The sequence below is a fragment of the Ixodes scapularis genome, unplaced genomic scaffold, assembly GCF_016920785.2.
Source record: "Ixodes scapularis isolate PalLabHiFi unplaced genomic scaffold, ASM1692078v2 PGA_scaffold1__304_contigs__length_218370807, whole genome shotgun sequence".
NCBI lineage: Eukaryota > Metazoa > Arthropoda > Arachnida > Ixodida > Ixodidae > Ixodes > Ixodes scapularis.
This window is the reverse complement of record NW_024609846.1, coordinates 91,395,973-91,540,151: the sequence shown is the minus strand read 5'-3', so window position 1 is coordinate 91,540,151 and position 144,179 is coordinate 91,395,973. Positions and strand designations below refer to the sequence as shown.

The 144,179-nt window shown below is 45.1% G+C and overlaps 1 protein-coding gene across 1 annotated transcript; it reads right to left on the bottom strand.

Moving 5' to 3' along the window:
- Positions 1-40,491: 40,491 nt before the first annotated feature.
- On the bottom strand, positions 40,492-137,357 carry LOC115320125 (neprilysin-1-like). Its single transcript, XM_042290840.1, has 22 exons — positions 137,285-137,357; positions 132,244-132,303; positions 132,003-132,164; positions 118,976-119,065; positions 118,547-118,755; positions 114,357-114,545; positions 109,534-109,644; positions 77,682-77,774; positions 77,470-77,600; positions 76,370-76,607; positions 71,534-71,632; positions 71,384-71,461; positions 69,707-69,715; positions 69,603-69,634; positions 46,135-46,193; positions 45,999-46,050; positions 45,827-45,894; positions 45,637-45,767; positions 45,505-45,570; positions 42,591-42,692; positions 40,712-40,788; positions 40,492-40,588 (listed from the first exon to the last, which is right to left on the bottom strand). The coding sequence occupies exons 1-22, from the start codon at positions 137,355-137,357 to the stop codon at positions 40,492-40,494; spliced, it is 2,226 nt and encodes a 741-aa protein (XP_042146774.1).
- Positions 137,358-144,179: the final 6,822 nt, after the last annotated feature.

Here is a 144,179-nt window from a genome sequence, read left to right as displayed (position 1 = left end):
TTTCTCTCTTGCGATGAGGTTGGGGTCTTGCTCGGGTCTGCCTTCCGTAGAGCGTCCCTCTGAGGTTGACTTTATTCCAGCAACCGCCCTGTGCATGCGGTAGACGTGCTTTTTGAAGGCGAAGTAACGCCGAAACGACGCCGCGCAGTTCTCTATCCCGCATGTCACGCGGAAATCGGACTCACAGCTATGAGTTTTCAGGTGGCTCACCACTCGTTTGATTGATGTCCCTGTGAACGCACATCTTGGACAGCGAACGATGGCCATGACAATCAGCTCGATAAGAAACACAAATAAATAGATAACCGTGAAAAATACAGCTGGACAGGCATTGGCTCCACGCCCAAGCTCATGACGGCAAAGCAAAGACACAAAGCCAGGCAAAGCTACCAAGCAACCCGATCGGATTGGGTTGTCCTGGCTTGTGAATAGTGACTGAGGTAGTGGATTCGTATACGTAGGGTGAGGCGATTAACGAAAACAATTGGTCGTGTATAACGACATATAGCAAAAAAAAAAAAAACATATCCATAATAATATAAACATTATTCCGTCGATTGTTTATTTTGAGCTACAATGTCTGCCATTTTGAGCGATTTCAAGCCGTGCCGTCCGGCAACACTGAGCTCGCTTGTTTTCTTTTTTACCGCAACTTTGAAGTTTGCCGCGACTGTTGGCCTCGTGGATGCCGTGCATCTAATCAAAATGTTGAGGTGCGTCGGGTTCTTTGAAAAATTCTGTCGTCCGTTGCTAATTTCGCCCGACTACACGTTGGAGACGGTGAAACAAGCATTCCTTGTGAAGTTGGCAGAACTGAAAGAACTCGACTGGGTGCTGATCCAGGTATGTCGGAAACTGCTATCATTTATGTCAATGCAGATTGTTGGGCTAGTTGGTACTGGGAATTTGACGTCATGATGGCGCTTAAGACGAGGACAAAAGGGAGACTAGACAACACAGAGCGCTACTTCAACTGTTTATTCTGAAAAAAAAAAGGGGGGACATATATACACCAAACCGCTTCAGCTCACCCAATCCCAGGCCTTACCGTCGCTCGCAAAAACGCTATCTCTTTGTCTAACAGGTCAATGAAAGCAACGCTGACACATTGTGCTCCAAACTGTTTTATCAAGTCTGCTACTATTATTTCCCTGACCGTCTTATCCTTGTCTCTGGCTAGAATCGCGCACGTGTTGAACAAGGGCCTGCACCCATAATCGTGACAATGAACTGAAAGTTTGCAGAAGTGTTGTAAGTTGGGCGAGTTGGTATGATGACATGATGAACAGAACAGCGCACACAGACAAAAACAAGGACAAGGACATGATGAACAGAACAGCGCTTGTGTGTCGCGTATGTACCTTTTCTCTGTCCTTGTCTTTGTGTGCGCTGTTCTGTTCATCAGAACTGAAAGATGACCGTCACGGTGGTTATTAACATTAAAATTGTGCTCTCGTAACCTATCATTTAGGCAAATGCCTGTTTGCCCGATATACTTTTTACCGCATGACAACGGAATCACGTACACGACTCCCTCTGCGCAGCCGACAAACGGGTTTCTATGCTTCTTGCCACAGCACAGGGGGCCTCCGCGAAAGGGGTTCGTTGTCTGCACAACCTGGCTAGCTTCTCCGGAGCCGATAAAACAACCTTCGTATTCACACGGTTAGCTATTTTCTTAAGGTTGTGCGCAGTTTTGTGCATATGGGGGACACCCGCTATCTTTTGTTTAACTTGTTTCTCTTTGACTAAACACAAACAAGGGTGATCTTGAACACTCAGCCCCCTGAGAACGCCTTCCGCAACAGACACTTGCACACTTTTGGGATAACCTGCTGATAACAGGTGCTCTGACTGCTTCCCCAGACCCGAATTTGTCACATGGTTACACGATCTGCGAAGGGCGTTCACAAAGCACAACTTCACTATCCCTCTTTTGACGAGTTTAGAATGGGATGACTTATATGGCAACAGACAAAGAGACAGCGTTTTTGCGAGCGATGGTAAGGCCTGGGATTGGTTGAGCTGAAGCAGTTTGAGTGTAAATATGTCCCCCCTTTTTTCAGAATAAACAGTTGAAGTAGCGCTCCATGTTGTCTAGTCTTCCTTTTGTCCTCGTCTTAAGTGCTATCATGACGTCAAAATCATTTATGTGTCCCTTTTGCTTCTTTTTGCTTACAACTACATGAGTGCAGAACTCATATCAATGAGTTTTGCATTGTCACGATGCGGCTAGTTTAGAAAACATATAGTGAGATCCATTTTTCCATCAATGAAACGTGATGTCCAGTCGCGCAGCGCACGTGTCATACTTACAAATCCCGAGACAAAGGGGAAAAAAAGCGGAACAACCACAACGGGAGGCATTCAGCTGAGCGAATGATGTTTTATCGAATGAAAACGAAACTACTATGTTTCACCGAATGACACTTCAGCAAATGACGGCGTTCACATTAGCGAATCGGTCTAGTTACATTGACTGCTCGGATTAGCTTTTTTCTTTGTAATGTGCCGCCGCTAAGCGGCGTGGACGGGTGGTCTACATGAATTAACACGCACCCAGTGATACACGCACGACGAAACGTCCCTACAACGTGCCGCCGCAAGCGAGCAGCAGTGGGCAGTTACATCGACAGCTCGGATTAGTCTTTTTCGTAATGAACCACCTTGTCTGTCACCGCAACACGGCGTAAACGGGTGGTTCGCATGTGCAGTGATGTGATTGCTGTGCCAATTGCCCCAAACTGCGCCAAAGGGCTAACCCTGCTACATCCTGCTAATTTTGCCAAAGTATGGGTAATCTGCGCCAAGCCTGCACCAAAGGACCTGTTTTTGTTGCTTTTTTAACCGAAACTAAAGTGAGAACCGTAATTGAGCACGCGTGAGTTAGGTGGCGCAAGCGGCCGCCCGACACAAAGTGCCCTACATCAATTGTTCATCCGGTCTTGCATAATTTTTCCCACCATGTCCTGTTCCGCACCCTCGTTATCTCGCGTTTTTTATTTTTTTATTTTTTTCAACTATAGACGCAGGTGTGTGCGGACGCTCCGAAGCTAACGTGATGGGGTACCAGAAATGCCGCCTTGCTATGAAACGAAACCTCGTTTTTGTGCAGCGGGAGTTATACCCGTGCCACACGGGCAACTCGGATGCCATTTACAACAAATGACATTTGAGCGGATGGCCAATCAGCGCGCAACACTCCGGGCGTAGCGCGTTCCACGTGCGACAGATTGTGAGCTGATTCGCTGATCACACAGTTTCGAGTTGCCCATGTGGCATGGGTATTACTTTGTGAGCTGAAGCACTCGCTCCTTTAAGCAACGGCCTTGGGAAAACTAAATTTAATCCCTGCCTGCCAATCACCGCGGTCGCGCGACGTCGGGTGTTGCCGTTTCCACGTCGCTGCGCTTCGCAGTTACCCCAGCAGTCTTGGCCTCTTGGGGCCGGGGCCCTGATGATGCCACCCTTGCTTGCTCCTACTGCTCTGCCAGGGCGTCCACCGTTTGCCTCCCACACATTTGCAACTTTCACAACCTATAGGGGGCGCACTGGTGCCTATCATAATGGCTGTCATCTGGATGATCGTCGTAGAACAGCAGTACAAGGCTGGATCTGCGATGGCTAAGTAATGCTAGTTTTGCTCTATGCGAGCAGTGTTGGAGCCTTAGTTTATTTTTGCACGCCAGGAAGGTGTTGGCAAGCACCTTTATTGTGAAGCCGATCATCCAGGAGCTAGGGAGCGCGTTTCTCACACCGCGGTACCACCATCGCTGACGTATCAAATGTCATTGGCATTTCAGTTACACGTTGAAAGACTCCCACGTGGTCTAACTTTACTGTAATTTGTTTATTGCGGCAAGGAAAGTGTCCTTCGTTCGTCCTGCACTTGAAACAAATATCTTTTTGTTTTTCTAAGAATAGCTGCTCCAGAAGCCACTTTTGCTGCTCCGAAACACTGTTCTAGCTGCTCCGAAAGCCACTTATTCTGCTCCAAAACACTTGTAGGGCCGGCAAGAAGGAGAAGAAGAAGAACCAGGGGCCATCACAAAGGCATCTCTGTCACCCCCACCTGCTCTTCACAGCACCACTTCTATCTATGACAACCTGTTGAGAGAATTTCCAGACCTCGCTAGACCAAGCAACATTATGCGGCCTTTAAAGCATAATGTTACACACCATATTGTAACCTCCGGGCCACCAGTTTACGCTAGAGCTCGAAGGCAAGAAGGAGAAGAAGAAGAATCAGGGGCTTGGGATAGAGAGCTCGAGACCGAGGACACCATCGCGGACTGTCGACCGAGATGGAATGTACATATAAGTAAATATATGAAGGGCAGATGAACAACCCTTCATATGGTGACCCGGACGTGATTGGCGTCCCTGCGGCGATTATCGCGCCTTAAACAACGTAACACAAGCTGATCAATACCCCGTGCCTCACATTCAAGACTTCTCAAGCAAACTCCACGGATCAAAGTGTTCTCTAAAATAGATTTAATCAAGGCTTACCACCAAATTCCCATCGAACCAAGTGACATTCCCAAAACGGCTATTACCACTCCATTTGGACTTTACGAATTTATCCGTATGCCATTTGGACTTCGAAACGCTGCACAAACGTTCCAGCGATTTATCGACCAGGTGACAAGAGGACTGGATTTTTGTTTTGCCTACCTTGACGATCTCCTCGTTGCAAGCAGAAATCAAGAAGAACACCTGGAGCACCTCCGCCTTCTCATGACACGTCTGGAGGAGAACGGCGTCATCATCAACCTAAACAAATGCCAGTTCGGCGTTCAGGAATTGATTTTCCTTGGGCATCGCCTTGACACCAACGGCATTAGACCACTACCGGATAAAGTAGACGCAATTATTCGTTTTCCGAAGCCCCAGAACCTCAAGAAATTGAGAGAATTCCTGGGATTCATAAATTTTTTCCGGCGTTTTCTTCCTAACTGTGCTACTACCATCCAGCCTCTTACAGAGGCCCTGTCTCCTAAGAACAGCAAAGACCAAGACATCATCTGGACGGATCGCAGAGTCCTCGCATTTGAGAGGATTAAGGACGACCTCGCGAGTGCCACGATGTTGGTTCACCCGGTGCCTAACGCTCCAACGCGTGTCATGACCGATGCGTCCGAAGAAGGCGTCGGGGCTGTTTTACAACAGAACATTGAGCAGCAATGGCAGCCTCTCTCCTTCTTTTCTCAGAAACTACGCCCATCAGAAAAGAAGTATAGTACTTTTGGAAGAGAACTCTTGGCAATACATCTCGCATTGAAACATTTTCGATACTTCCTCGAAGGACGCTCCTTTCACATAGTCACCGATCACAAGCCCTTGACTTATGCCTTAACATCCAGTGGACATACATACTCTCCTCGAGAAATCAGGCAAATGGCGTTCATTATAGAATTCACAACCGATATCAGATACGTCAAAGGTTCTCGCAACAACGCAGCCGACGCTCTCTCCCGCGCAGATATACAGTCGTTGGAAGGAACCTTCTTGAGTACCGTCGATTTTCATCAGATGGCGCGCTCCCAACAGTCAGACCAAGAACTTCAAAATCTACGCTCTGGACACACCGCGCTCAGGTTCGAAGATCTTCATCTTCCATGGTGCAGTGCCACTCTAACGTGCGACATCTCTACAGGCACACCACGGCCGTTTGTTCCTCAGCAGTTCCGTCGTCAAATCTTCACGGCTCTGCACTCACTCGCACACCCTGGCATTCGGGCCACACAACGCCTAGTCACATCACGATTCGTCTGGCCCAAAATCAATGTCGATGTTCGCACATGGACACGTACTTGTCAGCAGTGCCAAAAGGCAAAAATTAACCGCCATACCGTTGCGCCAGTCGCCAGGTTCAAGCTCCCAGATACCAGATTTTCCGAAGTTCATATCGACCTTGTTGGACCATTACCACCTTCAAATGGATTTACGTACATTCTCACGTGCGTTGATCGATTCACACGGTGGCCAGAAGCAACACCACTAACCAATATCACAGCTGAAGAGGTCGCCCAAGCCTTTATGACAACATGGGTCTCACGCTTCGGCGTACCGGACAAAATCACAACTGACAGAGGCCGACAGTTTGAGTCCCGCCTTTTTGCACAACTCCTACGGATTTTAGGAGCAACGCGAATCCGCACCACGTCCTATCACCCGACCTCAAACGGTTTAGTGGAACGGTTTCATCGGCAACTGAAGACATCGCTAAAGGCCTGCAAAAATCCAACAAACTGGTCAGAAGCACTCCCACTCGTTTTACTGGGTCTTCGTACGGTCTACAAAGCAGACCTCTCCTCTACACCGGCTGAACTCGTTTATGGTACGACCCTAAGGCTGCCAGGCGAGTTTTTCCATACTCTCGAAGAAGATGCGGTACCAGTCATGCAGAACTACGTATCAAAACTCAGGACGACGATGAAAGCTTTGCGCCCACCACCTACACGACAACCGCTTAACAGAAAAGTTTTCATGAGCAAAGACTTAGATACGTGTACACACGTTTTCGTTCGCAGAGACGCAATGCGGACACCTCTGCAGGCCCCTTATGACGGACCATTTTCCGTCATTCAGCGGGGCCCCAAGGCTTTCCTTTTAGACCTAGGAAACAGACACGACATGGTGTCTGTTGATCGACTGAAACCCGCGTATATTGAGAGTGTACAAGTTTCGCCCCAGACACCATTGAAACCATCGTTGCGACACCCTCCACGACTTCAGACCAAGTCATCAATTTGCCGACATGTGCATTGGCAAACCGTGCCTTGGCCTTCCCGGAGGGGGGAGTAATGTAGGGCCGGCAAGAAGGAGAAGAAGAAGAACCAGGGGCTTGGGATAGAGAGCTCGAGACCGAGGACACCATCGCGGACTGTCGACCGAGATGGAATGTACATATAAGTAAATATATGAAGGGCAGATGAACAACCCTTCACACTCTTCTGGCTGCTCCAAAGGCTACTTTTGCTGCTCCAAAACACTGTTTTGGCTGCTCCAGACGGTGCTCCTAAATGGCTTTGGCCAATCACATCACTGCATGTGTTAAAGGGGGGTGCAACGATTTCCGGACTTTGGTCAAAAATTTGTGGAAGTTGCCCTCTGACACTTCTAAGGTAAAGAACAGAAAACCGATTTTGCCTGCATGCCCTAGTTGTTGTGTAAAAAAAGAAAAATGTTGGCATTTCTGGCACCCCTCAACTCGCTCCCAGTCTTCGGGGTCACACCTGGTCGCACTCCTAGTGACGTCATTCGGGGTGCCGTGTAGGTTCCCGTGCGCTCTCTCGCAGGATGCTTCCTTTCGCTGTCTCTGCCGAGATTAGCGGGCGTTGTGCCGCAGCTTAGAGCCGAGTGAGGCCACGTAAGCTTAGAGCCGTAGTTCCTTCGGCTGCCACTCGCGGCTGCAGGTGGGGAAAAAGCTCGACTTTTGCTTTGCGATTATGTAGCGAAATTGCGACATTTTTAATGAAGGAGATGTTTTTCTATCCTCCAGGACACGATAACGTAAAAATGACGAGATGCAAATTCTTTTAGTCTTAAAATTGTTGCACCCCCCCTTTGACGTGCGACCCAGTGATACACGCGCAAGACAAGACAAACAGCCTATTCGCTAAGACGTCATTTGCTAAAGCATCCATTCGCACAAATGATTCCTATTCGCTAAAGTGTCATTCGCTCATATAATATGGACCCAACCACAACAACGTCATTGTGGTTGTCTCTACTTTTCCTTCTTGTCTCGGGGTTTTTAAGTATGACTGTTCACCAGCTAGCCTGCGCTATTACCCTTCTTTCCGTAAACCACACATTCATTGTTCGATACTACAGAGAGTATGCAAAAAAGCCGAACCGTTTTTTTCTCACCTCAAAAATAAACTGGACATTGCAGGGGACTCAAACTTTGCCTGAATGTAGCCCTGGTGGTTCGAGTAGGATACGAAAGTTTGAGAATGTGATGTTACCTGGATCAAAAGATAATGAAGAAAACCGAATTTCTCTGAGCCAACGTCCACTTAAGCCTAGTACCAGTAAAACCGTAAAATGACACGTGCGGTCTTTGTGGCATTCATTTCAGTGAGAATTTTTGTGAGCAGGAAAGACAATCTTGCTTTCTTTTGCGGGGATAAGATTTATTTGCCAAAATAGATGCTACAGGTGTTCCCACTGCTATTTTCTCATTTACCGTGAATTAGGCTAAGTGGACGTCAGCTCGGAGAGATTGTTTTTCTTGATCCACGTAGTGTCATGTTCTCAAACTTTCGCATCCTACTCGAACACGCTAGGAGTATGTTCTGGTGGAGTTTAAACCCCCTGCAATGACTACTCTATATAGGCGAGTGCATTTCTGAAATCGCGACAAATGTTGCTCTAACTTTTTACAGGAACAAAGCTGGGCCTTGAAATTTCTCCACGTTATGCACCTATAAAATAGGAGGTCTGTTAGAAAAGTATTCAACGTTTGGCCGAAGAAAAACAGCTGGCATAACTGGAGCGTTGGGAGCCTAATCACCCTGAAAGTAGTCTCCTTGGGACTTCACACATTTCTCCCAGCGGTGCTGCAATTGTTGGAAGCATTCCGAGAAGGCCTCTTTCGGAATGAAGTTTAGCTCAGCTGTCGTTGCGACCATAATGTCCTCTCTTGTCTGAAATCGTGCTTCTTTTAATGGCCTCTTGATTTTGGGAAACAGCTAGAAGTCGCAGGGGACCATGTCAGGAGAGTGAGGAGCGTGTTGAACTACAGCAGTCTTGTTTTTCGCCAAAAAAGTCTGAATCAAGTGTGAGGAATGTGCAGCAGCACAGTCGAGATGGATGCGCCAATTTCCTGTTGACCACAACTGCGTTCTCTTGTGCCGCACAGCATCACATAGGCGACGGAAGACATCCCTGTAGTACTTAATCTCTGGTGATTTCTCGGATAGTCACACGATGGTCCAGCATCACCACAGCGTTCACTTCGGCAATGAGCTGGTCATTTCATCATGTTGATGGTCGACCGGAGCGTGGCTCGCTCTCCACCGATGTGCGGCCGTTTTTAAACGGGTTGTACCACTCCTTAATCTGTGTGTTGCTCATAGCATCGTCACCAAAAGCTGTCTGAATCTTCCAAATTGTCTCCACCTGGCTGTCTCCCAGTTTCTGTCAAAATTTGATGCAGTAGCGCTGCTCCAGTCGCTCCGCCATTTTCCTTGCAATAAGAAAACCAACGAGAGCACTGCGCACTACCTCACTCAAACGCTGCGTACGAGGGACTGACGCTATCGAATTCACGCATACGTATGAAGGTTCAAGGTTGGCTGATGCAAGCGCTCTTCGCAAGATTCGCAAAAAAAAAAAAAAGGTCGGATACTTTTCTAACAGACTTTGTACACCTTGAAAATAAGAGCTTGTTATAAGCAGGCGCCGATTTTTCCGATTGACTTGAAGTGTATCGCCCGGCAACTTTCTCTGGGGGGAACGCAGGGAAGTAGAATTTAGGCTTTTATTTAGTGGTAGACTGTGAAGGCTTTTTTTATTTTTTGCACACACATTGTAGGTAGTATTCACAATTGGTAACTGCTCAGCTGTTGAACATTTACTGGAAGATCAAATATGTCCAAAACACAGATTCGTGCTCCCACACACGCCTTTATACTCGAGTGTTTAAGAGGGCTATTTCACAAGCAAAAAATATATAATACAAAGAACGCAAAACACAAAAAGGGGAGGGACAGAGACAGGCATGTACCTATGTTTGTGTTTAGCTTTCTTCGTATTACGTATTAGAGCAATGCACGTGCCGCTTTTCTCAGGGGTAAGCCCAAGCCCGTGCAGTGCTCAATTATGTATTAACGCAACACGCTCATCATACCATTAAAAATTACTTCTGTCGGCTTTCTCGGTAGGGTTTCTGATTTAATGTGTATGTTCCCACAACCTCAGCATTATTTTCAGGAAATGCTCTTTTGTCTTTGGTTACCATTAAGAATTCAAGTCTCTTGTACGTAAACTTTGCAGGTCCTTGATACCGACCTGGGTGAGTACCTGGACTGGGACATTGACGCGACCCTCAGTGCGGGATCGAAAATCAGGGCTTCGCTGCTTGCGCCCCGACAGCCGACCCCACCCCCTGCTCCTGTAGCTGACACACCAGAAGTGTAAGATTGAGTGTTCTTAGTTTTTGAAGTGGTAGCTTTATAGGGTCAACCAACCTCAGCAGCTGTGCCTGCAAAAAGCGTGTATGTCGTGTGCACTGAGGAGGGAAGTGTGGACTGAGGAGGAAAGCCGAAAAAGGAGGAGAGGCTGCTCGACTTGCACAAAAGTATGCAGAAGGGAAACGCTGCCTGAGGCCACACGCCCGGTTTTTCTGCAACGTGGCACAGAACATTTGAGATGGACTTCTGTTGAAGAAGTTTTGATAGCATGTACTAACACACAGCTTGGGAGCAGCGCATCCTGGGAAAAGCGCCATCTTTGTGTCTGCAAATGCAGACAGCTACACTGCCCAGCAATTCTTGCGGCGACCCCATGCTCGAGCGACGGGGGCTCTATGCACTGTAACAGTGCAGTGTATAGTTGTGGCAACGTGACAATGTTGTCTTCAGGCACGCAGCCAGGGGGGCGGCCCATGGGGCCCGGCCCCCCCCCCCCCCCCCCCCGAAATCTTCCATTTTGCTGGGGCCTCCTCTCCCCCCTCCCCCTACTACAGCATTTTGTCATGGGCGGGCCTCCCGAAACAAAATCCTGGCTACGTGCCTGGTTGTCTTCATAAGTAGTTCTCCATCACTGGGCCCCTATGGCGGACGGCGGACAAGAACACATACACTACGAGGTGATGGTGGAAATCTGCTGCGTGAATCTATTCGTTATACAGCCGAAAAATCTTGTCCGAGACGGCAACCTGCGGCCAATTCACACGACTGACTGAATCGCACTGATCCGCGGACGGATTTGGTCACGAGACTACAAGCTCGCGCACAATCCAGCCCCGAGAGCATTCACATGGCAGATGAGATGAGCAGACGACAAGGAGGACGGATGAAACCCACCTTCAGCACCAGACACTCACAAAACGTCAGCAACGTGTAGTACGCAGTCGTCGGCAAGCTGGGGGCTGAGGTAAAGGTACCTATAATAAGTAAGTAAATTTGGGGGGTTTACATGCCAAACCAGTGAAGGGCATCTGGCATGCCCCAGCGGAAGACCGAGGATTAATTTAGACCACCTGGGGATCTTTTGACATGCAACCCAAACCTTACACTGCACCTTTTCTGCAATATGCCTCTGTCATACTGCGGGCATCTTGGCCAGGATTCGAACCCGCCGACTGGGGATCTGTAGGCCAGAGCCACCGAGGTGGCTCAGAGCTGCCTATAACAAATTTTTATTTCATGAATAAAAAGTAAGGGCGCAAACGAGCTGGTGTACATTGCACATGGTTGAAAAAACCCCGAGACTGCGGGTAAACGACACAACACTAAAAAGTCTCTAAAACATTTTAGAGACTTTTTAGTGTTGTGTCGTTTACCCGCAGTCTCGGGTTTTTTTCAACAATGTCCTTTATTTCACATGTCCTAGAACACCGACGCTGACCTGTGATTTTTTTTTTAATAAAGTGGGTTCAAAATATTGGTAAATATAATTTTTCAAGATTCCTTATGTTTAATATAAAGCATTCAGTGAAAATAAAATAAACTAAACTTATGTGCATTGATAACCAATGTATAGGACTACATCGGCATGGTATTTGGCAAGCGACAAATATAATAACTCAGGAGATCCAAGGCTCTGAATATGTCACCGGATTGTCAAACAGACGATGTTTGGCATTTTTTATGTCGATCAAACAAAATGCTAGAGTATTTTTCTTCTAACTAAAAAAAAAGTCTGCATGGTGTACAAGCACACAAAAAATTACTGTCCGTTTTGTATGCTTTTTGTAGTCATACCAGCGTACAGAACTAGGTAGAAAAATCATGGAGGAAAAAACAGATTTTCACCTTGCTCCACTTCAGATTTTCTTGTGAAGCGAAAAATTTTCAAAAGAAATTGAAAAGTGGGTTTGTTCTTTACATACGTGGGGCAATTACATATATTTTTAAAAAAGAAATCGAAACACCCACCCCTACAGGCATGTTCGATTTCAAATGAAACCACCCTAGAGCATCCATCGTGCATGTGTGGTGTCGTGTCGCGGGAAGAATTGCTGGGCGGTATAGGTGCACAGGCGGGCAGTGCGGCTGTCTGCTCTCACGTACACAAAGATGGCGCTGTTTCCAGAATGCACTGCTCTAAAGCCGCGCATGCATACTCCCCAATAAAGCTAGCGCATCTGGCAGACTGAACGAAGATTCAGCCAAATTTTTAAAGTGCTTTAAGATATTGCAGAAATGTGGTTCAATTACACTGCCTAAACTTTATGCAGCTGGTGGTGTTTTTATAAGCATGGATCATTGATTTCATAACTTGGCTCACATTTTCAGGCCAGCCTCCCCCTTGAGTGATGTGCTCATAATTCAGGAGGATTTGAGCCCCGCATTGGACCCAAGAAAGTACATGTTCCCAGCTACCCCAAAGGACATCGTGCACAATCTGTCAAAAGTAAAAACAAGGACGGATCTCAGACCGGAACTTCGCTTTCGGATTGTGGAGTGGTTATGTTTTGATCTTTTTAGATACACACTGTGAGTATGCCTCTGCCTCCGTAGTTTGACACATAGAATTGTGCATAATATGTAAAGTTTGGCATTCCATGCTCTCTTTGCCCCCTTGTTCTTTTTCCTTTAAACATTCTGTAAGGATGAACTAAAAGAAATGCAAGCTTTTTGTCTATAGGTAATGAACTTGTGCTAATCTTGGCTTGTGCTAATCTTGCGAGAGTAACTGTAATACATAAAAGTGGCGACAAAGATAACATCAGTAACTATCGTCCGATTTCTATACTCCCAATTCTATCCAAGGTTTTTGAAAATCTAATAAATAACAGAGTACGAAATTTTCTAACATCTTTTTCGGCACTCTCACCAGCACAATACGGGTTTCAAAAAGGCAAATCAACTGAGCATGCACTATTGCACATCAAAGATAAGATTCTAAATAATTTTGAAAACAAGTTGCTTACACTTGGAGTATACTTGGATTTCCGAAAAGCGTTCGATAGCATCAATCATGACGTCTTATTACACAAACTGCCTCACTATGGCATTAGGGGAAAGGCCCTAGATTTAATAAGTAGCTTTCTGCGAAATCGCGAACAATATGTACAAATCAATGGTATTTGTTCCGACCACATGACACTTAAGTATGGGGTTCCGCAGGGTTCCATTTTAGGACCGTTACTTTTTATTATCTACCTTAACGACATAGTCAACATCGCAAACTCTCCAAGTTTAATTATGTACGCAGATGATACCAGTCTCTTTTTTTCTGGCACTACTATTGACGTCATTGAACGCGATGCAAATAATTATTTACGAACTTTAAACAGCTGGCTGGAGGCAAATAAAATGCAACTAAACACTAAGAAGACAAAATATATGCTATTCAGGGCAAAAAATAAAAAGATTGCCAGACAACCGCGCTTGAAAATAAATGACTGCACTATAGAACAAATATCTGACTGCAAGTTTTTAGGTGTATGGTTCAATGACCAATTATCTTGGACTACACAGACCATGAACATCAAGAAAGAGTTATCTAGAGCTATAGGAGCCATTTATAAAACAAGGGATATCTTGCCTACCTGGCTAAAAGTACAACTATATTATACTTTGTTTTATCAAAAACTGTATTATTGCTTTCTAGTATGGGGTACCACTTGCAAAACAAACTATAATGGGCTCATTCGTTTACAACAACGCATAATACGAATTGTAGCCAGCGCAAAATACGATAGCAATGCTAATGAATTACTTGGAAAACTTAACATCTTACCGCTCAATAGGCTATACCACTATAAATTTGGACAGCTAGTTCATGCAAAAGGAATAAATAGCTTTGATTTAATTCCCTCAAATCTAACGGACTATAACCTAAGGGCAAAGTCAGCTTACAAACTCCCACGAACTAGGACGAATTACGGCAACCAAAAGATCAACTTCCAGATACCCCAACTCTTAAACGCTCTAGGCAACAACGTATTGCTTGCCGGCACCACAGGGGCTTTTAAAAAGCAGCTTCGCTCCTTCTTGGTCTAACATGAGATAGTATTGTGTAAATATAAATATACTAATGGTTTTTACTTTTGCCTGCATATGTTTTTATTGTTTTAAAGGTGAATTGTGGGAAAGGAGTTTTTTTCCTGACCATTTTTTATTTGTCACGGTTTTAGATTGTCTTTTTGACTGACGACCGTAAAATATATGGTACTTTTTAATCGTGGAATGCTTTCCATACACAAGCATTATACTTATTTTTTACACTATGCACTTTGTACTATGTAATTCATGCGTATACTTATTTTTACATAGTATACTTTATAGGCCTTTTTTTTTTTTTGCTGTCTTATTTACATATTGTGTTTCTTCTCTATCACTCCCTAACAATGTCTAATGGCGGGCGGTGTTGATTTATTGTGCTTCCTGATGTTGTTTGTACGCATATGTATTTTTTTTTGCCTTGTATGATGTCTGGGTGTTATCACGATGTTGTGTTACTGTGGGTTTCTGCATGCGCGGATTCTCTTTTTTTTTTTTTTTGCTTTTTGCTTTTTTTTGTATTTACCGCTGGATTTTGCCGTCCCCTGCCGGCCGCTGGCACCTCGTCAGGCAACCTGTTTGCCTTTTGTGCCAGCGGACCGTTCAAGTCGAATTTGTATTTGACTTGAAAAAATAAAATGATTGATTGATTGATTCATAAGCACTGTAACACTCTATCGCGAAAAACGTGCACGCTTTGTTTTGCCGTTGACTCTTTGTAATTCATGGTTGCCTTACTAAACTTCTTTGTTAAGCATGTGCTTCTGGCAATGATATGTACTCCGAAATGGAAATGCTGTGCTTTAATTAGAAGGCTACACGCCTGGACGTGCCTAAGATGGAGGCTTTACTGCACGTTCCAGGGTCAAGAAGCTCCAGTAGCACGAAAACCTTGTGGCAGTTACTTTGCTCGTAACTCAGAGCCGTGGTTACATCGAACATAATGCTATGCGACTAACTACTCTTTTAATTGTGCTTCGCCACAGTGCACCCCTGTGCCACAGCACTGCTCATTTTTTCCGCAACCGGAGGGAGTAGAACTCGCACAGTGTGCAGCAGCATGTCAATCCATTTTCTCTCTGTCTGCGGAGCAGGCTTTACCTTAGGGAGCAGCCTTGGCGTTTATTGAGTTGTGCTTCTTGGTCATTGCAATATCTCGTCAGAAGTTCCGACCCCTGAGTCTCGCAAAATATTGGAAGGGTCACAGCACTGTTGACACACCAATGTTAAGCACATTTCCTCTGGTGCCGGAGAATGACAATGCACAAAGCATGCCTCTTGTGGCACGTCTAAAGCGACTTAAACTGGTAAAATCCAAAATGTCCATGAAGGCAACTACCAGTAAAAAAGGGAGCTCCACCATTTTGCTTTGTAATTCTGTGCTTACTTTGAAATTTTTCCCTAGAGTCTCGACTTATTGGTACTGGACAGTCTTGCTGGACTTTTGCAATACCTTTTTGTTTTCGGCTTTGTGGGGGCTTAAATTACTGCAAAACCCTTTATTTTCGCAAGGGAATTAATAAAAGGGTTACGGATGAAAAATTTTACTCACATCTGATCTAATGCAGAAATCTGGATTTCTTCTGAACCTAGACATTCACCTATTTTATGACACTTGTATTAAATCTGTATCACTAAGTTACTTTGAATAAGGCTCACACATAGCCGGGACTGAAGCTGTGGAATCTGTGATATGTTAAATCACATTATGTTTGACAACACAATTTCATCATGCTACGCAGTTAATATGTTGTCACTTTCATGTCTTGTGCTTTGTTTGGGTACCCAGGCAAGCTCTACGAGAGAGCTGCTCAACAACTGGTCCTTCGCCACAAGGTCCTGGCTAACGCAATCGGATCTGGTCATGTATGTTTCACTTCAACCACACTTTTATTTGTGTTCACGCTACCATAAAATTTTGACTGTACGCTTACCCCTGGAAGATCGCCCACCTTGTTTTTCGGGCTAAATATCCGTGGGGTGAAAAATTCGGAAACATTGCAGTGGTGTGATTGCTGCGCCAATTGCGCCAAACTGCGCCAAGGGGCTAACCCTGCTACATCCTGCTACATTTTGCCAAAATGTAGGTAATCTGCGCCAAGCCTGTGCCAAAAGAGCAATTTCATTCGCCTTTTAAAACCAAAACTAAACTGAGAACCGTAATTGAGCATGCGTCAGCTAGGTGGCGCAAACGGCCGCCTGACTCAAAGCACCCTGCATCAATCGTCCATCAGGTCTCGCATGTTTTTTCGCGCCGTCCTAACCTCCTTGCGGCCGTCTCGCGCTTCGCGCCCTTGTGCCCAACTTTGCTTGCGCCCTCGTCCTCGTCGTCTCGAAAATCTCGTCTCGCGTCTTTTAAATGTTTTTCAACGATAGACGCAGGCGTGTGCGGACGCCCCGGATAGTGTGCCGGGTGCCAGCCATGCCGTCATGCTGTGAAACCAAACCACGTTTTTGGGCAGCGAGAGTTACTTTGTGAGCTGAAACACTCGTGCGACCACAATCGCCGTGGTTGCACAACGTCGGGTGTTGCCGTCCCTACGTCGCTGCAGACATGGCACTTTCTAAACTTGTTAATCTACATTCCTGGCCTTCTTTAAATCATACTCTACTTAAAAAAAAACCTCTAACTCAAAGACTGCTCGTCGAAATATTGATTACCTAAGTTTCTCTCGGTGGACTTTCTTTGAGGGGGAGCCCGGTATGTGAAAAATGTGGCGCAAAAGAAAGTTGGTGAAGAGAAGTGAGCTAAAGCAAAGAAAGCAATGTGTTCACATTGAACCCGCACATTGCGCTTGTTTGTCTCGAGTTTGGTCGTTGCACAAAGCGCTCCAAGAACTTTTTTACCCTGGCTTGCGATGTCATGCATCGATGCGCTCAGGTTCTTGTTTTCTGTGTGTTTAGCCTGCATATCGCCTGCCGGCCTGGCAAGCACAGGCCGCTCGACTGCATTTTCTTTTTTTTTTGTATGCTGAACAGTTACATTTTGCACACTATTTAGGGAACCAGTTGGAGACGGAGGGGAGTGGCATTGTTTCGGTTTCGATTGAACAGCCGTTGTCTCCGCTCGCGCAACGAAGCACATGCCACTGCAAGCCTGCTGAAGTTGCCCTCACGTGCACGTGAACCTGACTGCATGACAAAGGCACCAGCCGGGAGGCTTGCAATTCATTGTTTTGCGTTTGCTTACTTTTGACGTCGGGAACCAGCAAAACGGTGGCAAGCGTTCTTTTCGGAATCGCTCGGCAACGCCTACAGCACTGTACACTTCTGGGATGTCTCAGCAGTAAAAACACTGTCAACGAGTTCCGTCACAACACGTCACATCAGAACAGAACACAACACAAGGTACATTCGTTTGTAGAGCCCTTAAAAAAATAGTTTTGTTTTTCTAAGAATATCTGCTCCAAAAGCCACTTTTTCTGCTCCGAAACACTGTTCCGGCTGCTCCAAAAGCCACTTTTGCTGCTCCAAAACATTGTTCCGGCTGCTCCAAAGGCCACTTTTGCTGCTCCAAAACATTGTTTTGGCTGCTCCAAAAGGTGCTCCAAAATGGCTTAGGCCAATCACATCACTGACATTTCCCACCACACCAAATTCATGCTGTGTCTGAATGGGACTTAATTCTGCTTTAATGCTCTCTGCAATGCTCTGGACTAAAAGAGCTCATGTTGGGGCTCCAAACTATGTTAGTTATAGGGAAATGGTGAAATATGCCTGCAGTGCCTCTGGGGACAAGCCAAGCTTTATTTCATTGGAATTGCACGGTCACAATAAACATATAGGGTGGCATCAATCCACGGTGTCTGTGTAAAATTCACCGGAAAATTCAACACCCTCATGTAGAGAGTGCACATTTTCATTCAATTTGCACTTTCATCGTAAACGCATTCGTGTAAATTTTCTCTGTTCCGTTCCTGTGAAAAGTTAGAACAACATTCTTGGAAATTTCGGAAATGTGTCCACTATAGACGGTTGAGTTTGCCACCGGTAGACGTGTTTATTTGCATTGAATTTCAATGGAACGGAGCTGGACTGCCAAGGAAAGCACTTCGGGAGAAGTGCCAAGGGTGCTGGCATTACTTTATGGTGCTGGGGGCATCGGTAAAATCAAGATCTGTCTGATTAAATATTGCTTTAAGGTAAAGTGTCATCCTGGGAAGCCTGCTCGGGCATTATTTATGAGATATCGAATATCGGTTCAGCATCCCTTTAAGGTTGGGTCATATTTTGACCCCCACCCACCCACACACGCACGCACAACATGTGCACACACACATGCATAGAAAAGTGATAACTGTTTACTAATATTTTTATCTAAGGACCTTACGAAACACTCTTTTATGTGTTCAAATATGCAGGATTCCTGGCACTTTTCCCTCAAGTACAAGTGCAAATATGAAAGGGCCAAATTTGAAAATGACGGCGAAGTAGCTTCAAATAAGCAGAAGTTTGGCAAGAAGCCAAGCTCCCAGGATGCAGCCAATGGCAGCGAGTCTGCCAAACGAGTCTGCCGACAGGCGATTGGAATTTTATACTTTTATCTGAGCTTTTCGTAAATGAGGTTAAAGGCCATGAGGTTGATGTATGCGCCCCTTTGAATGAGGATTTTCAATAAAGAGCATTTCCTTAGTTATTTCACTCTTCCCTCTGAATAGAGACCAGTGCTAAGAACTGTCTTTAGCAATCATGTACTATAAGCATCCGTGTGAATCGGCTTGCTTGGTGTTTATCTCTCTCCACTAGGCTTTCAAACAAGTCTACCAAAAATATTTTTTCTTTGCTCTGACCTTTTCAATCAGCTCCCCTGGCGAAGGCTGTTATTTGCAGAAGTGAATTCTATGCCTGCCTCATAGACCTGTCATGGAACGTAGCTACTAATAGCATTATGCTTCTAATTGTTACTCAACCAGCCTGAGAAGCTAGGGACTCCAAGCGAGGACGAGCACAGCATTCAAGGCCACATCAGGTCTATGCAGAAGGAAATGTCTAAGGCCCTTCCCAACATGGAGAAAGTTCAAGACGGAATGTCTAGAACCTTCAGTGCACGACGGCAATGGATAGCCACGGAACATCCATCTGTCGAAGAGATTCTGTCTCGCTACCCGGCTCTGGAGGGAGCAGAAGAAGTAAGTGTTAATTTGGAACTTGCAGTGCCTTTCAGTGTCATCACAATGGCCGACTTGTTGTGTAGTCGTAAAGTTTGTATCCTTACCATGATGATAGATAGCTTTGATCAGTTGTGTCGATGGGAAGGAGGGTTAGACTTTCTGCGCATGTAACACACAGGGGATGCATTTCCTTGCTGATTGATAGGCTGGTGGATACCCTGTACTCTTCATTTTGGGTTTTAAAAAAGTGTTCCAACTTAGCAATCACATTCTCATCGTCCTGTAAATGCGTTTCATGCAGCGGGCTCTTCATGTAAGAAAAAGGAAGGAAGTTGCATAATTTTTGTGAGTTTCGCAATTTGATACCAATTGTGAAAAATTTATTCGTGAGTAAAAGCCGACGATGGCAGATACATAGCATTGTGCGAAGAAATGAAAGCGATAGCTGTACAGTCGGGGACAAAAGTCCCAAGGACGTGCGAGCTGCGGCTGAAACGCATTGCTCTGCCATCTGGCGGCGGGTCGCCTGGTTTCGAGATCACACAAAAGCGCATGCGCGTCCTACTCTGCCTGCAAACATGTGTTTATTCCCGCTCTTCTGCGGCACAGCGCCTAACTCGGAATCGGGCGCGTGGTACCGCCTCGGGGATAGTGCTTGCAGCTTACGAGCGTCTGTTACACATTCTGAAACTCTATATACCGCCTGGGACATTGCACCGCATTTCGCCGTGCCTGCGCACCTTGCTTGATAACCAGTTCAGCTTATCGCTCAGTTGGGCGGCCGTGACTTCTTGCTTTATAGGTGCCATGTCAGTAAGCGCTCTCTCCGAGGCGGTAGCACGCCCCCGATTCCGAGTTAGGCCAGGATGGTTAGGCGCCGCGCCGCAGAACAGCGGGAAAGCGCACATGTTGGCAGGCACAGTAGGACGCGCATGCGCTTTTTTGTGATCTCGAAACCAGGTGACCCTCCGGCAGATGGCAGAGCAATGCGTTTCAGTCGCAGCTCGTGTGTCCTGGAGTCTTTTGTCCCCGACTGTACCATGTTCGCGCAATGCGGGCGAAATGCTGTCTTAACCCTTTGCTGCTCTGCGTAGCGAATTTGCGAAGCACCGAATTAACGGAGGCTGCACTTTAACATGACCGTCTCAACCCGAAATGCGAGTTGTTGAAAATTTGTGACGAACACTTCTTTACGATACAACAAAATGCAACGTCAGTGATGTGATTGCTGCGCCGATTGTGCCAAACTGCGCCAAGCTGCTAACCCTGCTACATCCTGCTACATTTTGCCAAAATATGGGTAAACTGTGCCAAGCCTGCGCCAAAGGTCCAATTTTGGTCGCCTTTCAAAACCGAAACTAAACTGAGTACCGTAATTGAGCACGCGTGAGGTAGGTGGCGCAAGGTGCTGCCCGCCGCCTGACACAAAGTACCCTGCATCAATCGTTCATCCGGTCGCCCCCCCCCCCCCCCCCCCCCCCCCCTTGAGTGGCTTTCTCCAGCGTTTCTCGTTCCGTGCTCTCGCACCTCGTTGTCTTGCATTTTTTCCTTTTTGTTTTTTAAGGATAGGCGCGGGCGTGTGCGGGCGCTCTGACACTAGCGTGCTAAATACCAGCCATGCCGTGAAGCTGCGAAACGAACCACGTTTTTGCGCGGCGGGAGTTACTTTGTGAGCTGAAGCACTCGCTCCTGAAAGCAACGGCATTGGGAAAACAATATTTGGTCCCTACCTGCCAGTCGCCGTGGTCGCGCGACGTTGGGTGTTACCGTCCCCACCTCGCTGCAGATATGGCGCTTTCTAAACTGAAAAATAAGGTTCGCCCTAATGTTCATCAACATTCCTGTTCTTGTTTAATACGCTGCTACAAAAATTCATCTATCTCAAAGACTGCTGTGTAAAAGTATTGATTACCTAGGTTTCTCTCGGTAGGCTTTCTTTCGAGAGGGACCCCGGGGCTTGAAAAAATCTGCCGCGAAAGACAGTTGGTGAAGGCAAGTGAGCTAAAGCAAAAAAAGGCAATGTCTGCACGCTGAACCTGCACAGCACGCTTGGTTTTCTCGAGTTGAGTTCCGGCACAAAGCGCTCCAAGAACTTTTTCACCTTAACTCGAGATGTCTTGCATCAGTGTGCTCAGGTTATTATTTTTTTTGTGTGTGTGTGTGTGTGTGTGTGTGTGTGTGTGTGTGTGTGTGTGTGTGTGTTTAGCTTTTAACCTCGCCTGACGGGCCGGGCAAGCACGTGCCGCTAAACTGTTTCTTTTTTTTGTTTCTTTTTTTTTTTTTGTTTTTTTTTTTTGCGTATGCTGGACAGTTTTATTTTCCCTACAATTTTGGGAACCAGTTGGCGACTCAGTAGAGTGGCATGGTTTCGATCAAACAGCCGTCTCCGCTCGCGCGACAATTTCGTATTGCACTGCAGTAGTTACATGTTTCATCAGTTGGAAACTGCTTTCATTTATTATATCACTAGTCAACCTAATGCTGTGCTATTTACTACTACCTAAGCAGGTAATTTTGAAATAAATTTTATTATGTGCAGTTTGGTTCTTATTTACCTATAGCGGATACATTTACAGGGTGTCACAAAAAAAACTTTCAGGTTTTTTTTTTTTCCCGCAAAAATAAACTAGGCATCGCTGAACACTCATTCTCCGCCCAAAGGTAGCGCTAGAAGTCACAACCAGATGCCAAAGTTTCAGCCTGATCCGATTACATAATCAAAAGTTAAAAGTGATTTCTAAAAATTGCAGTGGGAAAATGGCGGCCGACGGAGTTTTTGTATACATGGGGCTCCATGGCTCCAGAAACCAAAAATGGGCTCCATTTTCCCATTGAAATTTTCAGAAAATCACATAACTTTTTAATAAAATATTGGATCGGGCTGAAACTTTGGCATCAGGTTGTGACCTCTAACGCTACCTTTGGGCGGAGAATGAGCGTTCAGCGATGTCTACTTTATTTTTGCGGTGAAAAAACCCTGTATTTTTTTTTTGTGACACCCTGCATATGTATCAGTTAACTGAACCATTGCAAAATCTGTCATGTCATTGGCATTTCAGTTTACATGTTCAAAGACTCCCAGGTGGTCTAACTTGACTATAATTGGTTTATTGCAGCGAGCAAAGTGTCCTTTGTTTGTCCAGCACTTAAAACAAATATTTTTATTTTTCTAAAAATATCTGCTCTAAAAGCTACTTTTGTTGCTCCAAAGCACTTTTTTAGCTGCTCCAAAAGCCACTTTTGTTGCTCTAAAACACAGTTTTGGCTGCTCCAAAGGCCACTTTTCCTGCTCCAAAACATTTTTTTGGCTGCTCCAAAAGGTGCTCCAAAATGGCTTAGCCCAATCACATCACTGAACGTGCACCTGTGATGCAAGAAGACCCAAGCTGCTTTAAAAAATTCTACCAGCCTAGTATGCATAAGAAAAAATTGAAGCACCACGCACAACTCTTTAGAACAATTGTTAATTTTTTTAAGGCACACCAAAGTGAATTATCTTTTCATTGCAGCAAGCAGTTTCACTTGAAGCACTATTTTTTTTATACTTTGACGTGTCTAACCTACTTGTTCAGGCCTAACTGCCAGATGTCATGAATTCACATTGTACCACATAATTAGCTTAGGTCAAAATCATTTGGGTAATCGATTACATATACCAAGAAAAAGATTAAGCATGAAAAAGATAAATTCTAAAATGCATATTTTGAAATTCTGGTTTTAAATGGTATACGAGGACGCAGGTAGAAAGCAGTTTAGGAAGAGCAGCCTCATCGTTACTTCCACGAGTGCTCCGTGATGGTGAGGTTACAGTAACTGTGTAGGCTTTGCATTCTTAAAATAACATTGCAAAGCGAAACATTTTTTTTGTCACACATGTCATAAATAAAAATTTTGAACGAAAAAAAAAAGATATTTTAGGACATGCAGAGCTAGATTTACGGCTTTAGGCTTGTTTCAGTTGAGTGGTTTTCCTTCCCACTTTTCTCTCCCGAGCCTGTATTTTCTCCACGGAGGAAAGGTAATCCCCTCTCATATTCGACGGATCGGCTTACCTATTACCCCACGTGACCAAATGCTAGGAAGAGCATTAAGTACGCAAGCAGACGAATTCGCGCCGCCTAAAGCGAGTCTTGTGCCATAAATATAGCTCTGAATTTCTTTTTTAGACACGCGTGATCTATCTAGAGTTGTAGTTTTTTTGTAGTGTTTTTTTATGTGTTGACATGTCGTGAAGGCACCCTGGCTTAGAGAAACTATATGCTCGTATGTAGCATAGTAGCGCAATGGTACAGTCGCCATGGGAGTTATGCGAGCGTGCGTTTTTTCCCCCTATGGGCGGTTTACTGGCGGCTTGTGATAGAAATCGAGATGACGTCACAGTCTGCCCATGTGGAGTGGGCCGTGATGTCATCTCTATTTCTATTGCAAGTCGCCAGTCGACCACCCATGGGTAAAAAACTCGCACTCTCATAGAGCTATTAACTTCCGTGGTGACTGTACCTACAGAGTTACCAGCTTCGCCACAGGCACTGCGAGAAGCGACAATAATTTTTTAAGAGAAACTTGTTTCGTGGCAAGAGCGATCGAGGCGACCATTGTTTACGTCGTATGCTCTCCGAAACTTAACAAGGAGTGTTTTAAAACATTGCTCAATGCCATTATGCAGTACTCGGTTGCTACACAAGATATTGAAAGCTTTTAAAAGGTTCCAGCTCATTTGATTTCTGTATAATGTTCATATTTCTCGAACGCGCCATTTGGCAAGGCTGCTTCGCCACAGAATTAGCAAACCTGCGCATATGACCCCCTCTCTGCCAACCTGAATTTTGCAGCAAAAAGAAAAGGAATGTGATACCTGGGCTCTGCAACCAGAGCCTATACAGTTACTCCACCCTAGCTCTGCTTGCAGAGCTGGAGTGTACCACATATTTTCCTTTCACCGCCAACTCTGCATTGGTGGAGATAAGGTCGGATACAGAAAAACTAGCCAATGTTCTGCTGGGGATGCGAGGCCTGCCGGGTGGGGAGCTTTCGGCAGAACATAGTTTTTGCTTGTGTATGCGAAGCATAGATAGATCTGAGGTGGAAATTGCACGTGCTGGAACCATCTGAAACCCTTCACAATAATGTGTACCAACCAGAGTTGTAGCTGCCCTCCCCCACGCCACTGGTAGAAACTGGGTGTGTATAATGATAAATTTTTATAATGCAAATGTCAAGGTTTTAAAATACCCGTTCTCAACTTCTTGCGAGCAAACAATGGCTTCCTCCCAGATGTAGTGCGCTTTGAGGCCATGAGCAGCGCATCACGGTGCAATTGGCAGGTTGGTCGGGGATTTCTCTCCGTATCCCCGCACGCCGTGACCCTTCTTGCGCCAAAGGGAGAGAAGGGTTTTCCCATCTCGGTTACGACAAACGCCGGCACCAAAATCTCAGCAAGGTGTCCTCCATAAAGCTATCACTTCAAAGTTGTGCTTGCAAAATATCTCAGAAACTTGCACTTTCGGCAGATTTTTCAATCTCCCACTCACAAACAGTCGTTTACATGAGGAGGGAGGCAGACGTCCATAGCCTAAAGCAGGCACCTTTGTCACAGTCTTGTGTGCAGAATGATCTGGTACCTTGTTGTGAATCAAAAACACTTCCGTGGTTAGCTTGTCACTGCGCATTACTTTGATGCCCTCCTGGTAACCTCGTCAGGAGGTCACAGTACTATTTCTATGGCAGGTGCAATCTGTCAGGGGCACACCACAGCATTCGCAAAAATAGGCTCTGCAACAGCCTCATCAAAGACAACTGTTTCTTTGGCTTTTATTATGGTAGTGAAGCCACATGTTTCCATTGTTTGCATTGCTCTTCTGTGGCAGTATCATAATGGTACACCTTAAACTTACCCATAATGTTCAGGCAAATAAAAGAGGTTATCAGGGTCAGCTTCATGGATCTGCAGCATTTCTAAATGCAACGTTGCATTTAGGAATGTTGTAGATTGGTTTTGACATTCCTTTTGCATGGATGAGTGCAGCAGACTCTTTGCAAAGCTGCAGCACCTTCCGCCGGTGACAAAGGACATGCGCTATCGCAGACTTGCCATAGCCAATAATGAAGAGTTTTTTTCAGGCAAGGAGAGACAAGCAGCAAGGCCATAGGAAGGTTGTGGTGACAGCACTTTGCACGTGGCCTTTTGGGATTTTTGCAAGTTGTCCATTGTGGGACTGAATAGGGGGCAACCATCATCATGAGCAGATCATTGTGCATGATGTTGCGGGATGACTCATGACTAATGCAAAGCATTCTGAATGTGCCACGACTACAGTCATGAGCACTTGCCCCTAGGTAAAAATTTTGCATTATTTTTTTTCTGATTATTTCAGATCTTTCGGGAATTGGAAAGGTTTGGTGGGGACCCACCAGTCCAGACAATCATTGCGGTGGCACAGGAACAAATCAACACTCTGCTCAACGTGGCAGCGAAAAAGGCGGACAAGACCACTTTTGAGATGTTGGAGAAGGCAGAGGCATGCGACACTGAGGATCAGAAATGTGAGAGAAGAATGAAGAATTGGTGCCTTTTCGCCGACAGTGTGCAAAATGAAAACGATAACTGCAGCATGTTCTTGCAGTGCGGGTATGATGATGATCAGTGGTGAGGAGAGGGGGTAATGTTGGGATAGAGCGATGAGGAGAGAGGAAGGCCGCCCTTTCAGCCAAATTGTGCAACGATGCTAGAGCGCTTAGTTAGTAACAGTGCATGTGGGGAAGGGGGGAGCAATTCAGCATAACAGATTAAAAGTTTCAGAACAGCTCTTTTGAAGTTCTCGGTTGCAGATGACAAGGGAGGCGCTCAAGGCCGCACACGTCATGTCGCGCCATGATTGGCGGGTCAGTTAGGGCTCTCTCCCGCGCGGTCTTTCCTCAACATTGCCCACCCGCGCCATGAGAGAAGAGAAGGCTTTCTGGGTTTTATCGTCTGCATTATTCTATGGCTTTTTATAATTTATTGTTTGCTGCTTTGTTCCCATTGCAGTGATGACCGCCCTGGCCTTCCTGCTCTTGCTGCCACGGACAGTGAGGGAGAGGCCGGATGCATTTCTCAAGGACACGGTAATGCAAACCTGTGCAGTGGTGCTTTCACGGCTACCTTTATTTTATTACTCGTAATGAATTCATGAACCATAATGCACGATTCTAATTTCCTCGCATTTATATGGTACTTTGTTCGAACACGGCACAGCGGGCATACCATGCATGTGTATAGGATGGCTGGTCTGATAGGCTGTCACTATTACAATATTCTCCCATTTCTGCAGCTGCTCGTGTAATTGTTAGATTTTCGTATAAATATCTAATCCCAATAAACCCACATTCTTAAGAGGTAAAACAATTTTCATACTCGCCAACATCATCAAACGCAGCATCTCGCTGTTACCAGTAGAAATTTTGGAAAGGCTCTGTTTCTCATTATAGAAGCAAAAAATAGTGTTCCCCTCACTCGTTAAACTGAGTATACTCTAGTAATGTGAGTACATGGTTAAAGGCTTCTATTTCAAAGCATTTTGGATGGCTTCGGACACCCAATTGCAACTTTCACTCATTGACTGCTATTTGAACTACCATAAAGTTGCCAAGGCATGCCTACTCCTCGTGAATAGACAAACACTGAAAAACGTGAACAAACTTTCGGATGATGTAAGCACAGTTTTGAAGAAAAAAGCAGTCAACGTGCTAGAACATGTTATGGACTGCGCGCGCTGTACAAGGACGGTTACTGCAGGTCACAGATCCAGAAAACTATACTTTGTGTCACCTTACGGTGGACCAATCCGGCAAAGCAATGGTGTCATGTTACTTAGCGCGACTCTAACGTCACATGACGCATTCTCGACATCAGGCTGAATGCACTGACTCATTGTATCTGCTACAATCCATTTTAAAGGGATACTACAACGAAATTTCGGTGCTCATTTTTTTGGTCTCTATGTGTTCAAAGGAGCAATATCACATCGAACATACCAATATCTTGTTAAAAATTTTCGAAAAGGAATTTTAAAACGAATTAAACGATTAGCAAAGAGCACCAGGTGGATGTCGCTAACGCCTCGTTTGTAATGCTCGTCTAGGAACCTTGACAGCTAGTGACTGAAGTTGTCTCGCCTCCGGCCACGACGAGAGAATAGGGGCAGGAGGAACTCCCCTCTTCCCGAGAATGCCTTTTGTGTGTCGCAGAAGCCACTATTGTCCCCCTAAAAGGTTATAGAAGATTAACCCGTCACTTAAAATTTGTACAATAGCAGCCGCTTCGGTGGCTGGAACGACTAGGCCATCCTCTCGACGTCAGCCTCGCCGTAGCTTTGCTCGTTTTGAGACGACCTACGTCACGATTGCGTTGGATGTCACAAGGTCTCCGCTGGGCCTTCTCCGAGCGCTTGCCAGAGTCACCAGGCTCAAAATACAAACGTGCGATTGTCATTTACGGATATTGTGGATCATATTCAACCTATTTTTGAACACGGCGGGAATATTTCAAATTTTGTAGAAGTATCCCTTTAAGGTGAAATGGAGCTTAGCGTTCTATACTTGACTTTAAAGTTCATATGACTGGCCAGCAGCCCCGTGTGTATGCCGCATTATTTGGTAGAACACATGCGAATGAGCATCCCTGTATCGGGCGACAGCTGGCATCCCCCAGGCACGTAGCCAGGATTTCGGGAAAGGGGGGAAGGTAAGGAGGAGAGCAGGCCCCAGCAAAATGGAAAATTTTGGGAAAAGGGGGGGGGGCTGGCACCATCGCTCCCTCCCTACGTGCTTGGCGTCGCCTAGCGGATGGTGGCGAATACTATGGGTGCTAAAAGCCTCTGAAAAGCCGCCGTGGCTGTTGACAACCTGCCGTGTGAAACTGGTGTGCGTGTAAATGGTATAGACCACGTGTTTTCTGTTTAGGGTCATTCCATGCCAAACATCCCAGGCATTGTGCCCGATCCTCTCAGATTTACTAAAATGTGAATAGACTCCCTGAAATATTTTGGTCTAAAATTTTTTTTGCATCAAGTCTTGGCAATTTAAACTTTTAGAAAGCATGTGAAACTAAGTGCTGTTCAATAATTGATAAAACTTCAAATTTTTATGAAACACTGCACAATTTTCTTTGTATAATTTACAGAATTTGTGGCTTGCTATGCAATTAAGACTGTAATTTTGAAAATTTTAAGCATTTGTTTTTAATTGAAAGCGAGTGTGGAAATTACAACATTTCTTTATTTCTTTTTAATGTACTTACTTATCCTTGAGAAATATAAAACCTTTTATTGGATGCTTTATACGTATACTATCTATGAAAAAGAAATTCAAGCAATCAACTAAATATTTTGCAAAAAAAAAAAAAAACTTTGGGAAAAAGTTCTTTGCATACACAGACGTTTATTTCATCCTGAGGTGCTCCAAGTGAAAATACAAAACATTGCGGTTTCGAAAAACACATTGATTTTGTTGTGTTTCTCAAACTTTAATCAAAATAACTTTTGTTGAAAGCAAAAAACAACTTTGTAGTTGAGCTTCCACACCACGAGCCAGTGCCATCTCTTAAAGCTTCTTCACCGCAGAGCATACCACCGTCGACATTATAACTGGGTGAAGCTACAGGTTAAGACTGAAACATTTTTTTATGTCTTAATCGTGTTTCTTCATGGACAAGTCCGTATGAAGTTACGGTGCCCGGTGGGTAGGCATTGAGTTTCCGGGTGTGGGGAGCCCCCGTCAGGTACAAAGGAGGGCGCAGCAGTCCTGGTATGCACTGGTGGCACTTCCGACTATCACACAATATCCGCCGTTGCTTTCTATGCTGCCGGAAAGGCGGACAAGTGGAGGGGGAAATAAGCAGAAGCATTTTTTTTTTCACTGTAGATCTCATGTCAGCTACTACGTGAGGTGAGATGCTGTGCCGTGAGGAGGGATTAAGATGCAACGCTGCATGGGTAGTGTTGGGAGAGCTCAGCTCCAAAAATGTTTTTCTAGCTTTCAAAGGAATGAATTTTGATAAACCTTTCAGAAACAAAAGTCAATAAACACTTCTATCCAACCTAGTATGTTTTCAACTTTTACTTGGACTACATAAAGAAAAACTAAATGGCTGATTGTGTCAAAAGCATACACTTTTCTGTAATTTGAGAATTCTTGTTCTTGCAAGGATTATAGAAGGGTATCTATGTACCTTCAAATATAATATGTACGAACCGTACAAACACCTTGCAGAAAAACACTGAAATTGCAGAAAAGTGTGCTTGTGGCACACTATCAGCCATTTTTTTTTTGTAGTCCAAGTAAAGGCTTAAAATATACTAGGTAGGATAGAAGCATTTATTGTCTTCTGTTCCTGAAGGGTTTACCAAAATTAATTTCTTCTAAAGCAAGAAAAACATTTTTGGAGCTGAGCTTTCACGACAGAGCACGTCACCTCACGTAGTAGCTGATATGAGATTTATGATCAAACAGATGCTTCCGCCTTCTGCCGCTTCTACTTGTCCGCCTTTTCGGCAGCGTAGAAAGCAACAGCGGAAATCGTGTAATAATCGGAGGTGCCACCAGTGCATACAAGGCCTGCTGCGCCCTCCTTTTTTACCTGACGGCAACTCCCCACACAGGGAAACTGAATGGCTACTCAGCGGGAGGTGACCTTTTTTGGTGTTTAAATTTGGTATTTTTCGGTGTCTATTTCCAATGTCAACCAGAGACGGGTTTATCGGGACTTACGCCATAATGGCGAATGCACATCTACAGCGTTTCTCCAAAGCAGCCTTGTGTACAGTTTGGGGTTAATGAAAATAAAACTTCTGACAAAGGTAAATTGCTGTGAAACTGGGTTTACCTTATTCAAGCAGGGGTTCCAATTCAGTGTTTTTCATTTCCATCGATTTCGAGAAAAACCTTTCGGGGGTTACTTCTCAGTGTTCCTTGGTATATACCGAAGACACGAAACCCTAATCATAGTTTGACGGTGGCGTGCTGCACGGTGAAGAGGCTTTAAAGGGGCTCTCTCGAGCGTTCTGATATGGTCTTTATAGTTGTAACTCAATCTGCGTGCTCTCGGGATTCAAAATATACAAAAATTAAATCGTGTAGCTTATTTTTTTTTTTTTAAATGTGATCAGAGATTGCAAATCTCAGACCTACGGGTGGTACCACCAATCCCGGCTGAATGTGGTCGAACAACGAGCGGTGCTCGTTAGCCAATCGCGAGCGAGGGCTTTCCATGAGGAAGAGCAGGACTGGTCGGCGGCTCGTCCGCATGGGAAGCCATCTCTCGTGACAGGCTGATGAGCGCAGTTCGTCGTTGGACCACATTCGGCCAGGTTTTGTGACGCCATCTGTAGGGCTGAGACTCACTATCTTTAATCACGCTTATAATAGGCAAATAAGCCGCACATGTTTTCGGGACGCTTAGAGCATGCAGGTTGAGTTACAGCCATAACTAAGCCACCTTAGAACACCCCGGAGTGCACCTTTAAGAGATAGTGCTCGGTCATGGTGCGAAAGCTCAACTTCAGGAAAGGTTTTCTTGCTCAAAACAAAACTTATATTGATTAAACCTTGAGAAAAAAGGGAAATCAACGCCTCTATCGAACCCACTATGTTTTGTATTTTTACTTGAGGGTGAAATAAATTACTGTTTATGCTCAAAAAATGTTTTTCACACATTTTGAATTTTTTTCTGCAAGGTATTTAGTTGAGTGGTTTCATATTTCCCAAGAGTAAGTTCATTCACTTTTAAAACAATAAAGAAATGTTCTAACTTCACATTACATTTTAATTAAAACAAATACTTTGATTCTTCAAAGTTATGCATTCTTGATTGCATTGCAGGCCACAAGTTGTGTAAATTATAAAAAAAGGAGTGTTTTATTAAAGGCCTGAATTTTCATCAATTGTTGAATAACACCTAATTTCACGCACTTCCTAAAAGTTTAAATTGTAGGTAAACAGCATGAATTTTTTTCAGACAATCAGAGAAGGTCGAACGCAATATCTGGGACGTTTGGCATGAAATTTTTCTCTATTCTATTCTTCGAATTTCAAATTTTCTGATTTAGACACAATTTGCTGGCATATCAAACGGCAACCAAACATTCTGGAAACTCGCCTGTGGCACTTCTTTGCTTTGCATATGTTAATTGCGGCCTTGCAGTTGCGATAAAAGAGGCACTGCTCGGCCTGTCATATTTCGGCATTCCTGTAACCTACCGAGTTTCAAAACTCAGAGCTTTTAACCCAGGGCATTACAGCAGAATGTATGAATATTTAGTCAGGAAAATTACGTCGGCAATCTTTTGGGGGTGAGCATGTATTTGGAACTTTACGACATGTGAAAAGCCCAATGTTTTGGCACCAACAGATCTTTTTTTTTTTTACGTATGATTTCAGGCGCCAACGTTCTCCAAGTACCCGTGTGTTGTTTGGGACGGTGCTCTGGAAAGCCCTGGGCCCTGCATGGTGCAGGTTGAAAGTCAGCTGTTCAAGGTCGACCACCCAGTGCATGCGATTCTGGTCGCATTCTGCCTGCACTGGGTGGTTTACATGTGCTACCAACCTGCCGCCAGGGGCCACTATACCGTTGTTGAGCACCTGCTGGGGCTGACGGCCACGAAGCCAGCAGGAATGGTGCTGACAACACTTTCGGCAATGAAAGAAGCATTAAAAAAGAAATAAAATCGCTCCAGTCGAGTGAAGTGACAACTTGGGCAACCAGTGTCTTCTTATTTCATGATGATATACAGTGGCAGTGTATAACCACTTGAAACTTTGTCTTATCAGGTGGGAGGTCCCTTCGTAGAGGGAAGAGTTTTTATCCAGCAGCAGAAATGGTTAGAAATTTTTCCTTCGAAGTGGAGGGAATTTCCACCGTTAGTTGAAATGAGTGGGAATTTTTCTCCTGTCAAGATGGGGAAAATTTCTTCTGTAGCCAAGATATCGGTTGGAATTTTACTTCCTCCTGAAAAGAGGAAAGGTTTACCATACCAAAAAAATGGGTGGTAACTTTCGTCCTTTCCGAAAAGGGGAAATTCCCCCCTAAGAAAGAAATAGGTGGGAATACTCCCCCGTTCTGAAGAGAGGAAATTTCGACCATACTGGAAAAATGGGTGGCGATTTTCCTCCCTCCTCAAGAGTGGAAATTTCCACCTTTCCAAAGAAATAGGTGGAAAATTTCCTCCCCATCGAATGGGGGAAATTTCCTCCCTAAGAAAGAAATGGGTTGGAATACTCCCTCGTTCTGAAGGGAGGAAATTTCGACCATACTGGAAAAATGGGTGGCGATTTTCCTCCCTCCTCAAGAGTGGAAATTTCCACCTTTCCAAAGAAATAGGTGGAAAATTTCCTCCCCATCGAATGGGGGAAATTTCCTCCCTAACAAAGAAATAGGTGGGAATACTCCCCCGTTCTGAAGAGAGGAAATTGCGACCATACTGAAAAAACGGGTGGTGATTTTCCTCCCTCCTCAAGAGTGGAAATTTCCACCTTTCCAAAGAAATAGGTGGAAAATTTCCTCCCCGTCGAATGGGGGAAATTTCCTCCCTTTTGTAGGGTGGCAAATTTCCTCCTTTAAGAGAGGAACATACGGGACATTTCATTTCCTCCCTTTAGGGAGGGAGTACTACTCCCTTTTTTTTAGAGTGTAGCCCACGTGCCATGCCAAAAGCCAACACATTTCTCCCAATTTACGGATGCCCCAGTTAATTCACAAAATGTTTTAACAGTGGACACAGATTCAGAAATACTACTTTTATCGTGGCAAAATACAGTTACGTCATCCGCGTACGCCAGCAGCTTGACCTCTATGGCATGCAGTCGAAAACCATGTATATTTTTGTTATGAATGATGCTCAGACAGAAGGGTACTAAATAAATATTAAACAATAAAGGTGAAAGCGGGCATCCCTGTCTTACAGACGACAGTATTGGAATGGGTTCTGACAGGCGACCGTTGACAATTAGCTGTGTAGTACATCCGCTGTACGCCATTTCTACTCCATTAAGGATCACTTGCCCCACCCCAATATGTTTCAGTACACCATACAATACGCTATGTTGTACCCGATCGAAGGCTTTTTCAAGGTCGATTTGTGTCATGGCTACTTGGTCCAGTTCCATATCACAACATTCAAGAATACTACGTGCACAATGAACATTCGTAAAAATAGTTCTTCCTTTAATCCCACAAGTTTGGTGTGAGCCGACGATTCTGTGAATAACGGATTGAAGCCGTCTTGCAAGTACCTTCATAAATATCTTATAATCTACATTGCTCAAGGCAATAGGTCTATAGTTTTTAACACTCCTCAACTTTCCGCGTCATCAACCTTCGGAATAAGAACTGTGTGACTATTCAAAAAGGAAGGCGGCAAAAGTTTTGTTTTGTAGGAATCAGCCAGCACTTTATGAAGCTGTTGTGCTAAAATATTTTTATATTTTTTGTATAGAGCTGTGCTTAGTCCGCCTGGTCCGGGCGTCTTACCTACTTTCAGCTCATCAATTGCAGCGCTGATTTCGCTTATCTCGATCGGCTGTTCAAGCCAAGCAGTCGTTTCGTCGTCTAATCTCGGCATCAGTTCTAGAAGGACGTTCTCGAAATGCATTGTATTAAGGGCTTCGTCACGTTGAAAGAGCTGACTGTAGTAGTCGCTGAAAGCTTGCGCGATGATTCCTTCGTCAGTACTTATCAAGCCGCAATACACTATTTCAGAAATTTTCTTTTTACTGGCATACTGTTTTTCTCTGCCAAGTGCTCTTTTGGTAGGTTGTTCACCAAGAAGAAAAGTCTCTGCACGCGATCGAATTATAGCGCCTTTATATTTCTCGTTCTCGGTGGCTGCCAAACTTGCTTTTGTTATTTTAATATCGTTTATGTATTTACCGGGGAATTCACACTCCAATTTAAAAAGCCTCTTTAAATCTGCTTGAAGCAGTTTCTCTTCTGCGTCCTTTAAATATTTTAAAGCATTTGATCGTTCTAGAGCAGCTAACTTTATTTCTTGCTTTGTGATTTCCCATGACTCAAAAGAATTAACAAAGTAACCGCTTGTCATATTTGCCAGCACCTATTAAGTCTATTAGTGAAAGATTCATCATCGAGAAGCTTCACGTTAAATTTCCACAGCTCCCAACAGAATCGGCTCTTCGCCGTTCTGGCTTTTCCCAAGGTGAACGTCACCAGCGCATGATCACTAAAAAAGACCAGTAGAACCTTGTACTCATCTGTTCCCGTCAAAAGATCGACAGAAACATAAGCTCGGTCAAGCCGAGCGTTACTAGATGGACAGAAATGTGTATAGCTTAAAGTTTCAATTTTGTTCTGGAAAGTTGCAACGTCATGGAGATAATATTCGTCAATCATATCTCTCAATACCAATGCACTGGAATCTCTGAAAATATTCGTGCTCGACCTGTCACCTGCTTTACAGACGCAGTTAAAGTCTCCTAGCAGTACTATTTTCCGTGCACAGTTCAGAACGTGGCGCAACGACGCAAAACATTCTTTCCTTTCTGTTACCACGTTAGGGCAATAAACACAAATAATCCTCCAACTTATGTCATACATGACAAAATCACACACTATAAGCCTACCGACCTCATCTACGGTAATAACATAATCACTAGGACTTGACGCCCTTGTAATAAACAATAAGCATCCCCCAGACGAACCTTTGGCGTGACTAACGCAAACATCAAAACTAGCCTGAAAAGGCTGGACTAGCCTCTCGGTAGCTTCCTCACTTTCCACTTTTGTTTCCTGTACCGCGAAGACGTCCAGGTCGTTATCCTCCAGGACTCTTCGGACCTGATACAGTTTACGACTCATGGACAGGCCTCGAACGTTCAGAGTCCCGAATCTTACTGGGTTAACGAGCTTTATCTTCTCCTTAGGTATAAAAGTAAAGGAACACTACGGAGACAGAAATCCTCACCAAACGCAGGCCTTTCGGGTCATGAACCAGACACCCCCTTTCCCCGAGAATTCAAGGTTGGGTCCAACTTTGACGCAGCACGGGGAGACCGGCCGGGCACCGTTTTCCATGGCGGCTCAGCATCCCCGCATACACTAGAGGCGCCTGTCACCCTTGGCTCCCTCTCTCGTGTCCTTTTAACGGCCAGGGTGCCAGCTCCAGCCATGGTGATGTCCTTGGTTTCCTCTCTACCGGCGCACGACTGTTCATGGTCTTCTGAGGATGCGACGCTCGAACAGGCATCAGTCCTGACCAAACAAACTGTTAGAGCGGCAGCACCAGATGGTTTATCGTTGCTCACGGCTGCCATCTTGTCTCTATTCGTTGTCTCCGGCGTTGATTCGGGCACCGCCTCCTTCGGTGCTCCTGCCTCATTGGCCTCCGCCTCATCCATGTAGAAGTCGGACGTATCTTCCCCTCCTACAGGGCCTGCAACAGCCGCGTAGGACCGAACGCAATTGTTGGTCTCATGTCCGTACCGACGACACTGGTTGCAACGTGGTGTACGACACTCACGACGGATATGGCCAGTGCGGTGGCACTTGAGGCAGAGCGGGGCGCGTCCAGGTGCCACCACGAGCGTGATCCCACCGGCTATTCGTTCCTGGTGCGGTAGGGTTTCCACAGTGACGCCCGCTTTCAAAGTAATGAGGACTATCCGCGTAGTGGATTCGATGGCCTCGCACCCTTGCACTCGCCATTTTTCCCTTGTAACTTCAGTTACTTTCCCGTATTGCGACAGAGCGGTACGCACCTCGTCATCCGAAACGTGGTGAGGCACCCAGTGGATCTTGAGACGAACGTTCTGTCCATTGGGGTCGAAGACGAGGCAACGGCGGTCTTTAACCAGAAGCTCCCGAGTTTCAACCAGTTTCTTCTTGCTTTCGTTGCTTTTGAAGGTCACGAGCCACACGTGGTTCATCTGGTAAGAACCCAGAGACACCACGTCGGCGAGCAGTCCTACGTGGCTCAATGCATCGCGGAAATCCTCAACTCTGTAAGGACGTCCTTTAACGTCCGCGTGCAGAAACACAGAATTTAAAACAGTGCGACCAGTTGGCAGGGGTGGCAGATGAACAGAATAATCCAACTCAGCAGTAAATGCCTTATCGCCACGGCCCTGCTGGGCCGTTATCGCCGCTCTGTCGGAGCTTGACATTCCGCGACCGTACTCTGCGGTGTCCGGAAGTGGAATCCCTATGCTACGCCGTTGGTTAGAAAACTCGATTTCACCATTCGTTTTATACGAGATGCTTCAGTTGCAAATGCAGTTAAGATTTCAGCATGTTATGCAAAGCACTCGTACATCACTCGCCGTACTTCAGTTCTACTCACCTGCCATGTAGAGTACTTTCGCGCCGTAGAACGATCCTTTTGTTCGCGCGTCTCCGGCCCAGTAGACCTGATACACCTTGTCGTCTTCAAGTACACCTCTAAAGTCCCTTACATCGTCGGAACTCACAACAGGCTAGGACTTGTCGAGTAGAAATTCTACTAAAACATAAAACACTGTAAAGCCCGGGCAGGATCGACAGGCTGGAGCAAGCGGGGAAACAAAACGAGTCGAGAGCGATCGTTCATGAAAGCTCGGCGAAGCCTCTATAGGCGAAGCGAAGTGGCGTTTTCGGCGTTTCGGCGGGCTTCTGATCAAGGTTGTCGGTCGGCTGCGTGTCATATCTCTAACATCAGCGGATTTATGGGCTCACGTCCCGAAATCGTTTTCTTGTGCATAGATTATTTTTCGTATTCATAGATTTGACGAAATAGTGGTATCCGAACGAACTTTACGTTCTTTGACCGTACGTCTGTCTGCACGTCAAAGCTTTTTGACGTACAGTCAGAGCCAATCGATGTACAATCAGAATCGCCACCAAGACATCTTGATGGAATTTCGCGGCGGCCGACTGCCACCAGGAAACCATCAGAAAGCCGACAAGTGGAGTCTGACTGGAGTTTGACCGTCGGTCAGAGTAACTTATTGGCCAATCAGACATGTTTGACGTACAGTCAGGCGCAGTCAGCGGTCTACAAGAAAACATTGACTGCGAAACAAGGTTACATTGATGGATTTTTCCTTCGGGACGTCATCAGTGACGTCACTGATGACGTCATCAGTGATGATGACGATGACGATGCGGATGCCGGTGACGTCATCAGTGACGTCACTGGTGACGTCATTAGTGATGATGATGATGACGATGCGGATTCCGGTGACGTCATCAGTGACGATGACGTCATCGGGGAGGTCACGTGACCTTGGGGGGGTTGTCACGTGACTTCGGGGGTCACGTGTCCTTGGGGGGAGGGGTCACGTGACCTTGGGGTGACCTTGGGATGACCTTGGGGGTCACGTGACCTTGGGGTGACCTTAGTTACGCCGACGCCGCTCAAGCCGGGAACGGGCCCCTAAGAGCTGCGCTCTAAAAGAAAACGCTCGATCATGCCGTAATCAGTTGAAAGTCAATATATCGAGCCGCTTCAATGCGGTTCCAAGCCATGAGGTTGTTTACGCGCACACTTCGTAGCGAGTGTTTCTATTGTATTGTTTGTTTTCTATTTGTGCTGTTCGCGCACGGCTGCAATTGCCGTCTTGAATTAATCTCTGTAGAGCGGATGTCCACTCAGCTGGAAGTGATGCTTCACGGGCAGAGAAATCGCTTTTCGATCAACTTGAATGCGGTCAAAGCTGCGACTTGCAGCAGGTGGTATGTGTACGGAGCTACGCCGTGGCGCGCTCGAAACCTTCTAGCGCTTATCCCAGCGCGCCACTTGGAGGGCAGTTTTTACAGAAACCGTTGTATATTTAAACAGGAAAATAAAGGATAGCTTTTTTTTTCTCAATTTGGCTTACTATTCTTTTTTAATGCTAAAAATCCACTGTAAATATATGTACTTTCCGTCATAATTTCGTACTATTCAGTCCTTTCCCCAGAGCACAATCGCTCTCGGAGACCGACAGTAACATTGGCCACTCTACGATAGGAGCTCACTGTTCAGACCAGCGTTCCAACGTGACTATCCGCACGTTGATCGATTGCACCTAATCCCTTAGGTTGTATTGAACTCTTTAATGTAATGTAAAGCGGATGTCAACCGACGAAAACCGGCCCATCGGATCACGGCCCAACCAGCGGCATAAATGCCCCACAGCTTACGTCATATCATCTCGCTATACCACTGATACGCGAACACACGGCCCCATTGGCGATAATTCCAGTCTTCTGTTCACAACGCACAACACTGCACTCACGATGTTGCTGCTATGTTGGTGACACGCAGAAATACAGAACCACGTTGATTGCCGGTTAACACTCGGCATGGGAAAACAGAACCGAACTGCAGCAAAACCTGCCTGTCTTGGACGCAGTTCCTGCGATTTCGATAACGTCGAAAACGTCGACACAGTTCCGCGTGGTTCCACTACTGTAGTTCCGCGTGGGTACCGCAAACTAGGAGGTTTTAAATCTCCTTGCCTGCAAACCGGAGACTGCCATTTTACCCAGTGTATGTAGCGCTGCTGGCATACTCCGGAACTTCGCTGTTTCTATCGGCTTCGTTTGCTCGTTTGATAAATTAGTGGTAGAAACGTCAATGCAACTGAAATGTTCTGCACTTTTGGACTAGAAGACGTAATTACAGGCGGCCTTCGCTGCTGCTGAAGCTCAATCAACTCAACAACATTTATTAAAAAACGTGCGCGACGTGCTCGAAAAACGGAGCCGAAAGAAGATGAGTCGGGAGGGCGAAAGCTTTCTACCGTCTGCCTGGAGAAGGAAAAAAACGTCTCGTTCCTCCCTACTTCTCGTGTCCGCTGGGGGGCGCGTCAGTAGGAGGGAGAAAGATGCGCCTTGCAACCTTTTTCCTCTATTTGTCCTTAGAGTGTAGCCACAATCAAGTTCTGGCATAATAGACCAACATAAGGAGCGTGAGGTTCGTTTGCCGCATTTCTGGCGATAAGTAGTCAACTTCTGAATTGCATTATGCGGTGTTTTAGAGCGCAGCTCTTAGGGGCCCGTTCCCGGCTTGAGCGGCGTCGCCGTCGCCGTCGCCGTCGCCGTCGGCGTAACCGCGCGGTGCATTATGGGTAAATTACCCCGCTAAATCTAGCGGAAAAAATTTCCCCGTTAAATCTAGCGGAAAAAATTTCCCCGCTAAATCTAGCGGAAAAATTTCCCCGCTAAATCTAGCGGAAAAAATTTCCCCGCTAAATCTAGCGGAAAAAATTTCCCCGCTAAATCTAGCGGAAAAATTTCCCCGTCAAATCTAGCGGAAACAATTTTCCCGCTAAATCTAGCGGAAAACTTTCCCCGCTAAATCTAGCGGAAAAAATTTCCCTGCTAAATCTAGCGGAAAAAATTTCCCCGCTAAATCTAGCGGAAAAATTTCCCCGTCAAATGTAGCGGAAAAAATTTTCCCGCTAAATCTAGCGGAAAACTTTCCCCGCTAAATCCTAGCGGAAAAAATTTCCCCGCTAAATGTAGCGGAAAAAATTTCCCCGCTAAATCTAGCGGAAAACTTTCCCCGCTAAATCTAGCGGAAAAAATTTTCCCGCTAAATCTAGCGGAAAAATTTCCCCGCTAAATCTAGCGGAAAAAATTTCCCCGCTAAATCTAGCGGAAAAAATTTCCCCGCTAAATCTAGCGGAAAACTTTCCCCGCTAAATCTAGCGGAAAAAATTTCCCCGCTAAATCTAGCGAAAAAATTTTGGTCGCGTTACAGGGAGTGGTAAACGACTTTCACTTTTTTTACGTTTCTTATATGCTTACTTGTGAAGTAAGAGCTGTTGTAATGCGGGCTATTTATTAAATAAATAGGTCGGCTTGGGCAAATGAAACACCGCGTTTTATTCGAAAAGGCAAACACTAGGAATGCGATAAATGTCCACAACCCGAAAGCCTACTCTCCATTTCTTGAATTATATTTGACTTTTTGCTAAATAAAAAAGTGTGAGTTACTTACCAGCTCGTTTCAGTTGGATTATCGCTTATGCATTCCCAATCTTTTTATTTTACCCTTTGTCTTCATTTCTGATGAAAATATATATATATATATATATATATATATATTACGTTTTGACGTAGATTAAACACGACACTTGCAACGGACGCCATTTTTAAAGTATGAATAATCAGCTTTGAGCTATTTGGAACATGTTTATTGCGTAAATATTTGCCTAGTAAATGCAAATATTGCTGGTGCATATTACACGTAGCATTTGTTTGTTATATTCATGCGACTGGTCGCATTGCAGCTGAATGTCTTCAAAAAGATGGGAGAATTGCCAAGATGCCGGTTGACCCTAAGAATTAAGAATAATAAGATTTACATGTACACTTCAGAAATTCTAAAACTTTTAACTGAAGAAAATTTCCTAGAGTTTAGTTCACGAAATGTTGTAAAGGCTTTCATGATAAGATGGTACCTTATTTTAGATGGGGAATGAGGGTCCCGCTTGACAATGTCCCTGAGTTCTGCGTCCTGATAGTTTTGGCAAAAGCTCTGTAGAACAAAACAGGAGTACACTGAGGGCAACCTGCAATAACTCAAATTTACATTTAATATGCCAGAAAAAACTTTCGATATTTCGAAATGCAATATTCAAATATATATTTTTATGAGCGGCAAGCCCCCTAGAGCTGAAAGAAAAAGTGAAAAATATTTTAGAATTTAAAGGTTCCCGAATTCTAACTTGAAGATTATGTAAATGAATTTGGTATCGCACCCCTTGCGTGCCAAGCATAAACAGGTAGGGACTTATCGTGAAAGTGCACCAAATATAAATAATTATTCAACAATAGGCAACGTTTTTGTTAACCTGTAAAAAAAAACTTATTTTGTTGTTGTTTTCTAAACAGAGCAGCGATTAACATGATCTCCCACCGCCGCGCTGGAGGCTCTGCCGCAGCAGGCCTATTTGCCAGTGGCTGAAAATGAACCTTGTATCTATTAAACTGACAAAAAACCTTACAGACGGAAGGAACGAGAATTCGTCCGTCATTCTCGTATCACCTTGAGACATAACGTCTGGCTATCGGAACGCCCACATGCGAAGCAATGTTCGGTGTTCTCGATTCGTGTAATGAATTTACAGTAGAGGGAGTTGTCTTCGTTTCAGACACAAGCAGTGAAAACACGCAGATTTATTTAATCCTCTGTAGCTCTCTGTTTCGCATTTCGCTGCCATCAACTAACATTTAAAGGTCAAATTGTCAATTCCCCTAAAGGTGGATATTTCGGTAGGTATAATAACGATAAGAATGAAAGGCGGCCGTGTCCTGAGTGAATACAACTTGAGTTATAACCTTGTCATTTTAATATTAAAGCATGTTTGTGAAAACACAAACGTATGCGTAAACCAATTTAACTGCCACGAGTGAAAATTCCCTCGTAGAAGCCCTTTGCCTCCAGTTGGATGTCTAATAAAGCGTAGCCTTTGAGAAGAAACAGACAGGAACACATTCAGATGCGCTGAGAAGGACCAATACATTCCAGGAAAACAGACTTTCTGGCTATAATCATGGACAACTAAAAACGTAATATCTGCGTTTTTTCAGCTGTCGGCGACATTAGAAGGTCAGTAATAGCCCTACGGAGTGCGGGGGTGACATATAATTTTATTTAATATAATTCACTTTATTTTCATTTGTGTTATTTTTAGTGCCGCAGAAACACCTATGCTCTTTTTGGTGGTGCACTACGTCGTAATAATAAGAATTCACATCTCAAGAACATGCGCTTACATCTCAGAATGAAAGGAAGACTCCAATTCACTCTCTAATTGTTTGTTCGCAACCAATAATATCAATATAAAACTTATGTAAGGTGGAGTCGAAGTCGTTAAAAAGAAGGAAAACAAGTCGCAGGACGGGTGATGGGCTAAGTGCTATGTAAAACGTGAGCGTTCAAAACCAGACCTTTGTGTAAGACGTTAATATACGATGTTCAGTAGCGCTGCGCAATGATTAGACACATTGACATCCTAGTGCAAAAACATGACCTCACTCATCATCCGTCTATTACACAAATAGTGTGTGCCAGTCAGCTCACCCATGCTTTCATAGTCATAAAACAAACGTCTCGTCAAGTACGACAATAGCAACAAACGGCAATCTCTTTTCAGTTAACTAGAAGATCGGTGATGCTACCAATACTTTCAACCTACACCTTCTCGTACACAGGTTGACCTTCGCGGTTGTTTAACATGATATCACTTTCATAAAAATTGCACGCGCGCCAATGGACCCCTGATGAAAACAAAGCTATCGTTTTTAATGTGATATTTATGGAGAAAGCTTACTCACATATGCCAATGATATAAAAAACAACTGGTCAGCATTAAACTCAGTCATGCATGGCAAGCGCTGCGGCGTGGAGGGGTGCTGCGTCAACAGTTTCTTATGAGCCTGCGAAAACAAAAAACTGTTAGTTCAGGAGTGTACGAAAAGCTGTCAGATTTATTTTATACTCGGAATTTTTAAGATTAATGTTCACGACGCTCTAAAAAGACAAAGACAAGCAAGGAGCGGTAGACAAGGAAAGCACTCAACTCTCAATTTAATATTTATTGAGGGAACAACTATGTGAACACTTATAACGGAATAACGAGCACGTGCCCCAAAACGCAGTACCACTTTTTTACAAATAAGATATTTAGCTGAAGCAGTTATCTTACCCTCTCTGCTTTTCTTTTAAAAAGGCTGCCTACCCAATCATTTTTGGGCTATTTAGATTGTACTCTTCCACCACAATAATAATGATGCCTTTAAAATTAGGATGACATTTTCAAACCGCACATTTCTACGGTTGATGACACTCTTACAATGATATCGTCACATGCATTGGCGTAGATTCGGGGGGGGGGGGGGGGGGCATCGGGGCTCGTGCCCCACCTGGTAAAAAGCCAAGAGGGGCAAGCCCCCATCCCCCCCCCCCCCCCCCCCCCCCCGGGCCCGGGCCATGATCCTTACCGAGACGCTGTTTACGTGCCATGTAACGAGCTTGTAGTAGCGGCATGTCAACGAAATAACGCCTACGTTGCCTTGATTGACAAAATACATGGGAAATGGAATAACAGCGTGTTTTCGTTAGCTTCAATCTCCAGTTCTGTCGAGAAGGTAACGCGCTGCACGCTGCAACCCCCCCCCCCCCCCCCCCATCGGGAGAACTCAGCCTGCCCCCCCCCCCCCCCCCCCCTCGGGAAAATGGAAAGTCTACGCTGCTGGCCACATGGGTGTTTATTTATCTGCTTTTCTTTATATCAATGATTTCTTCTGAGTTACTAGCATCCTATTCTACGAGAGGGGATCCAAAAGTAACCGGAATGAATTTCTGGAAGGCGGGCGATTCATAGTACCAGCTTCCGCCGCTAGCTGGGCTTAGCGGCAGAAGCTATAGAAAGAATGGTCAATATGTAAAGAAAATGGTCATTAATTGGTAAGAAGAGGGCGCAAACAAGGGTGCCTCGTTGGCTGAAGTTGTTTCAATGACCTTGGGTGCGTTGATTGACAGCTCTTGAGGCCAAACACTAGCCACAAATATTCTCCTAGCGAAAGCAATGAGCATAACAAGTACCCTCCAATCACAATTTCTAGGTAATGATGTATTCAAGTATTTCATTTCAGCACACAAGAGTGGAAATCTGCGAATCTTCGTAACTGAAAGGGCGATATACGTGGCGTTGTTGTTACTCCGATATTTAGAACGCACTCAAGCTTTCTTTTGACGGCACTCGCGGTGGCGACCGCTGCCGCGGCCACGACGGAATGGACGATAAAAAATAAGGATTCGGCTCCGTGGGAGGTTTGACCCAAACCCGAACGCGAACCCCACATTCGCAGTTGCGTCTCAAGTTACAGAAATTGTTTCTCGTCAATGTCACCTTTCCTGGCTTAATAAAGGCACTCAGCACCTTGAAACTTTCCTTTTCCCTCCTGTAACTTATAATTATACATTCATGTACTTCAAACATCATCAGAAAAAGAAAAAAAAACTGCGCCGCGCTACGCCAATTTAGCACATTCATCTTTGCAACTTTATCACGGAGGAATATGCGGCGTCGCCGGGAACCGGGGCTCTTTATCCGGGCTCAAGCCGGCTACTGCCATGGACCAGACTCACTCTATACCAGGGTGTAAGATAGACAGGTGGGGAAACGGCCCATAGAAGCCTACCGCAGCGCCGTGACCGGACTGTGTACTCATCTGCTTACGGAAAAAGATCGGAATCGGATTTGCATGGACCTTTCTGGGAGAGTGCGCAAAATAAACCGAGCACAACTGTCCTTTATTAAAAATCCACGAGAAACCATCTCCGTCAGTTTAGCCGATCGCCACCGGTCGCCCACCCGGAGTGGGAGTTCGTGGTGCTCCACATAGATGGCGCCACAAAAAAAGGGAAAACCGAGAGGGACACAATCTGGTCGCTCATTTGGCTCTCGTTTCCCTACCTGTTTATCTTGCACCCTGCTCTATACACGGCTCTCCCCCTTCCGGGTCATTTTGCCGACCGGCGTCGTTTGTTAAAGTTCTAAGAGCGTGGTGCAAATATTTTCCCCAAGAGTTTTAAAACGATTTCTAGTTTTTTTTGCAATGTCCGATTTGAAGGAACACCTTGCGGCTGTTAAAATCATTATTTTCTTTTAGCAAAAATGGCGGCGGAAATTCATGTAATACTTCAGCAAGCTTTCAAGGAAGATGCTATGAAGAAATCGCAGGCATATGCGTTGTTTTCTCGCTTCAAGGCTGGTGAATTATTGATGAACACCCAACGTCGCTCAGGGCGTTTGCGAGGGGAAATGCCACGATTTGTGGGGAATGGGAAAGTGGTGGTTCCATCACGACAATTTCCCAGCACACATGCTCCGTCAGTGCAACAATTTTTGAACAAAAATAACAAAGCACCTCTTCCCCTCGCAAATGCCCTGAGCGACGTTGGGTGTTGAAGCGCTTCGGGATAAAAGTCACGACATGGCGTAGAACTATAGCAGGCCATGCTGATCGGAAAATTTACGGTGCCGTTAAGCGCTGCTGGCGGCGGATGCTGGTACTACGGACAGCCCGCCCTCCCGAAGTTCATTCAGTTAATTTTCGGTACCCCACGGTACTTTTTTTTAAATCAAATTTTGTATTTGTTTGCGCGCTGTATAGACCTAAAGCATAAATTAACTCTCCAGTAGTGCTACTTTGATTCTCGTGCTTTATTAACCTTGATACTCACCTCAAATGCAGTTTGTAAGCCTTTAATATCGGCAATATTTTCGTAAAGTGTTCCATATCCACTAATCTGTTAAAAATGCATGAAATATTAGGTATTGCACGAGTATGTAAATAAACTAACAAAATATATTACGTTCAAGTGAGTTTCTTCTTCCGTCTGACCCGCATACACGTCCACGACACAACTTTCGAGGGGATCGAAATTCTGCGCCGTTTCGTTCTTCCACCATTTGCGTTTGTTTCCATTCTCGTCGTGGTAACTTCCTAGAAAGTATTTATAGTTTGAAATAGATTTATCTAATAGGTATTATAAATTTACAAACCTGGGTAAAAAAAGCCGTGATTGAGCTCGTGTCCTAAAATCCATCCCAGAGTTCCCATTTTGACAGCGCTGTAGCCGTTGAAGGTAAATATATATTAATATCATGCAATTTAGTTATTTTTTGGGTAGCAAAGCCAGTCACGATTGTTGAAAGCATTTTCATTTAAACTCACGATGGCAGTCCAGACAAGTAGAACGGGCGTTGCAATGTCACCGCCGTCAAGACTGATGAAGGAAAGTGTAAAGTAAATAATAACTCTTGTCACAAGCAATAAAACGCAAAAGAAAAAAATAAAAAAAAATATTTACCAACTGAATTTTCCAGAGGCAAATAAGCGGCGAACACTTCGCTCACATCATGGGACCATCTAGAAATAAAATGTAATTGCAACCGGTGGGTGTACAATTTGCAAAAAAACGCAGTTAAGTCTATTCGCGTGACAGAATGTGCACATTGTTTCACCATTCTCAAAACTTCAGCAAAGTGTAAGAGCTGATAATTCATTCAAACAGCTCGAACTAAGCAACCTCACAACATACGTTCTCAGCGTTTGCGCATGCCATTTCCTGCTAATACAACTAGGCGCTTTGAATGCGCCAAGGATGCACTGTAGGATTTCATATTCGTGTATACGTGGCTTCTTGATTTTGTGCGAACATCGGTACAAATTAAGTGAACTATGATTTGTAAACGAGCAAAATAAAGGAATTCGTCTAGAAAATATTCGCTAGCTGTACACTACGCGACAGGGTTAACACAAAGACGACATCAGCGATTTTTCTGAAATTTTACTGAGACAAGAAAATGCTGAACACAAAAACGCACTTTTTAGGTTCGAGCCCTGAAAAAGCACCCTTTGACACACTATAGTCAGTTACAGGTCAAGAAGGTAGCGGCAAATGCCCCTCAAAGGGAATCACATATCCCTCCGCCACCTCCGCATCCAATAGCGTCCCACCGTTTCCGTGACGTTGCGGCCAACGCGCGAGGAGGGTCTTGCCTTTCTGTACATATTTGCTTTATTTTTCGAATCTGACTTAGCACTGTGGAAGCCACGAGAGGGAGATTAGAGTTCTGCCCCACCGACGGAAACAAATGCGACTTTCGGGGATTAGCTTCCCCCCCGATGGATACAAAGGCTGCTTTCAGGGGCTCGGTTCCCTCTCCGATGAATACAAAGGTCGCTTTCTTAAAAAGTGGGATCGGAGACAAGTGGGAATCCATTGAAGCGGAACAAGGAGCGTTTCCAGTGAACTCTTCTTTCGACTGCGGAGAGATTTGAAACGGGCGCATCACACTTGTGGGAGGAGCTTCTCCTACCTTCTTGACTTGTAACCGACTATAGCACATTTGATAGCAGCTATTTAGTAGACGGATTTTTCCGAGAGCGCTCGGCGCATGCCTGGCGCTACCACAACCTTAGCTCACAGGAGGCTGGAGGCAGAGGTCGGGGAGCCGCGGAGACGCAGCGAGCTTTATGCACCCTTCAGAAACAGTCAAGCTTTCAGGATGCATTGCGAAAGCGGCGGCCTAGAAAAATTGGCTGGTAAGATTGATCTGTTATATTGTCCCCGTCTGCTCAAAGGATTATTTCAACAGATTTGAAATATACCCGTCGTGTTCAGAAATAAGCTGAGTATGATCCACAATATCCGTAAATGACAACCGCACGTTTGTATTTTGAGCCTGACGGCTGTATTTTTCGTTAGAAACATCCCACTCTGGCAAGCGCTCGGAGAACAGCCAGCGGAGAGCACGTGACATCCGGCGCCACCGTGACGTAGATTGTCTCGGGACGAGCAAAGCTGAGGCGAGGCTGGCGTCGACAGGATATCCTTGCCGTTCCAGCTACCGAAGCGGCCGAAGCACGCCATCGATTGGGCCACCGCAACCCCAAAACTGCTTTTGTACGAACATTCAGTAACGCTTTATTCTTCTATAATCTTACGAAGGGATAATAGCGAAGTCTGGGACACACAAGCGAGAGTTCCAGTGATAGGGAGGTTCCTCCTTCCCCTAGTCTCTCGTGGTAGACGGCGGCGAGCCAGGCATCGTCAATACCTGTCAAGGCTCCTAGACTGGCATTACAAACGAGGCTTTAGCGACATCCACCAGGTGCTTTTTGCTAATCGTTTAATTCGTTTTAAAACTCCTTTGCTTGTCGTTTTCAAAAAGAGATTGGTGAATCTGATGCGGCACTGCTTTCTTGAACACATATAGACCAAGAATTCAACACCGAAATTTCGTTGTAGTATCCCTTGAAAGGGGCACTAACACTAAGACGAAACATTTTTTTTCTGCCTGGTTAGGATAAATACGTCTCAAAAATTACGTTCGTCTAAAAATTTTTTTTGTCAAATATTTATGTTACAATACGAAATTTTTCATTTCCTACCCAGACCGAAGCTGCAACCCCGTGGAATGATGATGATGATAACTTTTGTGCCCAACTATGCTCTGTTTCACTTTGTGTTGTACCGCAGGAAAGGCTACAAGCGCGAGCTCCTTGCTCTATGGCACACCTCGGCGGCGCGAACTCTTGTGCACCAAGGGCAGTTGCCAACGCTATGAGCTCGCGCTTCTAGCCTTCGCTGCGGTACAACATAAGGTTTAACGGAGTATACTCTGCGCTCTGAAGTAACCCTTACAAACAATTCATATCTGGCCAGATATGAGGATTTCAGATATGGCCATATCAAAAGTTGGCCACATAAAACCTGATACGGTATATCTGCCAGATGTAGCCTCATAATGCCAGATATAGCCTGATAACCCTGGCCAGGTATGGAAATCCCAGATCTGGCTAAGAAAGGAAATTCCAGATCTGGCCAGGCATATCTAAAGGACACAAGCCTGAAATCAGCACTTCAACAATTTTCCCAAGTGCCCCGTCCCGCGCTCGAGGAATTATGGAAACGGTGATCCTTCGGCTGTTCAGAAAATTTTATTCCACAAAAATGCACGCTCGCTGCACGCAACAAACATATTCAACGGTCTCGCGGGGGACTGGTCTGTAGTATCAACTAGAGTTTAAGGCCCATTAAACAGTAAAAAGTTGATCATGACGCGACCCCTCACCACACAAAGGTAGCGGCACGACCACCGGCGGAGGAACTCTTGTTCGCCAAGGGAGAACCGCTGGTCGTCCAGGTAGGCGGTGAGTTCTTTTCGGATGTCCCACAACAGCGGCCACAACGCGCGGCGTCGTTGTCGCTGGGCCGTCGCGACACAACGGTTTCGCCACAGCACCCACTCACATATTGCCACTAGTAGCAGCGCAAAGGCGCCCCGCGGGCAACGGCCTTGTGTGACGTATACGTCCACCCCGAGACCTCGAAACGAGCGCTGTATTACGCGCCATAGGTCCCTCGCCGGTACACACTCTCTCACGACGTGCGCGTTTGTTTCTATTGCACCACAATTGACGCACTGTGCGTCCCGTACCACTCCCCAGCGGAAAAGCCTGTCTTTTGTTGGGAGGACACCCCAAACCTTTAACCATTCAAAGTCGCGCACGTGGTCCGGCAGCGTGGACGACGTCAGTGCCAGCCACGAGTACGGCTGCACCGTGCCCGGCGGCGGCGGGGGTTGGTCTGCCACCACTAGGTGTTCAACAAGCCTAGACGCCGGGGCCTCGAGTATCTCCTCTCGTGACACGTGGACGCTGAGATTGTCGAAGAGATCCGCGGTAGACCTGTAAAATGCAGGGGTCGTCTCCGCTCGGGGCCGAAGAGGGCTCGGAAGAGAGTCTCCCAAAAGACGGTTATTGGCGCCGAGGAAGTAGAGCGTGAGTGGCCGTGCTGGGTTGTCGTGGTCGTCGAGGATTGCCAGGGTTGTCTTCAGGGCCAGTAGGGGCGCTGCCAGCTCGATGCACGGAAAGCTCCACCCTCCTTCACAGCGGGGGAGGCATAAGCGGGAGCGCCTCACGAGTTCTGTGCGGTTGTTCCAGAAGAAGGTAAACAACGCCGAGCGCACTTGGAGGATGAAGGGGCGCGGCGGGAGGGCTACGCGGGCCACATGCCACAACCTTCCGCAGAAAACCGTCTGAACAAGGTACCGCCGCACAGCCATGGGGAAGTCGTAATGGCCAGCCTCAGCGGCCTTCTCTATGATCTCTTGACGCAGGTTGGACCAGGTCTCCGGAGCCACGCCGGAGGCGTCGTACGAGATTCCAAGAATGGTAACGGACTGGGCTCGCGGCAGAGATGGCGGGCACGTGGGGGGAGCCCCGATACAGAGGGATTTGCTTTTTTCAGGGTTCAACCGTGCGCCGGAGAGGCACGCGTACTCGTCGAAGAGTCGGAGGGCCTTCACCAGGCTGTCTTCGTCGCGCAGGTAGAGGGTCACGTCGTCCGCATACGCCGAGACGCGAAGCTCCCCGGACCCAGGTAGAGCAAGTCCGCTTATGCTGGGGTGCCTGTCGACTCCAACCAGGAAGGGCTCTAAGCTGAGGACGAAAAGTACCGGGGACAGCGGGCACCCCTGCCGAACTCCTCGCGTTACCGGAAAGCGTGCCACTAAGGAGCCATTCAGGAACAAGTCACTCCGCAAGTCACTGTACAAGGCTGCGAACAGCTGAGCACTCTCGGAGGAGAAGCCAAACCCGTCGAGAACACCGAGCAGGTATTGGTGCTCAACGCGGTCGAACGCCTTGGCTTGGTCCAACGACACGAGAAGCCCGTTCGCCCGTCGGGAGCGTGTGAACTCCAGGATGTCGCGAGTGAGAGTCGTCAAAGTATGTATGCTGCGGCCCGACACCGAGCACGTCTGTCGGGGGTTTACTAGCTCCGGTAGGAAAGTTTGCAGACGCGAGGCTAGGGTCGCCGCGAGGAGCTTGTAGTCACTGTTTAACAACGTTATCGGGCGCCATGCCCCTGGGTCGGCATGGTCACCACCCTCCTTGGGGATGAGTACGATCCGTCCCTGCCGAAAGGATGGCGGTAGGAGGAGGTCTTCAAAGTAGACCCGCACGACAGCGGTAAAGAAGTTACCGAGAATGTGCCAGAACGTGCGGTAGAACTCCGCTCGGAGACCGTCCGGTCCTGGTGCGGAGCCGTTCTTCATCCGCTTCAAAACGTTCCACAGCTCAGTCGCGGACGGGGGCCGCCGCAGGCCCGCGTCATCCTCGGCGGAGATCTAGGGGAGGCCGCTGAGGAGAGGGTGCGAGGACACCGAATAGCGATCAACCGGCGCGTCCGACTGGGCCAGCGATCGGAAGTGGGCTGCGAAGCGACCATTGTCAAGGTGGCCGGGCGACCCCGATGCGGAGGGCGTCTGCTGTCTTTCAAAGGCTTGTAGGCTTGTGCGATGGGTGTAGCGCAGTACCTCTGGGTGGACCGACGGGCTCCCCTGGGCCTGCAAGACAGTAGCCGCGGTGGAGTCCCACCGAAGGTATCGTTCATAGCGTCTATGCAGCTGGTCGAGGTACGCCCTCATGAAGGGGGTCAAGGCGCCCCCTCGGCGGACGATACGGATTCGGAGGATAGTGTCTTGTAGAAGCCCTCGATGCCGTTCGCGGAGGTGCCGTCCCATCAGAGTGCTGAAGCTTTGCCATTGACCTTTTAGGCGGTCCCAAGACGCCGGCTCTGGGCGCACGCCCACTAGCGACTCCTTGACCAGGTTGCCTAGCGTGCGGCGCGTGGTCTCGTCGTGGAGGATCCTGGAATCCAGACGCCACGGACGTGGGGAGCGTGCGACGGCAGAGTCGAAGCAGAACTTGATAAGTAGCGGACGGTGATCGGAAATCTCTTCTGGGCACGACGGGAAGTCCACCGCAGTACAGGTCTGTAGCGCGGCAGATAGCGTGCTAGGCAAGTACAGCCGGTCTATGCGACTTCCCGAAGCCCCTCTGTTCCACGTCGACTGGTGGGTGGATCCATGCAGTAAGGACCATCCGTCTACGAGGTCGAAGTGCCTCACAAGCCGCCGAAGTTCACGGGCGGACCAGGTTGAGCGACCCTGACCAGGACCCCGAACGTCGGCGTTAGAGTCCAGAACGCAATTGAAGTCGCCGACCAAAAAGCACGGGCCCGCGTCGAGTAGATGCACGTCCAGGCTGCGGAAGTACTCGTGCTGGAAGGTCGATACAGTTGGTGCGTAGACAGTGACGAGGCGAAATTTCCGTTCACCGAAGAAAAAGTCCAAACGAAGAGTCCTTACCTCCGTATCAAAAAGATAAGTGGCATTGCGCAGCAGACTGCGATTGCAGACAACCACGCCCACGCCCGTCGCGCGGCGCGGCGCGTAAGAAAAAAAAGCAGTCACAGAAAACCGGGATTCGAAATTCGCAACGTCACGGAAGCGGGCAAAGTTGGTGTCTTGTAAGCACAGAAGATCGCAGTTCTGCATCCTCGCGAAATGCATCACTTCAGTTTGCTTCGTTGGGTTTCGAAAGCCCCGCACATTCAGGGATAATATGCGAAGTGTGGCCAGTATAAAGTAAAAAGGGGGATAGGGACGCCGGCGTGTTGCTTAAAACGTGGAGCTGTCGGACGATGCTGGAGAGGGGTCCCGACGCGGGGGGGAGGACTTTCGCGGTTTCTTGGGGCACGTGGCTCGTGGGCCCCCACTGTCAGTTGAGCGGGAACCGCTGCTCCTGAGGGGACGCTTGGAGTCCTCGTGCGTTAGTCGGTTCGAGTCGGACTCCGGTGTTTCAGTTGTGGTCGTATCCATACTGTCGGTCGGTGTCTCTGCGGGGCCACCTGGAGCGGGGTTCTCGTCGATGACGAGGTGGTTGGTGTCGCTGGACACCTCGCCATCACCCGACGCTTGGCTCCACGCTGCATAGGTGGTGTCGCCGACAATAACCGCGGCGGTTCGGGCAGAGTCCGTCGCTTCGGCTGAAGTCACCCCCGAGCCGGTCGGGCTTGGCTCAGGTGGGGCGGGTGGGGGCGGCGACGGAAGAGGCGGTGGTGCGGCCGCGGCTGCGGCGTCAGGTGGTGACGGAGGGGCGACGGTGGAGACGGTTGGTACGGCCGGAGCTTCGGGGGCGATGGGACGGGTCGCGTTTCCTAGGTCCAGGGCCGGGAAATCGGTGGCGTAGTTTCCGGTGACCATGGAGGAGTAGCTTCTCTTGGCCGTGCAGTCCACAGTCGCGTGGGTTCCACCGCAGCGTCCACAGTTGGCAGTGCAGCCCTCGGTTGGGTGCCCGAAGACACCGCAGCGGTCGCAGTAGCCCGTCGTACACTGTGCCCGGACGTGGCCCTCCTGCCTGCAGCGTCGGCATACGCGCTTCAGGCCGCGGTAGTCAAAAGTAGCACGATGTCCGGCGACGCGCAGGAGGTTGGGCAGGGGGTTAGCCTCCTTCATCTCCATGCGGATGAAGCGGGTTCCTGTTTTCACAGTCGCCGTTCGGTGGTAGGTTGCGTAGGAGACGTCGATAACTTTGCCGTACGGGGCCAGGGCTTGTACGAGCTGGTCGTTGCGCACAAACGTCGGCAGGAAGAGGCAAGTCACATTCGTCACCTGCGGACCCGTCGGCACGATGGGGACTGACAGGTTGGCGATGGAGACGCTGCCGGCCTCACGAAGCTTGAGGGCGGCTGCACGGGTGTTGACGACGACTTGGAAGTTTGTACCTCCTAGGTGCTGCGCCGAGAAAATTTCGGGCAGCCCCACAATGGCGGATATCCCATCAATGAGATCGTCCGCCGATGTGCCTACTGGCACGACAACGTCGAAAGCGTGCGCTTTCGGCGGGGGAGAAGATTCCGTCGACGCGGCCGCCATGGCGGTTCGCACCCTCGCCGGGGCGCTCGACGACACGTAGCCAGGGACCGCAGAACGCAGGCCCCGGACGAGATGCAGCCAGGAAACCAAGAACTCAGGAACAGCGACGAGATGTTTCAGCTGCCTAGTGACCGCTAGTTTTGACCAATTCCACGGTTCCACTGTTTCGAGCGTAATTCGTAGTCACCCTGAAGAAGCGCCCCATAGGGCTCAAGGACCTGTCATATCACTTTTACAAATTTTCGTCAATGGCAGCGTTTATGACACTGTGCATTCTGTCCAACCTTCAAACAGGCTGAGCCGCCGAAATCTCTTACAATATTGACATTCTCGTGATTGTTGTTTTAGCAGGAATTACTTAAAAGCCGAAAAATCACGACAATCAAAACCTGGATTTAGCTTGGATTGAGCGGATCTGTTTATAGCATGTTTAGCGCTCCTAACTCAACATCAGCGTCTTTGAAGTTGTACGAAAATGATAATGTAAAAGATATGTCTGCAGCTCATCCAGGTAGAAGGTTGGACAGAGTGCACAGTACTGACATTGGCGGGACATTTTAAAAGTGGTATGACAGGTACTTGGGTTCCATAAGACACTTGTTCAAGGTGACTCCGAATTGCAATCAAAACTGTAACCATAGAATTGGTCGTAATTTTCGATCACTAGGCAGCTGAAGAAACACCGTCCCCATGATTCCTCGAGTACGGGCCGAAGTGCTTGCGGGATTTAGCAAATTGTCTATTCGGGCGTAATGTTAACACTTTGAAATAATTAAGCTACATTGAAATCCTCGTGCAAATTAGCACAAACAATCTCAAACTTAAGCTTGCCAAAGCTGAAGTTTGGTTTCATTTGTGCAAATATTTAGCTCGCGATCAATGAGTCATTCACAGTCTGCTAACAAAAAATGTTTTTAACTTTTTTTAACTTTTTAATATATTGAAAACCCTCCGCCAGATAAAGCTGTATATACTCCAGATAAAGCTGTATATACGCCAGATAAGGCTGTATAAATGCCAGATAAATCTGTATATACACCAGATTAGGCTGTATATATTACAGATAAGGCTTTATATTCGCCAGATAAAGCTGTATATATGCCAGATAAGACTGTATATAGGCCGTATATAATCATATAATGTTTGATGTGGCCAGATATGCCCCATATAAAAGATTTCCATACGGGAACGATGAGGTCCAGCGAAGGTCGCTGGACCTCAGTGTGACCCAAAATATGTTTTATTAAAGAAAAAAAAAGAAACTAAGCTTTTTGAAACCGAAACCGAAACATGAGTACGGAAGCTCATGGTAGTGACATTTGGACGGGGTGTACCGAGGATAAGGGAGCAATGTAGAGGAAAAGAGTGCTACCACCCTTACAGAAATGTCATATATGACCCAGATATATTTGATATAGGGCCGTATATGGGCATATAAGTAGACATATACGGTCATATATTGCCATACAAGGGCTGAAATCAGGGCAGATATGGTAAGGTGACACCATATATGACGATATATATTGGCAGATAAAGTCATATATGGTGCCAGTGGCTGCCATATATGACAGTATAGGATGCCTGATACTCCTGTATATGGCACTATATGGTGCCAGTCAACGTGTAGATGCAGGTAGCACTCTGCGTCGGCCGGTATCGGGACTACGCCGGCCCGCCCATGGTAACAGGATGGCAGAGCCTGGCCATGGGCACCGGGGAGCTACCGGCCCCGGCCGGCGTCGGAATTTCGTCTTGCTCATTGGCCAGTCCAACCGTAGAAGTTACAGTGACTGGCCGGCGTCGGGTTTTTGCTGTCTTTGCTGGCTAGTCTTTCCTTGGAGGTTCCAGTAACTGGCTGGCATCGGTATTATGCTGTCTTTGATGGCCGGTATTTACGGAAATTCAGTAACTGGCCGGCACCGGTATTTTACTGTCTTTGATGGCCAGTATTTACTTGGAAGTTCAGTAACTGGCCGGCATCGGGATTTTCCTGTCTTTGATGGGCAGTTTTACATGGAAGTTCAATGACTGGCCGGCATTGGCGCTTTGCTGTTTGCAGGCTGGCGAGCCCCGGGAACTTCCGTTTACTGACCGGCATCGTTCTATTTTTTTTCTGCCTTTTTTTACAATGCAGTCACGTCATTGAGATTCCGACGAATTGCGGCGATTCATATGTAGCGAGTGGAAATGTTCCCGTTGATCGATCCTTCGTAAATGACTGCCGACGCTGGCGTATTTGATCCCACCATGGCAAGGCTGACGTGTTTTATCGCGAAAACGCGAAAAAAAAACAAAAAAAAAACAACGCCGTGAGGAAAATTTGCATTCCAGGATTTGAGAACCTGACCCCCTACGCCACGAAAATGAAATTTTACAACGCCGAACGACACTTTTTTCAGGGAGTTAGTTTAATTAGATGTACTATACTTAAGGTCTGGCGTTATACGCAGGTGTTTGGCTCTGATAAAAAAATAAAAACGGTATAGCGGAGCCTCGAATGAAAAAAAAAAAAAAAGACGTGGCATGATTGAGCACGCGCTTTGAGCTACAAAACAATAATAAACATTACTTTCCAGGAACTAGAAAAGTAAGAGATGTGTTTATTGCTTATGACGCTACGAGAGGTACATAAATCTCCTGAGAGGTCATTTTAATGGTGATTTTAATCTAGTGTGAAAATATGCTATTTCAGGCAGGAATTGACTGTTTTATGTGGTAGTTACCATATAAAACGATCATCTAAGAGAAATATTTTAAATGTTCACATAGGCCAAACGGTATCTGTCTCTTTAATAGCTTATCCCATACAAAAATGTCCTATGGTCGGCTATAGAAAATTCTTTGTATGGTCGGCTTTAGCTATTTGGCCCAATTAGCTAAAGAATTTTCTATGGCTGTCTTTAGCATTTCTTATGGTCGCCTTTATGGGGCTCTTTAGCTTTGTCTATGGCCCTATCGCTGTCCAGCCATAGCGCTCTTTAGCTTTTCTAATGGTTGGCTAAAGACTCCTCTATGGCTTATCCTATGGCTCTCTTTAGCCAGCAAACTCTAAAAAAATTTACTTCAAGTTCCCCAAACTTGTGAACGCTACATGGTAGATATACATACATATCTGAACACACAGAGTACACACAACACAAGCAGAACACTACCCCACAGAACAGCAACAACGCAGCAACACCGGACTGCCATTTATACATTTAGTACGAACGTATGCTATGTTCGCACTAGCTGTATATATAGCAGTCTAATTTTTGAATCCGACTTTCCCGGTGACCCATCATTTGTCTCAAAAACACGGAGAGGCGGAGAAAATATTACTCGTACTTAATACATTATTTGAATTGTCTCTTGAAATAGCCCCCATCTCTTAATTCGACACCCTGAAAAAAGCAAATGTAGATCATTAGGCTAATTAACTAAAATTTATTGATTATCTTTTTAATAAGTTTGATGAATCACGTTGACAATGCAGTGATGACATGCAGTACACTGGTGCTGAAGATTGCAATCAAGCTATTGCTTGGTTGCAGTGTTCGGCGCCATTGTAATTTATTTTCACTTTTGGGGGGTAATAAATAATTTTAATTGTGGCACAAATATTTTAATGGCTTCTTCAAACAAACGATATTACTAATTTTCACGACTCGTTGCAACAGCAGAGAACATATCTTGGGTCATGGTTTGTCACCTCCATTACAAAAATTTAGTATTGATTTAATTTTCTAACGTGGAGTGTTTTTACTCAAAAGTAAGCGCCGGTAGTGATTTTCTATAGGCGTGGAAAGAAAATGTATTGGTTCTTGGCCTTTAGACTCGGGGCCATAAATTTTTCTATAGACGAGTAAAGACCAATAATTGGTTTCCAGTATTTAAACTCGGGGCCAAAGGATTTTTTATAGGCGGGTAAAAAACATTTCTTGGTTCGCTGTCTTTAGAAATGGGGCCATATAATATTCTATAGGCGGCTAAAGCAATTTTATTGGTTCCCAGTCTTTAGACTCTGGGCCATAAAATTTTCTATAGAGGGTTAAAGACAATTTATTGGTTCCCAGTCTTTAGACTTGTGTCCATAGAATTATCTATAAGCGGGTAAAGAAAATGTATTGGTTCCCAGTCTTTAGACACAGGGCCATAGATTTTTCTATAGCTGGCTGTAGCTGTCTTTATGGATTTCTATGGCCGACCATAGAGGGCCATAGGGGGTGATAAACAGCCATATAAATTTCCATAGACAACCATAGACCATTTTTGTATGGGATGTTATACGACATACCGTACCAGAGGAACGCGAATATAAAAACTTTTTTTCTTTACTCAAAAAAACGACAAACACCAATGCGTTCTGGATGTACACACTGCTGGGTTTGTGAATGTGACCCCTTGACACTACGAAAAATAAATGTCACAATGCCGAACGATAGCATTTCTGAAAGCTAGTTTAATTATCCGCGCTGTACTTGAATCTCAGGAATAAAAAAAGTGTTTAGGCCTAACAATAAGTAAAACTGCGGAGCGCAACCTGTATAAGTAAGACCTGGCGGCACGCGGGGAATAGCGCTGATCTACCATAACAAAATTAAATACTACTTTACTACTTTCCGGAAGTCAGAAAATTAAGAAACGTGCTTATGAGCTATGAGCTCAACTAAATTACTGCCTTAAAATGGCGGTATTTTTGTTTCAATAGTGGGTGAAGATGGACCGCTTTCATGACAAACTTTGGCTTCATCACTGTGGCAGTTTTATCACTTACATTTTCCCATTTTTCTCTAAATGTACCCATTATTATTAATTGCATTTCTTCGTTGAAAGGACTTGCGCTGTTTGCCTACTACACTGACCCACCTATTAGCACGGAGGGAGCGAATCATACCGGCAAAACAAGAGGGACAGGGTTTCTGAATTGCATCAATTCAAATGTGGGCTCGCACTTTTTATTTTCACCTTCTGCGTGATTGTTACCCCGAAGAATGGTGCCGACGGCAGCATACAGATAGAAAATATTTAAAATATAAATAACTAATACACAAAGGTGAAAAAAAAATTTAAAATAATAAAAACAATTTTAAAATGGTGAGAGAAAAATATAAATAATAAAAAGTAATACAAAAAGATGAGAAAAAATATTTAAAATAAAAACTAATACAAAGAGGTGAGAAAAAATATTTAAAATAATACAAAATAATACAAAATAATATAAAATATTACGAAATAAAATAAAACAAAATACAAAAAGGTGAGAAAAAATATTAAAAATAATAAGAACGAATACGAAAAGCTGAGAAAAAACATTTAAAATTAAAAAACAGTGTAAGAAAACAAATAGCGCTTACCGCGGTTCGAACCAACGACCACCAGCTCAGAAACCCAGAGCGTCAACGCACTACGCTATCGCCGCAAGGATGACCTCCCCTCCCTTTCTAGAAGGTTGCACGTCTGCTGAATTAGCCTCTCATCATTGCAGGCTTAGTTTCGTATTTATTTTTTTGCAACATGTTCAGCACTTATTCATAATATTGTCGCAAAATTGGCATGCGAAATAATTTAATATTGCTGTGTCTTTTATGAGTTTTATAATGCAGTTTGCTGATCGTTTTATTTCAAACGTGTTGAAGATACGAATACAATGCCATCGAAGCAACGGCCTCTCTTTCGTACGTTTTGCCGGCCGTGTGCGTTTGAATCGTTTGAATGCCTGTGATCACGGCCGGCTAACGGTCCAATTACCCGATTAGTGGTGATGCGTGGAGTTTGCCTTCGTTTCAAATGTGTCCGACGAAGACCGAAGCGACTGTGGGACGTGGAACTACGTCAAATCTGCTCAACAGCCAAGATCATGGCACAGGATCGAAGTAAGTTCGTGTTTTGTTCGTTTGGGCTAGATTATTTCCTGCGTTCAAAAGGCTTGTTATTGTCTGTAGATTGCTCGCTTTTACCAGTATTACTAATTGTGCGCGGATGGTGTTATGCGAGGCTGTTTTTCTTTTTTCCTCGATGCAGAGGCTGTCTACTCGCTTACCGCTCATTCACACTGGAAGCGGATCCGCGTTCGCAAAGCGGTTGCGAACGCGGTTGTATAATGATTCAGTACAATCGCACGCGCACTTGATATCATCGAGTGCGCGTGCAATTGTACTGGATCTTTATGCAGCCGCGTTCGCAACCGCTTTGCGAACGCGGATCCGCTGTCACCGCTCATTCACACTGGAAGCGGATCCGCGTTCGCAAAGCGGTTGCGAACGCGGTTGTGTAAAGATCCAGTACAATTGCACGCACACTCGATGACATCAGGTGCGTTCGCAACCGCTTTGCGAACGCGGATCCGCTTCCAGTGTGAACGAGCGGTCAGTGTGAATGAGCGGTTAAGGTCGATCAGTTGCGGCGGAACTCTTTGGGAGACGGATGGGGGGGGGGGGGGGGGGGGGGGGGGGTTGATTTCCTCCCTCCGCCGTATTGTTTACTGATCAGCTAGAATGTCTGGAAGAGCGCGGTGCCCCTCCATCGCCGATGCCACTCTCCGTACTTGCCTGCTGAGAGCTGGACCCGAAAAAAACAGCGATTGATTGATCGAGCAAGTCCGTAGCTTTCGCCGCCCCAGTAGTCTGCAGACGCCTTCATTTTCGCAGTTAAAAAATTGCCAAAAATTGGTGCCTCGATGAATTTACCCCGTGGTGATTAATGCATAGCATACCACTTCCGATCGCAAGAATTTGTGCCCGCGAAATAATTTTTACGCTGGCATTTATTCCTCGCGAAATGTCGAGCTCTAAAGATCATTTGCAGTACGCGTGTTTCATATGATCCAACGTACGTGTAACGAATTTCACACCTCCAGAAACACTCAGGCTGCTTTATATGGTGAAGTATTTTTTTCTCTTCCTACTGGTGTTTTTTTTTTTTTTTTTAGGCTTTGAAGTATTAATTACAAGCTTCTAGGGAAATGTACATGCATGTCCTCAATTAAAGTAGTGTCTCGCCAGTTTTTGGTATCTATATTAGTCGAATACACAAGAGTTATACGTTCAGCGCGTGTGCTTGTCTTTCTGAGCATCTGGTGTGTGATTGTTTCCCTGCACTGTCACCGTAGAATATGCAAAAATGAATAATGACATTGGCATATTTGTCGTGCCAAAGCCTGTCACAATTTTTTCGAACTCTGATCTCCACGAGATCACAATACCATTGTTTCTGTTGTAGTGGCACGGCAGAGTCGATACTTGTTTCGCTCCCGTCTTTGTGAGGGGAACGCTGTAATCCGATTCTACTCAATTATGGTATACTAGATAGCACTATATTTGCAGAGATAGTCTTCGGTTTTTGTAGTTCCACCGAAATATATTTCAGCTTTTAAGTTACTTGTTATTTAGCATGTAAATTTACAAGCTTATCTAGATTCAAGGCAGCGAATATCTTGCCAGCACTCATGCTACGTGTTTGAAGTATATTGCGTTAACACAATTGACCCACCCTTTGATTTTTATTTGTCAGTGCCTCAAGGGAAGCAAGGAGAAGGAGTGGATCTCGCCCCTGCCCGTTTCGATCTGGATGAGCATCATACCGGCGTGCGGTTGTGTATCACTACTGCGTGGTGCGCGTTAAAGACCCCAGGCTAGCGGTTGTACCGCGCTGCCTAAACTACTCTACAGCTGAGACAGCGGGCGCCCACTGAGGCAAGCTAACTTCTGACTGTATAAACATACACACAATTTTTTTTTTAGGAGTGGTGTTATGTAGAGAAGCTAGTGGGTTTTTCAATGGGTGGGAAGCTGTTCGAACTAAGACCAGAATGGAAAAAGCACCACCAAGTTCCGCCTGGTCCCAAACAGCCACAATAATGAACACGGAATTCAGAAGAATAGTAATACGAAGGACTTACGCAGGCAGCCACACTTTGAGTTCGCAATGACATTTGATTATGATCACAAATATTCCTGCTCTGCTCAAGGTGGCCTAGTTTACACACCATATTGGTAATCTTTAGCGCAGCAGGAATATTTTTTTATCAGAATTAAACGTCATTGTTAACTGAACAAATGAGGCTAGTCCGTCGTGTTTTTATTCTTTTTACTTCTTTGTTCGTTATTTCATTTTTTTCTCATGATTTAGTCCTTTTGTTTTTGTTTCTTATGTGTTCAATTTTTTATTTTTTTATTTTTATGATGTTTTAGTTTACTGATGATGCCCTCGTCATTTCCTAGTCCGGGAAACAGTGGTGACCTCGTCGTGTTCAAGGAGCAGTAATAGCCTTTTCATCTTGTATTGCTTCCGCGGCGAACAACGTTGTCTGTGTGCATGTGTGACGTGTTTATCACACAGGAAGATTTGGCGACCAAACGGAAAAACAACGCCAGCGAGGAGCGACTGGGGGCTTCGAACATCACACGGTCGAAGAAAGGACTTGAACGACGAGGCTAGCAAGCAAGCCCTTGTCAAAACTGCGGTGCTCGACCGGAGAGTTGAATCAGGACTGTGACTGTGTGAGTAGGAATCAACGACTTTGAAACTTTCGTATAGTTTACAGCTTAATTGTTGCCTTCCGTTTGTTTTACTTTAATAGGTGTCTTTGTGCTATTACATTTTTAGTCCATTTTAATGTTTGTCCGTGCTATATTAGAGTTTTGTTTCTTACCATTTTTTCTTGAATGGGGGAAGTACTTGTTTAGAGTTTTTGCGCTTTTATAAATAAAACTTTTTTTGCAAACCATATTCTCCGTCTGCTCCTTCGACAACCAATCCCATCAAAGGGCTGTTTACTTTCCGACGTCGAATAATACGTTACAATGTTTCCGAGCTAGCGATCGCCTGCATTCTATATTTGTAGCATACATATTTGTCGGAACGACAGTTTCCCAACCAGACCAATAAGGACTGGTCAGTGGTCTATTCTGTAGATATATCTACGTAAACACGCGTTTGGCAGTGTGGGATAGCAGTAAAATGTATATTATGTGGATATTCATAGAAATGCATTATATGATCCCATGTCTGGACCTGGAAAGTATGGTACCTGCCCCATGGCAATAATTTTCATGTGATGCTAGAAGGAGCATCACATGAAAATTGCTTTTTATGGGGTGGATACCCTATTTCCCAGGCCCAAACAAGGGATCCTATAAAGCAGTCCAGATATCGCATATAAGGAATTGGGCAGATATGGTTATGTAAGGAATTGGGCAGATATGGGTATATAAGGAATTGGGCAGATATGGCTTTATTAGTCCAGATATGGCCTGAGTATGCATATCTGGCCATATCTGCCCAATTCCTTATATATCCATATCTGTATTTTTTAATATAAGTCCAGATATGACATTTCTGTAAGGGCAGAAGTAACATTGCAACGCGCGACATGAAGTTGCGTGCAACGTTTGTCGTGCGATTGATTTTCCCCTATATCCCTTCCGCTCGATGTTCATACGCTTAAAAATCGATTGGCTGGTACCACCCACGACAGTTAAGACGTAGCGACTGCACGTCCTTCACAACGTTGGTCTCTCGTTCACCGCCATTGCGTCATTCAGGCCGCGGTACGTCGCCATGTTGAGACTGCCTTAGTAGCTAAGCATGATGAAATACAGGCTCAGTAAACACGGAGCACATACGCATTACATGCACTTCTGTGATCTGTGCAACAATTGTTTTTACAAAAATATTAGGATTTTTTTTGGATGCCACAAATATGGGGCTTATATTATTTTCTATTTTTATTACTGAATGTGTGTCTTAGATTACGCACGACTTTGAATATGTTTGGCATGCATAGTTTGAATTCCAAGTAATCATGAAAAACACAGTAAGCGCCACTGAAACCGGCCGATTCTCGGCCGGCTGTTTTCGGGCGGAAGGAAAACGAATTTCGTGCCGTAAATTTTGTTCTGGTCAGTTGGGTTTTTTAGGTCATGCTTTAATAAAACTATCGGTGAGCATAAATGCAATAATCATGAAGCTTAAAAATTGAGACTGTGGTGAACGAAAGATAGGAAACTTTGAAGTTGAAAAGGGCACAGGAGAAAACCAACATGACCTAGATAAGCAGAAGGCCTCAGCACCGTCATCACAGTCAGATCGATGGAGGCCTGTGATTGGTCACGAGTGCTGCGTCAGTGTTCGGCCGGTGCTCGTGTTCAATCAGCACGTCGAAGGTCGGACTTGGGCCCAACAGCCGAGTTAGCGCGATCCGACTGTTATGACTTTTCTAGATGGGAGAGCAGGAGATGCGGAGGTTTTGAGTATTCTAGGTGGGGGTGTTGAAAAGCAACTAAATCGTTTATTTTTTCTCCTTACTTATATATCCCAAATTGACACCAGCAACTCCTCTCCCGGAAATACACTTCGTTCACAATGCACCGATTTGTAAATTGTGAACGTTGGTGCCAGTGTTTATCGGGAGTATATGAATAGCGAGAGAAAATAAACGATTTAGTTGCGTTCGAGACACCTTCTCCTGTGTCTTTCCTTCTTCGTCTCTAGTTTTCAACTTTTCCTCACCAAAGTCACGGGTTTTAAACATCTTGATTAACTATCGCCAGCTTGCCTGCTCACCCACGGTTGTTTTATTAATACCCTGTCACTGCCTCTTTAGAAAATGCATGACATGGCTTTATTATCTTTGCGTTTCTTTATTCGCGATTTGTGTTTTCGCTTTATCGGCTAATGCCCGAAACTTATCAGATATTTGCTACGGGGCGATGATACGGCGCTCGGCGCTCTCCGGGCGTTTTTGAAACACTCAATGAGGAAGAAAAATATCGGCTATTTCTTGCTTATGCTAGTGCCACAAAAGATGTAAAGGATTACTTTTAATACAATATAGTGGCTAAATAAAAAAGCGAATACGGAGGAGTAGCCACATAAATCTTGTCCTTAACCACACGCCAGAAAGCCTTTTCTCCTTCAAACGTAAAATAAGGGCGAAGCGACAAACACAGTCAAGTTGACAAGAAAACAATACTTAACATTTATTGGAGGGCGTCCATAACTGCATGTGTTTAATTCGGATGCACACGGGAGCACACGCAGTGGCCCTATAGTTTAGCGACACTTAAGCAAACTTTTTGTTCTGCGCGTTCCTCTAATAATACTGTTCTACAACGAGGAGTACGTTTGTCTGCGTCATTATCATTTTCCTTCATACTATAGTCGGTTACAAGTCAAGAAGGTGGGAGAAGCTCCTCCCACAAGCGTGATGCGCCCGTTTCAGATCCGTCCGCATTCGAAAGAAGAGTTCACAGGAAACGCTCCTTGTTCCACTCCAATGGATAGATATTGGGTATACAGAGCGATGCCAACTTGTCTCCGATCCCACTTTTGAAGAAAGCGGCCTTTGCATTCATCGGAGGGGAACCGGCCGAGCCCCTGAAAGCAGCTTTTGTATCCATCGGAGTTGGAAACTAATCCCCTAACGTCGTATTTGTTTCCATCGGAGGGGGAAAACTCTAATTTCCCTCTCGTGGCGTCCACAATGCTAAGTCAAAGCCGAAAGTTAAGCTAATATGTACAGAAAGGCAAGACCCTCCTCGCGCGTTGGCCGCGACGTCACGGAAACGATGGGACGCTATTGGATGCGGAGATGGCGGAGGTTCTATCTATTGTGAAAATTGAGCAGATCAAAATATCAGTAAGCATTACACCAAAAAACGCGAACGCATGTTTTGGCATCTTGAAACGAAAGGTTCAGGATGCCAATACCGAAAGCATCTACTAAAAGATGGATGTCCACCTTTCGGTGGGCATGCACCTGGCTATGAATGACAATTAATGTAAAAGGAAAACTCAAACCACAAAATAATGCCGAGCCCGACGCTTCAAGGCCAGTTCGGCCCCTTGTTCACGGGTGGCTGTTTTCGTTATTTTCGTCGTCTTGCAAATCGCCCGGTGTTGTTAGCTTCTTTGAAGTGGCTGTTTTTTCCGCACGTGTGTTATGGTCCCTAGCACCCCGCGTGACGCACTGCAAACCGGACACGTAGGCACTTGGAAGTGTCCCAGTCGACCGGTTGACGTTATTTTCGGTGTTTTGAACGTACGTTATCAAACTACCATCATTGGTTGCTGTCACCACTCACGGGGAACACAAACACGTACTTGCAGAACTCCGGCCACTTATCGAGCTCACCTCCGGTCTCCAACTGCAGGATGACGAACGTCTCATGTCCTTCGACGTGGTATCTCTATATACAAGTGTGTCCGTGCCTCTTTGCGGTGTTTGTAGCGAGAACGGCACTGTCGTCCGACACTGAACTCTCCGAGAAGACTTGCCTCTCCATCGACGAGATTTGCCAGCTTCTGGACATAAGCGAGACTCTCGCATCCGTTTCACGAAAATACGGCGTCAGTGTGACACATAAGACAGTGTCCTCCATTGGACGCCTCTTCTCTCTTCCTAAGGGTCGTCCCCCTAAAAAAAGGCTCAGGAACTCGTCTACAGGATTCCTTGTGGTGACTGCGCCGCCTCCTACGTTGGGGGAACTATAAACTTCCCGGAACGTCCACGCCAGCATCACAATATCGTCAAAAAGAATAACGTGCAAGGTAGCGCGCTGGCAAAACACGTGCAGAAAGAGAGTCACAAGATCGAATTCAACAACTGCTCTATCTTCTGCACGGAAAGAAACTGGCGAAGACGCCTTTTTTTTAGAGTCCTGGCGCATTCAAAACACCGAAAATAATGCCGACCGGTCAGCTGGGACACTTTCAAGCGCCTTCGTGTCCGGTTTGCGGTGCGTCACGCGGGGCTTTACGAACCACAACACAGGTGCAGAAACAACGACGGCTTTAAAGAAGCCAACAACATTGGACAATTTGCAACACGAGGAGAAGAACGGGAAACAGTCACCCGTAAACAGGGGGCCGAATCGGCCTTGAAACGCCAGGATCCAAATTATTTCTTGGTTAGAGTTTTTCTTTTACAGTATGTGGCATCTTGTATACATGTTTTTTTATGCGCTTTATTGCTTCTGGGAGTGGGTTGCTCTTCACGAGCATCAGTTTATAGGTAAGTCAAGGTTTCTGCTGTTCAATCTTCAGCTTACATTTATATGCAAATGTTTCCGTTTTGTGTGTGAATGCACGGGGGCGTGCATCTGTGTAAGTGTATCTTTGCGAGGAGTGCAAGCGACCACTCTTGCGTGCGTAACAGCGTGATGTACCGCACATGCGATTACCTCTCCCTGTCCAACCCTGCACCTGAAGCACACCAGTACACTCAGATAGACTTATGTTAGAAAGGTGATTTCTCGTAACGGATTTTCAAGGAATGTGCGTGAAATAAAACTTAGCTTACTGTCTCTGAAAAACGCACACCAAATGGCGGTACAGCTTATATTAAATTATTCATATATTAAATGCACCCTCAGTGCCCGAAGGCAATGCGAAGGGAGAAAGAAGATACAAAAAACCGGTAGTAAAACTGCGACATTTGAACAATAAAAATTATATAACAATAAATAAACGCTCAAATAGGTCATACATCATCCCAGGAATGGTTAGTGAAAGCATTTGGCTACAGGTTAGGGTTTGTGATGGGGTGATGGGAGCGATCGAAACGGAAGGTGGTTTTATTTTTGTGGTATGCGATGAAAGACGGACAAGTGAAATGTCACGGCTAATAAACTCGGGAACGCAAAAAAAAAAAAAAAACGCGTATGAAAAATCAAATAAGATAACTATGAAGTCAGGAAAATTAATATATTCATTCATTTACTGCACGGCAAAGGTTTACAAAAACTACACTAAGACGAGAGAGACAACACGATATACAGGTTCCAATATTAAAATCATTAGTAACCAACTAGCATATTCATAAGCACTAATTAGATATGGTTAAAGAGGAAGACACGGTTCCAAAATCACTTATTTTTAACTTGAAAACAATACGCTTATAAAACTATTTCTGAATAATAAAATAAAAGACTTTCCAAGGAATTAATGATCCTATTTGCCTTGTCCGTCATACTCCGCGTTTTACTATAGAGAGCCATAGCTGTTACAGCCTGTCAGCAGACTCCGTGCGCTACAACACCGAGCACTGGTAGCAGCCCAGTTCCTAGACCAGGGAGGGTGCCTGTTTGTGTGAACAGGTGCCGGCGTGAGGATTTTGTAATAAAAAGAAGAAAAGAGATTCTTCTTTCCTAACCCTCGGGCAGAACGTCTCAATTTTTATCCCGTATGAAGAACAGTGCTCGAACACTATCATTAATCATCTAGAAATTTACACCAAGACGTCATACAATTGACTCTCCCACTAAGTGGATTAGGTTGGCGAAATAAATGATAAGGCAACCATTACTACATTTGACGCCTCTCAACTTATTAATGTAAAGGAAAAAAAAATTACACCATCTTCCCGAGGGGAACCATGGGGTGATGCGGAGCATCGCGGATCGTTATTGAACTTCACGGTCCCGAACCTCAGGTTCTGCTGCTCGACGTTCTCGAACCGCCGCTGCTTCACGTTGTCGTAGTTCAGCATCCGCCGCTCGACGTTGACGAAAGAACGCCGCTTCTCGTTGCCGTAGTTCAGGGTCTGCCGCTTGCTTCAAGCGTTTGCGCTCAGCGTCGCGTGCCCTTCGCTGCGCAGCTTTGTCTTCAGTGGACGTAGCGTTGCTGTTAGTTTGTGGGGTGGTGCTGACGCTTGCTTGCGCCAACCCACTAACTGACGGGACTGTTGCTTCCATCACACTTCATCGGAAGAACGGAGTGAAGTGGAGTCAACAGCGGTGAACTGAACGCGCGCAGAAAAAAATTGGTTTGCTCTTTATGTTTATACAGCCTTGATGGAGATGCGCCACAACGGGTAATCGGTCTCTTAGCTGTAGATGAGAAATTTAGCCAGTGCAGTACAACCGCTAACCTGGGGTTTTTAACGTGCATCACGCAGTAGTGATCACACGAACACGTGCCGGTACGAAACTCATCCAGGTCGAAACGGGCGGGGGCGGCGGGGATCGAACCCAGGAGGTTCCCAGCGGAAGCTTTCGCTCCACGCTCCGAGCCGAGACGCGTTAGCCCACTCGGCCACTTCCTCCCCGAAAGCGCGCAGCGCGCTACCGCTGTTTATATTCACACTTGAAGGAGAGGAGACTAGAGGAGGAGAGTTGCGCATGCGCGCGCGGTGTGAGTAGAAGCGAACGCACGCGAAGTGCACGCAGCTGGTAAGAGAGAGAGAGCGGAGAGAGTAACGCACAGCTGTTGGAGAGAGGGAAGGAGGAGAGTTGCGCATGCGTAGTGTGAGTGCGGACTACGACGCCGCGGGACATAGACCCCAGCAAGAGATGCTCCGCATCTAAAACAGCTCAGTTTAGCTTTGCAAACCGCCATTAATATCCCGGCGGCCAAGTCCCGAACGTGTTGGCCGTGACTTTCAATAAAAGCAGCACACTCTACAGGGGATTTTTTGTTTTCAAAAACTATACTAACTTCTTCGCATTGTGAATCAATTATGCCCAGAAAACCTGACAAAGCAAATGAGATGGCGGTTATTGAGGTTGTACAGCTAGGTTTCTTTTCTTCGAAAGAATCAAGAGGAACTACGCTAGAATCGGGACCTAAATTGGCTAATACTGGTCGGTGAGCCATGTAATGCGACAAGCCTGCTCTTAAGTACAAATCATATCATGGTCTGAACATTCCCCCGGAGTAAAGCCTTCAGGAACGAGTAAGCGTTTATGGCGCTCCTGACAGTTTTTGGTCAGGTTTTCTTCTTTTACAGCTGGTGTACTTAAGCCTTAATGAGGAATATACAGAGAATCTTTGGTTGAGGACCGAAATCTAGTCGATGTCATTTTTTTTTTTTTTTAATTTTTCTATCGAAGAGGAAGGATCTTTTTCAACAAAATAAAACAACAAAGCCAAAACCCTTACAAACTAAATAGCAAATGACCAGTCATGGTCGTAGTTTAACATACATTTTAATACAAATACGATAACTAATTCATTACTGCAATATGTGTCCAAGCCATTTTTTTAAATACCTTCAGATCTGAGCACTGCAGTGGTGTACAGGGACACGTGCAAATGTTTTCTTTTGAAAAAAAAAATGTATACTTACTCTTTACTCCGATTGTAGGGACAGTGCACCTTCTGTAATTTATGAATAGCATTGTTTTTTCTGAAGCTCAGGTAAATATCAAGGAAAGGGTCATCTGGTGTTACGTTCCCAACCTGCATAAAACACATTAAGGCCCGTTACATCCACTTAAATTTGTTCTTTAACGCTTTTAACAATATTTCATAAGTCTCCTCATCAAATGTTTGTTTTCCCGCATTGCACAAAAATGGCGCTAATTCAGTAAGAAGTGTTGAGCCGGGGTTACACTGGTCATAAATCATTTAAAAGACAGTCTGCAAACACGAGTCACAGCAGTATCCGTGGTTCGAATGCCTCGTAGTACCAAGTTTCCTCCTTGAACTCATTGCTCTGCGGCATTCGAAGCAAGGATATCGCGGTGACTCCCGTTCGAATCTGTCTGCAGGCTGTCTTTTCTATGATGTATAAGCAGTGTGACTCCGGCTTTAGGCTGCTTTTAAAAAGCCTGACAAGACAAAAAACATTTTTTTCATGCCAGGTGTTGAAATGGCATGTCAGGACATTGCAAACAATTGTTTCACCATAGAGGTGCGTAGTTTTTTTTTATAAAAAATAGGAATACGAGGCCCAATTAAAAAATTCCGCCAGTGCCCTGTGACGTAACAGTACCGCAAGGTGTCGGGGCGGTCAGAAGGGAGGCATCGCCGGAAGTCACGTGAGTTTTATCCCTCCTCGTGCTTACCACGAGCGCGTGGAATATTTTTTTTAAATATTTTTGTTATTCCCCGCACCTCCACGAGAGATCCAAGCAGACAAGGTTTCTTTTATTTGCTGTTCGTCACTTAATGTTGCTGTAAAGGTAGAAGAAGAGGAGTCAGTGAACTGACGTAATCAATTACAATGCCGAGAAGGTGCTGTGTGAGGGACTGTGCCGGTATTTCAGCAACTGAAGAAGAGATCACACTGCATGCATTTTGTGAGAAACGGCAGGCATCTTCAGCCTAGAGAGTATGCGATGATTCGACGACCTCGGTGTCCGAACCTTCAGCAATGCAATTGGGCGTGTCGTACGCTAGCAATCCTAATTTCTGCGAGCGTTCTAAAAATTTTGTTTTCAAAACTTGATAGTTTCTTTTATGCCCAGTATAGCTCTGTATCATCGGACTGACGGTGTGCACTCGTACACTGGCTTGCACTCGCAACGCTTTCATCATTGACCTCCATCACGTCGATCCACTGACTCTTCGTCCTCAACTTTTACAGCACGCAAACTAATCAACAGTGCAGCGATAAAGAGCTAGTAGAACTGAAACTTCGTCTTCTACAATTGCTCGTACAAAGAGCAGAAAAAAAAAGTCTTAGGCACGGTCGCGGAGAGCACGAGGAGTGAAACTCACGTGACTTCCTGCGAACTCACTTTTAGTAACGTAGGTCGATGCCTCCCTTCTGACCGCCCCGACACCTTGCGGTACACTGCTACGTCACAGTGCACTGGCGGGAACTTTGAATTGGGCCTCGTATTTCTATTTTTTATAAAAAAAACTACGCAATTCTATAGTGAAACACTTTTTTTTTGTAATGTCCTGACATGCCATTTCAACGCCTAGCATGAAAAAGAATTTTTTTTTTTTTTTGCGGCGTGTCAGAGGCTTTTTAAATAAATTTATTCCAAGAGCAAAACCCAAATTTGAGGGACAATTCAATTTTGATATAACTGTTAAATGTATTTGTGTTTATCTATGTGATGAACTACTCAGACATATTGAACACATGTATATAAAATTGTACTTCAATATGCTCACGTGTTTATACATGTCTTTTAAGACATCTTCTTGATATATGTCTTCGGGGTAGCCTAATTTAAAAACCACATTTTTGAACTGAAAGCAAACAATAAACATTACTTCTGTGAATCCAGCAAATAATTTACATCTGATTTCGAGCAAACTTACCTTATTTATTGCCTCTTTTTTAGTGTCATTGTCCATCCATATCGTATTTTGAATAACAGCTAAATGAGCTTCTCTAACACTTTCGGCAAGTGAATCTACCTGAAAATAGAAGCATATTTCTGACCCGAAAAAAAAAAAATAATTTTGAGGAAATATACGTTTCAAATTTCACACAATTGTTCGCTGCACGCAGCTAAAGAATGAAAGTATGTTGTTTCCGTTCTAAACGTGCTTGCTTGAAAATCACGGTACGAATCAATTTTAAATCATTTGTGTCAATGTAGTTTGTAACGGTTCTATTTTTCAAGGAGAAAATAAAATAAAATATTTTGGGCTATCAGTTTAGAATTTGAAAGTCATGAACACGTTGTGCTATAATGAGCTACTGCTTACCGGTCCCCACATTGTCATGATTTTTTTAATGTTGAATATCTGTCGTTTTTGTTTTTAACAGAGTTGGTGTAAACTAACTCTGTTACCCGCCGAGATCGGGTTTTGTTTGATGAACTTGTTTATGCGGAGAGCTAATGCGCCTGCTTCTTGATGCCTCAAAGCAAGCTGCCTCAAGGTCTACCCACTATCCTTCATACAGAAGCAATCAGAGTTCAGCGTTCTGACGTCATCACAACCCCTGCAAGAGAAGCAGACCAACTTGCGCTCCGCATAGGTCCCGGTACGTGCTGAACCTACAGTTCGTTCATCACGGACTAGGTTGTATCCAGGGTGTAAGATAGACAGGTGGGGAAACGAGAGCCAAATGAGCGACCGCATTGTGTCCCCCTGTGGTTTCTCTTCTTCTGTGGCGCCATCTATGTGGAGCACCACGAACTCTCGCTCCGGGTAAGCGACCGATCGCGACCGGCTAAACTGACGGAAATGGTTTCTCGTAAATTTTTAATGGAGGACTTTCGTGCTCTCGGTTTATTTTGCGCACTCTCCCATAGAGTTCCACGCAAATCCGATTCCGATTTTTTTCCTCTTGCCGAAGCGCCATCTGTCGCAAGTCGGGGGTACCCGCAAGCAGACGAGTACACAATCCGGTCACGGCGCTGCAGTAGGCTTCTATGGGCCGTTTCCCCACCTGTCTATCTTACACCCTGGTTGTATCTTTCCCACAGCCGAAGTCTTCACCTTTAACCAAAGCACCCGGGCTACCGGGCACACAAACTTACACAGCCAGCAGAACACTCAAGTACACTTTTCAATGGGCAGGCCTCCTTGTAAACCTGACGAAGTGCCATAGGCTACGTTTACATGGATGCGACAGCAGCGCATCGGATCCAGTTAGCGAATCGGATCCACTTCAACCACTAAGTTTACATGGATTCGGATCGACCAGCAGCGGCACCACGTGTCGAAGGATCACAACGCAAATCTCGTGACCTTCAGATTGTTTTTGAGGTGTCCGGTTTGCCTAGCGGCAGGCGAAGCAAAGCTCCCGTAATCCCTCGCTCGAGCACTCGATTCGATCCGCTAGCGTATACATGGAGAGTCTCGATTCGGATTGACCATCTCAAACCACCCCGTCCCAGCGGATCGGATTGGATCCGATCCGATCCGATCCGAGTTGTTTACATGGACCGATTCGATTCGTTAACTGGATGCGATGCGCTGCAGTCGCATCCATGTAAACGTAGCCATAGGCGCGGGTCGCGGACGCAAGCCACGCCGGCAAAGACCTCGGATTATGTTCCATCGGTTAGGAAAAGGGGGAAGGGGGGGGGGGGGGGATTTCGGGGGACCCGAGCGCGACAGAGGTTTACCAGTAGATGTAGACATAGGCTACGTTTACATGGATGCCACAGCAGCGCATCGGATCCAGCTAGCGAATCGGATCCACTTCAACCACTATGTTTACATGGATTCGGATCGACCAGTAGCGGCACCTCGTGTCGAAGGATCACAACGCAAACCTCGTGACCTTCAGATTGTTTCCGAGGCGTCCGGTTTGCCCAGCGGCATGCAAAGCAAAGCTCCCGTAATCCCTCGCTCGAGCACTCGATCCGATCCGCTAGCGTATACATGGAGAGTCTCGATTCGGATTGACCATCTCAAACCACCCCGTCCCAGCGGATCGGTTCGGACCCGATCCGATTCGATCCGAGTTGTTTACATGGGCCGATTCGATTCGTTAACTGGATCCAATGCGCTGCAGTCGCATCCATGTAAACGTAGCCATAGTGTTGGGTGAAACACCGGAAGTGTTCTCCGTATTCTTGGAATCCTGCGTGGTCGTTCGCTGCGCTTGCGTTTACAAAACCCATGCGTTTGTCTACTCGGCTGTGTAGGCCAAGTTCTCAGTTTATCTACTTTTTAACGTACCTAAAGCTCGCGCTCTGTTGTGGCGGAAAACGTTTCCTCGTGAGGCACGTTTTGGTGATTCTCGCCTAAATCATCAAGGTCACTTTATTCTTGCCGGCCAGAAACAAACCAGGGCTCTAGAAGGGTTGAACACTGAGCTAGTTGGTAGGAATTCATCCTGCTTAAAGACACGCGTAAGGTGAGGACATTGAATAGAATAAACACGACAGACAGGTGCTCCCTCGTAATAGAGGGAGCACCTGTCTAAAGAGAGGGTGCTCCCTCTATTACAAGGGAAAAAAAGAGAGGGAAATTGCCAGTTGCGAGTGAGCGTTTGTCTCTCGTGATCGTTCTCTACTTTCTCCTTGTCGCTTGTGCGCTTTTTAAACAAAATGAAACCAGGGCTCCTGTCTTGTTGTTTAGGCTCTGAGCCGTCTACCTGAAATTGGGAGCTGACACTTTGGCCTTCCGGTGATGGTAGTGTCGCTCGCCCGATTGGTCGAGAGTGCATTTGGCATTGGTATTCTAACTAGACCCTGATTGGATAGGACAGGCCTCGGCGCACTGACATGATATTTGGCCGGGCGGGAGATTGTTGAATCTGAACTGCCCCGTACGGGGGCCTTTTTTCCCGCGGTGTGCCGCGTTACTGCTGTCGTGCGAAACAGCCCCTGCTGTCCGGTCCCAAGTTACCCATATAAAAATGATTTTTCACTTTTTATTGAAAACTTGTTGACTTCTTCTTGACTCTGATTACTTTCTTTTGACTTTGACTTTCTGTTGACATGGACAACAGAAAGTTTGTTGATTTTGTGTTGAAACTTTTTTGATGATTCTTTTCAATCTTAGTCAAAAGAAAATCTATTAATTTTCTATTAACTTTACGTTGATCTTTTTTTTACTTCTTTTTGACAGTGTCATCAGTATGAGTGCAGACGTTCTGTTTACTGAAAATGCTGAAAATGTTGACTTGATTCTCTGTAGGCAATGTCAATAGAATTGCTACAAACTTTCTGTTGACTTTTTATTGAACATAGTACACCTCGACTAGATGTTAAAAGTCACTAAGTTTCTCAATAGACTCTGACAAGGTGAGAACGGTAGGGAGCAGCTTCAGTTATCCCGCCTCCAGCGCGAGCATACCACCCTTGACACCAATTCGGCGTTCGTGCACCCCGAGCGCGCACGTGCAGAAAAAGCACGACAAAAGGCATGGGGCGTGTGCTGGAGGCCAGGCGTTCAAAAGACATGCCCTGCCGTTCTCACTTTGTAGGTGATTCTTGTGACTTTAATAACCATATTAATGTAGACAACCTGTATAATAAACAAAATAACCATTTTAATATGAAGAAGCTGCCTTGACTGACATCGTCCTGAGTGGTGCTATGCAGAGAAACGATAACATTTCTTCTAGAAGCCGTAATGTGGATGTTGGTTTAGCGACTGCGCCATAATATTATTAGCTGTACCAATGATTTTATTCAAAGATATTGTCCTCACACTCCAAAAAACTGTTTTCCCTTCGGCAGGCTCCCGAGAAGAAGATCGAATACTTGGAACCTTAATAAGTGCCTAGGTGGTCAGCGGCCATTTGATCACCTTCAGTATGTAGGCTATATAAGGCTCTGGAGCTGTTAACGGGACTGTGATTACGTTGTTCACTGCTGGTGTTTGTTTCTGTTTATTTCTATTCCGGAGTTGCGGTATGTAAGTAGCTGGTTTAAAATGCACAGAGGGACACCATTTCCTAACGAAAACCAAAATTCTAAATAAAACAAATAGAAAAATATTCGCTTTTTTACGTCATTTTGCTGCAGCCGATTTGGGAGCAGAGTGGAAAGCCATAGTAAGCTTCCAAAACTTTGTTTAATAAATAGCTATGCTATAAAGATTTTTTTCTCTTTTTACACGGCTGTAGTTTTTCATTTGAAAAGCTACAAAAGAAGGATATTGGTGGTGACAAAAAGTCTGTTGACTTTTTTTTATTAAGAAGTAGACCATTATTCAAAAGAAAGTCAACAGAAAAGCTAGAGAATGTCAAATGAAAGGCAATGACAGTTTATATAATCTGATGACTTTTCCCTGCAGCCTTTCAAGAGAAAAGCACCACAGCTTTTTGTAAGGGTAGCCAGCGTCGTCAATGTACGCGGGAGGACCTTTGACGCCAAAGCATCCGTCTCGTAAATGTTAAATTACGTGTACCATACGCGGCAGTTGGTTACATTTACTTTAAATTTCTGCTGTTTTATGTAATTGCGTTACGTACCAGTAAAGTTCTATTCGATTTATTTATTACTTCATGAGCCTAAACATTTATTAACTCTCTTCTGTCGGCTGCATAAGAAAACCAAAATCTTCTTCAGCATGTAGAATACCAGCAATCGGCATCCTTATTCACGTTTCCCCCGGTCCACGTCGCTATAGACACGTCGTACGTTTCCAATAAATGTGCAGGGTAGAACAACCTAACATAGCTGCTAGCTTGAGTGCGAGGTTAATATTACAAAACTATTCACGATATTTGGTCGTACTCACATCTTTCTTCTGCGTTGAATTAAAGTACTTATCCACATACAGCTTTCCGATCCCGTTGCCGATTATGGGGTCATACGGATCGTTCACTGCGCTGACGCAATGTCTCCATCGCGGCTCCGGTCCCTGGAGGCCCCTCCACACTTTGTTGAAATTAAAGTTGAGTGTTGTCATATTATGCGAAGCAATCGGACCCAATTTAGACAGAAGTTTCCATCCAAAATAGTTGTTCACTATTACCCTAAGGAAAAAAAAAACAAGATCAATTATTTCTGCGTCGCATATTCACTTACAATTCCGAAGCCCAAACTTTGCCATCTCAAATATGCGGGTTTTGTATTTTTTTTTTTTTAATTGCGCCAAATTCAGAGAAAGTTGCTAAATGTCATCCTGATTCAAGCAGAATGTTTATATGTCATTTGCTCCTTATTAATATTCTAGGCAATACAAAGTTTTAAAAGACCCGGTGCCTCGTAGTGTTTTTTTTTTAAAATTTTATTTTAATAATAGCACGAATATTTGTAATTCTGTGGAAACGTTATCGCACAATATTCTTTACATAGCTTAAATGTGCCTTAGACACTTATACTTTGTGTAATTATTACTTATAAATCAACTCTAGAATTCAATATTCAGAAAAATGACTCGATAAATCATCGGGCCAATAGGACAACTTGGTTTGAAAAACCGTAAGTAACGACAATTCATTATGAGATGGGAAAACTTGAGAGGCGGTCGTAACTGTTATGTTAGCTCTTATCTGGCTTAATATTTTATTTACAACTTTGTTATTTTATTCTAAGTTGTCGAAGATAACTGTAAGTCTTTAGTAGAAAAGCACATAAGACATATCCTTAAACAAAGTTCCAGCACAATGATGACGTGAACTAAAGTGGCGAAGCGGGCGAGTTGGTTCATGATGTAGAATTTAAAAGCGCTAGCAAAGACGAGGACAAAAAACGAAGGCGAACAGGACGAGCGCTCGTCCTGTTCGCCTTCCTTTTTTTTTTTTTGTCCTCGTCTTTGTTAGCGCTTTTAAATTTTATACAATTATGACGGCTTCTGTTGAGCGTTAAAACACCTTGCAAAGCCTTTTTTCTTACCCAGATGTTTCATTAAGCAACTTCATAGCTCCCTTAAGGAATCCGTCGTTGAAAGCATTCACCTCCTCTTCTCCGTTTAAGGTGACTGACGCATCTTGGAAGATATCTTTTAGAAGCTGAAGCCACCCTTCCTGGCAAAACAGAATAACATATCTGATTCCGTCCGACTCGTACACCTGATCTCAGCTAGCTATTTATAATGTAAGGCTTACTGATTCTAATTTTCTATCAATGTCTTTCAGCTTCGTGGATGGCTCGGACTCCTTTTGAGGTGGGCTTGTAGATTCGTCACTTCTTGCCTGGAGCTGGATTATAAGAGCAGGTGATCATCCGGTGAACACGGAAAATTTTAAAAAACGCCAATATTGCATCTTACAGCTTTAAATGATTTTGATGATTAATATTACAAAGCCGGACATTAGTTGTACTTGAGAAGTTTTGCTTGGAGTATCATGTATGAGTCGATATTAAGAGATGCTTTGATTGTCTAGATTGTATCTCATAGTTTATAGTAGGTTTCGTTACCTTCAACTGCCGTGATTTTAAAACAAATTAAGCGATTGGTGTTCAGAATATTCGGCCACTTCTACCCCTGGCAAATTTCGTGACTGACCAAAGGATGTATTGGTAGAAATGTACAACCCACCTCCGACAAACTACACTTTATTTCATTGTGTGTGGGCCATCCCAGTGAATGGCCGAACCCTCTTTATATAAGGCGCTACTCATTACCGGCTTGCAGCACTGCAAAAATTAAGTTCGTCTTGGGCATATTGCACTCGTAATATTGTGTGAACGCCAACAATATTTTTAGAAAGGTGTGGTAATTAATTTCGAAAGGCGTTGGCCTTAGCTTCAAACGTTGAAGAAGTTTAGTAATATTAGGGGACATTAAAGACACTTACGTTGGAATATTTTTCTTGTTCAAAAAGAGGCTAGACGCTTTTTTATTGCGTTTTTTGACAATGTGGCTTAACAAAAAAAGACAGCTTTAAAATAACCAATCTCTAAACATTTATGGCTTAAAAGCCGACGACTACTTCGCGCTTTCCACTTTTCACTCTATTCGTCCCCTCCCCTCTTCTACCCTGCCCACCGTTGCTTGTTTCCTCCTCTTCCATGGTGAGGAGGACCGCCTGCTTTGCAGAATCTCAAGCCTGGTCGTCGGCCTTTAAGCGGCACGTTTTTTTCGATTGAGTTGTGTCACCAATTATATGTCCTCAGTCATAACCTGATGTATGCGGAGGGCAAGTTCGCCTGCTTCTTGCGCAGGGGGTAGCGGTGACGTCAGAACACCGAGCCATGATTGGCTGATCGCGACCCCCTATCTGAGCGTCGTCTGCTCCTTTGCAACGTCGTCTGCTCGCAACGTCGTCTGCGTCAGTCTTACCTTTCTTGCGACTTTCGGAAGTGCAGAGGCCACGTTCACGAAACGATCTTACGCCAAAAATGTAAGACAAAACGTACGAACGAATTCGTATTCATGAAACGAAATTATAGTACGCTTTGCGCAGGTTACGACGGAATCCTACGTCAGCTCCGAAGCTGTCTTACGCACTTACGATCAAATCAGCACGATCGACAGCGTTGCTCAGTTACTTGGTCGCGACGACCAACGGACGTTTATTTTTGTACGTGCTCTTCTCACGCGTCCCGACTACAAGCAGCAAGAAAAAAAGTAAAAAGTATTTAAAATAAACCGCGACGAACAAGAACGCTGGATCCACAAACACCCGGGAAATGCTCCAACGACCACGATTCCACTGACCCCGACCAAGCGAGATCGGCAGATAGGCCTAGCAGGCACTCCGACTCGGCGCAGCGCTGCTCCTACGGTCCTTGGCCAAGACCGTCTGCCCACGACCGGCTGGCGTGCTGAATGGAATATGCCCGCGCGACCCCTGTGAACCCTTGTTAACCCTTCGCGTATTATACTTTGATCGCTGACCTCAATTTTAGATTAATAGGTCAATCTCTTCCTCTTGTCATCTTGTTTTCCGAGGCAGCGGTGACTCTCGCCGGTGAAAAAGCGGTGAATCTCCGATAGACGCAGGAAAGGTAAAGCAGCCATCGCTTTGACAAGCAGACATAAAGCAGACGACGTTAACTGCGCCAACCCGCGGACGCCGTTAAACAGTGAGGAGCCTCGCCGCACACGAAAGGAGCGAAAATGTATTTGGGAGGGAACTTGCGGACACTAACCACCCTCACCTCTCGGTTCTTAGCAAACAAACCTCGGCGCCTCGGGACACCTCGCCAGTGAGTCCTTTGACTTCCCTCCTTGATGCGCGTCTGCTAGTTGGTAGACAAAAACGACGTACCGCTCGAGTTATTTCGTCTGCACTCTCTGAAAGGCGAAGTCGAGCTCGCTCCTAAAGACCAGCACTTCCGAAAGTCGCAGGAAAGGTAAGACAGTCGCGGACGACGTTGCGAGCAGACGACGTTGCAAAGGAGCAGACGACGCTCAGATAGGGGGTTGCGAGGCGTATAGAACCTTAACGTAGTTTATTTAACTGGGTACATCGAATATCTTGGTGCCTACACCTAAATATTGATATATTTGAGGACACTTTGCTCGCTTTTCAGCTAGATTGATAATATAGTATCGTAAACACTGGTTTATTAAGTTGACTTTATGGTGACCTCACTGTTTTCCGTCCTTATTTTATACAAGATTACTACTACAAGCACGCAGATAGCCGTCATCTTACGCGATTCCTAGCAAGCAACCAGCGTGCCCCCTCTATATATTTTTTAATCTTGTTTTTTTTTTCCCAAAAGAAACATCCAGTTTATTTTTAAAGGAAGAAACATATAGTTTCTTTTGTTTTGTAAAAAAATGCCTTGTGCTTTCGCTAGAGCTTGAGAGATAGAAACAAAAGCGCTACGACATGGCAAACAGCATGACCTCATCGGGTCGCGTGACTCAGCAGAACAATATACAGGGCAGTTTCACGTGACGTATTTCGGGCTCAAAAGCGCCACTGTATCTACTCTAGGATGGAATCTGTGGGTCTGTTTCGTTGCATGGAGGTGGTGTTGTTGTAGCTCCCATCCGGAGTAACTGGCGGCAGAAAGAAGCCACTTAAAAATGCTCAGTGGTGATTTCAGAGAAGATCGACCAAACGGTGGCTGGTCGACATTTTTAAATAAACTGATATTTTTATATGCCATTGTATATAATTGTATGTATATGTGTCTGGCATAAACAAATCCACCCTTAGTCTTGACGAGAAAAAATAAATTGGGGACAGGAAAAGTCGTTCAGCGTGAAGAGGTGGATGGTTGCGTTAACACGCAATGATGGAGGGGGCACGTATGAAATTGAATAACTAAAACGGCAACATTAGTAGAATTCTTATACTTTTCAAAAACAAACTTTTGATACAGTTTGCTTGTAATATATAGTAATAATATTTTGTTTAAATTATAATTACTTTCCTAAAAATCCCAAATTTGCCTGCTCGGACGACCAATGGCAAAATTTTGAGGCCTGCATCTCATGAAATAATTTAATCACCATCATATACTTTGCAGACAGTATTCTAAATATATAGAGCTAATATTTAATATATATATATATATATATATATATATATATATATATATATATATATATATATATATATATATATATATATATATATATATATATATATATATATATATATATTAGGGCATCTTAGTAGTACAAAAGTCGTGATATATCTAGTCAAACATGGGAAAAAATCAAACAACGAAGACTTCAAATGCGAATAACAAAAAACAAAAAAAGAAGAAAACACCACCTTCAATTTATTTTAAATTTGGGTACCTTGTCATATTCTATTTGGGCATTATTTTTATATTAAGATATGTTACAATATTTGATTGATAAAAGAGACATTACTCCCCAAAAGAGGGTCCTTCTTCAAAGCCTACACTTACCAGTGCCCTATGCGAGAAGTGACTCTGAGTTCCAGTTTCAAGAAAATAACACACATCTTTTATATATTTTATTCAGACGAGGCCATTGATAACTATAGCAATGGTTCACACAGTAAAAGTGAGGAGAAATCACGGCATAGAAGGAGGTATCATACTACGGACTTGTGATCCGAAAAAAGATCATGCAGCCATCGACCACTGGGAACTTTGTTTACTTTATTGTCCTATGACACTGTATGCTCCTCTCTCTTCCCCTCTATCTCCATCCCTTTCTCTCTTATATATATCCCTAACGTATACCTAGAATAAAAACATATGCAAACGTTCCCTACCTGCGTCATAGTGTTCTGTGGCTAGCAAAATTTATTTCCTCGCGAAGATCACGATTATGGCGAAATAGCTGACTGAAGTAGCAGCCGACACTTCTCGCTGGTCTTGGCAAAACGGCCATTAGAATCCTTTTTCGTATTTTTCCGCTCGCTGTCAAAGATAAGGGAGTCCACTTCAACCAGCAAAATATGGCCGCCGATGCCTGTTTACTGAGCTGTCATTTCTGTCGCTTTCTCACTCGCTGGCCTCACGGGCAATAATATCAGGCACAAAGGGGCACACCGACAGACAGCAGAATCCCCAAATACTCGAACCCCGCCTAAATACAATAGTAGAGCGTAAACACTGTCGCCATGTTAACCTAGGAAAGGTTAACATAGCGACAGTGTTTACGCTCTAGGTAAGGAAAAGCATGGCGTGTGGTATGAGCCGGATCCTGACACAAGGCGCAAGGTGAGCCCTGAGAACGTGTCTGCTGCCCCAGAGTACTTTACGAAAGACGAGCTACAATGTTCGCGCCAAGGTCCCGACCAGAAGGACGTGATCTCTGCCATGCTCGACGGGGAGAAGACGTTCGTGCCAAAGCACTTCATGACATGCTCAATCTGTGAGGCCTTTCGTGTATACAAAGACAAGCTTCCTGATTCCAGCATTATGCTAACGAAATGTTTTTCCTTGCGCCCTAGATGTGGTAAATGTATTCCACGCCAGTAAGTGTGCGTTTGTGTGCGCTGCGCCAATTATTGCCTTTGTATTGCTTCTCTAGAGAACGTTACAGGCTCAACATTCAACACTGTACGACTCACTAATAGGTCTGTGTCTTTAAGTAGACTGTGATCACTGCCCAAAAGATTTGTGTCTTACACTCGAGGAACTTCATATTCCAGAGTTTAAATAGATTGTGCTTGCAACATGGGAGTTCGGCGACATTTAAAGGAAATGGGATCGTGACACTTCCCTAAAAGTGGTTCAAGTAACTGTTGAAGGTTGGATATCTCACAACCATATCCGACAAGCGCAAGGTAACGCGATCTACGATGACCAGCAATGCACGCAACGCGATGCATTGTCTTTCATTTTGACTTTGCTGAAAACTGGAGCGTATCGTGCTTAAGGACGAAGTTCAAGCATACTACTGGGAGAAAACAAAGTTACGACAATTACATTTGTAGTGATGACAATAAAATCTACAAACAGCTTTGCCATCATCATTGAGGACCTGTGTGACGACGCCACAAACGCTTTCTTGGCTCTAGAAAAAGTGGAAGAGTAGGTTGAAGACAACGTTGAGGTACATTCGTACGTGACGTGCATACGTAAGTGATGACGCCGCCAGTCATTTCAAAAATCGCTACCAGCTTGTGGGGCGCTCAGCCCGCCACGCAGCGGCGAGTGCCCTCACCAACGACGGGGCGGTTCCCACACCCGCCTAGAAATTAGACGGCAGAGCCGGGCCAGGAGAAATTGACTGTTTGGTTTCGACCGGGCTCCTGTCTGAGTCATGGTAATAAACCTTGCCTGAGTCCACGGAACGAGTCGTCTGGTCGATCACCTGCGGCGGGCGGCGGAAGTCGAATGCCACAAGCTTCACTAGTTTTCACAGAACGAGTGCCCACAAGCACAGTGGTTATTATCTGCTTCTGGACATCGGAAAGTGCATGCGACGGAGTTGGCGGACTTGTGAAGCCCCAGGCCACGCTGAACATCCTGAGAGAACGTTCACTAAACGCAATTCAGACGGCCAGGACTATGGTGAGCGTTCTATGGGAGAAACTGAAAGGCGTGCCTCTTGTGCATCTGGACAAAAATAAAACTGTTGGGTATCGGCAAAAAAAGAAAGTAGAGTGACTGACGGTGAGCGCCTTTCCTGGCATTCAGTCTTGGCACGCCTGGCGGCTGTGCAAATCATCAACAGACGGCTCCTGTGAGATATATGTAGCGCAGAAAGTCGGATCTGTTTGAAAGAAATTTTATTAAATGGGTACAGTGAGAAACGCCTTAGCGTAAAGTGCCGGATTCGATTCCTCAAAAACTGCTCATTGTGAATTCAGGGACATCTTATATCTCACTTTCCTTCGCGAGATACTTAACCTACTGTTTTAGTTGATTATCGCTTATAATCTTTATCTGATCACCATACGAGAATTACGAAACGTTATCCTCGCGGAGGATAAAATATCTGGGCTTGTCACAATCTTTTCGTACACCGAGAGTATCGAAGGTTCTACAGACAGGCGCAGTGGCACCCTTCACGTGAATGTGTTTTTACCCGGAAATGCATAGCAAACATAAACAATTATAGTATTCTATATTTATTTGGATGTGGAAGTAAAGTTATTTCTTTTATTCTAAATATATAAAAAAAATACCGTAAAGTTATACTTCACACTGCATCATATTTTCTGGAATCACTAAGCTTTGATAAATACTTCTTTGTACGCTTTATGGAAAATGCATTGTATAGCTCCTGTAGCATAGCGGACACGGCAAAACGTGTTCGTTTTACACGAAGCCATGTGTGTTATTGCCTACAGATGAGGTGCCGTGGAAACTTTAACACGATAAACCGTGCCTGCCCTCCGCGAAACAGGTCTCAGCGTGTTCCTCATAAAACATGGTGACCAGCAGCCGAGAACAGGCAACAGACAAGCCAGCGAGCCGCGCGCCTTTCCGCCGAAGGAAGAGTGGTGAGAGCACACAAACGCACTTGCTCTCGTTCGATATTTTTTATGCGCAGTAAATACAGTCCCCAAGCGCTAGCATCGTACCTAGTAGAGCAAGGACGAGGTGACTAACGGAGGAGGGCGCCGCTCCGCTAATACCTCGCCGTAGCCTCCGCCTCGGCGTCGCTCACCTTTACGCTCCGATGTCCTGTACAACTTCCATACGCGTACTCTTCCGGTGGCTTTAAAGCAGACGAAACTTGCACAAACTGCGTCGCTGCGATAGACCAGCAGACGTAGCTACGTGCGAAGGTAGGCGTGCGTGGGTGGCGTCAGTAGATGGGACGCCTTTTTCGGAGGTCGGTACGGGGCAGGTGACGACTACCTTAAAAATAAAATAGTAACTTATTTTGACGTCCGTGATGTCACCGCCGGAAATGTAAAAACGAGCAGAGATATTATTATTATTTTTTCTGTGTTGCGGAGAGCTTGTTGTAGGTTTTTGGGTCCAGTGTTGGAGCGGGGGGCAGCGGCGGTCGCGGCTTGTTATTGTCGCAGTGCCATGCGCTAAAGAACAGAGGCCAGATTCACGAAACAAAATTCTCCTAACTTTCGCGCAGGTTACGACGGAATCCTGCGACAGCTCCGGAGCTGTCTTACGCACTTTCTACGATCAAATCAACGTGCCCGATAACGTCACGTCGCTCAGTTATTTGGTCGCGACGACCAACATACAGTTATTTTTCTACGTGCTCTTCTCACGCGTCCCGCTTTCAAGCAGCAAGAAAAAAGAAGGAAGTACTTGAAACCGAGCGCGGCGAACTTGAACGCTGGGTCCGCAAACACCCGGGAAAACCAATAAAGGCAACAATCCCACCGAGCAAGCCAGCTCGGCAGAATATAGGCTTGGCAGGCACTCCGACTCGGCGCAGCGTTGCTCCGACGGTCATTGGCCAAGGATGCCTGCCCACGACCGGCTGGCTTTCTTAATGCAGTACACGTCCGCACGACCCTTGTTGACCTTTCCCGTATTTTAGTTTGATCGCTGACCTCAATATTACATTTCTTCTTCTTGTCATCTCCTTGTTTTCCGAGGCAGCGATGACGAACGCTGTCGTCGAAAAGGGACTCTTATCGATTCTATCTCCTTGTTTTTTGTTTTTTTTATATGGAGCTTAAAGAAACGCTGTAGGGATTACCTTCGCAACACTTTGTAATTAGTATGTAATTTTTATTGTGACACGATTTTACGTCACCGTTGAGCTATAACAGTTCGTGGGAGCTACGCAGTGGCGGTCCAACCTTTCTTTGTCGGGTGTCGAGTCAGTATCGAGTTGCAATCATAGTTCGGTCCCGAATAGAGATGCAATTGTGTTAAAAAAAACCAGAAAAATTCGGAAAAAAACCCGGTTTTTTGTGTTTGTTTCAAAAAGCCAAAAGTTGAAAAAAAACTTCAAAAATTTTAGTCACATTTTTGCTTCACAGTAACACTATCTTGAGCAGTCCTACTGAGGAAAACAATAATATAACTCAAGCAAATAGCAGACAATAATTGAAGTTGTCATTTTCAAATTTACAAGCTCTGTAACTTTTTGAAATGGCATTTTTATATTTCATTTCGTCGAAGCGATAACTTTTCGGTGATTTTGACGATGTGTTTCACGCGCGCTTCAACACTTTCAAACATCTTACGTTGTGGAAATTGTCTACTACAACCAATTATGAGCTATTTTTATTACTACAACCCATCACACGGAACCGTAAAAAATTGTGCGAGAATTTTTTTTTTGTTACATCAGATGGCTGAACACGTGAAAAAATATAACAATCTCCATTCACAATTATGTTTTCACAATATCATATTTTGTGCAGTTCGGGTTTCGGTTTTGTTTTGCGAATACAAAGCGTACTTCAATGAAATCGCGGCCAGAAATCGCCATCGCCATTTTCATATGGTGTTGATCTAAACTATCTCAGCCTTGATCTCAGCCAACGTGTATCTCATCGGAGAACGCGCAACGTGAAGAATTTCACAACATGGTTCGTTCGGAGTCTAGCGTTTGGAAACATTTTAAAGTCTTACAAACGTCGACCGCGGGAAAAACACAAGCAGTATGTAAATACTGCCAAGTGTCGCACGGATTTCCGAATGCTAAACGCCTTACAAAGGCATCTGCTGTCGTGCAAGAAGTGTCCTCAGGACGTCAAGCAAACGTGTGCAAAATAAAAAAAAAAAAAAAAAATCTCTCTGGGAGCTCATCAGTGCTCACATCAAGTGAGTCAGAGGCTAGCCGACGCGCAGCGGAATCTACGTCGACAAAAAAATACGCGAGTATTTCTTCGTTTGTTGACAAAATAACCCATGCGCTTCAAAACCAAATTGACGCAGCTTTGGCTAAGGCGATGTACTCAGCCAACCCGCCATTCTCCTTAGCGGAAAGCGAATATTGTCAAGCGGCCTTCAAGATGGTTCGACCATCGTACACACCGCCTAGCCGATACCTATTGAGCGGGCCTCTACTTGACGCAGAGTAGGAGCGTGTGAAAAGTAATTTTGAGGAGACATTGAAAGACACTACGTGCCTCACACTGCTGACTGATGGGTGGACCAACATTCGAGGGGAATCGGTGATAAACTTTGTCGTAGCTACGCCGCAGCCAGTGTTCTACACGTCAATTGAAACAGGCACAAACCGGCACACTGCGTCTTATATCTGCGGCGAAATACGTAATGTCATTGATTCCCTCGAAAGTGAAAAGGTAGTGGCACTGGTCACGGACAACGCTAGCAACATGCGAGCGGAATGTCAAATGGTTACACGCAAATTTCCGCACATCGCAACGATCAAGTGTGCTGCTCACGGGCTGAATCTGCTCCTGAATGATTTCATGAGGCTAAAAACGTTGGAGAAGGTCCATCAGACATCCAGAGGAGCGATCAAGTATGTGAAGCAGACTCACGTAGTTGCTGCCACGTTCCGACAAAAGCAAGAGTCCAGAGATGGCAAAGGAAATTCCACGACCCTCAAACTGCCCAGCAAGACAAGATGGGGCGGCGTTACCCTCTCCCTTCAAAGTTTGCTCAGGAACAAAAAAGCTCTGCAAGAGACCGTGATCTTGGAAGATATGAAAATAAACAAATCAGTGCGGCAAGCCGTCTTGGACGAGGATGGATTCTAGAAACCCTTGCGCAGCTGTTTGGAACTGGTGACACCCATTTCCTCTGCCATTACAGAGTTGGAGTCGGACAAGGCTTTGCTGTCGGACGTTCCGGAAGTTCTCCATTCCATAAAAAACGAAGTAATCACGAAGCTGGCGACCAGCACTTTAACAGACCCGGAGAAGGCTCGCGCAAAAGAGGTCATGAGCAGGCGCGGAGAGTTTTGCTTGCGACCCATTCATGTCGCTGCTAACTTGCTGGATGCAAGATATAGGGGGAGGAACCTTGATGACGCACAGATTGCAGACAGATTTGACTGGATCTCCAAGTAGGCTGAGCACCTTTCGCTTGACATCGAGAAGCTGCTTTCTAATCTCGCAGAATATAGGGCGTCTACGGGGATTTGGTCCAGGCCAGCACTTTGGGAGTCTATGAAGCACGTGGAACCATCCGATGTCAGCTTTTGCAGATTCCCCCATCGTCTGCAACGTGTGAACGAAACTGGCCTCAGTTTGGGAATGTACACACAAAACTGCAACCGGCTTGCAGGTGAACGTGTGAAAAAGCTTGTGCATGTGTACTCGAATCTGAACCTGAAAAAATCTTCGACCGACGTGAACGCGATTGTTCCTCCATCCAGCGATTTTGACTCGGAATAACAAGCGCTCAGGGACATATGCAACGCTGTTTAGCCTTACCGAAATATGGTATTTCTGCTTGGTAAGCTGTTGATATTACATACACCTTAATTTGAAGTATTTCAGATATTGAAACTTCCCAAATGGTCCTGCCTTATCATATTAAGTTGATGTAATAAATGCGTCCACGCTGCAATCTCAATTTTACCGGAATTTCCCATTTTTTTCTAAAAAAATTTTCGGGCCATCCAATATTTCACGAAATTTACATCCCTAGTCCCGAAGCGCTTACCAAGACGCGGTCCAACGACGCGGATCCAGCACTTAGATCAAACGGGCGCGTTCGTTCCGAGTTTGAACAGGTATTTACGTGGCTCTTGCTGGCACTCTCGTAGTTCAAACCTATCATTTTTAACGGCGGCTCGCTCCTGCATCTCCGAAGCCGCGAAAAACGCCGCGGCGATTTGTTTCCATCTACGTCGTTTTCCAAACGACTGGCACGGGCCGTCTTTTACCAACGATGACAGTTGTGTTGACATTGAAGAAATGAGCAGGGAGCATGATCCGGAGGAGTGTGTGAAGTGTAAATGTCAAGGTAACAAGTTAGCTTTATGAAAACCGGACATGTCGTCACAGACGTCAAACCACTATGACTCTGCCCCGTATCTACCACCGAAAAAGGCGTCCTTCGGTAGCTTCGACGGGACTGCTAGACAGATAAACAAATGCCGAACCTCTTAAAGAATATATAAATGTTTGAGCAAGCGAAATATTGGAATCGGGCGACGACTCGCGCCACGTAGGCGCAACGACGTTGGGTAGCAACAACGCAGCTGCTAGACAGACAAACGAATGCCGAACTTAGATGGACAAATACCTCGAGCAAAATATTTAGAATCGGATGGAAACTCGCGCCACCTAGTGAGATGTTTAGCAGCCTATGAAAAAAGAAAACTTCATTGTTGTACGCGGCGAACGATCACGATTAGACAACAACCCTAGGGTTGTTGTCTAATCGTGATCGTTCGCCGCGCAACTACCGACACAAGCACCACATATTAAACAGCATCGACATACACATATGCACGAACACTACTACCGCACTGCGCCCGACACTTTCCATTTCGACACCTTCTATTCGACATTCTTTTCTCCCCGCGGCGCATATAAGCTTGGTATGTGCGGGTGAGCTCTTTGGCCGCTGATCGTTAGAGATCTATAGAAGCCTCACAAAACGCGGCTCGAAGGACAGCCTTGTGTTTGAACTGTTTGCATTAGAAAAATATGGAGGCAAAATACTAGTCCGTTGCCAAAGATAACGATTTATTAACAATAACTCTTAAACCTGTCATGAAAAAGTTCAAATTTTTGCTATTTTCTTTCTTGACTGGTGTTATGAGTAGACGGACTAGCTTGAATCAGAGGAAAAAAAAAAGACAAATCATTGGGATTTTTTTCATTAAGTATACAATAATAAATGAAAATTATCCTTCCGCAAAGCATTTTTTATATATTCTTGTGTAGGACATCCGCCCAACCCTTCACTTCCGCTAGTTGCAGTACGGGAGCAGACGCATTCACTTTTGGGGAGTTTGATCTCGTATGTAGTGTCAGCGTCGAGTGGAACGGTGGGGCTTGCAAGATAATGTCCGCTGTTGTTTGTTATCACTGGTGTGGCGCTGGTGCGTTTTCTTTTTTCGTTCATACCGCCATCACCCCGAACTTCGAAGATCCATGGCCCGTGGTACTGCATTATGCAGAATCGCGCGCTTCTACTCTGTTGACGTCGTTTTCGTGGTACCACTCGTGGATACTGCAAGCGTTCAAAGCAGTGTGCACGGTCTCGCCTACATTCCTGGTGACGTACTTGACCTTTTAAAGATCGCACGATTTTCTCCCGCATACGGTGCTAACAAAAAACGAGGTCACCGATCTCCGCATCAGTGTCGTACCTGACAAGCTCGTACTGCTCATAAAGTCCTGTCTCGACCCTCGCATGAACGGAAGTAATCCTTGTGACCTTTATACCCGCAGACAACTTTATGTGGCTATGCAGTCAAAGTTAGAGCGCGTGCGCTCGCGCACCCTGAATCCCGACTGAAGCCGTGCGCGCGGCTTCACAAAAAGTGCGCGTGCACAACTTCAATCGGCGCTCAAGGTGCGCGGCGCGCGCGCTCTATCTTTGACTGCATAACCACAGAAAGTTTCCGCGAGTATAATCGGAAATGCATTCGCAAAATGGAAAGGGTATAGTGGAAGAACTTACTAAATTTCTGTGACGATCTGGTCGAGTCACAACTCGACCAGATCGTCAGACCCATTGTCGGCGACTCTGGTGCATAAATTTGACAAAAACGAGCGTTATTGCCACAAGGACCTGACGCCTTGTCTAAGATTGTCCCACCTACAACGCTCAGCGTGGAGATTCTCTTCACAACGTCCCCGAGAAATACCGCCCAGCATCATTTGTAGAATAGGCTGTATTCTCTCTCACACAGCTGAACCGAACGGCCAAATTACCTCTCGCTCCTCTGGTCGCAGTTGGCGGGATTTGTGCTTACATGGAGCGGACCTGATTGGCTGCTAAGACTGCAGAGGGGAAGACTGATACACTACTTTTAACAAATTTTAATTTATTGGTCGCCTTATAGCAAAAGTTAGCCGCCCATATAATGTCCCCCGGCCGTATAACTCACATGCACAAACTGCAACTGCACAAACTTTTTTTTAAAACAAATATGTAAGGCTTAAGAAGCACCCTGTATATACATATGCAGAACACCACAAAACTGCAAAATATGTTTTCAAGGATGAGCACACAACCCACATCACAAACAAAAAAGGAGGGTTTTTTAAATAAACTATTAGCTGAGCTAGAAACGTCTGCCCCTGTCTTTTTTCCTACCTCTGCAAAATGTTTTCCTCTACCCGCCCCAGTCTCGGGTTAAGTTCGTCGTGGTTACATTTGACATTAGGTTCCCTAACAGAACGGTGGATGCCGTGAAGCTTCCTAGACACCGTTTCAGATGTTCCAGTTGTTGTGAGCAATTTATGCTAATAACAGTACACAAAAGAGATCGGAAGCTCGTCTCTTTTCTTTTTAAAGAATGAGATACTAGGGAAATGTTGGCAAACTGAAGCGTGGGCCGAAATCACGTTATATAGGGCTTCTAAACACAAATTTTTAATCTCTTAAACTCTAATAGAGGAGATTTTTAGAATATTACGGGATGTAATAGTGCATTTTTTATGTTTTTCATGAAGTTTTTTGTTCTACTTGTGTTTCCATAGCTTGCCCTTGAGCTCGAACTGTGATTCAAAAAGAAAATGACTGAAATGGAGAGAGAAATGGTGCAGGAGCTCTGAGTTTTTTAACGAGACCAAGGAAATGAATCCAGCTTGTTTGTCAGTATCGACAATCATTTGAGTCCTCAGAACGCACGTTTTGAGCTCATCAGTCCGGTAAATCACATTCTTCGCTATTTAGTTCAAAAAATTATTATTGTATATTATTAATTGACTCAGGTCTTGACAAGATAAGTATGCATACAGCGTTAGTGAGTGTGAATGCTTCTTCAAAACTGCAGCTAGAATGTCCAGAGAGCAACGTCTTGAAACCTGGCCGAAACTATTTTTTGGCACAGACCGAAACGCCACCTGCTGTTCAAGCGACCAAAAGATCGTCTTCAGGAAAACATCGATGGAGCGAGTACTAATGCTCTGCCTGGGAATCTAATATGTAAGAAACATAACCTACCCAGCGGTGTTTTTTTTTTTTTTTTTTTTTTTTTTTGGCATTAATTTATATAGTGGTGGCGAGCGACGCCAACGTTCGCCAAAGCGCGAGAATGGTACCTCTGAAGGCACTCTTAAAATCTTTGACAGCCTGCAAGAGTAAGAAGCTGGATAGACGTTCCTATACAGTTTCTGAAACTAGTCACGTTTTCTTATATACGCATAAATCTGTGGAAGCTCACCAGGATTCACTGTGCCAATATTTTAAGATCAAATGAATACGCTTCACATTGTTTAAACTTTGCTTTATGTAACTTTTTGTTACGTTCTTTTAGCTGAATTAGTTTAATGCCTTACTTTTCAGTATTTGTTGAATGCAAACATAGGTTATCAACAGTTCCACAAACGCTGAAGATCCCTATGATATACTTGGTATACAGGCTGTCTACCGACCTGGCAAAGAGAAAACCTGCAATTGTCAAAGAATTTGGCGAGGTTGAAAAAATCGGGGAAATTTTACCTCGCAGTCAGGGAAGTTGAGCTTTTCTTTCTCCGAGCTACCGGAAATTAAGCGCGTGTGGTGTGGCATAATTGCATGCAACTCGGCTGTCGTGTCGACTCAAGTCTCTGGAACTCATATCCCATTCTCTGGAAACGCTCGCACTAAGGTGGGTTTCTCTCCTTATGCTCGTACTAAGATTAGCTACTTTCCTTGTGCTCGCTCTAAAAGACTTATTCTGCAAGAAATGTCAAAGAATAGACTGTCAAAGTAGTATGATATAGTGCTTGGCCAACTCCTTGTTGGCCGTCAAATATACCAGTGTTTGTTCACATATAAACTATGTTCCAGGGTCCAGATACGTCCTGTTCCTCTTGGAGTCAAACAGGGAATTGGGATAAAGTAGGGAAAACCTGGAAAAGTTGGGGAATTTGAAAGCGCCATATTGGCAGACACCCTGGTATAGTATCTGGAGAAAACTTACTACCTTTTTAAAGCATAAGTGCTGCCTTCAAGACTATTAGTTTGGTTGAAAATGTTTATTTGGGGGAACTAACCTAAGCGTTCATATTTTGTACCTATAAATTTTCATATAAGGTATGAGGTTTTTTCTTCTTTTTTATCTCCCGAATAAATGTGCAAAAAAAAAAGAATAGTGATTAAAAGATATTTAAGTATACGCTAAATGTAGCTATACTCTGGCTACCTTTTTACATATTCACCATACAGTTTAAGGTAGTTATTATGACGTGGTGCAAGCTTTTCGATGCCCTCCCCAAGGGGGGCTTCCGCTGGGGTTGTCAGCCCTTCCAATGAACTGAGTAAACAAAACCGAAATGCTTAAAAGTATTTTATTCCACACAGAATGTAGATACATACTCTAGATACTCCTACAAATAATCACCACATTGAAGTCATTATGACGTGACACAAGCTTTTGTATGCTTCCTCCCTTCCGTATGTCCTCCCCTTTTAGGGGGGGGGGAGGCACACAAAAGCTTGCGCCATGTCATAATGGCTGCCAAAATTTATGCGATAAATATATGCTAAAGCGGCTAGAGCATGTATCTGAAATCTGCATATACAAATATTTTATTCGATTCTATTTTCTTCACACAATTTATCGGAAATCGAGAAAAAAAAAAAAAATTCCTGGTCCGAAAACCGCTGATGTACCCGTGCTCACAGTGTCCTGGAGTTTACATACAGCAACATATTGTGTCTGATATGACACAAAACGATCTGATGCGCTTACTGCCAGCAACCGCCTGTTAAGGGACACAAAATAGAAACGACGCATGTCTTTCTATCATAATGTTATATGCAAAAATAGAGCATCTTATGTCAAACACCGTACCATTCATTTCTTGCTTCTCACGATTTCTTGAAGCTTTTAGATATCCCCGTGCTAAGGAGCAACAAAAGTTCAAGCTGCAGATATATCCAGCTTCAAATATTTTTACCCTTAATAGCGGTGTCCTCAACACTTCAATGCCTGCTTTCATTGGTGCCGACTGCATCGCTACATTGAAAACATATGTTCAAGGTTAAGTAGGTGACGTTAGTAGCGCTAAAAAAGGATTCAATTTGTATCGAATAAGGTTCGTAGCGGTGAACTATTCTGCAAGTCAAGCCAGATAATAAAAGAAAGTATGGAATGTGCCCCAAATAAAAAGTCTTCGAGGTGACCCAGATAAAAAATATCCGGGGTGACCCATTTAAAAGATTTTCAAGGTGGCCCCGGTAAGATCTTTTTGAGGTGACCCAGATAAAAATATTCGGGGTGATCCGTATAAAAACTCTCCTAGGTGAACCAGATGAAACACTTTCAAGCGGACTCAGATATATTCGTCACAAATATATCCACAATAAATTTGCAGAAAAATGTGGATTAATAGAGTATACATCCGCTACCGGGATAGAGCGTAGTCGCGGGCTCACCGTCCTGGCGCTCAAATAGGCTCAAGCAGACCCTTGCGCATCCACCATGACCGGTGTACGTAGTACCATTTTGAAACTTGGCAGTTCATGACGCCTTCGTTTACTTATTTGACGAAATTAAGGGTAGAAAGCAGCAAACTCTCTTCATTCTTGGGAGGATATACTACGAACCCAGTGTGGTTGGCATACAAAGGTTCTCAATTTCAGACATCTTATGTGCTGCGTGTATCAAACTGCGCGTGCATTGTGTCGGAAAGAAAATAGTAAAGAAGTCACAAAGCCTAGAGCAGCTCACGAAGATACGGTGGAATAACTTTCCTCCCGTCAGCCTCAGAAGGAAGGAAGACGTCTTGTTCCTCCCTGCTTCTAAGATCCGCTGGGGGGCGCGTCAGTAAAAATAGAGGAAAACACGCTGTTGCTATATTTTTCCTTCCTTTTGTCTTAGACTGTGCAGTTCACGATCTGTGACACGAAGAGCTCGACGCTGTTAGCAGAAGACTCAGCGGCAGCGAGGACCTCGGGGTCTCTAGACAACATGTTGGCAGTGGCGAAGCACTTGCCAGGAACGTACTGCACCGTTAACTTGTAGCGCAGCAACCGGATGCGTGTCCACTGGACGCGGCGAGGCAAGAGGTCGGTGGAGCCCAGCAACTGGATTAGCGGCTGGTGGTCGGTTTCGTCAAAAGAGCTCAGATTGTGCACAAGGTTTTTGAACCTCTGGATGACCCCCAGGACATGCCAGCGCTTCGTTTTCGATTTGGTTGTACCGCTGTTCGGCAGTAGTCAGTCACCCCGACACAAAGGCAACTGCTCGTCGCTCACCAGATGTTGCTTCTGTAGGAAAACGCCGTCCAAGCCGTACGAGCTGGTGCCTGCAGAAGCGGTGGCTTCATACTCTGGGTTTTATCGCGCCACGCAGGAGCTGGATGCCACCACTCTCTTTAGCGAGTCAAAAGCTGAAGCTTGACCAATCCCTCAGGTCCAGATCGTGTTTTGTTTAGGACGCGCCTGATTGGCACTGTGGCGGCGGACAAGCTCAGCAAGAAATATCCGATGTGGTTAAGCATTTCCAGGAGACGCCACAATCTTTGCAAGTCTGTCGGAAATTGCATACCTGTGATAGCGGGGGACCTAATCGGGGTCTGATGCTATGCCGTTGGTACTATACACCACACCAAGGATCTTTAGGGACGACACCAAGAGCAAGCGCTTCGAGGCATTCGGCGTAACACTCGCTTGCTGCAGTCTCCCGAGGGCAACTTCGATCTGCTGTCGGGTTTTGACCACCCTATTGAAAAATATGTTTATACCGGAATGTCATTTCCAGTAGAAGTCTATTTTACTGGATTATGGGACTGTTTTCACTTCCAGTAAAGCCGTTGTTTACCGGAATGTTGCCGGATTTATTACTGAAAAGTCACCAATTGTTTTACAGGAATGTTACCGGATTTTTACCGGAATGTCACCAGATATATTACTGGAATGTCACCGGATTTTTACCGGGAGTCAATTTCCAGTAAACGCCCATTTTACTGCCTTATGGGACTCTTTTCACTTCCAGTAAAGCCATAATTTACCAGAAGATCACCAGATTGGCCGGAATTTACCGTGTTTTTTCTTTCTGTTTTCGGACGTCAACCGAAGGCACGTAGGAGGAAGCCTGTGAACCGTGGTTGGTTAGGTTTACCAGATGCTGGACGATTCGGAAAAAATTAAAGTGCTTAGTCCATATAGACCTGAAGGTTCTATGTATTTATTTCACATGGTCGATACCAGTAAAACAATTATCACAGCTGTAGACAAAAGCAATCAGACCAAATAGGACCACCATGCAAGTTCTTTGCCGCAAAATATATCTTTCAAGGTACTCACAATGCCGCTGGGTAAAGTCCTAGACGCACGGTAGTTCAACTAATAAAACCCCGCAGGTGCACCACACGGACACACACATGTATACTGTCAGCAGCACGTTTAGCGAAAACCACGAACGCGTGGAGCGAACATCCGCCGCCGTTGAGAAATCCCAAGCACACTTACGATGTCGTCCCTGATGCCGTCGCCGTGGGTGCACCAGGCGTCAGTAGGACGCATAGCGAAAACCACAAACGCGCGGAGCGAACATCAGCCGCCGTTGAGAAATCCCGGGCACACTCACGATGTCGTCCCTGATGCCGTCGCCGCGGGTGCACCAGGCGTCAGTAGCACGCTTAGCGAAAACCACGAACGCGCGAAACGAACATCCGCCGACGTTGAGAAATCCCGGGCACACTCACGATGTACTCCCTGATGCCGTCGCCGCGGGTGCACCAGGCGTCAGTAGCACGCTTAGCGAAAACCACGAACGCGCGGAGCGAACATCAGCCGCCGTTGAGAAATCCCGGGCACACTCACGATGTCGTCCTGATGCCGTCGCCGCGGGTGCACCAGGCGTCAGTAACACGCTTAGCGAAAACCACGAACGCGCGAAACGAACATTCGCCGACGTTGAGAAATCTTGGGCACAGTCTTTTTCGCTCGCTGGATGCTTCTGAAGACGGACGGACAAAGAGGCGTAAGAAACAGGTCACTGAAAAATATATTCTTTTCATCTACACACCCTGCTGCTTTGGAAGATACAGGTCGCACACATGAAACGAGAAGCCGAGACTGAGCGTTCGTTCCTGACCGGCCGTTGCTCGTTGACGGACAAAGAAACCGGTTGTCTTCAAAGAAAAAATAAAAATAAATTAAGTCAGCAGAACGACCCTCTTGCATTTTCCCCATGGACCCAATGCGAGGGAGAGGGTGCATGGGGACTCGTCCTTTGTGCGAGGCACCATAAGTACACACCCAGTCGCCGGCTCGTCGCGGCTTCCCCCTCCCCTCGCGTCGGCTTCGAGTGAAGGTCGGTAAACAGAGAAGCGAGTCACCCGTTTCGGGTAAGATTTCTAGGAAAACCGGGCCGTCTGCATGGTATACGAAAGGGGCTGCCGGTGGCATTCCAGTGAAATCTGTTTGCTGGCCAATAATCTACTAAAGACCGGTAAACTGGTTTCGAATGAAAAGGGGTGAAAGTGCCCTCCTTTTTGGATCGTCAAAATAGTTCACTGCACGCACTTCTTGAGGATTGCACCGTCGTCCCGAGCTAAAACTCGCACTCACGAGAATGCCGCTCGAGCGGTCTCGTACCTGCTCTGGACCAGACTTTTGACTGTCGCAAATATCAAGTTGCCGGTGATCGCTGCCCACCTTTTTGAGTCGTCAGAACAGTTCGCTGGACGCACTTCTTGCAGAATTGCAACATCGTTTCGAGCTGAAACACGCACTCACGAGAATGCCGCTGCATTGGCGGCCGCTATTACAAACACAGTCCCCCTGCTCTTCTTGGCTTCCTTGACTTTAGCCGTTCCCCTTGCATCGGCTTCCAGTGATGTTCGGTGTCCGGCAAACGAGAGTGGCTTCCGGTAGAATTCCAGCGGCGGGTAATCAAAAGTGGTTCTGGTATAACTTCCAGCGAAAGTGGCTACGCTGGTTTTTGGTGAAAATGAGTGGAAATTAACCCGTTTCCACCGAATGTCACTGGAAGTTTTTGCCGGATTTTTCAATAGGGCAGTCTCTGTCATACACCAGGATGTCGTCTCCCATGTTGACGCATCCTTTAATTCCCTCGAGAATCAATGACATCGGGCTATGGGATACCTCTGGGGCCCAAGTAATTTCGAAGGGCAGGCAGCGATGATAGAATCGCACGAAGGGTGTAATTAACGTCATGTACTCCTGGCAGCTTTCGGAGAGGCGTACCTGGTGAAACCCAGATATTGCGCTCAGTTTTGAGAAGACGGTAGCGCTTCCCAGCAACTCGAACGCCTGGTCGACCGCCGGCGTCATATTGTCACGGGTGGTGACCAAAAAAACAATAAATAAACAGAAAGAAATAAACGTTTAATGTGGCGAACTTGTGCCAAAAATAAAAGGAAAAAGAAAGATAATAACAGAGCGTCGCGAGCGTCGAAGTCGGCGAAACCGCAGGATCGAGCGCTGGGGCGAGACTGAATGCAGATCGCCACGCGGAGCCCCTTATGTACACGTGTGGGCTTCTGGAATGATCGGCGTAGAAGGTTCGGCGTGTAGAACATTCTGACCTCGAACAAGCAACATGGTTCTCGAATTTACCAGAAGATTACTTTAGAGTCAACAAAAATGCGCCTCCGCTGCCAGGAATCGAAAACTGGCTTTCAGCGTGGAAAGCGCACGCGATAACCGTTAGACCACGAGCGCGCTGCCTTCTTGGTCAGCTTCGCTCGCGGCAATATGCTGCTCTCGGAGGACGACCTGTTTCAGCTTCGTGCGACGCGCTGTCGATAGCCTCTCGCTGCCTTGGGATCCCCGACAAGGCCGGCGCACCATGCCGTGGGAGTCTCGACCCCCAACCACTAAGAAACGCCACTGTTTCGAGACAAGGTCGCGCCTTCTTTTTGCAATATTTTAATGCTGTTTGAGCCTTCTTTTCCAAAAGCAGCAAAAGTGCGACTAGCATTGCATTTCACGCAGACTACAGCGAAATTGCGCATTGTACCATCGAAGTTACGGTCTCGATCAGCGTCACAACGTGACTATCCTCAGGTTGATCGATTGTGGCATAGTCGCACAGACGGTCCCAAACAACACTGAAATCTGGAATAGACTAGCAACCAGGGAGCATAAGTCATCTTGCTGTGAAACACAGGGAGACCTGAGCGACCATTCACGTTTTCGTTCAAAACCAATTCCAGGATAGACACCAATGTTTTAGCGATTGGAAACATCGGCGACTGTTTGCATAGTCGTTCATGACCACTTTCACAACAAACAGCAGTGCGCGAGGATGTTGGTTATGCGCGGAGAAGCAAAATCAGGGCGATCAACGGTTGACGCACTAGCAAGAATGTAGTACATTTGGCGCACATACTAATAATCGGCATGGGAGTCACAGTTATGCGGATTTCGCAGTCTCATTTGTCACGGGCAGACAGCCGCTCTCAAGTCTTGGATGCACACGAATCGTCAGGCCTACAACTGCCCGAACAACTCGCATGGTATAGCATGCGAGCTAATTACTGATGACTCTGAACAAGAATCACCTTTGATCAGCTTTGACGGACATGACATTGCGAGATGTGCTAAAGATGGAAACAAGTGCGATGACACCTGATATCGGAAGTCTGACCGCAGCCAAATTGTGCAACACGTCGCACTAGGTACGGCCTGCACAATTTTTAATAAACATAAATTTAGCCCGCCCAAATTGTTTAATTGTGCACCCCTGGTCTAGCATTTCCCATTGGATAATACGGTTGGTAGGAGTCGTACCCTCGCTCCTAACACAGATTTTCATGAGTTCCCAGAGAGCTGCCAGGTTACGCAGTGTGTATTGACTGTCACATATTCCGCCATTCGCATTTCATCATTCTCCCGATAGTACCTTGAACTTAGACATGCACGGGGAACAAAAAAACATTGAGGGCAAAAAAATTTGAGCAAGAAACTAAAGTAATCAGGGGGTTCCTTTTCAATCCTCTGAAGTCTCTGAAGCCTATGACGGAGTGGCCTCTCTTACAAGTCGTCAATCGACAAATTGGCCTTTGACCAACTGGTTTTCAACAAGTTGGCCGGATACCACAACACACAGGCATGAGCGCTCGCAGAAATACTCTCGGATGAAGGAGAGGGAACGGAGAAGAGAAAACCCTCTTGTTTTCTTGCGTCTTTTCCAGAAGTATAACGCCGCAACTTCCACCCAACCCTCCTTGCACCCAGACCTCCGGGAGCCCTTGCACACATAAAACGTCGGCGGTCATTCGGGCTTTCATTCACAACTGCAGCTCTGCCATCTGCAGCTCGAGAAACACAAACTTAATGTAATGGTCGGTTGACACGACAACGGGTATCAAGAACGAAGTTTCGCCCAAGCACACAGAGAACGTCGGCGACCGTTCGTGTGTTCGTTCACATTAGCCGCATGGCCATCTGCGGTTCCAGAAACACAGAATTAAGGAGATGGTCGGTTGGCAAACGGTAAGAGGTGACAACACCGAACGTTGCACAGAAGACGCACAGATAAATCACACATCACAGTCGCTGCAGAGCGATCGCGAGAACAAGGGACCTCAAAGAGCCACAACTCGCTCGCAGTCCTCGTAGCGTCACAGCGTTGTAATCTTTGCACCTTTGGTTTCAGTGGTCGCAGCGAGGGTCAGGGCTTGGCAGTCGAGATACGATATGTGGCCGAAGTGTCCAAGGCCCGAAGCCCGTCGCTATCGCAGCTGATCGCAGCCGCCATCTAAGCCCAGTGTACGTAGCAGTGTCGGCATCGTTTCGAAGCTTAGCTGTTCATGGCGGATGTGTTTACCCTTTTTTCTCTATGAATGTCGAAAATGCTAGGCAAAGGAACGACTGATGGACCGACCTTGTCGTCTTGACCCCTGCGTAAACGGCCTAGATTCAACCTGGCTGCCCAAATTCTGTTTATCAAACAGCGTGCTGGGATGAAATATGTAGCAATCATATTTGTATAGCTTTTCATGGCGTCAGAGGATAATAAAGACTTCTATCATTCTGGGTTTGTTTATTTTTGTCTTGGTAAATTGGAAAAACAAAACTTAACGACACAAAAAAGAAAACACAAAAAAAAACAAAAAAACACTCCGCTGCTTCCAGAGATCGAGCCCTCGGCCACTTCGTCAGTAGTGCGATGTTCTAGCTCTGCGCCAACTCAACATGGAGAAACGCGATTTGTTCTTTTCTTCTTAACTTCCGTTCCTTCCTTCTCAGGGGAGCGCGTCCGCGAGTGGTCGCGCTGCGAGCTGGGTACTCCCCCGGGAAGGTCGACACGATTTGGCGATGCCAAGACCCAAACCCGGCCGTCTGGTCGCCGCTGGCTGACTTTTTTTTAAATTTTTTTTATTGCCGATTTCGACAGTGAGCACAAACTCAACAATCAATGATAATTACAATGATAAAAACACGTGCACAACACATAGGCTCGAGCATGAATGTTAAAATTCTCTCAGGTTCTCTAGAGCGTCCAATATTGGCACCCAGTCGGGCGGACACTCTAACGTGGCGTACACAGATTTCAGGCGGCTAACAGATTCCGTAAAATACAATCGCACGGGCCGCGCGTCCACAGCAGCATGCCTTACAGCCATTCTACTGCACCATATTGCATGCAGGCCCAGAAGCATAAGAAGGTCAACCGGAATTTCACAGTCTTTGTGAACAGGAAGGAACCTGATACCATGCGAAATAAAATCCTTTTTAATAGTTTTCTGGAGAACATCCCAAAAAAGAAAGGCGTCTCAGCGTTCTAAAATACATGTTATGTAGTTTCGTGCTTTTTGCACAGCAGATAGTCAACGCCCCAAGGGACAAACTGTTTTTTCTCATGAAGCCAAGTTTTTACTGGGAGAGTGTTTGTGTGCAACTTAATGAAGGTTCTAACAGAAGGTAGGATTGACATTTTCTTAACTCTAGATAACACGTCCTGCCCTGGGCCAGCATGAAACATAGAATGGTAGACAGGAACAGGAAAGACAGCATCTAGAATATCTCGCGTAAGCCGTTTTGGGGTGACAGCTGACAAGTATTCAACAGAGAATCGTACAGTCAAAAACCGGCAAGCGTCAATCACCTCGCGAAGAAAACTACCAATTCGCCTTTGCCTTTTGTAACACGTAGAAACAACGAAACAGTATTCATTTGATCGTTTATAATGTTGCAATGGAACACCAAAATACTCTGTTGGCGTTGACATAAAACAGATAGCTTCAAAGATTTCAGGCTTCGTGGCCCATGTCCCATGCCAGAGGCCGCAGCATTTCTGCCAATTAACGGCAGCGCCGGTTAACTCGCAGTAGGACTTTACTTCACGCACCGCTTCGACAATACTTTTCTTATCTTTGGAAGAAACAGCAACATCATTGGCATAAGCGAGAAGTTTTACTTCTATATTTTGGAGAGGAAACCCATTTATAAGCAGTCTTGGGTAGTAACGCGTTACTAGTAACGCGTTACTGTAACTTCGTTACTTTTTTGGTAAGTTGTAACTGTAACGAGTTACTTTTTAAAAATGTAACTTGTAACTGTAGTTCTATTACTTTTTTCTGGAGTAACGATGAAAGTAACGACGTTACTTTTGTCGTTACTTTGCAGTGTTTTATGAATAATACATCACTGAACGAGGGTGCAATTAAGCCATTCCTTGCACTTTCCAAATCGTCTATTCCGAAATTTCGAGTGTCAAGTTGGCCTTGCACAAAGTTGTGAATACGTTCTCTCTCGCGAGTCACGAACCGAATATAGCCACGTGTAGATTTTATGAAAAAATATCTAGTTATCTTTACGTACGCGCTTGTACTTCGTGCCTAAACACTACCATCTTACCGCCGTATTCAGAAACCTCACTCGAACTCTACTCAAACTGAAGGGCCCCTCCACTTTCTCGAGGTAGGCGCGAGGGCCGGCGCTGGCCAATCGCGATGGCGGATCCGTCCTCGCGATTGGCCAGCGCCGGCCCTCGCGCCTTCCTTGAGGAAGTGGAGGGGCCCTTCAGTTTCAGTGTAGTTTGAGTGAGGTTTCTGGAATTCGGCGGTTAGTGTCTTGAAGCACTACCTCTGCTGTGTTTTTTTTTTTTCTGTGCAAACGCTTTTTAATCGGGTGAATCAACCGTAAAACAATAATACACGTGAAGGGCACTGCGCATGTCTCGTATTTTGATTAGCGCCACTACTCCGCACTGCGCATGTTTCGTATTTTGATTTGCGCCACTACTCTGGCGTGGAAACTTTCAAGCACTAACTTGGAGAAGCAACTGCTGCTAAGTTACAATATAAAGTAAAAAGCGTACTTTTTTAAAAATTTTATGCAATAAAACGTTGTGAGGGGCGTTTTCTAGTTTTTTTCTAAACTTTTGTTTTGTGTTATAAAAAAGTAACTGAAAAGTAACGTCGTTACTTTTTAAAAGTAACTGTAACTGTAACGAGTTACTCTTTTGTTGCGGTAACTGTAACGGTAACTTCGCTACTTTTTTCTGAAAGTAACTGTAACTGTAACGAATTACTTTTTAAAAGTAACTTACCCATGACTGTTTATAAGTCTATTTTTAATTATGTTTCTACAAAAGGGCTCGAGAAATATACTGATTAGCAACGGGGACAGTGGGCAACCTTGCCTGACGGATGACTCTACACTAATACGCGTTGTAAGCTTCCCGTTAATTATCAACTGGGTAGTACATCCTGTATATGCCAAGCGAACGAAATCCAATATTATTTTGCCTACTCTAACGTGATGTAATATTTTACACAATACACTGTGCTGCACACGATCGAAGGCCTTCTCTAGGTCGATCTGAATCATGGCAACTTGATCTAGTTCCTCGTCACATACCTCTAATATACTTCGCGCCATGTGAACATTTGTCCGAATTGAACGACCTTTGATACCACAAGTCTGATACTCACCCACAATCTTACAAATAACGTTCTGCAACCGCCGGGCTAAACCTTTCATTAGAACCTTGTAATCAACATTACCAAGAACTATTGGTCTGTAATTTTTTATATTTTTTAATTTCTCTTGATTGTCAACTTTGGGTATGAGAACAGTGTGTGTGTTTAAGAAAGACGGTGGTGTCGTATTTGTGTCACATGCTTCAATTATTACAGCATGAAGGTGGCCTGAAATTACGTCTTCGTACTTTTTATAAAAAGCCGCCGTCAGACCGTCGGGCCCAGGAGACTTTTTGACGGAAGGTCATCGATTGCACGCGCGATTTCTTCCACACTTATCGGAGCTTCCAGCCATTCCTTTATCTCATCACTTAGACGGGGCATCGCCGCCAGATAATCTTTGAGCTGCGAGTCACTGCCGTGCTGCCGTCGCCGAAACAGACTGCTACAATAGTCGATAAAAGACTTTTCAATAACTGCAGGGCGACTACTCGATAGACCATTGTATTCTATCTGTGATATTTTTTGTTTTTGTTTTTGCATATTTGGCTTCTGCACTTAGTGCCCGCTTGGTCGGCTGTTCACCCAGAGTGTATTTCTCCGCCCGAGCTCTTACGAGAACCCCTTTGTACATTTCTGTTTCAAATTCAGCTATTTCTTGTTTCACATAACTCAGCTGATTTGTAAATTTCCCGGGATATTCACATTCTAGTTTAGAAATGCGGTGAAGATCTTCTAGCAGCAGCTTTTCTTCAGCTTTCTTCTAGTACGCGAGCGTACTAGCACGTTCTATAGCAGTTAGCTTGACCTCCCGTTTAAACAATTCCCACTTCGTACTGGGGCTCCCTGTACCGTCATGCATCCTAACTAATATTGCATCTATAGACTCATTAAACACGTCATCCTTGAGCACGCTATTATTAAGTTTCCACAATTCCCATTGGAAGCCGGTGTTTTTCTGTTTTCCCCCTACACAGAAAGAAACCAGCGGATGGTCGGAGAAATAAACGGGTGACACACTGTAGTCATCGAAACCAATTAAAAGTTCAATCAACACGTACGCTCTGTCGAGACGGGCATGACTTGGGCCTTGAAAATGCGTGTACCGCAACGCCAGGTCATTTCTTTGGTAATTCCAACGTCATATAAAGTGAATTTGGTAATCATTTCATCTAAAATACCCGTGCTAATATCACGTTGCCGTCTTTTACAAGAGCGATCTCTTATGTCACAAACGCAATTGAAATCACCCAACATAATGATTTTCCTTTGGCAGTCTAGATACGCATAAATCCTTTCAAAATATGTTTTTCTATAATTAACATCGTTTGGTGCGTACAAATTTATTATTCTGAATTCAACATTGCTCAAGCTGCAATCACAAATAACAAATCTGCCCTCCCTATCAACAGTGAGGGAGAGGTCACGCGCGTTTAAATACTTCTTTAAAAACAACATACATCCTCCGGACAGTCCGTTGGCACGAGAGACGCAAACCTTGAAGTAATGTAAAAAAGGGGCCAGTAGGGAAGCGGTTGCCTCATCGCTTTCAACCTTTGTATCCTGAATCGCGAGGACGTCTATGCCATTATCGATTAGCAGCCTTCTAACCTGGTACTGTTTGCGACGCGAGGCAAACCCGCGAACATTTAACGTCGCTACTTTCAGATTGTCGCTAAGGCTAGGCGTCCCCGCGTGTCAGTGACTTGCTTAGGAGCCGTATCCTCACAAGGAGCAGGCCCGGGGACGCTTCAGCCGGCCTGTTTGTTCGGTTCCCTGGGTTCGGGTGCAGGTTTCTCAGAGGGTCGAAGTGGCTTCCTTTTAGGCGGTGCCGCCTTCACCGGTGCCTCCGCCAGGGTCGGTCTGCCGTCAACTTGCTTGTCGGAGTCTTCAGGATGCGGGCGTTTCGTAGCCAGCCCGCTGGCGTCGACCATGTGAACCTCGTTAACCGGTGGGACCGCAGTGTTTAACTGAGGCCCTTCCTTCTTCGACGTCGACGGTTTATTTCCTGTCGCTGTTTCGTCTTTATTGGTCGGCGCCTCTTCCCGGTTTCCCGTGGGTGCGTCGACCGATGAAGCAGCTACCACCTTCAGCGGGTACTCAGACGTGGCCCGGTCGACCTGCGTGCCTGTGCTTTCCGGTGACTTGGTGGCGGGGCCCGTCCCTTCCAGTGCTTCCTGCGCGTCTGCTTCATCCATGACATGCTCGGCGTTGGCGTCTTGTCCACTCGAACATGTGGCCGTTGATAGGTCTTGATGCAGTGATCCGCGTCATGGCCGAACCGGTGGCAGGTTGCGCACTTCGGCACACGGCAGTCCCGGCGGACGTGCCCGGTCCGCTGACAGCGCAGGCAAAGCGAAAGTCTGCCCGGCACCACGACGAGAGCCGGTACTCCGGCTATACGCAGCCTGGTGGGGCAGGTCTTCCAACCCTATCCCTGGTTTGAGCCGGATAACAGCCATGCGTGTCATCGACCCGCAGCCCATGACTCCTTCAACCCGCCACTTCTCAGTTCCTACGTCAATCACTTGGCCATACGGTGCAAGTGCCACCCTCACCTCGTCGTCGGGAACGTAATGAAGCAGCCAATGAATCTTGACTCAGACGTCCCTATTCGCCGGGTCCACGACGACGCATCGCCGCCCCTTGACGACGAGGTCGCCCGCAGCGAGGATTTTCCGTTAACCTCGGGTGAAATAAAGGTCACAGACCAGACGTAATTCATCTGGTATGCCCCTAAGGTAAGAACCTCGGGGAGCACTGCCAGACGACTCAGGGTGTCGCGGAAGTCCTCCATACGGTACGGGCGTCCCCGGACATCGGCGTGAAGAAACACGGTGTTGAGCACCGTAGGTTCAGTTGGAAGAGGCGGCAAAATTATCTGATACTCCGAAGACGCAGAGTCATTCGTGTCACCGCGGCCCGACTAGGCCGCTATCGCTGCTCCGGTGGAGCCTGCAATCCCACGTCCGCACTCGCTGAAAGCCAGAAGTGGAATCGTCGCCGCTGGCTGACTGGCTGCGCTGTGGTCTGGGTGGCCGATAATAACAGCGGCAAGAGAAACCTCATAGTACTGAGACCCGATATGCATGAAGTAACCAGCCATCGACGCCTTATCTCGTACAATCTAAAACCTCCTATTTTATTGCGTCCCATCGACCGAATCTAAAGGCGCATCCACACCGACGATGCGATCTAGTCGCGCGATAACTTTCATCGCAAAAGCGACGATTGCGGAAACAAAGTGACGCGATTTGAGCAGTGGCTACATGACCCGACTTTTTGCGATGCGATCTATATCGTGGAGTGGCTGAGCCAATCAGTGGCGTTCTGAGCGAGAGTGCTCGAGAAGCGGCTTGCCAACGAAGGCCTTGGACTCGCCCATCGCGCACGTCGTAGTAACCATTGCTTTTTTCTTTCTTTTTTTTTGCGATGCGACCTAGTCGCATCGCGCGACCGCTTTACATCGCCGGTGCGCACGCGCCTTAAATCAACATGGCAGTCGTCGTGTCGGTGGCGATGCGTGTTTTGGAGACCGGCTACACGGTTATGCGTATAAAACCGAACCAAAACACCTTTTTTACAACCTCGCATGATTTTTGAACGAATTATCCATTAAACAACGTGTAAATTTATGCTAATTTGTTTAAATAACGTGTTTTCACCCCAAATATTCACCAAATACACGGGACTTGATATCAGTGTACCCCGTGATAAGGCAATTTTATAGGTGACCCCCATGGCACACTCACGAAACTTCGTGGTAGGAAAATTCCTTGTCATGGTGGTAAGGTTTAAGTGGGCCAGACGGGGAGGTCCATTGATGATATTATTAGAGAGCACTCAGCCGCCAATAGGCGATCCCCGTCTGGCCATTTGGCTGTACACTGCGACAGATGGGAATGGCAACCGTAGTTCCACAAAACTAATATAGCGGAAAGATTCAAAACACCACTGGAGCGTGAAATACATGAGGCCTTCATGATAAGGGCCCATGGTCCAAATGTTTGTATCAGCGCTCCCTCCATCGCCCTCTCCTATAAGGAGCAGGCCTTTATCAATCAAGGTTCAGACACTCATCAATGACGTCTGACTTCTATTTTTTTATATTTAAATATATCCTCTGTACGCATGTGCGGTTTAATATTCTTTTGTGTGTGTGTTCTATTAAAGTTTAGTTGCAAGTTACGCCCTGTCCTGTGTGCCTCTCTTCTCTCTCCTCGTTTTTTTTTTTTTTTTTTTGCGTATTTTTAATAATGGTTTCCGAACTATCTAGCCCAATCCATGCTTAAAGCTTTCTGGTTGAAATTCTGGACAGGGTTCGGTTCTTGCTTGTTTACTCCAGTTCTGACATCACACGAAAGAACAAACCCAGCAGAGTATTTAAGAGTTATTAATAGTAATAGTAATAATAATTGAGATTTTTCAGAAGATTTTATGTTATAGCTAGATTGTGCTCACTGCAGAAACGTCAGAGAGCGTTCACGTGATGACGAATAGTAAAATAGTATTTTGGCGGTAGTTCATTTAGAAATTAACAAACAGCCACAATTTTTATGCAAAATTGGCGTTGTTCGATATCAGGGTTCGGGACGTTTGACATGTCCCGCCAGGGTTTATGCGGCCTACTGAGTTCTGCCACCGGCGGAGTCACTCATAATACCCTTTTTCTTCACCAATACACAAAATAGCCAATGACTAAACGTATATGCGGACTAATTAGGAAAATGGCGGAAAATTGGCATTAGCATGGCCACACTTAGATTCCGGAAGCGAAAATTTGTTTGGTGAAGCCGCCATATTTCCTATGTCACCCGGCGCATCAGGGCTCCCTCGCGGATGGCAGCTCACTCCCACTGGCTGGTGTAAGAATCACGTGACCATAGCGAAAACCAAACGGTGGTCTCTTCGAATGTCGCAGTATGAGTCTCGGAGCATATACAATACTACAAAAATTTAATGACCCAAAACGTATTTTACGCGTGCCGATTTTGCCAGGCGTGACCGAACCACTCCACGTCAAAATTGTTATGAACAATTTGAAAGGCTTCCTTTCGTAAGGTAACACAACATTATTGCAGAAAACATTACCTTCCCATTCCGCGAACCTCGTCACTGTCGTTTCACGGTACGTGAGAAATGTAGCAGTTAACTCTAAAGACGTATTAAAAAAAAACAAAAAAAAACCGCGTTTGAATTAGGTAGTTTCAAGGCACTACTATTAGGCTGGTGTAATTCTAAGTAAAAAGCATTGGCTCTTTCCGTCACTGCTCTTGACTACTGACAGAGTCATGCATCATTTGTGCACAGTTTCCGCTCGCCTGACTTAAACAACATCTGTCATAAATAACTGAATAAAACTTACCAAGAGCTAATATTTTGATGGTGGATATTTTTATTAAACAACTTTCCATTGTCAATATGAGGATTAAGAAAATTGTCTGATTTTTCACTATTACTAATGTAGTGACATGTCAGAATCTGGACCTATGCATTGCCTCTGGGAAGTGCGATATACGCTGGATTATTAGGTGGGTAATCCCCGTTGCTCTAGTACTCAAACTGTTCAAACTTTGTTTAATAATCGTAGCACATTTTGACCCACCTTTTACATTAACGGTATTCAGGAGAAATAAACTTAACCCCATGAATAATTCCGAGACAATTACTAATGTTACTCGTTTTTCTAATTTCAGCGACTTACCAGTTCAGGCTCAACGGTGCTTGAGGACACTTCTCCGTAATCATAGGGGTAATCGTACGTATAATTAAAATCTGGCAAATCTGGTAGGTCGAACCCCAAGTCGTAGATTTTCTGGCGACAAATCGACAAAACTATAATCAAAGGTCTGACAAGAGAAATGGCAGAATGAGTTCTATCGAGAAACAATCGCAATGGCGGTATTGTTTAGTTGACTGTCAGCTTATTTATCACACACAAATTAGTTCCGATGAGGCAAAACAGATGAGGGATGTGCCAACTACTGCTCAACAAACTTAGTGATTCATTCGAAGCTCGGCAGCAGGATGAAACATACAAAGAAAATTTTGTTACAATAGTTGGTTTAAAGCTTTTGCATTTTTATTTTGTCTCTGGACTGGACAAACGACAAAGCCTTTGGTGTAATAGCAATAATTGACAAAAATTATCGCCAACCCCAGTTTACACGAAACTTTGATAACAGACCAAAAAGTAATGTTAGAAACACGAAATCGGGAATGCATTTTTGGGTTCAAAGAAAATGGAAATGGCGTGGCTTAGTTACATTGTGGACCACATGAAGCCTACCTGGGTAATAATAAGAAGAAAAAGCTTCTCAGTAGGAAGGGGAGATCTATTGAATTTGTTTATCAGTACTCAGTGTCGCAGCGTGGCACAGCCTGTCTACCAAGTCATTTGCTACACTGTTCGCATTTCGTTAGTACACAGTTGTATTTCTCACGTATAGATGCTCGCACAAGTAGGTATTTTGAAGGTGACTGTAATGGGAACTTCATTCTCGGCTGTCAAACAGTTCAGTTAAGTTGACAATTGTGGATTTTTTGGAAAGACTGTCTGGAAGCGGGCGGGTGAAGGAAACAGGAGCAGCTGGCGGAATAAGCTGCCCCTGCCTGCGAAAGTAAGAGCGAAGTTACTGTTGTCAGGTGGCTTTTTAAACAAACAGCAAGACCATTTTAAAGTTTACATTACTACTTCGAATAAATATCTAATTTAGTTTTAGTTTGTACATAATAGCTTTTCAATAAAAAAAAAACTTCCATCTCGAAAAAGATTTTTTCTTCGCAGTACATCACATCGCGCATAGTGCCTTTAGAATTGATTGGACTAACGTGTTTGCAACGACAGCGTTGAAAAACAGGAGCGCAATTTCTCCAAATATGCTCATATTTATTTATTCAATATCACGTTTCGGAGCTTTATTGGAACATAAATATCGTATCACTTGTACAAAACAGGAACATTACTTTAAGGAAAAAGGCTACGCTTTTTTTACCATCGAAGTCTTTGACGCCTACTCTGCGATGCCTAAGAATGCCTTGCCAGTGCCATGTCGCAGCTACTAGCCTCCCACTACGCTTTAATACAAGATGAAACGAAGTATCGCATTTCTTTTGAAGCCAGTGGTACATATTTATTTATGCGTACTTCGTTATTTTTTTTAAGACAAAAGCGCTAGCTTTTTCAATAATGTAAATGACGATTGAACTAAGAAGGGTCGACAGCACAAGAATGCAAAGCAGCCGAAATGAGGTTTAAATGATTATTTGCACGGGACGTAAGTTTACAGATCTCTCCTCCCCCAAAAAAAATTTCACAAAAGATCCCAAGAATGGGATAAAACCAAACACAGCAGAGCCTATTTTGTATAATATTTATGGCATTTTTTTTTAACATGCTGGTCAGTAATTTACTTCGAACTGAACAAGATCACTACGGCTTCTGATATGTCTGAAGCTTAAAGTATTTGACTAAAACGCAGTGTCAGTGTCGTCAAACACATCAACCTTTGAAAATATATTAAAATCTTGCATCTGTGGTATTTGAGACAAAATTTCCAAAGATTAGTGAGTTTTTAAATGGTACAATCTCAGAAAAAAAAGGGTATATTCTTTCACCCGTTGTCCCATATGCGACACCGCAAAAAGAAGCTTGAGAACGTTAACATATACCTCATTAAACAGCTAAACTACGTATCGAAAACTACAGAAGAAAAAAAAAAACACTGAGGTTTGCAGTAGGGCCAAAAAAAAACACCGATTACTTTTTTTTTGTTGTAGTCAGTAACACGTACATTAGCTATTTTAATAATTTGTACCACTCGGCTATTAAACCGCTCGTGAATGTTGGTATAGTCGTGTCGACGTCAGCGCGCTGTACGTCAAACTGAAGTTCTAAGGTGTCATATCGGTTTCACAGTGTAGTTCTGGAAACAATGAATATTCTCAATCTAGTTTTAAAAAAAAACATCGTAATTTATTTCCCCGCTGACTCAGCTTCCCGCTATCAGATCTGAATGTTTAACTAAAACAAAAAATTAACCATGTTAGAGGGGCGCCAGACCAATTACTGAAGTGATAAAATTCAGAATTTGATGTTCAAGTTGTTCAATTTGGGGGTGGGGGAGGCTGGTTAAAAATTCTTAACAAAGCCAGTTTTTTTGGTAAAAGTTCCCGTAACTGTAGCCGAACTGTTTTATTTCTCGGTTAGAATCCCCCCTCCCCCTCCCTACCCGCTCGCAGCAGGGGCCGACACCCGACATGCCGCTTGGGGTCCACCACTCTCCCTTCCTTAGACGGAGAGATGCGCTGCGAGGAGGTGACGGAAGAGGAGGACATGATGACGCCCACTCAAGAGCTGATTGTGCATGAGCCCTGGCCACCGACATGCCTGCTCTAGACAAGAAGACTCTGGAGCAGGACGGCCAGGACAGATGCCAACATCGAATGTAACAGTCAGTTCAATAAATTACACCGTTACTACACACACTAAACATTATCACACCATTATAGGAGTGAATGGGGCGTTCCATAACGAACATCTTAACCCGATACATCTAATAAAAAAGGTGTGAAGCTAACACTTAAAAAAAAAGGTTTGATTCTTGTAACACTTTTACTAAAAGGTGTGATACTGCGGCACACATTTTTAGAAAGTTACTAAACCACTCCACCTTCTTATAACCTGTAATTACCACAGTACACTTTTTGTCGAGGTGCACACTGTGGCCCGGGAACCCATGAAATGACTGAGCAAATAAATCACCCAAACGAGTCGCCGAAGTAGCACGGCCGTGCTTGGCCAGTGTCGTGGGAATGTCGGCCGATAACCGGCTCCCGTCCCGGCCGAATGTACGGTTCTGAAGAAGGTCTCCCACATTCAACAAAAATCTCGCTGTCGCGGATGAGCAGTTTTTTGCCGAAACGCGTCCAACAAACACAACACAATACGAAGAAAGCGGCAATTACCTAAACGTTCGTATGGACTTATTACTCCCGTTCACGACGAAAAACAACGGCCGTGACTGCAACGCACAAAACTCAGAATATTGAAGAGCGCATTGCGGAAACCGCGGATTTACGTAGCCCCCTATCCATCGCCACAACTTGACATGCGGCAAAGAGTATACGGAACCAGTGAGTCCATCAGCGCGTCCAGGGTGAGTCGCGTGACACCATTTCCGCTCAAACTTTTTCTCCTTCGGAGAGTGGTCACGTGTTTCGCTTCACCCCTCTGATTTGCTCGAATCGGTTGTCCCGCTCGCCCACAGCCACACGAAGAGACAAAAGGAGGTGGGGTGGCTTAAGAAAAGGCGAGGTCGAAGGGAGATAGACGATGCAGCTAAGCTCCATCTGCTTGCATTGTTTGTCCTTCTCAGACTAAAAGTAAACAAATTCCTTTTTTTACCTTAGTTTCGAGAGTGTCGTGAAATCCTTATACCCAACCAGCATAGCTGATTCCCAAACGCCACTTCCCAAACTCAACGAAAAACGGCGGCCTTTACCTTGTCAAAATGGCGTGAGCGCGACCTATCCGATACTTCACAGATATCGGCTGGATCATTATGGTACCGGCACAATCTTTCCGATTTGACGCTAATATCGTCGCAATACTGCGCGCATGCCGTGGGAGATGTACCCTTTCTGGGGCAGAAACAACACAGGGGGAGGCGGCTGTTCAGGAACGACGCCTTGCACTGAGGAGCGCGGTTTGATGCACATATTTCGCATGCCGACGCTTCTGTGAAGGTTTTGTAGGGTGCTGAAGGATTAATTGCTACGGTCATTGAACCTTGAGCACAGCCAAGGAACGCTATAAAATGTGAGATAGCACTATTGTCATCTATACGTATTAATCTAAGACGATCATTACCAAGTTTGGCTAACACAATAAAGAAAGATGAGTAATAAATCATGAGTGTATTGCATAATGTCACCATTCCACATTTTTTTAGACTGTCTACGTCTACGTGTAAAAATTGTGTAAGACGGGTGTAGCAAAGGTGCATTCCAAACTACACAGTTTTTACACGAATATAGGTGGGGAAATATTTAGTGTACAGGGCTCATGTTGTTTCATAGTGGGCTTCCTTCGCATAAATAATTTTAAATCAGATGATGAAACCCAGCGGTATTCTCACATTTCTTACGGAAGCGAACTATTCGCGGTTACGTTGAAGGAGAAGCGTTAACTCAAAATCACGGTCGAGTGCGAGCGTGAACGATAATTGTTGGTTCATCCAGAGCGAAACGCCTAGCTTCATTATTCTTCAAAATTCTTCTAAACATATAATTTTGAGAAAAAAAAAATACTTATACGAAATATTGGCCTGGTGAACAGAAAAAAACTTTTATAAATCATATGAAGCCTATACAAACTTTGATGTGGTTTTATATGCCATCATCTGTTACTTAACAGATCCATATATATTTACACAAAGAATAATTTTAGTTTTATATGTGTATGCTAAATACATATAACACGGGGAACTAACGCGATCCTTATAGATATATGAAAGCGAACACTACCTTTGTTAAATTTACTTCGAAGTCAAATATATCTTGAGCAATCTTTGTCGTTACATTAATGTCCTCCTCTTCCGAAAACAAAATTACTGTTTGCTTGATGAAATCTTCATAGGCTTTCACAGCGCTGTCATTATTTCTTTTCGCTGTATAAATTTGATACGAAGAGGGCACAAACTTTGCAAGTTCAATCTGAAAAATATAAAAAACAACCAAACCTAACATTGTTGATTACAGATTCTTCATTAGACAGCTGTTCTCTTTAAAGCACTTCGTGAAGCAATATATTGACCACTAATACTTTTTGTAAGAGATTCAACCGTGTGAAAATTACACCCAATAGACGGTGTGCGAAATGCACAGCGCCATCTACTACCGCGCCGAGAACTACATCCGCTATATTGGTTGCGGCGAGAATGTGAAGAAAGCGACCGGAGCTTCGAGGGAGAGGCGGCTGCTCCGTGCACGAGGTACGATGCCAAGGAATGTTGCATTCTCCCGTGTAAACAGCGGGAACATGACACACAGGTAACCAAGGTTCTGTTTTCTTTATTTATTTATGCTTCTTACTTTTCACGCAGCTTCTTGCAATGCAGAATCAGCGACACGGCGAAGAAAGAAGTAATTCTCGTATGATGCAAGGCTATTTACATCTACTGGACTGACACTTATCTTACTGAAAAAAACTGTAAGGGCGCAGGCGAGCTCGTGGTAGCAATCATGTCGTTTAACACCTAAGACTGGTGCAGGAAAGAAAAAAAACAGTACAGAACAAACTCCTTTAAAGGGTCTTCGGATCAGCGCACGCCAATAAGCGCAAGATGGCGAACTAGACCCCCGATCCTTTGAAGGAGTTGGTTCTGAAGGTCTTTAATGTGCCCGTCTGACTCGGGTATTACTGTCGCATTAAAGGCCTTCAACAAACGTTTCTAAAGGGTCGTCGAGTCGGCTTGCGATCTTAGGTCTTCTTGTGCTCATCAGCGGGTGTTGGCTCCTAAAATTTTAAAATGCGTTCGCTTTGAATGTTTTTATAGTGCCCGTAAAGCAAATGTATTTGTCTCGATCTACGAAATATTTTACCAAATTAAGTGTCTGAACTAGCTTTTTTGGTACATGCTATAGCCAGACTGCTTTTCGCTTGATGCGACAACAGATGACCTTATTTGCGCTAGAACAAGCACGTGAAAGCGAAGCACCAAGAAGCTACACCTCACAAACCTATGCCACAACCATAATTCAAGACGTGCATTGTCAACAATGAAAGGCAAGAGCTCAAAACACGAGTTCTTTACTTAATTACCATTAATAAATAAAAAGAAACTCTTAAGACAGCTAGAAAACAATGCGTAGCAGTGATTCCAATACAGTTAGTTGACCTGGCGTCAGTCAACGCAGATTCACACGAAGGACCGAATCGCGGATTTTTTTAGCAAGTCGTGTATCACGTGACCCCTACACCTCCAATTCATGCGACCCACGCCTGGTCCGCGGATGCGCGGACTGAAATGACCGAGCGCGTTTTCACTCGCGGATTCCTGGCGGGTGATTGTCTTTTGAAATGCGATTAGCCTGGAAATTTACAACGTCCTTTTTTAGAGCGCAGCTCTTAGGCGCCCGTTTCCGGCTTGAGCGGCGTCGCCGTCGCCGTCGGCGTAACCAAGGTCACCCCAAGGTCACGTGTCCCCTCCCAAGGTCACCCTAAGGTCACGTGACCCCGAGGTCACGTGACCCCCAAGGTCACGTGAACCCACCAAGGTCACGCGACCCCAGGTCACGTGATCCCTCCCGAGGTCACGTGACCCCCAGGTCACGTACCCCCTCCCAAGGTCACGTGACCCCCCAAGGTCACGTGACCCCCTCCCAAGGTCACGTGACCCCCAAGGTCACGTGACCCCCCTCCCCGAGGTCACGTGACCCCCCTCCCCCCCCCCCCCCCCCGAAAACATGCGACACCCCCCGAGGTCACGTGACCCCCCTCCCCCCGAGGTCAGGTGACCCCCCCCGGAGTATATAAAAGGATGAGGGGAGGAGGAGGAGAAGGAGGGGGAGGGGTCTACCCTCCCCTCAGTACACTTCCCTCCTCCTCCTCAAGAGCTGCGCTCCAATTCGGCGTTACACGGAATTGTAAACGGCTTTCGCTTTTTCTTTTTGACAAACAAAACAAAGATGGCGCATTATTGTGTTTTGTGTTTTCGTTGGTTCATCTCGTCACGCGATTCTTGGTACTACGAGTAAAATCAGCTGCAGAAACCTTGCCTGGCTGACGCGACGCAAAATCTGGTACTCCTGCAGGTCCGTGTGAAGATTCAAGTAGCTTCCGTCACAACTCGTTTAGCACGCCGCGATCTTTTTTGCACTTCTAATCAACTTTTCATCCAGCTAGCAAGTCCTTTTATGTGACGGTGCTGTACCCGAGTGCTGTGTGCAAGCACGGAGTTCTTGAAGGCATCTCCAAACGCCCCTCCGCAAGTCCAAGACGTCGTCGCTTCTAGGCTGAAGCCTTCTCGTGCAGGACCATGCTTGGGTCACTGTTATGCCTTGGGTTATTAAAGATAGTGGCGGTTTCCGCCAAGTACATCACGGTGTACTTTCTCGCTCTGTACGTAACAGCGGCTCACGGCGATTCTTTTTCGCGGTAGCGACGTGTTCGTAGCAGTAAACGTCGATTTCGCCCTGGGAGAACAGCGTCACACTGTGATGCTGGAACTCAGCGGCGCAGTAGGGTCGCGAATAGGTTCAGTCCCTCGTCACTGTCATTTGCTGGTCGTCCCCTTCGTGTGCATGCGCTTAAGAGACGGACGTTCCGCGGACGTGTCGTCAGGGGATCGCTCCGTCCGTTGATTCATCCGTTTTATGAATCGGTCATATACCAGTTTTGTAAAAACAACACTTCTAAAATCAAGTGGGTAAGAATTTAGAATGTATTTATGTAGAAAGGAAACCATTACAGATTGGGACGGCGTGCCTGTTCGCTCTAAACTCAGTCACAGAAAGGCGATTTTACTGTCGCTCTTGTTGAACACAAATTTTGATTGCATTACTTGATTGGGTTCATCAAAAAAGCTAGAACTTCAATATCGGCGGCAGCACAAAAGTGACCAATGCTAAAGGCGCCGAGTGGATTGGTGACACCAAATCTAATATCGCAACCTCTCTTTTTTTTCCCCTGTTTTTTTCGTGGCTGAGATGAAAATTTTGTTTATTGCAAAGGAATGTTTTTGATACTTTTAAAATGTCGCGTAGTACAACACCGATACCGAAATTCAGTCTTTCTAGCAGGATCGGACAAATACTCGTTTTCCGGCACGGCGTCAGCGATTTGTGTTCTAGTTATTTCGAAGTTATCCAAAATTGATTCGACCTGTTCGGAACACCTCAAAAATAGTACCGAGGTGGCAGTTTGCTTGCCAGGAATTGAGAAATCTTCATCCATCGAGGCTTTCGCCAGTAAGAACCAACCGAAACAAGCAACTTTGATTCGCATGAACGGGGGTGGAGCTAGGATGGCGATCGATAGATTGTTTTACCGCTACCGCGATTGACATATAGCTTTACCGTTTTACCATCACGTCGAAAAGAGAGAAAAATAAAGTGTCATCAAAAAAGGCACGCCGGCTTACTCCTTCGTCCAGGTTGGCTGATCACAAAGTTTCTGCATCTCAATCACTGAGGTAAATGCCAAGAGCCCAAAAGGCATATAGAAAGTAAATGCCTTCTAAATGCCAAGAGTCTGAAACAAACTAGGGTGCCTCAATGACCTTCTGTTTAGAGTGATGCCACCCTTTGTAGTACCCGATGCCGACAACACGCGCTCACGGGGAAAATACGAAGAAATCGACGAAAACAAAATGTCGCCATAGCACAGTCAGCGCCACAGACGCGTGCAGGGACACGCTCTTTCACGCGCTTCTGAACTAAAAAAAAATGTAAAAGTGGGAACGAAATGGCCAGATGTCTCCACCCTAAGCAAAGCGCACATGAAGGCACCCTAAAACAAACATGATGCTACATGCACAATGTTACAAGGCCTCCTAGCAGTTTCATATATATATTTTCTATTGAGTCGTTTTGTTTTTAAGAAATCTGACAGGTAATGATTACGTTGCTTTACTTAATGCAAGCTTACATTTTCAATTATGGGTGCAGTTTCCAAATATCACACAGCAAAGAGTAATATTTAGGACGCTACTTACGTAAATGGCTAGCTGCGACGTGTTAAAAACATGAGGTAAGAGATCAACGCTAAAAATAAACGACATGTCTGCTCCAACTCGTATTTTTCGGTATATTTCTTTCCAGTCGATAGTTTCATTTGAACCAGGTATCATCGGCCACTTAGGGATGCCAAATTTTTCCAAGGTTTTTCGTAGCCGGCTTATTTCTTCCTCTGGCTGACACGAATCTGAAAATATATCACAAGATATTACTAATGAAAGCCAGAAACTAAAATGTGTGCATGTTTAGCAATGGAGCTTTCTTTTAAAATTAGGAGAGACAAATAATTAGTAAAGTGCGATTTCATAAAAACGTGTGGATGTGCAGAGAGATATCTGCCATCAACTTAACGGCCTTTTTTCAACCTCGTTTTCTTATACTTAAGGATATTAATTCTTAATACGTACCTTCATTCATGCACGATTGATAGGCTATGGCAATTTTGTCATTAAGAGATTCAGCTTGATATGTTGGTGGGGTCATGTTGCTTAAGATTTCTGTAAAAGGCATAAGAAGAGAAGAACTAAATGAGAAGGTTTGATTCGTTCATGCACCTAATATTTAAAAATGCTGTTTTTATAATTTCAGCCAGAACGTAATGTATTAAAGGGCAACTCCGATTAATTACGAAAAGTCTGGGATTACTGGTGATTATCATGTCAACACTACTTATAAACGGTTTTATGTCAATCATTTTCCACGTTCGATTGTCGTCATTTAGATTTGTTTTAATCCCACAATTACGTCATCAAGCTTTGCGAAGTCAAGAATGAAGGAAAAAGTCCCATTTTATCCTCAAAACTTCACCGGGACAAAGAAGCATCTGAATCAGTGGCGGTCTGTGAGAGAACACTGGAGCCAGACTTGAATCAGTATTCGACTCTGCAAATTTGTGAACAGTCCAAATCGATATCGTCTCATGACCCTTTAAATTTTTCTAAATTGTCTCATCTATACTTTTCTTCATACTTAATGTACTACGTTGTTAAAGGGCAGCTCCGCCGTCAGTTTGAGCGTTTGTATCAAAACATATTTTCAGAAAGGGTGCTAAAAACTTCGCCTATGGCGCAGCGGTTAAATCATTAAAAATCTGTTTACTTAATTTATAATTGTTAAAATACGACTAAACCGATTCCGAAATTAACTTGCCACTTGACTGGTTCGCCATTTGGACGTGACGTCACATATGATATAAACATTCACACGTGTGCAGTTCGAGCTTGGCCTGCCTGGCAGGCAGGTCACTGTTTTGCGTTTGTGCCGCATATAGAAATGGAATTATCAGGCTCGTCTGAATCGAGCAATGATCAGGATGCGCTCCTAGATTTCGAGGACGATAACCTAGACGATAGCCCGTTGTCATACGATCCACCGGCATCTCCACCAAGCGAATATATGCTGCGCGACCGTCAGAAATGGCTACTTTTGATGAACCTAAAAGAGCTTCACCAAGAATGGAAGAAAGGCTCAAACCTAAACATTGGATTTCCATCTTTTGCCAATATATGCGCACTCCAACCTGTGTTTTAGCCGGGGCACACTCTTTGCGTATGCGTGCAGCACCAAAACTTGAAGCTAATGCTACACGGGAGTGAACTCAAGAAGAACACTGAAGAATTATTAGCCACCGCAGTGGGTCAAGTTTATGAAAAGGATTGTAATGTTGGTCAAGTGCGACGTGTGCAGCGGTACCAAATACATTGTAACCTCTCCAGAAAAGACCTGTCCTTAACGCCAGTCAGGTCGACCATGTTCAAGTTCAGCAGTGGATGAGCGCCGTGCGTTGCACGCTTGAGACAATTTTGTTAACAACAGAGGAATTTTTTTTGGACAAGTTGAATGAAGTCAAGGTTCACCATTTTATAACCATTTTATAGCTTTTTAACTACAGTTTCCTGCTACAAGACGCCCCGCAGCCTTATCACTGTGTCATCCCACCAGGCTGGACTCTGCCCTGTTAGTTTTTTATTTTCGCCCCAGAATTCTGTGAAGAATAATCTGCCATATCTTTTGCTGCCATTTCAGACTGCCGGAAACATGATACTCTAGCACTGTATGCACTCCATTGTGAGCTTCTGAAACGTCCAAAGAATTACCTGCCACAAATAATAAATATTTATTACTTTTCCGACGGAGCAGACGCACAGAACAAAAACAAAAATAACTTTCTAAACCTTTCTTTTCATGATGAAGGCTTTAGTGTTTCCCTTGAATGGAAATTATTCGCAACTTCCCACGGAAAACGTCTCTGCGATGGCATTAGAGGAAAGGTTAAACGTTTGGCAGAAAGAGCCAGCCTTCACAAACTGTACCAAGACCCAATATTCATTCCACTAGAGCTCATTAGATGGGCGCAAAAAAAACCATAAAAGGTGTAAACATTTTATAGGTACCAAATTTTATCGTGAAAGAAATTTCAGACGAACTAGCTTGAAGATTCCAAACAGCAGTCGCCCCAAATGGTACGCGGGATTCGCCACTTTAAGCCAATTTCAACTTAAGCGCTTTGTGTATCGATAACGTCGTACTAGGAGACTGAAGATCTTCAAGCGTCAAAAACGTCTGAAAACCACAACGTTTACTTAAAAACGAGATTTTTAAAGATATTTTATGAAAAACAAAATTTTGTGAATTTTACTCTCGAGGCTCGACCAGCTTCCTGGAAATTGCAGATAAGAATAAATTATGTTTTCTTTTCATCAGCTTTGGTGCTACTTACTACAGCACTTAAATAAGGCCCATATATAAACGGATGAAGCACCTCAGCTTGTAGCGTGTATAAGATAAAACCCTTCTTCTACGTGCTGTGCGGAAAAGTAGCCGCACGGAACCACTCAGCGCAATATCGTGGACATACCTCGGCAAACCTCACTCATGAGGGCCCTCACTCACCCTCGCTCACCCTCATCGTCACAGGTGAGGTGAGGTTGAGTGAGTTTCTGAACCAGGAAAATTCATGAGTGTGAGGGTGAGTGAGGGCCGTGAGGGCTGTGAGGGCGGTGAGGGCCGTGAGGGCGGTGAGGGCCGTGGGGGCTGTGAGGGCGGTGAGGGCCGTGAGGGCCGTGAGGGCCGTGAGGTCTGTGAGGGCCGTGAGGGCCGTGAGGGCCGTGAGGGCCGTGAGAACGGTGAGGGCGGGGAGGGCGGTGAGGGCAGTGAGGGCGGTGAGGGCCGTGAGGGCCGTGAGAGCGGTGAGGGCCGTGAGGGCGGTGAGTGGCGTGAGGGCCATGAGCGCGTGAGTGGTGTGAGGGCGGTGAGTGCGTGAGGGGTGTGAGGGCCATGAGTGCGTGAGGGCAGTGAGTGGCATTAGAGGCGTGAGGGCCATGAGTGTCGGAGGGCGGTGAGTGCGTGAGGCCCCCTTCAGATCGAGCATCTTTCTCAGCAATTTTGGCGTTAATGACGGGTTGTTCTCTAGCTTTCCCTAGATCGATACGAATTGCTGACATCGGGTCCGGCTCAAAATAAGCAAGCGACTCGGAGCAATTCGAATACGTTTGAAGCGGCTGCATCCAATCAGGGACGCAAAATTTTCACGTGATACCTCGTGCCGGTGATGATGACACCGAAAGACTTGGTTCTGGTTTGAAATCGATCGTTTTTTTGGAAATAAACTGTTTCAGAAAGGTGCATTAGTTTTCTTAACGAGATGTAAATGCATAAAAACACGTTTATAACGCGTAATTGTGTCGAAATAGTGCAACAAAAATAAAATTTTATGATGACGATGGCAAATTGCAACACTTGGTTGCAGCGTGTGATCGCGGGCGGCCCGTGTTGCTGGTGTTGCGACGTAAAGTTTCTGGGCGAAATTGCCCCATCTGAAGCAGGCCTGAGTGGCGTGAGGGCCATCAGTGCGTGAGGGGTGTGAGGGCCGCAAGGGCGGTGAGGGGCGTGAGGGCGGTGAGTGGCTTGAGGGCCGTGAGGGCGGTGAGGGCCATGAGGGCGTTGAGGGCCGTGAGGGCTATGAGTGCGTGAGGGCCGTGAGGACGGTGAGGGCCGTGAGGGCGGTGATGGCAGTGAGGGCGGTGAGGGCGGTGAGGGCGGTGAGGGCCGCGAGGGCGGTGAGTGGCGTGAGGGCGGTGAGTTTCGTGAAGGCCATGAGTGAGTGAGGGGCGTGAGGGCGGTGAGGGGCGTGAGGGCCGTGTGGGCCGTGAGGGCGGTGAGTGCGTGAGGGCCGTGATGTTCAGTGAGGGTGAGTGAAGGGCTGAAGGTGAGTGTGAGAGTGAGGGTGAGGGTGAGTGAGGGGCTGAAGGTGAGTGTAGCTGTGAAGGTGAGGGTGAGTGAGGGGCTTAGGTGAGTGTGACTGTGAGGGTGAGGGTGAGTGAGGGCGACCTAAAATGCCGACCTCTGATTGTGGGTGCTCAACATAAACAAATATTTTCTCGCTTAATTTTTTTTACTTAGATTAAACTTTGCATACTTCAAATTATTGAGGAGTAAACTCGTTTGTTTGAGTGTCCTCGTATAGTATAACCTGAACAACCTCAATGCGAAATTTGCAGCTGAATTGTAGCCAAAACGACGTTTTTCTCTACTTTACGCTTAATATCAAAGAAACCTTTTCTTATAAGGGTATAAAAGTATTGCTTGCATAAAATATACGTACCCTATAGGATGAAAACTCTTCTACTGCGGTTATACAGAAGAGTAGATTAAAACAAAACTACCCCGAAAACGGCCCAGTTTAAGCTTGTTTTTATAGAATAAATACAATACAAAAACATATTTATTCATTTTTTTATTTAAATTTCGCCTCGTATTATATACGAATGCAATTAAATTCAAACAAAAAATTAGGCATTGCTGAATAATTACTTATATATATATATATATATATGTACCATTTTGTCACGAATGACAGGCGCAGAAGCGGCGAAAAACCCGTTTTGAACCAAAGGTTTATGGGGGGCAAACTTGTGCCAAACAAAATAAAGAACGAGCGTCCAGACAGCAGAAAGGCGAGCGGCGATTCGGCGGCGTAGCAGCAAGCGAAAGAGGGAGTGACTCGACAAGGTCCCGCGAAGTATCTCGAAACTTTGTCTCAGAAGGTTCGAGCGTCGAACATTCGGGGCGAGATTGGACAGGCACTTTCGAGAGCAAGGAAGTCGGATGAAACTTTTACGTTTACGACCCGAGCCTTTACGTCCCGAGTAAAAATAAACATGATTCTCCTAGAAGTCTGTGACTGAGCTTGGCATGTTAATTCGGTCCTGCGTGCGGCAATATTTCGAGCTTTTTTTGAAAACTTCAGACAGTGCTGAAAAAAAAAAAAAAGGTTTTCACCGCAAACTTTTGCGGAAGTGACTACTAAGACCGGCAATCTTGGCGGTGCAGAATGCACGTTGCAAAAGAACTGTGGGAGCTCGCCGTCAGCACACGCTCAGCAGTCGCGTACGGAGCAATGGCCTCCAGTGAATACTCCCTATAATCTGTTTCAATATAACATGAGCAGTTCAATATATGACTTGAGCTCGATCTATCTACTTTCCGTACCATACGATGCACGCGCGGCCCAAGCACAACGGCAGGCAAGAAGCGCGTAATAAAAACAACGGTTCTGCTGTTTTTTAGGGGCGAAGCTCCTTAGGGTCTAGCCATGTCCGTCCGGCGTCCGTGTTCACATCGATCTTGCTGGTGCTCGTGCTCGTGCTCGTGAGCTCACGTGCTCGTGTAGGGCAAAAAATAAAAAAAATGATGAAAAAAAGCCTGTTTCCCGAGTCGACAGGATTCGAGCCTGTGCGGGGAGACCCGATGAACAGAACAGCGCACACAAAGACAAGGACAGAGAAAAGGAACATGCAGGACACACAAGCGCTGACTCGCAACTGAATTTATACACAAAAGAAAGAAGAAGAAACCGTTCTCAAAGACACGCAGGGCACGCAGTGCTTATGAAACGCGACACAACACCATCTAACTGCAATGTCTTTGCCCCATAGTCCTTTCTAAAAACAAGGTTTCAGTGTTTAGTAGTGTCACTGATGGGTGGCTGACGCAGCAGTCCCCCAGGCTGTTGATGCAATGTGCTTCTAAGATTTCGCGAGTTGTCTTGCCTCGATAGTGTCCAATTATTGTTGTGCCTTTTAGAATCGGAGCACACGAGCAGGAATTGCAGTGAACGGGAAGGCGACCACCCACCGTAGATTTTAGTGAACGATCATGCTCGAGAAGGCGATCGTTTAGGCACCGTCCGGTTTGGCCCACATAGCTTTTACCACACGTTAATGGGATTTTGTACACCACGCCAATTGAACATGGCACATAAGGGTGGCTGTGGCGTTTCTGGCACTTGCCTTTGTTGAGGTTATCCGCTATCGAGCGAACCTTTGAACAGATTTGCGCCATTCTTTTTGGAGCCGAAAACACCACAGGCACATCGTACCTTTGGGCTGCTCTTTTTAAATTATGAGAGGTTTTGTGCCTGTATGGTACAACAACCTTTCGTTTCTGTGGATCTCGACGTTTCCTTCTCCGAATCCCTTTAGTCTTGCGTACTAAGACCGCCACCACCTCGTTTAAGACCTGTGATGGAAAGCTCGACTTTTGGAGTCTCTCAACTTGAGCATTAAAACTTTCCCGAACAGTGTGAAAGCAGGACTTCGTAAGTGCAGCCCCAAGTATAGTAACCGCAATCCCCCTTTTAACAACTTTCGAATGTGCGGATGTGTAGTGAAGGATGCCCTTTTTTGACCTAGGAGAGAAACTCCAGCAGATATGGTTTGTATGAAGAGATAACGAAAGGTCCAGGAACTGTAACTTTCCGTCCGAAGGTTTTTCAACAGTGAATTTAAGACCAAAGCCGCACCTGGAAAATACGCTCATAACCTTATCAACGTAATCACCTTCAACAGACTTGGGATACACTAGCAAAAAATCGTCAACGTATCGGAACACCTTTGACACTTCTGATGTGCTAAGGGCACCTTCAATAGCTCTATCAACACTTGCTAGAAAAATATCACTAAGAACGGGGGCCACGCATGATCCTATGCACACACCTGACCGCTGCGTAAAGGTACCATTGTTCCAGCCAACGATCATAGAGTTCAAATAGAATTGCAGAAGTTCTAGAAAGCCTTCTAAAGAAACACCACTAGAGTTTCTGAAGGAGAGCTCCCCTTGCTCTTCAATGCAGGACTTGACTGAGGCAAGTAATGCGTGGTGTGGAAGAGAATAAAAAAGGTCTTGCACGTCAACACTGAACACAGAGTGGTTGTTGAAATTATTGTTCTTGAAAGCTTCCACTACTGCTTCAGAATTGCTGACTAAAAAGGGGTCCTCGATTTGCAAACCTGATAGGTGTTTTTGAAGAAAGCCCGCCATCTGGCGCTGCCACGTGCCTCTCTCAGTGATGATGGCACGGAATGGGCAGGCTTCCTTATGGGTTTTCACACTAAAGAACACCTCAAGGTTAAGCCCTGTTGCTTTCTTGATGTTTCCGGACAAGCTTGTCAAGGAATGGCGTTCACAGAGCTTTAATGCCTGCGCCTTAATCTGCTTGGGGGACACTTGTACCCGCTTGAAGTTCTTGCTCATGGCGGTACAGGCTTTTTCTTTAAAGTGTTCTTCAGGCATCAATACAAAAGATCCTTCCTTATCAGCCTGTAAAACGCGAAGGTGATTATCGGTCAAAAAAGAAATCAGAGGACGGGGATCATAGGTATGTCTAGGCCGAGTATGGCTGCCACCGAGAGCGTCAACACATTCATGAATACAACGCGGTCGGACATCTTCATTGACCTTGTATGCAATTTTTCTAGTTAGCGCCAGAAGCTTGAGGGGTTGAAGAGTTGGTTCGAGGCAAAACTTGGGCCCAACGCCTAAGACCTTTTTGAGCTCTGGCGGGACTTGAATGTCCCCCAAAGATGTAAAGTGACCACCGGTGGGCGGAGGCTTGTTCTTTTTTGGTAACCGTAGTCGGACTCGGCGCCATAAAAATTCAGCAACATCTCCAACTGACTTGTTCATTTCATAAAAGGACCTGCGACACCGCTCTTGAGAGCCCCCTTGGGTGGAGCATACTGTCCACAGACAGTCCTTGAAAAAACGCGCTTGCCTCCAGTATTCGGAGCGCAATATTTTGCACATTCTTCGAGAATGTCCAGCAGAGGGAGTGAGGAAGCCACATAAGCCTTGAAGTTCAATCGGATACGTACCTTGTCGAATATGCCATGAAGCAACCCTTGCACTGCACACACACTGTGCTGCCAGGTTGACCAGAAGAAAGGGATTGATGAACGGAAGGTTGGAGATGACAGAAGAAGAGCCCGATGCACAAGAAATGAATTGCAGAAGTGTAGTAAGTTGGGCGAGTTGGTATGATGACATGATGAACAGAACAGCGCACACAAAGACAAGGACAGAGAAAAGGAACATGCAGGACACACAAGCGCTGACTCGCAACTGAATTTATACACAAAAGAAAGAAGAAGAAACCGTTCTCAAAGACACGCAGGGCACGCAGTGCTTATGACACGCGACACAACACCATCTAACTGCAATGTCTTTGCCCCAGAGTCCTTTCTAAAAACAAGGTTTCAGTGTTTAGTAGTGTCACTGATGGGTGGCTGACGCAGCAGTCCCCCAGGCTGTTGATGTTAACGTGTGGTAAAAGCTATGTGGGCCAAACCGGACGGTGCCTAAACGATCGCCTTCTCGAGCATGATCGTTCACTAAAATCTACGGTGGGTGGTCACCTTCCCGTTCACTGCAATTCCTGCTCGTGTGCTCCGATTCTAAAAGGCACAACAATATTTGGACACTATCGAGACAAGACAACTCGCGAAATCTTAGAAGCACATTGCATCAACAGCCTGGGGGACTGCTGCGTCAGCCACCCATCAGTGACACTACTAAACACTGAAACCTTGTTTTTAGAAAGGACTATGGGGCAAAGACATTGCAGTTAGATGGTGTTGTGTCGCGTGTCATAAGCACTGCGTGCCCTGCGTGTCTTTGAGAACGGTTCCTTCTTCTTTCTTTTGTGTATAAATTCAGTTGCGAGTCAGCGCTTGTGTGTCCTGCATGTTCCTTTTCTCTGTCCTTGTCTTTGTGTGCGCTGTTCTGTTCATCATGTCATCATACCAACTCGCCCAACTTACTACACTTCTGCAATTCATTTCTTGTGCATCGGGCTCTTCTTCTGTCATCTCCAACCTTCCGTTCATCAATCCCTTTCTTCTGGTCAACCTGGCAGCACAGTGTGTGTGCAGTGCAAGGGTTGCTTCATGGCATATTCGACAAGGTACGTGTCCGATTGAACTTCAAGGCTTATGTGGCTTCCTCACTCCCTCTGCTTGACATTCTCGAAGAATGTGCAAAATATTGCGCTCCGAATACTGGAGGCAAGCGCGTTTTTTCAAGGAATGTCTGTGGACAGTATGCTCCACCCAAGGGGGCTCTCAAGAGCGGTGTCGCAGGTCCTTTTATGAAATGAACAAGTCAGTTGGAGATGTTGCTGAATTTTTATGGCGCCGAGTCCGACTACGGTTACCAAAAAAGAACAAGCCTCCGCCCACCGGTGGTCACTTTACATCTTTGGGGGACATTCAAGTCCCGCCAGACCTCAAAAAGGTCTTAGGCGTTGGGCCCAAGTTTTGCCTCGAACCAACTCTTCAACCCCCCGAGCTTCTGGCGCTAACTAGAAAAATTGCATACAAGGTCAATGAAGATGTCCGACCGCGTTGTATTCATGAATGTGTTGACGCTCTCGGTGGCAGCCATACTCGGCCTAGACATACCTATGATCCCCGTCCTCTGATTTCTTTTTTGACCGATAATCACCTTCGCGTTTTACAGGCTGATAAGGAAGGATCTTTTGTATTGATGCCTGAAGAACACTTTAAAGAAAAAGCCTGTACCGCCATGAGCAAGAACTTCAAGCGGGTACAAGTGTCCCCCAAGCAGATTAAGGCGCAGGCATTAAAGCTCTGTGAACGCCATTCCTTGACAAGCTTGTCCGGAAACATCAAGAAAGCAACAGGGCTTAACCTTGAGGTGTTCTTTAGTGTGAAAACCCATAAGGAAGCCTGCCCATTCCGTGCCATCATCACTGAGAGAGGCACGTGGCAGCGCCAGATGGCGGGCTTTCTTCAAAAACACCTATCAGGTTTGCAAATCGAGGACCCCTTTTTAGTCAGCAATTCTGAAGCAGTAGTGGAAGCTTTCAAGAACAATAATTTCAACAACCACTCTGTGTTCAGTGTTGACGTGCAAGACCTTTTTTATTCTCTTCCACACCACGCATTACTTGCCTCAGTCAAGTCCTGCATTGAAGAGCAAGGGGAGCTCTCCTTCAGAAACTCTAGTGGTGTTTCTTTAGAAGGCTTTCTAGAACTTCTGCAATTCTATTTGAACTCTATGATCGTTGGCTGGAACAATGGTACCTTTACGCAGCGGTCAGGTGTGTGCATAGGATCATGCGTGGCCCCCGTTCTTAGTGATATTTTTCTAGCAAGTGTTGATAGAGCTATTGAAGGTGCCCTTAGCACATCAGAAGTGTCAAAGGTGTTCCGATACGTTGACGATTTTTTGCTAGTGTATCCCAAGTCTGTTGAAGGTGATTACGTTGATAAGGTTATGAGCGTATTTTCCAGGTGCGGCTTTGGTCTTAAATTCACTGTTGAAAAACATTCGGACGGAAAGTTACAGTTCCTGGACCTTTCGTTATCTCTTCATACAAACCATATCTGCTGGAGTTTCTCTCCTAGGTCAAAAAAGGGCATCCTTCACTACACATCCGCACATTCGAAAGTTGTTAAAAGGGGGATTGCGGTTACTATACTTGGGGCTGCACTTACGAAGTCCTGCTTTCACACTGTTCGGGAAAGTTTTAATGCTCAAGTTGAGAGACTCCAAAAGTCGGGCTTTCCATCACAGGTCTTAAACGAGGTGGTGGCGGTCTTAGTACGCAAGACTAAAGGGATTCGGAGAAGGAAACCTCGAGATCCACAGAAACGAAAGGTTGTTGTACCATACATGCACAAAACCTCTCATAATTTAAAAAGAGCAGCCCAAAGGTACGATGTGCCTGTGGTGTTTTCGGCTCCAAAAAGAATGGCGCAAATCTGTTCAAAGGTTCGCTCGATAGCGGATAACCTCAACAAAGGCAAGTGCCAGAAACGCCACAGCCACCCTTATGTGCCATGTTCAATTGGCGTGGTGTACAAAATCCCATTAACGTGTGGTAAAAGCTATGTGGGCCAAACCGGACGGTGCCTAAACGATCGCCTTCTCGAGCATGATCGTTCACTAAAATCTACGGTGGGTGGTCACCTTCCCGTTCACTGCAATTCCTGCTCGTGTGCTCCGATTCTAAAAGGCACAACAATAATTGGACACTATCGACACAAGACAACTCGCGAAATCTTAGAAGCACATTGCATCAACAGCCTGGGGGACTGCTGCGTCAGCCACCCATCAGTGACACTACTAAACACTGAAACCTTGTTTTTAGAAAGGACTATGGGGCAAAGACATTGCAGTTAGATGGTGTTGGGTCGCGTGTCATAAGCACTGCGTGCCCTGCGTGTCTTTGAGAACGGTTTCTTCTTCTTTCTTTTGTGTATAAATTCAGTTGCGAGTCAGCGCTTGTGTGTCCTGCATGTTCCTTTTCTCTGTCCTTGTCTTTGTGTGCGCTGTTCTGTTCATCATGTCATCATACCAACTCGCCCAACTTACTACACTTCTGCGGGGAGACCCCATTGATTTTCTAGTCCATCGTCTAACCACTCGGCAACGACTGCGGGACGAGTAGGAGGCTCTGATATATGGTAGTAGCTCAAGAGCTGGGGATGTCATGGATGAAACGTTGCATGTAGCCGCTTAACGTCTATACAGGAGAGGGTGCTGCGGTCAAATGCGTATATAATCGCGTTAAACCTTGCATGCATTGGCTCAACGTTTATACACGAGAGGGCGCTGCGGGAAAATGCTCAAATGCGTATATAACCACGTTCCATAACGCACATTCTCTTTCTGACATAAACTGTTGACTTAAGAAGTGGAGATGCCTTCCCACGGCTTCTAGCGGATCCAAGTTGATTCGCTAGAAGAACCACTGGCTCTGCATTTCACCGACCATAAAGCAGTAATAATGAAGTCGAAACGCAACCCGAAACTCAGCACTACCTATGACCAATAAAAAAATGAGCACCATCAGCATTACCTATGAACAAAATCAGCATCATCAGCACCGCCAGCTTCGCCCAAATCAACATCATTCACCTTGATGAGATGCGGTCATTTTTTAAAAGGACACTCAAGCTAGGAAAGAAAGCTTTTTTTTTTTCTACTCGGTTAGGACATGCATCCCTAAAATAAAATGATCGTCAAAAAAAAGGGTTTTTTTTGTTTGTTTAATATTTATGCTACAATAAGAATTTCATTTTTTTTTTTTTCAATTTGAGACCGAGACCGAAACTGTGCCTTTGTGGGATGACGATGATGGCGTTTGTACCCAACTAGACATGGTATCACTCGGGTGCGCGTTTAAAAGCATGCTTCAAAGGCTCTGGGTGTGCGGTAGTGGAGCAAGGCGACCGTTTGCTAAAATATAGAGACAGACCTGATAAAATTTATGTTAAAGTGACCCAATTCTTGGGAACCGCGGCAGGCCAGAGTATAAATTGAGTGGCGCAATGGCACAAAATATGTCTTTCTGAATATTAAAAAGTTGAAGTTAGCACATATTGTTGGTTCTCCCCTCTCGTCCGTCTCTAAAAGGGCTCTCATGATAGCACTTTGAGAACATGCATGTTCGCAAAGTACCGAAAGATATCGCACCCCTATCTTTCGTATGATTTGAAAGTGTTTTTTAAACACCGAAATAAAGCTCACTTCTAGTGAATACAGGACGCACGCCAAGTGGGACCTCGGCAGAAATGATGTTTCATCGCCACAATGGAAGATAAGCAAGCATTGCTGATTGGGAAAGAGAGTCTTTGGATCATCATCCTTCGCTTTGATCGCAAGTCTCACAGGTAACAAAATCTTAGACTAGCATTTTTTTTCTTTCTTCTTATGTCGCGGCGAAGCTTAGCCCATTTCTCATTTACACCCCATTTGCTTAAATTTTAGGTTAGCTATTGCTTGTGATATTAAGTATGCAATAGAAGGTCTGTGATAATAGAAACGCGTACAATAATTTTTTTTAAACCTTTGTTTTGAAAATACATGTCAACGTGACCTAAGCATGCTGGTGTTAAAGTCAGAAATTTCACGTTTTTATTTTGATTAAAGTCAGAAATTAAATTTTTTCTTACCAATAGTGAGCATACCTAAGACATCACACGCGTTTTCCTTTAACCTAGATACAATAATTTGTATATTTAGTATTAAAAAATTGTAGCAATTTTAGGCATCAGTTAAATATAATAGTAGTAGCTAGTTCTTCCACTTTAGTCACGCAACTATAGCTGTGTTAAAGATCAAAATTACCTTTAAGTCTTTTGGACAGTTCCTCTCGTACTAACCATATATGTCCATAGCTAGGCAAATATGGCGGAATGGTGTTGTCTTGCTTCCAATTTTTGCACACATAATCATAAAAATCATCACATGGATTTTTACTTCTGTCAACTGCACGGCTAAGCTTTATGCCTGTAAGAGTATAAAATACATTTCAGATTATATAAATCTAGTGGGATTATCCCGCGGCAAAAAAGAAGTTTGTTCTTACCCATCTCTTTACACTCAGGCGTTTCGCATACATTATCATGGGGATCCTGCTTCACGGGATCTGAAATATTGTCGCGCAGTCTTATTTAGAGACATTTTCTACTGCTATAGACGTTTGCAAGCAGCCGCACTTCGAAAGCTAGTCTGGCCACCGTGTAAGAATAACGTTTTGTTTGAGCGCCAGTCTGAAAACCGTGTGTGCGCTTCAGCAGTAATTGACTACCAGACGATCTACCCACACCACCACCAAGATGACAGCGCCCGGAAATCGCACTTGCAAACGTCTATACATACAGGAGATTTTACGAACAACCGTGTATACTTGAAAGAGCAATTATAATTAAGAAATATTACCCTAGGATAAAGTTCCGGGGAGTAGGTCATGTGGACAATGTAAAGTAATAATTAACAATTTAATACTTAAAAAACCTTACTTTCGGAAATACTCGTCTTGCCTGGCTGGCGCATTTCAATTATAAATTTATCGCCGGCGTTTGAAATGTGCCCTTGTTGTTGTTCAGTATGATATCCGTCATACTAAAAACAAACGTAGAAAAAAAAAAAAGCTTGCAGAAAGGGTGTTGTTTTGCGACCTTGTGACCATTAAATAACATGACATTGTCACACCGGCTTCGGTGACTCACTACCAACGCTACATAGTAACTGGAGCCATTAAATGAGCTGCGCTTAGAGTTTCGGCACTCTGTTCGCCGACATTGTTGTGGGCGCCACCATTTTGATGCATGACGATCGGCACAACTGCCGATCGTCATAATTCAAAAGTGCGACTTCCTCAGTATTAGATTCGGTGTTAGGAAGCTCATGTAATATTTCTTTACCCTGTCGCAAACTGTTAAAACATTTGTGGAGGACGGAAAAGCGTTTTCTGTGCTTTCAGATAAGGCTTTAGATAACTGGCAACCATGATTTTAAGCAACAATATGGTCAAGTGTAGTTAGTCTGAAGCGCAGCTTATTTAGTGGCACTACTAGTAACGTTGGTAGCGAGTTATTATCATACGCGGAGGGGGAATGGGGGTCAAAAGGCCTCCCTTCGCGAATGATGCTGGCGTTGAAGTAAGAAGAAAAGATCGGTCAATATATGCCTGTGCGGCATCCTGTCGCCCTCGTGCCCAACCGCGGGAGTTTCACGGGAGACAAAGTGAGGAGGTGCTCCCCTTATCCCCTTCCTTCCGTCTTCGGTAATCTTTTGTGATTTGGAGAGCCATATAGATTTTCGTTTCAAAACTGTGTTTTCTATGGAGTAGAATAAATGTATAGACCTTTTCATCTAAGTAGTTGCCTGATCGGCGGATAGAGGACACTGACGCCCTGGCCACCATTATGTTGTTTCAATTTGGTCGCTTTTGGTTTCGACGTGCACATCCTTCCGCTACTGTTTAACTAATGGTCCACCTCGACATAGTTGGGGATGAATCGGCGGAAGTATCGCGTCAATCCGAGAAATATGCTAACTTGCTTCTTGGTCCGGGGTCGGTCACCGCAATTGATCTCCTACAAAGTTTGCGACTGAGGCCTTACTTTTTATTCTCCATTTCATGGCCCGAAAACGTTATTCTATTTCTTCCAATTTCGAATTTTCTGAGTTTCACCGTGATTCCGGTGCGCCGCATTCGCTTAGATATTTTTTTTCCCACGCGGCTAGGCGCTACTCCCAAGCTTTGGTTGCTCTTAGCGATTCGTCGATATAGTGCTGTACTGTTGGGATGTCTGCCAGCAAGGTACTCATAAGCCGATTAAATACGACTGATGCCGCCTTAATTCCGAAGGGCTCAAACCTAAACTGGTAAACCCCGTCTCAGTCAAAAATGCCGTCTTGGCCTTGGAATCCGTCGATAAAAAGATTCGCCTATATCTTTTGGATAAGTCCAGTTTGCAAAATAAACATTTCCTGCCTAGATGGGTCCCTCATTTAAAGCCAGCAGGCTGTTAAATTTAACTTCCGTATATCTGACTTCCGTACAACGACGAGGGGAGAATTGTAGGCGGAAGTCGATCTCTCAATCACCCCCAACTTGAACATCACTTGAACTTCGGTTTTGATTACCTTCCCGATTGCAAAAGGAATCAAGTACTCTAGTGTCTTCACGGTAGTGGACACATGTAACTAAAACTACAGAAGGTTCTTTTTACCCAACAAATCGAATAACACATTTTGTATCGGTGGACGAGCTCGTTCACCTCAGTGCCCTGCTCCTAGGTTAACGGTTCTGACCGGGTGACATTTTCTGGTCCCTGGGTCCTCCTGACGCTCATTCAGGGAAGCTCCTTTCTATCATCACAATACTCGATTGCAACATATGCGTTGACATGCACCTTGCTGGCTGTTTAAACTGCTCGTTCCTCACATCCTTTCAACATATAGACGTGAAACAGCTTGCGCGTGTGACCGGAGTCTAGAACGTAGTACACATCCATCTTCTTCTCTACCATCAAGTATGGACTTTTCTACTTATCAACAGCTTGTTACTGCTGCTAGGCAAAATGATCAACGCTCGTCCTCCCGCTTTTAGCTGTCATTCTTTTGCCTTCTTATTGAAGGATTTGCTCTGCTTTCGCTGAGATTCCTGCAGTTTCTCCTACACTAACTCAGTGGCTTGTTTCAGCTTGTGTCTGAAATCAAGCACGCAGCTGTACGTTGCTCGGACATTGGAGCTTATGTGGTCTGCGACCCACATTACCTTTGGCACTGAGAGACCTCTAAAATGGTGGCCGTAGATGAATTCAAATAGGGAGAATTCCATACTTGCCTGAAGAACCTCACGGTACACGAAGAGAAGGGTGCTAAATATTTGTCCCAATAATGAAGTTTGTCCATGCACATTCTTTTAAGCTTTTGATTGGGGGTCCGTTAATGCGTTGGACTATCCCTTATCCTTATCTATTGATTTAAACATGTCAACGTGTCTAAATCATCAACATGCTCCCGGTCACGAACGAACGGATCTGTGCAATATAACAAAGAGCATAGTTTCGTATCCACTGATGTGCCCTTCAAACACGCATGCTCTTCAGGCTTATCTTTTGGCTGGAGTAGCAGTCGAGACGTGTGTACGACCTTTCATAAAAATGCAGAGTAATTAAACGGGCGATAGTTTACAATGTTAGGAACGCCTGATTTGTGAATCGCAAGAACTACAGAGCGTTTTCAGACAGATGTAAATATTCCAGTACGTAGTGATGAATTAAAATATGCTCTCAGCACACACTTCTAAAATAAAACTGGGAATTTCATCTGCGCTAGCAGGCAGTTTAAATTTCATACTACGAATGGTTTCCTTCATTTCGACTTCATCAGTGGGGATAAAAGATAGAAATTTGGATTTGCCTAGGCACGTTGAGCTTTCGCCACGGACTGCTACAGACAAAAAACAGGATTTAAAATGTTCTGCAAATGCGTCGGCAATTTTGCATAGACCACTTGTATAAACAGAGCCATTTTGTATTCGGACCACTTTGCCAGCTCGCTTCTTTTTGACGGTGCACATTTCGCAACAATTTTGGGCCTGGTATACATATCGGACTCAAGCCTAGCAAAATGCAAACCTTCGTCTCGTCTAAAGAGCCCTTTGCCGAAGTACGACATCACTAAATTTGGCGTACTACTTGTCCGGCCCCGAATTTTTAAAGAGTTACTGATAACAAAGCTTGCGTTGCAAGCAGCGGCTCATGTCAGCTCAGCTTAGCTTAGCCACAGAGCTGTCGATTGCGCTCAATACTACTTTTGTAAGAGCTTCAACAGCTGTACCATCTCACTCTTCATTCAGGATCGACTTGAAGCCATAGCACTGAAGTTATTTATATATATTAAGGTTCTCACCACTACTCTGCAATAAGTATTCATTTAAGGGTCGGCGATAGACAAAATAAAATAGATTGGCAAAGACACTAATGCAATGTCGAGAATATTTCCCGCTACATTCTGGATAGTGTCCCGAAGTTCAAAATCATTATGATAAATAAAATTCAAAAGGCTTGCGACTTTCAAGCTGCTGACATCATGCTCCACCGAGTTATAACCTTCCAGCCAATTAAGGCCTTGCTGGTTAAAATGGCCATATAATTGCACACGAACCTTCGTTACGTCCAGATATTGTTCTAATTTTTTTTAAATGACGTGAACAACTTCCGAGTCAGTGTGTGGCTGAAAATAGTAATTTCGAATAAAACAATTAACCGCGTCGCACGACGTAGCCCGGATCCGTACACATTCCGAGTGTGACTGACAGTTATGTATATTTTCGCATTGAAAGCAGAGATACGTCCCCAGCCGTTAGAACACCGCCTCTGTATCTCGGTCCATTGCTAACATAATAACGGCATTTTCGAAATACTGAGTAACACGGAAGCAAATATTGAGAACTAGGATACTGTCCTCTACACAAGTCTCAGTAAGGCAAAAATGGCGTATGAATTGGCTGCAATTTCAAACATAAATTCAAATGATTTCGTCCAAAGGCCATGAACACTCTGGTAACAAAGTGTGCTCTCCATATCACCTGACTAATGATTTACATCATCCGATTCACCCGATGTTACTTCAAGAATGTCAAAAATGGACAAAAAAGATACTCGGTGGACCAAACGTCGACTGTGTTAATATCGTCGAAGTCATCATTCACGACAGACACACGAAAGAACGGATATATCTATCATGTTTTGTTTCTGACAAGCTTGGTGCATGTCACTGACTTGCCTTTCAAAACAACTGCCAGGGAGTCATCTAAATTACCTTATGATAGTTTGCCGTGAAACATACTGCTGCACTGGCCAATAAACTTGCCGAAGAACGAACCACGAAGCAAAAAGCCTGGAATTACAAGTTACGCTCTGTGTTGTAGACGCTTTGATTCACAATAGATTACGTGTGGATTTACTTCGCAGTTATTCGCCTCATTGGTTACAGAACGGTTTCTCAAAAACGCAACAACATACGCTTCAATGCTATTTGTTTAAATGTGGAACAACTAAATGATAGTTGTTAATACCATCACGGTCTACTTGCAAATTTACGCATCATACCATTGATTTCCGCAGTCCTTGAACTGGCGAATGCTGTCACCACGAAGATCAGTGCTGCTATCCTTCGATCCATGACAAAAAGTTTCTTAAACCTAAGTGATATCCAAAACCAATGCTCAGTGAGGTGCTCCTTGGATTTTTATAGAACGGTTTCTAAAAATGAAAAGAGCGTACGTAATATATTACAAAATTCTAAAATGCTCGATTGTTATTTTATGTTTCCAGCAAAACTATCGCATAAAGAGTAACGCACCTTTAAAGCGTTTACGTTTCCCCGTCCAGTAGCCACTGGAAACTATTCTTCAAAAGGTCTGTTCTGAGTCCAGCGCGCTTATTCAATGCATTTTGGTTTTGACTTTAAAGGGCAACAAGGATCTGGTGAGACAACCTTTAAACGAGTGCAAATATATCTGCGTTCTTGGGAGAAGCATTAAAATGGCAAGTGTTCCTGGATTTAAATGTGTTTTCACGATTGTAGAGTTTTTTTATTAGTGTTTTTTTTATTATGACGTATTTCTTGGTGATTTTGAGCAAATCTTTTATATTTTTTATAGGCGTGCAGGCAAACAGTGAAAGGTCAGCACGAATCGCATTCGAATCAAATGGTGGAGAATAGTGCCCGGAAAATTCCAACGTCAAATCAAGTATTGAACACCAAATCCTTTAACTGCTGTTCAGAGCAAACAAATCTAAACCACCCAGTCTAAAGATGAAAACACTATACTCGTTTTCACTTCAAGAACCGCAGTAAAAAAAGCCCGGCTCCTAGCAAAGCATTACTAGCTTTCCCCTTTATGTGGAGAATTAAGATACATGCAGGTGAACTTAAGATTAGATACATGTGTTATCTTATCAAGACGGACACGTTTCAAATGCTGAAACATTGCTCTTTCCTCCGATGACCAAATCTTGTAAGAACTACTTCGCGCGGCGTACGAACAATCAGAGAAACTTCAATGTTTCTTGATATGGGGACCGGTATCAGTGCTTAGTCTACTGGTGGTCTACCGCAAGTACGCTGAACGAAGACTATAGGGCTGTCCGGTTGTAGTTTTGCCACGCCGCCCCTTCCCCTGTCCACGCGCGCCCATATAGAGTTAGGCGTACGACTGAGCTTAGCAGACGACTCAGGAGGCTGCTGCGCTTGTGTGGGCCTCGCGCTTTGCAAAACAACATGCCGAAGCCAAAAGGGGAAGGCACCAAGTATTTTTGTGCTGTCAAATACCACGGCATAACCTTAAACATTAAAGGAAAAGTGTCTCTCAAAATGCTTTACTCGTTTAACACGATTTTATTCCAGAAATATCGCCAAACATAAAATAGGGTTGTCAGTAGTCGTATGAATCAGTAGTGCAACTACCCTTCCTTGTCATGCTAAGGAAGCCATGAAACGATTTTTCTACTTTCGCTAAATACTACTAACTTAATAAGGTTGCTTTAGTTTTTTTCTATCTATGCAATGGCAGTCTCCAAATGATTTCAGGAAATATGAGCACATTTTATCTCCTCAACTAGGAGAAAAAAAAAGCGGCCATGCCGCCAACGTTAATCATAGACACGCGCTGCGGTTAGCAAAGTAGAAAAAGGCGTGCTGAGCTCCAGGCAGTGTTAGACTTCGGCTCTTCTTATCACCGCAGTTGCTGGACACGAACCGCTCCCGAGTCTCCGACGAGGCATTTAATGTTCCGAGCCGAAGTCGAGTCTTTGCACAGTTCTCCTGTCGAATTCATGAACCGCACTCGACTGCCGTCACGCTTGTTGTTTTAATCCCACAATTACGTCGTCGAACTCTGCGAAAGCAAGACTGAAATAAATAGCCCCACTTTTATCCTCGCAATTTCACCGCGAGAAAGAAGCTTTTGTATCAGTGGCCGTTTGTGCGAGTATACTTGAGCCAGAATAGGACCATTAAGCCTCTGCAAACTCATGATCATTCCAACCCGAATTTGTTTTATGACCCCTTTAAGAGGATATCGCAGTAGAAGAGCCCATATATTTCTTATGACAAGTTGTGGTACTTATTATAAGCAGCTACTAAACCTATTGGCGTAGGAGTGGTTGATTTCCAAGGACAATAATAAAAAGATAATACTTCACAGCTTCGCGAAATTACATCTTTCGATTTGGCTTTCAATAATATCTTACGAGGCCTCAAACTTGTAATAAAAATACTTTATTTAGCTTTAACTTTTAAGGGTCCCCGATTAAGTTAAAATAAAAATAAAACTTGGAGTACTATGTTGCAGTTTATATGAATTCCTGATTTTATATCTGCTAATATAATTCCTCGACGCATTGCCGTCACAAAATGAATTGAGAGGTTTGCGCCCCTGTGAAATCAAAATGCGTCTGCTAAACACCATTTTTGGGGCTCTACGCAGAGGCGCCATACCGTGATCATGATCTTTAGACATCAGGCGGCAGTGATAAATGAGTCCATGCAGCGTTATATTCATCCGCCGCAAGAAATTCACAGCGTGCTGTGGTTTGTTTCATTTATGTTCAGTAACCTAGGATTCGAATTTTCTAGACGTGTCTTTTTCTGCTTCCGGCTACGGGCAGCGCGTGTATCTGGAGTCTATATTCCATTTCACCGACATCTACGCGCCTCTGCTCAGCACTGTGAATATTACAACGCGCCGATACACTGAGGGGAGGAGACGAGAGAGCGCGGGGACGTCAGAACACTGAGGTCTGGTTAGGATTATTTGTGGCAATACCTAAAGCTACCTGCCTTTGTCTCCACTGCCATAGCCTCCTCTATACTCACAAAGCCTAGCAGTTCGACGACGGAGCCATAGGGTGCCCGGTCGCAGACTTGGAGCGCGAGGGTCTGGTAGCACAGAGTATCAAAAAGCCATTTCTCAGGGAACCTGCACGTCCGAGCACAGTTTTTGGAGGGCGAGGACCCGAAACACGCTTGTCCGCTCGGAAGAAGTGTGTTTCGGCGTCTCGCCGCAGCGGGGCGCCAGTCACGTGACTCTCCTTTCATCCGTTGTGTGCCGCTCCTTATTTTCCATTTCGGCGGCCGCTTCTCGTGGTGACCTGCCAGGCTTCGTCAGTATACGGGAGGCTATGCCGGAGTCTTACGTATAACGTCTTACGTCTTACGTAGTCAGAACGTCGGAGTCTTACCTATAACTTTCGTCTCGACCGCACTCGTTAAACCCGTTAGAACGCAGAACGCTGGCGCCCGGTGTTTGGCTCTCGCATTCTAACGTGTTCTTCGAGTAAAACAAAAATTGTTTGTATGTTTATACAGCCTTAAAGTTAGTCTGCCTTTAATGAACGACTTGTCTCTCAGCTGTAGATAGCAATTTAGCCAGTGCAGTCCAACCTCTAGCCTGGGGTCTTTAACGTGCACCACGCAGTAGTGATACATGATCGCACGCCGGTACGATGCTCATCCAGATCGAAACGGGCAGGGGTGGGGATTGAACCCAGGATTCCTGGGTTCTGCAGCGCGAGTTTTCGCTCTAGGTGCTCCGAGCTGGTGTGCGGTAGACCACTCGGCTTCCGATCCTCCTTTCAATGAGTGAAATAGAGAAAAAGGCAGCTATCGTTTGTTCTACCCGCTAGTCGTTCCAACCAGAGCTGGGCGTTCTCAGGTCTCCAAGCGCTCTGGTATCCTTCCGTGCGCTCTCGGATCATTACCGTCTACGTGTTTCCGAATGACGTGAACATTTCCTACTACAAGGCTTGTATGGAACTAAAAACTTTTAAAGAGTTGTAATTAAGGAAATTAAAAAAAGTGTGGTATTTTGTTTCCCGCATGGTGGTGTAACAATAGCCAGTCATAATTAAAAATAAAATAAAATAAAATATATATTTTTGGTTAACCGTACTTCACACTACCAGCCATCCCAATCAATCCGGCTCTGTGAATGTATCACGTGACACGCTCTTCACACGTCACTGCATTCCCTCGCGATGGTCACATAAGACTCACACGGCCTTGTATTGGCTTCGATGGCTCGTAGCATCCGCTGCGGCTTTGTGTAAGGCGGAATGTACAATAAAGCACGTTCACACATTCAAATTTGGTTTATAATAGGTAAGATTTATTTTGATTTAAGTGATATTTTTTAATCAAAATTATTTTAAATCAGGTTTATACGTTTTAAATCGCTTTATGCGCAAAATACTGTGTTATGTTATACACGTTTCTTAGACCTAAAAAATTCATTGTTTGATACATCAAACCACTAAAAAACAGCGTTTAAAATCTTGTCAAGTGTAAACGTAATTATGCTATAGACTACCGTTTAATTAGAAACTTTCTCCTATTGATGTAAACGCCGCCATACGTCTTGTCGGAACACAAGCAGCCTGAATGTTTTACGAGGCGAAAACACTTTATTTGATGTAATACATCGGCAAATGTAAAAAAAAGCCAAACAGCTTCCAACTATTTTTTTATCATATCGTCTATTGAAAACTTTAATAAAAATGTTTTCCTTCGGTTTCCGGCCGATTGGACGACTATCCGTTTAGGCGAAATATGAGCGAACTCCCGGCCGCAACAGAAGTGCATATCAACCAAACAAAATCTCCAAAATTTTTAAATTATTGCCTTTGAACTCGAGCACACGACTCGACAGTATTTTCTTTTTGTTTACGTTTGTAAGGCGGTATTATGGTCTAAGCACATGGGACGATTATATAAGACAAAACGTGTATACTAGCTGAGGGAAGATCAAGATAAATTATGCCCGCAAGCGCCTATAGGATTATCTTTTTGTTGTCATACATATTTCAGAACGTTTTCAGCAAGTACTTTCTGGAAACGAATTGTTTCTATACATAAAAGGGAACATATTTTTTTTTTTTTTTTTTGCTAGACTCTAATCACCGAGTATTCACGGCTGCAGTAAAATCAACGCTGCTTATGCGGCCGCAACGCAAAGCTCCAAAAGTAGGTCCTTCCGCTGTTTGGTTCTCGTCGACAAAAAAGCTTGACGCACTTTTTTATTTAACTCCACTAAGGAATCACAGTTCAGAAATGCCACAACAAGATAAGGTACAAACAAGAATGTCAAAAGCCTTAAGGGCGTGCAATAACCTTCATCGGCAAGACGAAAAGCAATATCTCGCAACACATGTTCTCATCCTAAGCGTGCATTGAAACCTTCTTGCTATAAAAAACTAAAGAAAACATCGCCGCAAGTGTTGTTTTTCCAAACGAAGAAACGTAATTTGTCTCTTAGAATCTTTGTGTTTTATTTCTTAGCCTGAAAAGTAAATCCGATACATATCCATTTAAATCATCAGCAAATTCAGATGTCACCGCACAAATTATCAAATGTGATCACCATGACGTGGTGATGGTCCTGCAAGTACATTCTCCCGACTTCCAGATACTAATTTACGCGAAGATCTGATTTCTGGGAATCACCTATTAATTGGTTGCAAAAAATCCAGTAGGACAAAATGTGAAAATAGCACAAATAATATTGACTCTCCGCTTCCTTCAGCATCATTTTTAATTCGGGAAAACACGCATTCAGTTTTTATACATCACGTTGCATTTTGTTTAGGTTGGTTATAAATAAAATCTTTGAGATATTATGAGAGCAAGTTTGCCTTAACAACAATACTCCACGCCTTCGTCGACATATCTTACCGAAGTGTAATCGGGTCCTGTTTTGCTTCCACGCTCTCGAGAATAATCTTTACAACTGACATACTCATGTGCATACATTATTTTCTTACCAAAAAGAAAAAAAAATTACTAGCAGATTTTGAGTTGCGCGGATCTGCTAGAACACGGGCACCGGCCAGGTGGTGACTGTTCGGAACGCCCTCTTTATCCACAGAGGAAAAATTTAAATAAAACAACTCTTTTTTTTTGTGAGGGGGGGGGGGGGGAGGGTGCGTGAACTGAGGCTTATGATGGCGGCAGCGGCCCGTGACGGTGGTCTGAAGTAGTTTCTGCACTAAATCCACTTGAACTTAGGTACCAGGGTTTACCAGCGTACCGCCGCAGGTAGTTCATTGTTTTCTTTAAACGTGGACCTAAGGGCGATGGCCATAGCTGACTGAACAAAATGAATGCGAACCCTCATTTGTATTTTGATGAAGTTCAAAATAACACTACGTAGTTGCTTTACAATAGCTTGCCAGCCTACTAAGGGACTTGGAAATGTTTTATATCGTTTGCCCCTCGAAATATACTCGTGGTGCCAGCTACTCCATGGTGGCCTTCTGGCCACAAATAGACATATTACCTTGGTTAAAAAGCTTGTCCGCGGTGGCGGCATTGCACAGTGTTCCTCGGAAGCGGGAGCCACTAAGGTGAGGAACCATAAAAACATGACGTAAACCAACGACCTCATTGAGGGCGTCAATGGTGGTGACGGATGAAGCTGCCTCGGTGCTTCGAGGTTGATGACTGATGCTTTACTCGGCCGGAAGCCAGGACACGGGGCATCAGGAACACGGTGGTCAGGAGAGTTCCCCATTTCGAGATTTCCCAGGAGCCAGGAGCTGTGCGGCGGCCTCCGGGGCCGGGAACAAAAGCAGCTTGCGCAGTGATGAACGCGACAAACGACAGCTGTGCCATGACGACGTCAAACATCCCCAGGAATTCGGGATGTCGGCCATATGCGTCGTTTCTTGTCACATGCGTGGGGACAGCTAAATAGCAATAAAATCTAACCGTTAAAAACCAAATAACCAACATTTCTCTTCCAAATATGAAGATAGCAAGATTAATTATCGCAAAAAAATTATCGTTACACTTCAACTGTAAAATAGATTTACTCCATTGACTCCCATAAAAATTTTCGTTACGTTTTTAGTTATATCAAATTTATGACGCAACCATTAAATATTTCACAACGTTCCTGGATTTATATAAAGAAGGGACTGACCCTTATCAATTTTTGTATGCATC

Bases quoted from the DNA above. Each gene is read 5' to 3' on its own strand.
- LOC115320125 (XM_042290840.1), bottom strand. From the start codon at position 137,357: ATGGATCGAAGGATAGCAGCACTGATCTTCGTGGTGACAGCATTCGCC. The intron at 118,756-118,975 runs GTACGTATTAAG...ATATATTTTCAG, and splicing joins TCAATCGTGCATGAATGAAG to ATTCGTGTCAGCCAGAGGAA. The intron at 71,633-76,369 runs GTGAGTACGACC...TTCTATTTTCAG, and splicing joins ATTCAACGCAGAAGAAAGAT to GTAGATTCACTTGCCGAAAG.